The 106,857-nt window shown below is 41.3% G+C and overlaps 2 protein-coding genes, 2 long non-coding RNA genes and 1 pseudogene across 4 annotated transcripts; 2 read left to right on the forward strand and 3 right to left on the reverse strand.

The window, feature by feature from the left end:
• The first annotated feature begins 3,499 nt into the window (after positions 1-3,499).
• On the forward strand, positions 3,500-9,104 carry LOC138436690 (uncharacterized). The gene is made up of 2 exons (XR_011255529.1): positions 3,500-3,900; positions 5,103-9,104. It is a non-coding gene; the product is annotated as an uncharacterized lncRNA (long non-coding RNA).
• A 24,608-nt stretch (positions 9,105-33,712) lies between these two features.
• TTC32 (tetratricopeptide repeat domain 32) lies at positions 33,713-41,706 on the reverse strand. The gene is made up of 3 exons (XM_069582638.1): positions 41,170-41,706; positions 35,318-35,484; positions 33,713-34,212 (listed from the first exon to the last, which is right to left on the reverse strand). The coding sequence occupies exons 1-3, from the start codon at positions 41,319-41,321 to the stop codon at positions 34,085-34,087; spliced, it is 447 nt and encodes a 148-aa protein (XP_069438739.1). The 5' UTR covers positions 41,322-41,706; the 3' UTR covers positions 33,713-34,084.
• On the forward strand, positions 41,193-48,970 carry LOC138436686 (uncharacterized). Its single transcript, XR_011255525.1, has 2 exons — positions 41,193-41,627; positions 48,640-48,970. It is a non-coding gene; the product is annotated as an uncharacterized lncRNA (long non-coding RNA).
• A 44-nt stretch (positions 48,971-49,014) lies between these two features.
• WDR35 (WD repeat domain 35) lies at positions 49,015-101,824 on the reverse strand. The gene is made up of 27 exons (XM_069582617.1): positions 101,365-101,824; positions 100,562-100,679; positions 93,353-93,424; positions 91,838-91,930; positions 89,936-90,064; positions 89,010-89,143; positions 87,969-88,134; positions 87,698-87,843; positions 84,405-84,530; positions 83,230-83,415; positions 80,222-80,282; positions 73,339-73,483; positions 70,248-70,317; positions 69,199-69,252; positions 67,210-67,319; positions 66,523-66,733; positions 62,491-62,571; positions 58,954-59,090; positions 58,323-58,526; positions 57,319-57,465; positions 56,581-56,713; positions 54,944-55,054; positions 53,876-54,040; positions 52,862-53,002; positions 51,844-52,000; positions 50,864-51,104; positions 49,015-50,356 (listed from the first exon to the last, which is right to left on the reverse strand). The coding sequence occupies exons 1-27, from the start codon at positions 101,557-101,559 to the stop codon at positions 50,206-50,208; spliced, it is 3,684 nt and encodes a 1,227-aa protein (XP_069438718.1). The 5' UTR covers positions 101,560-101,824; the 3' UTR covers positions 49,015-50,205.
• LOC138435146 (E3 ubiquitin-protein ligase RNFT1 pseudogene) lies at positions 95,530-100,541 on the reverse strand (annotated as a pseudogene).
• Positions 101,825-106,857: the final 5,033 nt, after the last annotated feature.

The raw sequence follows: 106,857 nt of genomic DNA on the forward strand, positions 1-106,857 counted from the left end.
AACCCGGAGGCATAGATCATCCTAAAGAAAGTGAGAGGGGCACTTCCCTGGTGGTCCAAGGGCCAAGTCTCCAAGCTCCCAATGCAGGGACAAGGTGCAATCCCTGGTCAGGGAACTAGATCCCACATGCCCCAACTAAGAGTTCACATGCTGCAACTAAAAAGATCCCATATGTACCAACTAAGCCCCAGTGTAGCCAAAGAAATAAATAAATAAAAACTTTTTTAGTTTTAATTTATTTTTTATTTGTATTGGAGTACAGTTGCTTTACAATGTTATATTAGTTTCTGCTATACGGCAAAGTGAATCATTTATAAGCATACATGGGCTTCCCAGGTGGGGCAGTGGTAAAGAATCGGCCTGCCAGTGCAGGAGACCCAAGACACTCGAGTTCAATCCCTTGGTCAGGAAGATCTCCTGTAGAAGGGCATGGCAACTCACTCCAGTATTCTTGCCTGGAGAATCCTGTGGACAGACGGCAGGCTATAGTCCATGAGGTTGCAAAGAGCTGGACGTGGCTGAAGTGACTAAGCACAGCACGACACATACACGCACATATATATATATATATATATATATATATATATTCCCTCTTTTTTGAATTTCCTTCCCATTGAGGTCTCCACAGAGCACTGAGTAGACCTCCCTGTGTTGTACAATAGGTTCTCATTAATTAGCAAACCCACTTCCCAGGTGGCACAGTGGCAAAGAGCCCACCTGCCAATGCAGGAGACACAAGAGATGCTGGTTTGATCTGCGGGTCAGGAAGACCCCCTTTAGGAGGAAATGGCAACCCACTCCAGTATTCTTGCCTGGAGACCCCCCTAGACAGAGGAGCCTGGTGGGCTACAGTCCATGGGGTCACAAAGAGTCAGACACAGCTGAGCATGTACCCCACGCACACAAGACTCAGAATAGCCAAATAGATAAATGAATTAATTTTTTTAAAAAAGAAAGATGGGAAGGGAAATGGGAAACAGCGTCCCTCCTGGGCCCATGTGGGTTCTGTTATTCAATAGCTTACCCTCCGACAGGCCCCTCTGCTCTCAGCTCAGCAGCCCAGGTACTCTTGCTGCCATGCAGGGCTCACAAGAGAGGGTCTGAGCTAGGGCTGGAGGGACATGGGGACAGGAGGGAGGAAGGTGTCCAGTCTGACACTTGGGGGCTGGGGGTGCGACAGTCAGAACAGACCCCAGGGGAGGGTAAGACACAAATTGGCGGCTTGAATGAAAAATAAAGGAACAAGCCTCTCATTTAGGGGCAAATGAACTTGTGGCACCTTTGGGGCCTAGGAAAACGGCCCTGCAGGCTATTTGGAAGGCAGCCAAAGACTACCAGGGCCAGACCATCCGCTGGACTTGCAGGGAGGGGGACCCCAGCTATGGCAGGATGACAGTGGCCAGGGGGCTCGCATTCTGAGCAAGAAACCTGTGCCACGTGGACCTGGCCCAGCCAGAGTCCCGTGATCTGGGACAAGTCCCAGAGTCATTTGAGCCCCTCAAAGCACCCAGAAGGCTAGGATAAAGAATGTTAGGAGAGCTCAGGATAGTACATTTTATGTCCTTAAGTAGAATCGCAGAGAAAAGGAGAAAAGCATCCGTGTGATGGTGAACTTCTCCCTGCCCCACCAGAGTCCTCTCCGCAGCCTGCCTGATCAGTAACCATCCTCACTCACCTTCAATACTCCTCCAAGGGTATGCATGGCCCTAGAAGTCTACTCATTTCTTGGTTGAAATTCATATTTTTTGAAAGTGATTTTTTATTATTTTCATAATTTCTTTTCACAGTTTCTGCTAACTGGCTCACACCTAATTTCTCAAAGCAGATTTTTGCCACATTTTTTCCCTCCTTTGCTTGTAACTGATGATCTCCAAATGTAACTCCATGGGCATCCACTTAGGCAGTCATGCAACCAATTTTATTGAGCATCTACTAGGTGCTAGGCACTGGAGCAGAAGAGAATATGAAAGAGACAAGACTTCCTGCCCCATAGACCCTAGATTTATTATTGCTTGTAATAGCAATACATAAAATACACAGTATGGCCAATAGAGATAAGCCAAAAGATAAAGCAGGAAGGGAGGTTAGTACTCAGGGTAAGGTTTTAGCTAGAGTGGTCAAGAAGGCCAAGGTCACATTGAGTAAGGCCCTAAAAGCAGGGAGGGAGCAGGCAAGTCACTTGGCAAAAGGCTGAGGCTGCAAAGACTGGGGCACAGATGGGGCATTCTGTGCAGCCTGGGGAAAAAGCCCCTGTTGGCTATCCACTCAGCAAGGAGCTGGGAGGGACTTCCCTGGTGGTCCAGACTCCAAGTTCCCAATGCAGGGGGCCAGGGTTTGATCCCTGGTCAGGGAACCAGATCCCACATGCTGCAAGTAAAGCTCTTCCATGCCCCAAAAAAGATGAGAGGTCCTGCAACTAACGTCTGTGCAGCCAAATAAATAAAAATATTTTTTAATGTATTTTTTAAAAAAGAGAGACACCTAGTTACTACCTTAAGAAAAGTAAGACAAGGAATGAGGAGAGACTTCCCTGGAAGTCCAGTGGCTAAGACTCTGCTCTCTCAATGCAAGGGGCCTGTGTTCACTCCCTGGTCAGAGAACTAGATCCCACATTCAATAACTAAGACCCAGTGCAGCCAAATAAATAAAAGTTAAACACACACACACACACACACACACACACACACACACACACACACACACACTCTCTCTCTCTCTTTTAAGAAAGAGAGAGACCCACTTGCTACCTTAAAAAAAAAAAAAAGGAACTGGAATGCAGGGATTTAAGTTGGTCTCAAAGATGAACCTCAAATAAAGTCCATTAGCAATTTTTTATTAGCAACAGATTATGCTGGAACACACCTCACAGTGAAGACGATTCCCAGGGCACCACCACACCGCACCGAGAACACTCTGCTAGCGAACAGCACAACCAAACCAGCCCCCTCCTTGGAGAAGAGATGAGCCCGCATCCCTCACTGTCCTGTCCCCCTGCAGGACCCCCTCCAGTCTGTCTAGGTCAATCAGTCAGTCTCCATCCTTCTTTAAATCATGGCGCGCAGCTCACCCCACGAACGATGGAGACAGGCACGCTGCACTCGGTTCACACACCACTCAGGTTGCCTTAACCCAGACGCGTGACCTTCATGTTGGGGAGTCCGCGCTCGGGCCCACCCACCCCCCCTCGCATCCACGTCACCTCCAATACCAGAAACATGGATCACTCGGATCCTTTCCTTTTTTTAAGATGTTCCCAGGAAAATCTGTATTTAATTTATGGGCAATTTATAATGGAAATAGACCATATAAAATGTATACAAATGTGTAGGGCTGTATATAGGACTTGGAAGGAGACAGCTGAGCTTAGCAATAATTAACGTGAAGGGTCTCTCCCCTGCTGCCAGGTAGACGTTTGGATTGCCCACACTTTCATTAAACTTAAACCAGAAAGGGCTTGGGGGCCGAGGTCCAAACATTCCTCAACCCTACGGAGGACGTCAGGACACGGAGCCGACGACAATACATTTCACCAGGATTGCCAGAGCCCTGTTTAAGTTTAGAAGATGCCTGTATTGCGTTACGTGGACAGGGGGAGCCAGCCCGAGCACCGCAATCAATTTTCCTGAGACACAGAACCATTTCCAACCAAACCAACCCCAAACCAACGTGAGGCTGCGAGGGTCTGCAGGGCGGTCAACAGACACACGGGACACCTGTCCGTCCCCACCATGGGGCTCCTCAGCCTCCAAAGGCAAGATGGCTGCTGCTCCCGACCCGGGGCCGCCCTGCTCGAGTCAAAGAAGAGTTGCAGAGAACCTCGGAGTTGCCAAAAGCTATTTCCAAGGGACTTTGATCAACTGATGCTGTAATCTCTGAAGGAAAACATACTTCATTTAGAAGGTATTCTTTGGTGTCATTCCCAAGGAGAAGGCATACTTGTTTTTGGAAGAACAGAGCACTTTCTCTCTCTCTTCTTGTTCTCTCTCTCTTCTTGTTCTCTCTCTCCCCACCACCCCTCTCTCCCCCCCCACCTCTCTCTCTCCCAGCCACGAGCACTCTAATTACAATGGTGCACAGACAACCTTGCTGAACACAGGGAGAGATCACAGAGTGTGCTGTCGGCCAGAAAAGTCTTTTCAACAATACCCCATTAGCAGCCAAAAGCCTAGATGGCAGCCACGCCATAGCCTAAGGGCCAAATCCCAGGCTCCAGCCTTTCCCACCTCCCCTCACTGGCTTCCCCCAGCCCCCACCCACTGAGGAGCCCTCCTGTCTGACCCCATCCAGGGTGAGACCCCAGTGTCATAGAGGTGGGCCCCCCTAACACACAGATGGGTCCCTCAAATCCTCCGGGTGTCATGGTGTGGGGAGGGGGGACATTTAAATAAGTTTTTCCTGGCATATTCTGACATGGCTTAGATCAACTACCTCATTTTTCAACAATGAAAAGATTAAACAGTTGTTAAGAGTTATAAAATGATTTAATATGCTATTAAGCGGAGATGTAAACTATCAACGTTTAAGTTTCCAGAGAGAGACTTAAATATCAATTATATTCGAATCCAATTTGCAGCTCCCCCCATGCCCCCTCCCAGAAGCCCACATCAGGGGCAGCTCCCCGACACCACCATGGAGAAACACAGCCCCTCCAAAAACAGCTTTAAGAAATCCAGGTCCCGTGCGCTGGTTTCAGGAGAATTTGTCGCGGCCGGGGAAACCAGGTTGAGGCTGTTCACAATGCTTTGTCCCCTTGAAATGGAGAACGAAATCAAATTCTGGAGACATCTGGGGGCTATGTCATCGTGCTGAATGATGAGAAAGGACCGTTAAGTACCTGATTTGAAACCAGAGTAGGACTCTATAACTTCTGAACTCTCACTATTTCAGTGCTGGCAGCTTTTCAAAGGCTTTTTTCCCCAAAATTAACTTGTAAGGCAAAATGGAAAAAAAAAAAAACACACACCAAAATTCTTTGCTTCATCTGTTTCCTCTCCTTGCATTCACATTTTAAAATATGGGTTCTTCCTTCTCCCTTCACTCCCCCAAACAACTCAGCCTGAAAACCCACAGCCCCTGCTAATTGACACCCTCTCCATCTGCAGAACCCAGGTCACAGCATCCATTGCTCAGAGCCAACCATGCATCCTGCCTCAGTTCACCTCTGGGCCCCTGGACAGGTTCCAATACCCTGAGCCCCATCACGAGGATGACTCAATAACCCATTTCATCAATTCCAACCTCAAGAAGGAAGGGAAAGCAGACCAGCTTCGTAAGGAGTCCTAGGTCAGTTTTCACAGAACACAGATGTGGCCTCACCTCCTGACTGTCTCTCTCCTTGTTCCCTCCAACTACTGGAAGTCAGAGCAGAGCCACCACCAGTAAGGCAGGCTCTGAGACTTGCCCTGTGGTCCATGCAAGCTCCCTGTCCCAGCCGCTGTCTCCCTCCACCAGACCCCAGGAAGCCTTTAAAGATGATGAAGAAATCTGGGAGTGGGAGGCAGCACCACTCTGCTCTTGACAAGAGCCTGGGGGAATGGGCTGGAAAGAACATTCAAGAACATGTCTTACAGGGTGACTATCTCCTGACCCAGGTGGTGCTAGTGGTAAAAAAATCCTCCTGCCAATGGAAGAGCGGAGAAGGCGATGGCACCCTACTCCAGTACTCTTGCCTGGAAAACCCCATGGACGGGGGAGCCTGGTGGGCTGCAGTCCATGGGGTCGCGAAGAGTCGGACATGACTGAGCAACTTCACTTTCACTTTCATGCATTGGAGAAGGAAATGGCAACCCACTCCAGTGTCCTTGCCTGGAGAATCCCAGGGACGGGGGAGCCTGGTGGACTGCCGTCTATGGGGTCACACAGAGTCGGACACGACTGAAGCAACTTAGCAGCAGCAGCCAATGGAAGAGACGCAAGAGACACCCTTTCGATCCCTAGGTTGGGAAGATCCCCTGGAGGAAGAAATGGCAACCCACTCCAGTATTCTTGCCTGGGAAATCCCATGGACAGAAGAGACTGGAGGGCTGCAGTCCATGGGGTTGCAAAGAGTCAAGACACGACTGAAATGTCTAACGCACACATCTCCTGACACTGAATGGCTGCTGTCCAAAGTCCAGGAAATCAGAAAGTCCTTATCAGAGCAAGATTTTGATTGCAGTTATTTAAAAATGCACATTCCATGTTTTCCAAGGAGAAGCCAGACTCCCCAGATTAACAGTAAATCAAAACAGCCCGAGCACGGACTGATGTCTTCAGAAACAACACTGTTTCTCCCGCTGCTGAACTGTCCCATGTATTTTACCCCTTCTAGGAAGAGTCTGCCTCGCCGGCCTCTGCAGCGCTCAGCACAGCAGGCCTTGCCGTGGAATGAAGTGGTTTTCAGAGTCCTGCACACAGTTACTCAGGAGAAAAATGAAGGCAGCTTCACGGTCAGTTTGGCCCTTTTTTCTTCCTTGGAGAAAGCCATGCCTGTGCACCGGGCGAGCACTGAGCCACTGGTGCATCTTAGAGAGACTTTCTACGCCCGCCGTGTGTACCTGTCTGCTGTCAGTGCAACAACTCACCCCCATGGCCAAGTGTGAAGCCCTCCAGGCTGGCGACATGCAGCCGGTGACTTCGAGGTTTCTCTCCTTCTCTTGCCAGTCTACTGTGGAGGAAGAGACTCGGGGTCCAACTCCTTTATGAGTTGTTTGGTTTTCCAGTTGTGCTCCTAGACAGCTTGTGATGAGCAGGGAGGGGGGTCTCTGACTCCCTCCTCATCTACCCCCGCTGGCTGCACCTGCCAGGCTTCTGGCTGCAAAAGAGGGCCTGCATCAGGGTGAGAAGGAACCACGGGGTATCAATCATGGGTGTCCCCAGCACGGTCGCCAGAGGCCAAGGAGGATTCTTGCCCTGAGAAGCTCTCCTCTCCCGTTTCTGAAGTATCGGGTCCCCAGGGCTGCATCTGGAGCAAAAAGAGCCTCTACCCAAGGCAGGGGCACAGCGTGGGGACAGCCGCAGTGTAGACAGAAGCTGTCATCTGGAACAACAGGATCTGGCCTCCCCGAAAGGGGCCCTGCATGCATCTCCACTGAGGAAGGTAGACTTGCGTTCTGTTAAGTGAGAGCAAAATTTGTTATACGTTAAATGATCCGAATCATGATCTTCAGTGCTTCAGTCAGTTTCTGCCACTTGAAAACCTTGTTTGGGGTCTGATAAGAGGACCCCAGCAGCGACAGGTGATCTGCAGACTCTGCACCTGGGGAGGGGCCCCGGCCAGGCACCCCCAGCCTCACCACCACCTGCCGAGAGCTGTCCTACAGCAGAGCACACAGCCCTGCCCAGGGCCTGGTGGGTACCACAGGCTGCAGACGCCCGGGCTCCTGGAGCTGCTTCTGCAAGTGGTTTCTTGTTCCCTCCTTTCAGAGGCCGTCTAGCAAGGCTGAGCGAGGAGCTGAGCAAATGCAGATTGTGCATCATGGAGCAGTGTGTGAAAACACGGGATAAAACTGATGCTCTGCTCAAAACTGAGGGCATAAACATTGACCTGGGGGGTCTTTTCCCCAATAGTCCATCTCACGCCAGGAGCACAGATGACAGGAGGGTCCTGTTCCCAGCCTGACCACTGTGCACACAGAACAGCTTCCCCAAAATCCAGGGGAGGGAACAGAGGTGGGCGCAGTAACCCTGGAATCCACAGGCCTTTGGCAAGACCCAAGGACCCAGCTTGGCCCCAACACACCGCACCTCCCAGGAAGCTTCTAGTAACCCCAGCAGGTAGGGGAGCCCTTCTCTTCCACTCTTCATACGCAGATTTCATGAAACGCTCGGTGGCCTTTGAGGTCGGCGCTGCCACCTCCAGGTTAGAGGTGCGGACACTGAGGTGAGAGGTCGCGCTGGCAGGAACTGGTGGAGCACGCTGGAGCCAACTCTCCTGCCTCAGCCACGCTCTTCTCACACTAACCTCATACACATTCAGGGGCACACCCACGCTTTCACACATCCATTCACACACACACACCCACACAGCCCTCAGCACTCACACCACACTCTCACACACACTCATTCACACACATACACACACAGCCCTCAGCACTCACACCATACTCACACACACTCATTCACATACATGCACACACTCACAGCCCTCAGCACTCACACCCACACTCTCACACACACTCATTCACACACATACACACACAGCCCTTAGCACTCACACCATACTCACACACACTCATTCACATACATGCACACACTCACAGCCCTCAGCACTCACACCCACACTCTCACACACACTCATTCACACACATACACACACAGCCCTTAGCACTCACATCACACTCTCACACACTCATTCAAACATATACACACACACACACAGCCCTCAGCACTCACACCACACTCACACACTCATTCACATACATGCACACACACACAGCCCTCAGCACTCACACCCATGCTCTCACACACACTCATTCACACACATACACACACAGCCATTAGCACTCACACTACACTCTCACACACACTCATTCACACACATACACACACACAGCCATCACCACTCACACTCACACCTTCACACGCACTCATTCACACACATACACAGCCCACAGCACTCACACTACACTCTCACACACACTCATTCACACACATACACACAGCCCACAGCACTCACATCCACACATACACTCACTCACGCCCTCTCTCACACCTGCTCACACTCACACACACACAAGCACACACATCATGCGCAAGCTCTCTGAGTGGTAGACCCTGGCCTGTCTGGAGGCAGCAGGTTACCCGCAGCCTCATCTTCCAGAAGCACCACAACTCCCTGGGTGTGTTCCTGGGGAGAGGCTGTGAGGGCAGGACGGGGATCTGGAGAATGTAAATACGGACCGCCACGTTCAGATCATCTTGTTTCCGTGCAACCACAATCCCGTGACCCTCCATTACTCTCCAAACCCTTCTTGTCATATAATATATGAACTATGCATAAACAATTCTGGGTTATGATGGGTTTCCTAAAACTATGAGAATTTCAGCCATAACACTGACATTTTGTTTCTGGAAATTAAAGCCTGGGAACAGTGGAAATAAAGCCCATCGATTTATGAATTGTATTTCCGCACATAGTTCAATTCCCAGCGCTGGTGGGGAGACAGAAACAGGATCTGGTTTCTGACGCCGCTGCCACGAGGCCAGCAGGTCTGAGTCTGCTCAGCTTTCCACTTCGTCCCAGGAAGACGGGCTCTCCAAATAAGGGCCCTGCTAAACCCTGAGCGAACTAACACCAGGAAAAGACAAGCAAGCAAGGCAAGCAATGTCTCACCCTCTCCAAGCAAGAGGACCTGTTCACTGCGCCAGGGACCCAGGTGCCCCAGCCACTGCCTGGGTGCGATAGGAAGGGGACCACACTTCAGAAATGCCTGGAGAGGCAGCTGGGACTTCAGCTAGGACATTCCTCAGACACCAGGTCTGCATCCTGTCAAGAACCAGGCCTGGCCGCATGGCACAGAGATGGTTTGGTGTGTCAGCCTGCCCGCTGCTGTGACTTTCGGCAGGCTGGGGACACGACTTTCCGATGACGCCCAACAAGATGGAGGCCCGACCAGTGTTCACGGAATGATAACACAGGGACATTTGGAAATTATTTCAGGGAGGCAACAGTCAGTGGCGCCTGGTGTGGAGGGAGGGCTGAGAGAAGCCGGGGAAGCTCAGCACACAAGGTGGGATTGGGTCCATACATGATCGTAGGATACCATCAACGAGGGCCGGAAAATAGACAAGACGGAAGGAATTCAGGGCAAAGCGGAGAGGCGGGGCCGGGGGTGCAGAGGGAAGGTCACCATCGCGAGCACTTTGAGAAGAGAAGGGAATCGAGAATACAGCAGTTAGTATAAAGAGACCCCTGGTAACAGCCAATAGATGTCTGTTATAAGATTAGGGAAGTTTTGTTATATTTCTTATATGCTAAGGGATTTTTTAGTAATAATCATAAATGATACTTAATTTTATTACATTATTATTAATTTATCAACATTGTACTGAAGTTACTCGCTAATGCATTTGAGTTCAATCAGTTCAGTTGTGCAGTCGTGTCTTACTCTTTGCAACCCCATGGACTGCAGCACGCCAGGCCTCCCTGTCCGTCTCCAACTCCCAGAGTTTACTCAAACTCATGTTCATCGAGTCGGTGATGCCATCCAACCATCTCATCCTCTGTCGTCTCCTTTTCCTCCCGCCTTCAATCTTTCCCAACATCAGGGTGTTTTCCAGTGAGTCATTTGAATCAAAAAATGAGTTAAGAAAAATAAATAAAATATGTAATAATAAAATATGCTGGAAAAAAAAAGGGAGAGGGGGAGGGCTCCATGGTGGTGCTCCCCTGCTAAGAGGCCCTGGAACAGCCTGGAGCAGCCTGATGCCTACATGTCCCACGCCCACTCCTTCCTAGATGCTCCATCTGCAGGGTCTCCTCAGCCAGGCTGACCTCCCCGCCCCCTCCTCTAGGATAAACCCATCCATCCCTCAAGGTCCTGCTCAAACCCCACCTCCTCCAGGAAGCTTTCCCTGAATCCTTTGATAGGCAACAATGCCCTTCTTCCTCTCCTCTCTTATTTCTGCTGCGCACAGTCTATTCTGCCTGACCCAGCCATGAGCTCAGGGTCATGATCAGGCAGAGTAAGCATTTCAGGGTTCACAGTATTGCCACAGTGAACAGCGCTCTTCCGGAAAAAGGAAGAGCACTTCCTACACCAGGAGCTGCCCCCACGGCATGGCTTGACCCAAGCCCGGCCCACTGGACTGCAGAGAGGGACCTGCCAGTCCTGAGGGAGACTGGCTTGTGAGGGGGTGATCCAGCCAGTGCAGCCCCTCCCCACTTCCCCATCCACCAGGAACTCTTCTCGCCTTCCCAGTCCTCAACCCAGACACCAGGACTTCAAGGCTCCTGCAGAAAGAGACCACTGCACCCAGCTCAGGGGACCACCCTGCCTTCCGCGCCTCCCCTAGTATCCCTGACGCCCCCACCCCACCAGCCCACCACAGTCGAAGACCATAGGTCACCACTCATTAAAGCCAAGCTGTGCAGCCTGTCTGGTACCAGCACTTCCTGGGCCCCATTGCATCCTGCCAGCCCGACTCCCAGGAGGCCAAGTAGGCCTGCCAGCCAGCACCACCCACCCCAGGGGCAACGCGTCTGCTCAGAGCAGCAGAAAACACCCTCACCCCTGTGAGCAATCCGCTTTTATGAGCTAGTGGATGGGGGAGAAGAAGCAGAAGGGCTGGAGGAGGTCTGATCTTGGTCCTCCCTACTGAGGGAGATGGGAGGTGGCCTGGGCCTCTCCTGTCTGGGTGAGGGATGGGCTTGCTCCTGGGCCTCAGCTGCGAAGAAGCCAGAACCCATTCTGGGTCCACAGCACTAACACAGACTCCAGGACTCCACCCTCATCCTAAGGAAGACAACACATTTCATGGATTACTGACAGGTCAAGAATTCACATGATGAAATTATTCTGCATTCAGTAAAGGGCCCTCTTAGAGAATTAAACTTTCTCCAACACAGATGTTCCTCTGGAAGAGCTAAGGGAGGTCTTGCCCCAAATCATACCACTGAGGTGTTAGTCACTCACACCTTAGTATGAATTTGCTGCCTCCGATAGAATTCAACTTCCTGAAAGAATGGATTCAGGCGAGGGCTGACACAAGCTGGTCATTTTGGTGCCAAGTCCACAATATGAGGCTGGGGAGAAGTGGAGGAGAGAAAGAGGACTTGTTCAGTCAGAGAGTCCAGTAAGGAGATAAGAGCTGGTGACCAGCCAGAGGCCCAGAGGGAAGAATCAAGGGTCTGAAACAGCTTCTCAGACCTGGGCACTGCATTAGTGCACTGGGGCAGCTGTGACCCACACGCTGTGAGGCTTAAGCCACAGAGGTTTATCACCTCCCAGCTCTGGAGACCAGGGGCTGTAAGGGCTGTAGGGGAGACTCTGGAGCCTCTGGTGGTTGCTGGGCGTCTTCGGCATCATTGGCCGAGGCATCAGCCTGACCTCCGCCGTCACCTTCGCATGGCCTGCTCCCTGGGTGCTATCCATGTCCAAGTGTGTTAGTCTCTCAGTCTGATCATTGTTGACCCCACGCTGTAGCCCGCCAGGCTCCTCTGACCATGGGGTTCTCCAGGTAAGAGAATATTGGAGTGAGTTGCCATTCCCTTCTCCAGGGGCTCTTCCCAACTCAGGGATCAAACCCAGGTCTCCTGCATTGCAGACAGATTCTTTATCATCTGAGGCGCCAGGGAAGAGAGGTGTCCAAATTTCCCTCTTTTATGAAAGACAACACCGTACTGGATTGGGGCTCACTCCAATCCAGTATGGCCTCATCTGCAACTGCGTATTTTTAAATAAGGTCACATTCTGAGATTCTGGGTGTCAGGACTTCAGCACATGAGTTTGAGGGCACATGGTTCAACACATGAGGGGCACCTTTTTCTGGATGGAATTGTGGCAGGAGGGAACTCAGCCCTGACCAGCTGAGTGACCTTGAACAAGGCACTCCCCCATCTGACCCTCAGTCTTGCCATGGATGTGGTGGGTCCCTCCCACCTGCCCCCAGCATGTTGAGAGAGTCCATGAGGACAGGCCTATATTCTATGGGGAACAGGGCAGTGTCAAGGTCTCAGCAGCACCTCATCTGCCTGGATCTTCCAGGCCCTTCCATCCCTCAAGTAAGGTCAGGGGCCTAGTGTCCAGTGTTTCCAAGCCCCTGGGATAAGGAAGCTGGGATATCGCAGGTACAAAAACACAGCCTTGACACCAAGAGCCTGGAGATTTCTTAACTGGCTAAGCCTCAGGGCCCACACAGTGGAGACTTCCACAGAAAAGTATTCTGTGAGCAATCCCAGTAAATTCCTGATGTTGCCTACAAACAGTTTGCGCTCCCTGGTGCTATCTCTGGCCAAGGTAGGCCCACTGCCTTCAGAGGAAAGCCGGATAATGGAACACACCTCCTGGACCCTAAGGCCAGCACCAGCCTTAGACTGAAGAAGACCCACTTGTGGAGCGAGGGCGACACTCAGTGGTCATTTAGAATATTACATGCTCAGGCCCAGCGGCTGGACAGAGCAGGAAGTCTCCTCTTAACCATGTTTACCTGAATGGCTGTATCAGATTTTCATCCCACATCCTCTGGACTCCAAGATGCCAGGCCCTAGGAAGGACATCAAGGCTTCCTTCACCTTCACAGGGCCATCCGACCGCTTATATAAATAGTTAAAGGAATAACACCAGGCACGAGAGTGGGGCAACTGAGCCTCATTCAGACCATGCTGGCTGTGGACAGTCAGGTTGACCCTCTAACAGGGTTCTGTTCCCGAGGGACACACGCAGCAGGGCTCCCAGGTGCCTCCCAGCAGGCCTAGCATTGGGGAGCAGAGGCCATCCAGCAGTGATCAAGCTCCAGGTCTGGCTCTCCACCAGGACCCAGACAAGCCGGCAACCCCACCAGGACTCATGGGCCCCATCCCTGAAGTGGGGGGCAGTGGAATTATAACAAAGCACTTCTGAGGGCATTTTGCAGCCCAGATGCCCTCTTGGTCATTGTGAGCAACTTACTTCCAAGACCCTGAGCCTTGGCCTTAGGCAGGGCGGGGTTGAAATCTCACCTCTGCCCTTAACCAGCTCTGTGGTCTTGAGCAATTCACTTAATTCCTATAAACCCATTTCCCCGTGTCTAAAATAGGCTGATGTGCTGCAGTCTATGGTGCCTCAAAGAGTTGGACACAACTGAGCAATTGAACAGCAAAACTAGGCTTGAAAAGAACTTATCTCACAGGGTTACCAAGAAGATGCAATGATACAGTGTATGGGAGAGTGCCTTTCCCATAACAGGTTCTTCAGTTATTACTTAAAATAAGGGTTTTCTACAGACCTGTGGACACAGCAGGGAAAGGAGAGGGTGGGGCAAACAGAGAGTAGCATTGAAACATAAACACTCCCATGCCTAAAACAGATAGCTATGGGAAGTTGCTGCATAACCCAGGGAGCTCAGCTCAGTGCTCTGCGAGGACCCTCAGGGGTGGAGGGAGGTTCGGGAGGGAGGAGACATGTCTATACTTATGGCTGATTCACGTTGTTCTGCGGCAGAAACCAACACAACACTGTAAAGCAATTATCCTCCAATTAAAAATAAATTTAAAAAAAAGAAAAAAGAGTTCTTTTAAAAAATAAAACAAGGGTCCCTGTTTTAGCTTCAGCTCTGCTGCACGTGTGGAAGACAGCTCAGTGTGGAATAAAGTAATCATACTTCCTCTGCCCTACCATAGAGACTCTCAACCTGGGACCCCACCCAGCCCTGATCACTGTCCACACAAGCTGCCCAAGGGTCAAGTCCACGTTGTATGGCCCAGCATTCCATCCAGGAACCTCCTTCTGCAGGGGATGAGGAAAAGAGGAATTCCTATTGAGCTGGGGGCTTCAACCCTGCCCAAAGCCCAGCCTCCCCGTGTGACTAGAGACCACCCTCCCACGAATGTCAGCATCAACCCTCCAGCTTCAAAGTTGGCTGCAGCCTGGGATGAGTCTAGAGGGTATCCACTCAGTAATCTTAGATAAAGGAAAACAGAAGAGAACAGTCACCTAGAGCCAGAGAACCAGTCAGTGGCAGTGTGCCTGCTCAGCTGTGTCCAACTCTTTGAAGCTCTATGGTCCGTAACCCACCAGGTCCTCTGTCATGGAATTTTCCAGGCAGGAATACTGGAGTGGGTAGCCATTTCTTTCTCCAGGAAATCTTCCCGACCCAAGGATTGAACCTGCATCTCTTGCGTCTCCTGTGTTGGCAGATGGGTTCTTTACCAGCTGAGCCACCAGGGACACCCAATAAGTGGCAGAAGCGGGTACCATTAAGTTTAATTGTATTTTACTTGAACTAAAATATCTAAGAACCTTCCCTGGTGGCTCGGATGATAAAGAATCTGCCTGCAATGCAGGAAACCCCAGTTCAATCCCTGGCTCAAGAAGATCCCCTTGAGGAGGAAATGGCTACTCACTCCACTATTCTTGCCTGGAAAATTCCATGGATGGAGGAGCCTTGCGAGCTACAATCCACGGGGTTGCAAATCGTCGGACATGACTGAGTGACTAACACTATCAGCATATCTTAAATATGTTATCTTTTCGATACACAGTCAACATGAAAAATAATTTGTGAGATATTTTACATTATTTATTGGCACTAAGCTTTTCAAATCTGGTATAAATTTAACACATAACATCTCAATTTGGACACTAAATTTTCATCGATAGTACTTGAGCTATATTTAGATTTCAGAAACTTGGCAGTTGGAAAAGTAGATTCACATACTACGAATCTGAATCTGTTGTTGCAAACATCCTTTAAATTTTTTCAAGAACTGAATTGAGCATTTTAAAAATTTTAATTCAAAGAAAATGAAAAATACAGTCCCTGGTCATCCAGTGGTTAAGAAAAGCCATGCCAATGCAGAGGACACGGGTTCGATCCCTGGTCTAGGAAGATTCCACATGCCATGGGGCAACTAAGCCAGTGTGCCGCAACCGCTGACGCCCACATACCCAGAGCCCGTGATCTGCAACAAGAGAAGCCACCACGATGAGACGCTCATACAATGCAACCAGAGTAATCCCCGCTTGCCACAACCAGAGAAAGCCTGCAAGCAGCAATGAAGACCCAGCAAAGTCAAACATGACTTTTTTTAAACTGTTTTAAAAATGCAATTCTTCAGCGGCAGCCATAACATTTCAGGTGTTCAGTAGCCACTCGTGTTATTCTACCAAGCTGGGCACCACAGCTCCAGATCTACGTAACCTCCAGTCTCCTCTGTCCCTGGGATTCTTCAGGCAAGGGTACTGCAGTGGGGTGCCATTCCCTTCTCCAGGGGTTCTTCCCAACCCAGTGATTGAACCTGTGTATCCTACATTGAGGCAGATTTTTTAACAGCTGAGCCACAAGGGAAGCCCCTAGGTTCTTTGAGTAATTCTTAAATGAGATCACACTCAGAGACATAACCCCTAGAAATACGTATCTTTTCTTCTAGCTCTGCCCAGGAACTCAGTGAAACTGACCTTCATACATTAGTGGGCTGGCTATGTATCCCAAGCCCCTCCTGATGATCCATGGATATGAGTAACAGTCAGAGCATCAACAGTAGTATCCATAGAATAGAAAGAAAAATACAGAGCAACTTCAGAGCAAGAAGCTAGTGCCCCCAAAGAATCCACACTTGTAGAGAATCAGACGGGTTGGATCAATCTGCATGTCTTACAGACTTGAGGGACCAGAAAGGGGATATCACCCAGCTGCCACTCTCTGCTGTTCATAATCTAGGATGCTCTCTTCATCTCAAGTTCCTTAACTTAATTGCACCTGCCAAAATTCTTTTTTCAAATATGGTCACATTCACAGGTGCTGAGACTTAGGTCATGGGTATAATGGAGGTGGGGAAGGGAGGGGGTATCCGGACCAAACAAACTACAGGTTTCACTCAGTTCTAAAAGTCTGACACAAAAATGTAAAAAAGCAATTACTCTAGTACATAAATAATGTGTCCAGATCGGCAAGAAAAACATCACCATCCGAAGAGGTAAGTGGACAATTTTTACATACAATTTGGAAGATATTCCAATTAGTAAGCAAACATACATGGATAGTCAGCTTTCCTAATGTCAGAGAGATGCAAATTAACACTAGTCTTAGATGCGTTTGGTCTAAGAAAACTCAAACCCAGTGTTGGCAAAGATGTGATGAAACTGGGGCTTACCTGTGGAACTGCCATTTCTTTCCAGGGAGAGAAAGGGAGGAATGAATTAGACTAAATTGAATTGAACTGGACTGGACTGGACTGGATTGGATTGCAGGTGTGTGCGTAAATCAGCAAAACTCCTTGTGGGGAAAAAACATGGCAACATATTACAAGAACCTTGAAAATAAAGGTGTCAGTTGTCTGAAAACTGCACAGCTGAGAATTCGTCCTAAGGAAATCATGCTTATGTTTCTCACATTATTTACAAGATCTGAATGCTGCAAACAACATACATATTCAACAGAATGGGAACAGTTTTGCAAGGACACTATAGCCACAAAAGCAACTTTAAAACCAGGAAAGCAGGTAAGGCTGAGTGAATAAATCAGGATCACTGGAGAGGATGGAGTAGGCTTCCAGGATGCAAGCCCTGTTTAGCTGTGGGTGATCAAAAGCATGAGGTGTCTGCTATAACTATGCCTTAAACTGTGCATCTATTTCAAGCACTTTTTATATTTAAATCAGAAGGCAACGGCAACCCACTCTAGTACTCTTGCCTGGAAAATCCCATGGACGGAGGAGCCTGGTAGGCTGCAGTCCATGGGGTCTCAAAGAGTCGGACACGACTGACTGACTTCACTTTCACTTTTCACTTTCATGTATTAGAGAAGTAAATGGCAACCCACTCCAGTGTTCTTGCCTGGAGAATCCCAGGGATGGTGGAGCCTGGTGGGCCGCTGTCTGTGGGGTCGCACAGAGTCGGACACGACTGAAGAGACTTAGCAGCAGCAACATACTTAAATCACATTTTAGGATGGATGGATAGTTAGATATATAGGTTTGTTTTTTGTTTTCTTGGTTTTTTCCTTTTAAGACGTAGATCCAAGAACCATTAGGAGACAAACTGCCCCAGAAGCTTAACTCCATCTGGGACAGAGCCTTGAATGCCTCCTGGAATCTGACGGTGAAACTGCAGCCATTTCTTCGGACTTCCATGAAGCCCATCGCCATTGACACACACGGTCTTGATTGATGATGAATAGAAGGAAGTCCCTAGATTCTGGGTCTCAAGAGATAAAAGTGTCATGACCAGCAAGTCTCTGTCCCCAACTACCAGGTCACATCTTCACCTCGCCGGAAGTGTCCCCCATCCTCCCATAGGAGGCCAGACACTGGCAGCCGGGAGTCACTCCAGGTCCTGCCTCCCCCACCACATCACCTCCAAGTGGAGCAGGGGTGCGGGATGGGTGGCACACGGTGCTCACCTGCCCCTCAGGGCCACCCCCATCGATTGCCTACCACCACCCCTCTATGCCCCACACCCCACACCCCGCCACTGCCCCCATCCCCTGGTCAGTCCACCCAGTTCACCCTGCCTGCCCGGCCCTCCTGCCCCACCTCCCTCACCTACCGTGCTCCCGGCTAGGCGGTCCTCCCCCGCCTGGGTCACCGTGCTCCCGGGTAGGTGGTCCTCCCCCACCTGGGTCACCATTCTCATGGGTAAGTGGTCCTCCCCGCCCAGGTCACCATGCTCCCAGGTAGGTGGTCCCAGCACCCCTGCCCCTTTCTCCTTGCAGCCCTCCCCAACATGACCCAGACCAGGGGCACCCAAACCACCAGATCTGATGGAAGTTCCCTTGGAGAGCTCCCATAGGGGTTGCAGAGGCAGGACACCTTTTCTCAGGGACTGCCCCCACCAGGTCTTCCCAAGCTTCAGGAGAGCCACTCTGTCCCCAGGATCTTCTGGAGGATGCTGGCCTGGACTTTCTGAAAATCAAAGCCGCTCCCCAAATTTGTTGGTGACAGAGGAAGTGCTCTAATGGGTTCTTATGGCCCCATGTCCCGAGAGCAACCTCCTAGCCCCCACCCCCAGCCTGCCTGAGGGTGGAGAGGTAGTGAATGGAGGGTCCTCCCAGTCCTCCCAGCGGAGCTGCCTTCCCCCTGAGCATCACCCATCCTTCCATCTGTGGGCCTTCCCACCCTCGACATGGAGGTGAGCACAGGCGAATGGGGACAGGGAATTGGGAGGAACACCAGTCAGAATGCACATCTCCAGGCCAGAAACTACTTCATTCATTTCTTCACTCTGTGAATGTGAGCGAAGCTCAGTACTTACATGGAACACAGTCCCTTAGTACCTAAGTCTTATCTGCCATGGACTAGATCCCTCCCTGGAAGCAAGCTCTGATGAGGTTAGAGGCAGAAAATCGGGTATTTACAATGTAGAAACACAGGGTTGCAGGTTGGTTGGCTGTACGCAGTCACTACGGTCAGGTGGTGCCCTGCTATCGCCTGGAGCACAGAGGTGGGGTCAAAGCTGGTGCCCCAACTAAGCCCTCAGCCCTGAGGATGTCTCAGGAGAATCCAGGTCCCTAGGAGGGAACTATGGGCTTCCCTGGTGGCTCAGACGGTAAAGAATCTGCCTGCAAAGCAGGAGACCTGGGTTCAATCCTTGGGTTGAGAAGATCCCCTGGAGAAAGGAATGGCTACCCACTCCAGCATTCTTGTTTGGAGAATTCCATGGACAGAGGAGCCTGGTGGTCTACAGTCCATGGGGTTGCAAAGAGTAGGACACAGCTGGGCAACTAACACGTACACCAGAGGGACCTATAACTTTGGGCAGATTCCCTGCTCTGCAGACGTAACTGGGTATGGGTGTTGGCTGGACCAGGTCCTGGGAATGTGTGTGGCCCATGGATCCCTCACAGAGGAGGTGGCACATGACTGTGGGCCAGGAGGGCCCATGAAAAGCTGGGGAGCTTCTCTGAACCTTGTACCCCTTGTGTGTACCTGCCACATAAGAAGCCTACTTGTTGACAGGTGTCCATGAAGACGATATATTCTGTAAGGCCAACTCACATGCCAGACGGAGGCCCCTAACATGGGGCACCCGATCTCCCAGTGGATCTTCATGTCACCTGAGCCCACCTGCAGAATTTTTCAGCCCCTCTGTGAAGTTTCTCAGTCAGGATCTCCCCCTAACTTCCAAGAAGTTTACTCCAGCCCCACACTGGCTTCCTCATGTATAAGAACAGTCCAGAATGGGCTGCAGGCAGATGCTGATGGATGCAGGCTTTCTCCAGAGTGCCACACGTCTTGTTTGTCTCCAGATTCTTCCTGGCAGCTGCAGAAAAGAGAGCAACCTATTGGAGGGAGACTTTTATCCCATCTCCCAGAGTGAGGGAGTCACATATGCCCTCCCTCATTGGTCAAGAGGCTGACAGGGAAGTGGCATCCTTACCAGAAGAGGTGACCTCTCCAAGAACCAGAAAGGGCCAAACACGACTCCCAGTTACAGGGACAGCTTGGGGACACTGAGCAAAGTCCCTGGGAGCCCCAGGCCCGAGAACTTCCTAGGTTCCTGAGAAAAGATCCAGGCTGACACATACTGCTTGGTGACTTGGCATCAACGTCCAGGCCAAATCTGACAAATGGTAGCTAGTAATTCAGATGAATCCTGGCAGGAGCAGCCTGGCTTAAGTTGCATCCTCTGATTAGCCGGTTGATAGTGTGTGACCTTGGACCAGTCATTTGTCCTTTTTATACCTCACTAACGTTCTCCTGCAAAATAAGGGCTTGAACTACGAAGTCATTGCAGACTTTCAAAGTGATGGTAAAGCCTCTAATTCGTAGACGTCCTGCTAGGGAGTCTCCACTGTTCCTCACTTCTGTTCTCACACATGCCTACACTACCTGATCTGAGTCTGTCTACACTTGAACTGTAATCGGCGTTGCCCAGACCAGTGTCCTGTGGAGGAGAGCAGAGAAGGTGAGCACCAACCCCTACTGAGTTGTAGAGCGGTGACCCTAACAAGTTCTGCCCATGAAAAGCTTCATCTTTCCCTTCTGTTACCCAAGATGAGCTCAACCTTCTGAGAGATGCCTCAAGTCCTGACCAACCTACAAAGTCGCCTTTCTGTTGAGTTCTCTGAACAGCTCTCTGTGAATCACAGCACCGTCTCAGCTGGGCCCGTTTTGCTCACTCAGCCCGAGGAAGAGGCCTTGCCTGCAGATCTGCGTGAGTTCTAAAGACTTTGGCCCAAACCACCTGGCCCTCACCCATCAAGCTTGTCTAGTGTCTGGCTATGCTAATTTTCAGGCATTTTATGAGACGTTTAACAAGTGTGGTTATCCTTCTTGAGGAAGGAAGCCCTGGAAGAGAGTCCACGTGAGCCAAGAAATCTTAGTCTTCCTGCCTCAGCGACTCCCCACCTCTACATGCACCTTGAACTTGGGCCAGGAAAGTATACTTAACCATATGGCCTGAGTTCAGTGACGATGGGGCTTGTTAGCCAGAAAGTCAAGATCTGAGAGGGAACTTCAGAACACATTTGTCACCTGAGAGCCCTGCCCACCCTGAGACCCTGCCTTCTTCCTCCTCAGAGGACAGCACCTAAAGGTCCTGGCCACTGTCCTGACCTGCTTTCTGCTTCCTCGTCCCTGTGGTGGCCACCGTGTTAGCTATCTCCAGGACCACCTGTAGGGCATGCCATAAACATCAACAGATTTCAAATTTCAAACGCTTTTAACCGCAGGACATGTCAGCCCTGCTGCCTTGTCAGTGGTGTTCCAATCCAGGGATTCTGACCCCTTCTTTAAACAGGGAGCATTCTCACGGTTCCACGGCACAGGTCCTCCAAGCCTGTCGCCGAAGAGCTTATGACACGAGGCGAATGACCTCAGCTCTGTTGTCCAGTCTCCAGTCGGCAAAGAAGAAACATAGGCGACAAGGACACTCGTCGCATCTGGAGTCCTTCCATGGGGGAAGACGCTGCTCAGGAACTAAGCTCTCCACAAGGGCCTCCAACAGCTCCAGTTGAACTCTCCCCACTTTCTCACATATCCTAACCTGTCAGGAACAGTCATGGTCTCCATAGCAACATGTACAAAGCCCACTTCTCCAGGTGACAGTGTTTTCCAGTGATGACCAGGTAACCCTCTTCACTCCCACAGGCATCAATATTAACTCCTCTGTGGGAGCTGACAGAACGCAGTCTGGCTTTGGAGGCCATCTTGGCCTGGCCCTTTCTTCCTCCACATGTGATCTAATGGCCTCAGATGTAGGCCTACGGTTGTGAGGCCCTTCCTGGCCAGTCCTGCAGCAGTCTCTGAGGAAGGCAGTAAGAATGTTCCCCCCAGGCCCAATTATGGAGCTTGTCTCCTTTCCAGAACATGCTGTAATGGACTAAACCCTCCACTCGGCCCAGTCTTCCCTTCCTAGCCCATGTAACAGTCTCAGGGGGGCAATGTATCTCACTATAAAAATGGGTGGTCCATCCTGTTAACCTAGCTGAACATCATGGTTTGGTTAGCTGTAAGGGCCAGGGTGGGCTGAGTGAGGTGTAGTTCTTGGCCTTGGTGATGAAGAGTTCTGGCCACAGAGTCCCTGTTGGGGCTGGACCCCTGTTGGGCCTCAGAGGCTGGTTCAAGATGCTGGCTTCTCCCCACTGAGGACCTCTAGCCCCTAGTTCATGATCAGAATTTTAGAAACACCAAGAACATCAAAGAAAAGAAAACACAAAATTTAAGCACAAGTATTGGCCCACATAGGAGATGCAATTTCGATCCCTGGGTCGGGAAGATCCCCTGGAGGAGCAAATGGCGACCAACTCCACTAATCTTGCCTGGAAAATCCCATGGACAGAGGAGCCTGGCAGGCTACACTCCATGGGGTCACAAAGAGTCGGACACAACTGAGCAACCGAGCACGCATAAATACACATGCATTGGCCCACATAAAGGAGACCCTTAAAGGGCTCCTAAGCAGACAGGATTTGCTATAACCACTGATCAAATCGTGACTTATTTTGAAAAGCATAAGGCCCTATGTAGTGAGTATAAGCTGATGAGCACACACATTCAGAGAAGGGGCAATAGCTCTGAGGAGAGTGAGAAAGACTTCAGGAGGGGTGTAGCAACTCAGAGCCTTCTTGAAAGGGGAAGGGGCTCTGAACGTAAAGAGCAGAGGCTGTAACATGCTGGTAGGATGGTTGGTGGCCTGAGTCAAGACAGTGGCAACTAGACTATTGAGAGGAGAAGACTATGTCCCCCCGGTCCATCCATGCCTACTTCCATGTGGGTGGAGCTCTAATAGCAAAGACATCTCTCCACCCCTGTACCCATCCCTCCCCAACCTAGGTTAGAGGGACTCCCCTGATAAGTGGAATGAAGAACTGAAACTGTGTAGCTGGACCACTTCCTCTCTTTCCCAGGCTTCAGAGTCTGTGCTCCTCTGGGTTCCTCCAGGGGAGCAGTGGCACCATGCCCCCAGCAGAGCAGCAGTGGGCAGACAAACTGTCCTTATTCTCAGTCACTCTCTGTAAGCTTCATCCTCCAACCCAGTGCTCCCAAAGAGGTCCGGCCTCCCCCTAAACATACCTGGCTGCACTACCAGTCGGTTCAAACCCCAGTGCTCTGTCCTGGGCTCCTCAGGACACCAGTGAGGTTGGGCTGGGGGCAGCTGGCAGGGAGCAATGGCTCTTCCCTCCCTACCACCACCACCCCACGCTCAGTCTTGGATCCCATGAAACTTGTATCCTTAAAATAAAGTCCATTTAGACTCGACTTGAATCTGAATAAGTTTTTGACACTTGCACCTAAATTTGTCCCAAGAACAAATTTCCCTGCAGAATCGGCAGGGATTGGCTTCCCAGTGGCTGAGGCGCTTGTCTTTCTGTTTGTCATCCTCTCGATCTGGACTGAGGTAGGACCAGACTGCCAGTCTCCTCTGTCCTTGGAATTCTCCAGGCAAGAATACTGGGTAGGCATGCCCTCCTCCAGAGGATCTTCCCAACCCAGGATTGAACCCAGGTCTCCGGCAATGCAGATAGGTTTTTTTGTTTTTTGTTTTTTACTGTCTGAGCCAGCAGGGAAGCCCCCATTAGGGTATCAGCTGCTTATCTGAGGCTGTTGATATTTCTCCCTACAATATTGACTCCAGCTTGTGATTCATCCAGCCTGGCATTTCCACATGATGTATTCTACATACAAGTTAAATAAGCAGAGTGACAATATACAGCCTTGATGTACTCCTTTCCCAATTTTGAACCAGTCCATGGTTCCATGTCCGGTTCTAACTATTGCTTCCTGTCCTGTATACAGGTTTCTCAGGAGGCAGGTAAGGTGGTCTGGTAGTCTCATCTCTATTTTCACTGCCCTAAAAATTCCTCTGTGCTCCCCTGCATGGCAGGCGGATTCTTTACCACCTGAGCCACCAGGAAAACCCATATGCTATTTGTCTAAACTCATAGGATGTTCTACCAAGAATGAGCCCTAGGATCAACTATGGGCTTTGGCTGATTGAGATGCATCAATGTAGGTTTATCCTTGGTAAAAATGTACCATTCTAGTGAGTGACAGTACTAGCTTGGGAGGCTATGCATATGTGAGGGTAGAAGATATATAGGCAATCTCTGTTAATTTCTCTCTGTTTTGTTGTAAACCTAAAACTTCTCTTAAAAAAAAAAAAATAACATCTTTTAGGGAACTCCCTGGTGATCCAGTGGTTAGGACTCGGACTTTCACTGCTATGGGCCCAGGTTCCATCCTTGGTTAGGGAACTAAGATCCCGAAAGTCAAATGGCATGACCAAAAAAAAAAAAAACTTTTAAATAAATAATAAACAAAGGAGATGATTTTTTCCAGCTCAAGTGTCATATGACTCCAATGAAAATTATATGCCCATTAAGCAATTCAAAAGGAATTATGTCTAGAAATCTGAAAGCTAGCAGCCGGGCTGAGGAGGAAGAGCACTTGAGGCCACGTTCTGGAACATTCTCCTCCCAACAGGACTGCTGGCTGTGGGGGTGATTGGTGGTGACAGGACACAGCGGTGTCTGAAAATCCTTCTCGCTGACACCACGCGCCAGAAGAGCTAGCCACTTCCACTTGCCCAGATGAGGGCCTTATTGATCCAGGGAAAGGTACGCTCAGCCAGCATTGTTTTCCTTGCTCAATGGCAGTGACTTTTTCCAGGGCGGAAAACCTACATAAAATTGTTGGAAACAGAATTTTGAATCAAATCAGGCCCTAATGAGCTATTGAGTCATTATGCCAAATTCCATGACACCCACTTGATCTTCAATTTGAGAGGAGAAGCATAAAGCCTCCCCAACCCCAACTCAAGTCCTCAGGAAACTCAGGAGAACAATGAGAAATCTCCCTGCAGAGTCCAAAAGACTGTTCTATACATCTGTGTCTCTTTTGCTGTCTCGCATATAGGGTTATCACTACCATCTTTCTAAATTCCATATATATGTTTTAGTATACTGTATTGGTTTTTTTCTTTCTGGCCTACTTCACTCTGTATAATAGGCTCCAGTTTCATCCACCTCATTAGAACTGATTCAAATGTATATTTTTTAATGGCGAGAGGGTGAGGGTAGGATGATTTGGGAGAATGGCATTGAAACATGTATATTATCATACGTGAAACAAATCGCCAGTCCAGGTTCGATGCAAGAGACAGGGTGCTCGGGGCTGGTGCACTGGGATGACCCAGAGGGATGGGATGGGGAGAGAGGTGGGAGCGGGGTTCAGGATGGGGTACACATGTACACCCATGGCGGATTCATGTCAATGTATGGCAAAACCACTAAAATAATGTAATTAGCCTCCAATTAAAATAAATAAATTTATATTCAAAAAAAAGAAATCTCCCTACATCTTCCCTTCATCCTCTCCTCTTCTCTTCAGCCGCCACGTGCTTGAATAGAGGCACTGTTACTCTGGACACCAGGTATCCCATGCCTAGACCTGGCCTTAGAGCCAGAGAGATGTACACAAACACTGATCCTGTTCTCAGGGTCCCCAGGTTGAAAGGGAAGGACAAACACACAGGAGATGAGATAGCATCCTTAGATGCTGGACTGAATGATACAGACAAGTGGTTTGCAAATGTGAGTGTGCATAGAGTACCCTGGAGAAGGGTAGGCCCCACCCCAACTCCACTCCCAGGGAGTCAGATTCAGAGGGTCTAGGGTGGGTCCAAATGTTAGCTTCTGACAAGTTCCTGGGTGATTCTGGTACTGCAGGTCTAGAAACCACACTCTTGAGAACCAGTGATACGGGTCAGTGCTTCCCACACCTTGGTGTGCAGATGAAGCATCTCAAGAGCTCATGAAGATATAAATTCTGGGTCAGTAAGTCTAGCTTAGGGCCTGGAGTCTGCACTTCTAACAACCTCCCAGGTGATGCCCACCCTGCTGGCCTGCGGACTACAGCCAATGGTGAAGGTACTCTTTCGAGGCCATGATGGAAACATGGAGAATAATGAGATGAGTTTGGGCTGATTTGGCAGGGAAGAGTTTGACAGTAGTTATTGGGACTGGAAGAATAAACAGGATTTAAACGAATGCAGGAAAGAGGGCTTTCCAGGAAAGAACACCGGAGCAGAGGCAGGGAGGTGGGGTAGAGATGCAGCCTCTGGCCATTGCCACGTGCAGGCATCAGTGACAGATGGCGGCTTGCGGCTCCATGAGCAGATGCCTTGCTCCATTCACCCAGCCCACCCTCCGCATCCAAGAGGCTGTGGCTGTTCCAATAAGTCTCCCGGCAGCTGGTCTTCATAATGGAAAGGATTATTGTTCTGTGGGCCCCACAGACGGCTCCCAATCCTGCCGGCTCCGCCAACTTGGATGGCGTCTCACCTGGCTTGTTGTAATGGCTTGTTGTTTGGCAGCCTGAAGGAACTCCCACTTTTCTTTTCCATTCTCCAGCCAGTGGAGCCTCTGTTCTCCAAGAGCTGAGTGTCTCGAAGGCACATGGGTGGTTGTGAACTTCTCTCCAGGCAGCCAGGGCAAACCAGCCTGTTTTGTAGGGAGCTTAGTCCTGGGCCCTTTAGGGTCATGACCATACAGGAGAACAAGAGCCCTCTCTTCCCTCCCCTCCCCTGTTCTAATGAAATGCTCACCCCTCTTCCCACAGAGCTAGGTTTTGCGGGTGCAAGAACATGAAGGCATAGTGTCAAAGGTTTAGAAATGGAACTGGATATATACCGTGTGGATATATCTGGATATATACTGGATATATACCTTCTAGTTTCCCAGGGCTGCCAAGCATAACAAAGTGCCACAAACTGGGTGGCTTATAAGAAACCTTTTACAGTTCTGGACACTAAAAACCTGAAATCTAGATGTCAGTGGGGCTTCACTCCCTCCAGAGCCTCCTGGGGAAGTCCTTCATTGACTCTTTCAGTTCTAGTGGTCCCAGAAGACCCTTGGCCTGTGGCAACATCACTCCAGTCTCTGCCTTGTCTTCACGTGCCTTTCTCCTCCATGTCTGTCTGATCTCCTTCTTATAAGGACACCAAACATACTGGATCTTAAAGGAAATCAACCCAGAATATTCATTGGAAGGACTGATGCTGAATCTCCAATACTTTGGCCACCTGATGCAAAGAGCTGATTCATTGGAAAAGACCCCGATGCTGGGAAAGACTGAGGGCAGAAAAGGAAGGGGGTGACAGAGGATGAGATGGTTGCATGGCATTACCAACTCAATGGACATGAGTCTGAGCAAATGCTGGGAAACAGTGAAGGACAAGAAGTCTGGTGTGCCCCAGTCCATGGGGTCGCAAAGAGTTGGATAAGACTTAGCGATTGAACAACAACATACTGGATTAAGGGCCTGCCCCTCTCCAATATGACCTCATATTATTAACTAATTACATCACAACAACTCCAAATAGGGTCATATTCTCAAGCGCCATGCGTAAGACTTCAGCATGTCTTCTGGGGAGACACCAGTAGGCCCATAACAGGTCCCTGTTATAAAGCCCTATTAAAACAGAAAGTCCTTACAGAATTTAACCTTGTCTTTTAGAGATTGTTCTTTCTCTAAATTAAACTAGAACCATGAGCTGTTTCAAATAAAACGAAAACAACTGTAAATCAGGCCCTTTCTCTAGATTAGTGTTGAAATGAGACGTCAAACACTTGCTCACTCCACACCTAACAGCCAGGAATGAACCCGCAAGATCTAAACAGCAAGTCAATTGACAGTTTATGATCACTAATTCACTTATCCATTCAACATCTTTGAGGTCCTTCTGTGTGCCAGGCACTGTTTAGTGCTGATGATACAGCAGTAAACAAAACAGATGAAAATCTCCACCCTGATATAGCTTACCTTCCTGGGGGGGAAGAACACAGGGAAACTAAAAAAAAAAAACATGATGGGGTAGAAAGAGAAAAATAAAGTGAGGTAAGAATCGGGGTTTGCTTTTTCTTCAAGATTTTTTTTTTTGATGTGGACCATTTTTCAAGTCTTTATTGACTTTGTTACAATATTGTTTCCATTTTATGATTTGGCTTTTTAGCCCCAGTGCATGTGGAATCTTTGCTCCCTGACCAGGGGTGGGACCCGCATAACTACTGGACCGCCAGGGAAGTCCTGGGGTTTGCATTTTAAATGTGGTGGTCAGAGGAGGTGATAAGGAAGCAAAGATCTGAAGGTCGTGAGGGCCTGGCCTTGGGGTGACGGTGCAGAAGAAACAGCAAGTACAAGGTTCCTCAAAGGAACTTTTGTGAGAACTCCGCTTCTTCTGTGAGTGATGTGCCAGTGCGTGCTTTCAAATCCTCACAGGACAAGTGTTTATTTAATTCAATAACCAGAGAACCACCAGGATGAAAGCCTTCCATGAGGAAGGTCCCACCTTTACTTGGGAATAAAGTTACTGGGTTAAAATCAAACCTAGGTAATGTCCTCCAGGCCAGAAAGCCATAACTTTGAGGGTTATCATGTCCACCAGACTGAAATCATTTACATCTTCCCTGGGGAAAAAAAAATCTTCAAGTTACGTGTAACCTGACAGGGTCTGGGTCCTAATCAAGAGTAAACAGGAGGACTTCCCTGGTGGTTCAGTGGCTGAGGATCTGTCTGCCAATGCAGGGGACATGGATTCAATCCCTGGTCCAGGAAGATTCCACACGCCATGGAGCAAGTGAGCCCACGCGCTGCGACTCCTGAGCCTGTGTTCGCTAGGGACCGAGCTCTACAACAAGGAGACACACTGCAATGAGAAGCCCACTTATGGCAACAAAGCGTAGCCCCCACTAGAGAAAGTTTGTGCACAGCGACGAAGACCCAGTGCAGCCAAAAGTAAAAGTAAATAAACGCAAATTTTTTAAAAAAGAGTAAATAGGAAATAAAAGACAGACGCAACCCTGGAGAATCTAGATACTCTGTGGGTGGGTTTGTTAGACCGTACTCAGTATGATATTGAAAAGCTATACAATCCTTCGTTTGCTTTCTTTGCAAATGTTGGATACTTTTTCTTAACATAAGATACAAATTTACATATTGGCAGCTATAGCTTTCAATTTTCCAAATGGAGTTTGCTTTTAATATTAATCTACTTTTCACCATCTTGTGTGTCTGTTTTCAATCAGGCAGGAAAATTACCAACAAGCAATTCTAGAATCATAATAATGCTATATAAAACCTAAGTATATTTTAATACTGTCTTGATACCCACCTTGATGGATACTAAAACATTTTATGAGTAATTTCAATTTTGTATTGGGATCAAAAAAAAAAAAAAGACCAAATCCACATATCTGTTTCGCGTTGAAACCAGCAACAAAAAACTAATTAACAGCAGTTTTGAATTTCATATGTGTTTGGGACATAACTTTGGGCAAGTTACTGGATTTCTTAGCCTCAATTTCCTCCTGCGAAAAATGAGACGTTCATCACTTCGCCAGTGTGTGTGTGTTTGTGCTGACAGACACAAAGCTGGCATTATACTCTAGCGCTCTTTTCACCCTGTTAAATGCATATTCACAGGTCATAATTTCTGCTTTTGCGGCTTCCTTGTAGGCTTCTTCTTTTTCATCATGTCTTTTGCAACATGGATATGTCCTTTCATCTTCTTGTTACTTTAATAACAATTAGGTATTTTTTTTCATCCTACCAATTGCTTTGTTTTTCAAAAAGAAGGTTGTATTTCTCATCCTTCTTTCTTTTCATAAAGGATGAAATGATGTAGTGGTTTTTTTTTTTTTTAAGTCCCCTTAACATTAAATGTGAAATTCAACAAGTCTCAATCTATCTAGGTCTCCTCTGTCTCTCCTCAAACGCCATATTAAACTGGAATCCCTTTCCCATAATTTAATGTCATATTTTGAGAAATATAGAAAACATAACAATGTGCATTTATCTGGAAGCTTTTAAAATTACACACTTAGCTCACGTGCCAACTGTTTCATTACCTCTTCACTTGGCTCTTGGAAAGTTACACCATATGTTTGTCAGTAATTTGGTTTTTAAAATAACAACTTGTTCACCAAAACACGTTAAATAAATATGCCATACAAAGTGAAAGTTCGACATCACAGCTTCAGGCAGAGACATACCTCCTGGTTACTCCACACAAGTTTCTAGTCGGAGGACATCACATGAGCCAAATTGGAATCATGCTACTTATTTGGATGGAATCAGAAGAGACAGCAGTTTTTAAGACTCTTCCATCTGTTTTGTGTATGTCCTGTTAGGTGTTTTGAAACACTCTCAATGCTTCACCTTTAATTTGCCCAGAAGTGTTTTCTGTGTTATAACTTCATGAAATGCAGTTTGCCTGCCAGAATACCATAAGACCCAAAAAGCTTGAAAAATGTAAGAACAATGCAGAAACTCCAAATATACTTAAAAACCACTGAAGTGTACACTTTGTATCTCAATAAAGTGATTTTTTTTTAATGGGGGGGGAATGAGTAAAGGAAACATAGTTTATGTAACTGCTGTAAATGTAATCATGTAGTTCTGATGCTGGGAGGGATTGGGGGCAGGAGGAGAAGGGGACGACTGAGGATGAGATGGCAGGATGGCATCACGGACCCGATGGACCTGAGTCTGAGTGAACTCCGGGAGATGGTGATGGACAGGGAGGCCTGGCATGCTGCGATTCATGGGGTCACAAAGAGTCGGACACAACTGAGCAACTGAACTGAACTGAATTTCAAATTAAAACTTATATAAACTTGTCTTTACCACTCAATGGATATATTTTTCTATCTGCAAAAAGCATTTAGGTATCTGGGCTAAAATGTAATTCATAATTTTTCCACCTAAAATTAACATAAATTTTTTTTTTCATTTCATGGCTTTTCATTTAAAAGAAGTATTTTTAAGGACAAATTAAGTTGTTAAACAAGATGTGGGTTTAATTACTTGACACATAAATGTTTAAGATGGATTAGATTTGGCAGAGCTGGAAATGAGTGTCAGTGTAAATGTTGGATTGATTTTCACTGCATGACAGGGTTGAAATACAGTATGTCCACTGAAACAGGCTAATATCTGCAAAATGGCAGGAGGCTAAGACTATGTATAGGGTGGTGGGTGGGGCAGAGAGAGTCCAGAGAAAGGAAAAAACAGGAAAAATCTGGAAATGGGCAAACAGAAAATGACTAAAAGCTGACTTGGAAATTTTGTTTGCTCATCCAGCAGGTAGGCTATGGTTTGCTATCATAAAGGAAATTCACATGCTTCATTCAGTTCCAGATTTCAGGAAAGAAACAAATAGCTCCATGTTATTTTAATATTTATCTATTTATTTGGGTCTTAGTTGCGACATGTAGGACCTTCTTAGTTGCAGCATATGGGGTCTAGGTCCCTGACCAGTGATCATACCTGGGGCCCCTGCATTGGGAGAACGGAGTCCAAACCTTTGGACCACCAGAGAAGTCCCACAGCTCCATGCTTTGAAGTTAAAAGTAATTTTCTAAGCTCAAGAGCAATATATATCCACTTATTCTCTCTTACCTTACTTTGTAAAGAACAAACTATAACAATCTATAATTTTCTGCCTTGTTTTCAAAGAGAAAAACTGGAAAACAGCATAGTTTGGGTACTTTTCTGGTTAAAAGAAAAAAAAAGAGCTCAACAGATGCTGAAATGTAGGAAATATAAATAATAGCAAACATAAAACAGAATTTTTTTTTAAAGACACATAACAAAGGTATTATTCACTCAATCAGAAATTTAGAATCTGAATGTGTGAAGTCTAAAGTTTTAAAGAAAATAAACAAGAAAATAAATAAATGAGGAAACTTTAAAGAAAATAACTGGAAATCAGTTATTTCCAGTAACCTGAGGAAAATGAGGGCTTGGGTTCCAAATGAGCAAGTGCTGATTCTGAACTTCAGTGACTCTTTTTCTGATAAATGATGAAGAAATGTCAAATAATAAAACCCTACAAACCAAATCAAATTTTTAACAAGTTTTTTTTTCTTCATATTATATTTAATCCCAGTCAAGAGAAAAGAAAAGAGAATATAAGCCAAGAGAAAATAAAGTTACTGAAGCATTTTTCTAGTATTTGATTTTCTGGGTAGACTGGCTTTAAACTCTCCCAAGGTCTATAGTGAAAGAAAGTGAAGTCACCCAGTCGTGTCCGACTCTTTGCGACCCCATGGACTAGTAGCCTACCAGGCTCCTCCCTCCATGGGATTCTCCAGGCAAGAGTACTGGAATGGGTTGCCATTTCCTTCTCCAGGGGATCTTCCCAACCCAGGGATTGAACCCGGGTCTCCCGCATTCCAGGCAGACGCTTTAACCTCTGAGCCACCAACTTTGCTTTTTCAAAAATAAGTTTTAAAATACGTTTATAGAACAAGTTTTCTTAAGAGGAATTTTTCTATATTTTAATGCAATTTTATAAATTCTTTAAAAGACATTTCCAACAAATAGAAAGATAAGTCATATTGGAAAATGTGAATCATCCCAAAAAGGGACTTTTTGTTTCCATTCTAATTTCATTTCCATTTAATAGTCATTCACCTGCAGCCCAGATTCTTTATATATTTGGCCAGATAGTATTTATGAACTACAAACGAGGCAATTACGTCCTCTGCTTTATGAGATCACTTAAACTAAAACACACACACACACACAAAATAAAACCCTTTAAAGGCTGATGATGGTGATGGCATCTGAGAAAGTCACAGTAGTTATGACTTAGTAGTTCTGACCCTCCTCTGGGGACACTGGGCAAACTTACTCTTTTCTCTTAATTAGGGCCATTTCCACCCCAGAACCATTTTTCCATAGCAATAATACACTAGTTTGGGAGATCCCCAGATGCAGGATCTGAATTTTTGAAAGCCAAAATTCAACAATAAGACACACACACACACAAATGTAGGTGAGACATGGCTGACTCTGGCTTGTTTTCCCTTCCAATTCTTCCCAGGTCAGGAAAACTTCATCACAGCCTAATCGTTCCCTGGCAGCACCCAAATAGAACAGATTTTTTAAAAGCCCTCTATTTACTAAGTGCTTTTCGTCAGTTTTTCACCTCTCTAACCACCCCCATTCCACTCAGAACTTATTATTCAGAGCTGGAACAGTGCTTGGCTTATATTGAGTATTCAGTAAATGTTGATGATGGTGAACATTACTGTCATTATACAGAGACAGAAAACTATGCTTGATATTTAAACCTTAACTACCTTATCGATGATTACTAGAGGGAAAAAATGTCGAGTTGAATTCTTTCAAATGGCTCTCATGAAAGATGTTTATCGTTAAGCCCAAATATTATGTCTCCCTAGCCTAGCTTTATAAAAGAGCTTTACTCTCAAAATTTCATGGGGAGAAAATGAGGAGGCAACTAGTGCAGATTAAAACACACAGAGACTTAACAACAGAACACAGTGTTAACCTGCCTGACTCCAGATCCCAGAAACAAAAGTCTACACAAGACATTTTGGAAACAATTGGGGAGTTCAAATATGGGCTGGCCATGGGTGGTATTATAGAATTATTAGTTTTATTAGATATTATAATGGTGTTGTGGCTATAAAGAAGGCTGTCTCTATTCTTAGACAATGCACGCTGAAATATTTAAGGGTAAAGTATGGTGATATCTGCAACTTATTTTCAAACAGTTCAGCACAAAAGTTATGTATTTAAATACAGAGAATAAGCAAATGTGACATAATGCTAACAACTGGTGAATCTCAGTGAAAAGCTTAAAAAGTGTTTATTGAACCATACTTTCAATTTTCTGTGGAGGTAAAAAATTTTAAATAAAAAGTTGGGAATAAAAAACAGCAAAACAGTTTTCCTGAAGAAAATACCACACATTTCTTTAGATATTGTATTGTAATAAGATACAATTATACATTCTTATTAATTATTTACACTTTATAAAAGCATACCTAGTCAACATAGTTACTCAACCCAAAATCAATTACCTCAAGTACAGCATTTAACTTTCAGTGCTAATGCAGGGATCTCTTTATCTTAAATATAAATCAAAACATTTTAACACCAGCTTTCAATTAGAGACAAGGAGATACCAGCCATTAGGATCATGAGTTAAAATGTTCAATAATTTCTTCTTTGCTTTTCTTCTTTGTCTAGAATAGTCTGTTTTAAGCTCAAAACAGCATCTTGAAATCCAGGATTTAAGTCTAATACTTTCTTGAAATCTTCCAAAGCATCATCAAAGTATCCTGTACAAGAACCCACCGGGCAGGGGGCGGGGGAGGGGATGAAAAAGAGAAAAAAAAGCTGAGTGTTTCTATATATTATTCATAGTAAAGTTTGGATACACATACTCCTGCTTTTATATTTACAAGCTTTCAACCACTCCTACTAAAGGAATTTTTCCTCTTGATAATAATATACGGATGTGTGTACCACAGTAACTTTGCACACCCTTTTAGAACAATATACTTAAAATTAGTTATGGGCTACCTGCGGGGATTTAACAGGTAAATACCTTAAATCGACACAAACCTTCAATAAAATATTCCCTATTCAATGTAATTACAGTAAAATTAAGAAACAGGAAATTAATATTCTTTTTAACCCTTTAAATGAGAAACAGTCCTCACATTCCCCGTAGTCCCAAAATCTAAAATCCCTTTACTATATATTGTCTCAAGTGGGGTTCCCTGGTAGCTCAGCTGATAAAGAATCCACCTGCAATGCAGGAGACCCCGGTTCGATTCCTGGGTCGGGAAGATCCCCTGGAGATGGGATAGGCTACCCACTCCAGTATTCTTGGGCTTCCCTGGTGGCTCAACTGGTAAAGAATCTGCCTGCAATGATGGAGACCTGGGTTTGATCCCTGGGTTGGGAAGATGCCCTGAAGCAGGGCATGGCAACCCATTCCGGTATTCTTGCCTGGAGAATCCCATGGACAGAGGAGCCTGGCAGGCTGCAGTCCATGGGGTCCCAAACAGTCGGGACACGACTGAGCAACTAAGCACAAGCACAGCACGAGTGCCTTCAAAGGCTGTAACTCAGAAAAGCTGCACAGTGGATCAGGAGCATTACCCTCATTTCACAGCTGGGGACGCACAGGCACTAAGTAATGGGATGGCTCTCACTCCAGTGCCCGGATGCAATTCCCACCTCAGTGCCCCACTGCGGTCTCTAATACCCATCGAAAGCCTAAAATAAATTCAGGTACACTTCCTTTGTTCCTGGCTCTAAAACTAAATTTCACCTAAGTTTCACCCTGGATGATTACTATACCCGTTTTACAACATTGAGAGATCTGAATTCACAAAATACTGTCAAGGACAAAAGGAGGAAGAAAGAAATTCTTACCCAGCCTATACAATATCAAGCCTCTGTTGTAATATGGAACTTCAAAACTGGGTTGGACTTGTATAGCAGATGTGTAGTCGTCCATGGCTTCGTAAAAATCAACCCTGAAGTATTTGATTTGCCCCCTGTTGTTAAATGCAGTAGCCAAATCCTCAGGGCTGCATTTGCTTTAAACAAAAAGTTCACATTAAAAACAGTGTTACCCCTCATTTCCACTTTCACTCTCTTTCGGGTATTGTCAAACTTCACAGCCTATAACATGCAGCGACGACATTGCAAAACCAAGTGGAAGAAACAGAGTGCAAGGAAATAAAGCCATGGCGTCGGTTTCTGTTTAATCCTGCTGTCTACTTTTGCAGGGTTGTTTAGCACTACAATGTCAGTCTAAAAAGCGCGTTCATTTTACTGTGTGGTCAAACCTCCTGTTCATTGTCACCTTGTTTTGCTGAATGTAATATTAAAATGATTGTTTAAAGCACATGCCAGTGGGGCAAAGAAGACAACTCAGAATTGAAACGAGCAAGGGGAGAAAGCCAGCCCAAAGTCCAAGTTCACTATGGACATGTCATAAAGTGAATCAATCATGGTTTTGTTTTTTTTTTTTTTCAACCATGTTTTATCCTCAATTTTTTTAATGATCTTCAAACAGTAAGATCTGAAATTATTTTCCACCAGTAATGAAAGTCAGCCCTGAGTGAAAATCCAGGATACTGATCCCCAGGTGTGCTGTCTGAGGATGACCTGCCCTCCCTCCAGCCTCAGCAAACATCCTCCAGAGGCCAGACCGGCTTCCTGCTAGAAAGACATCACCACTCAGGTCCACAGTGGGACTCCTGTGCACAGAACTGGCTCTGCATCTGAGGGTTCCAGAGGCTGCCCAAGGAGCTGTGAGCAAGCAGCCTTTCCTGTGAGGGGTTAGACATCCAGGCAGCTCCGACCAACCACCAGCTCAACAGGACACACCCCCACACAGCCCCACACACTACTTGTAGAAGGGCAAACCATCTGCACAGAGAACTTCAATGGGCTCTGCAGAAAAATTCTGTTTTCTTTTCTTTTTTGCAAAGGGGACTCTCAAGTTTGAACCAAACAGGGAAGATGCAGGCTAAACTCATCTGTCAGTCTTCATTAAGTTCCACTGCGCAAAATCTAGTTCTCAGAAAATATTTGTGACTGCAGTTAGAGTTACAAAAAGTTACTTCTCTAAACATCTTAATCCTTGAGATCTCAGGCACTGTAACTACTGCTGCCAGGAGGGGTACTCAAAGCCTAGGGGGTCTCCTTCAAGTTGAAGTTTCCTACCAGTAGAGAGGAACCTCTGCAATTTAAAAACGCCTGTTTCTGTGAACTAGGACTGAGAGACTGGGCACACAGACACTTCAGGATGCCACAAGCACCACTGTGAAATCCTAGAGAACAAGGGGGACACTCCAGCCACCGATCTCTGTGATGACACTAGCTGAACTGCTGCCCAGTAAAGAGTTTTGAGTAAAATGCAGCCTCGGGACTCAGTAAGGTTTTAGTCATTAAATTTCTGAGCTTCAAAACTTTGTTATAGATGTCTTATTATCAGAGGATCATCAGGTATTTGATTTAGAATAAGACCTCATTATAACAAATTCTAAAAGCCTATTCTCCATATGGAAATTGTTTCATATTTGAAAGACATGGGCTAACAGTTAAAGCTAAACTTTTTAACATTGAGATTTTTGTAATGATACTGTTTATTTTAATGGAATATAACCAAGTTACCTAATCCAAACGTAGATTTTTTTTTTTTTTTGCACTTGTTAACTTTAGCAAAGAAAAAATATTTGGAAATAAAGTTGATGGCTAAGGTTGCACTTTTGGATATTAAAAGAAAATGTTATAAACCATTCAGAGCGGCAGGCATGCAAAGATTGCGAACACTGTTTCAAAATGATTCAGTGACCCGTTATTTAAAAATAAACAAACTCTAAAAGATATATTTAAAGAAGAAAGTTGAAAATGATAGAATTCTGTTTAACCAGGAGCTCCTAGAAGAATTTCAAAACTATAAGAAAATTTGAAGGTTCATGCAGGCATGCTGAGCAGTCTTCTACTAAACCATTGCAGATTTTCTTTCTTATGCTGGAAAGGGGCATAAATTACATTTGCCACACAACAAATCTGTGCTCTCAGGCTGAGATGCACCAGGGAGAAGCTGTAACAATACTAGATGGCATCAGTATGCTTATTGCTGATAAATCGTTTTTGAAACTTACTAGATAAGTTTAAAAAATAGAGCAAACTTTTAAATACAACAAAAAAGAAGCAGACTCATAGAGAACAAACTAGTGGTTACCAGTGGACAGACAGAAGGGGGAAGGGCAAAACAAGGAGAGGGGACTAAGAGGTACAAAACATTGGGTATAAAATATGCTACAAATGTATACTGTACAACACAGGCATATAGACCGTATTTTATAATAGCTATAAATGAAGTATAACCTTTAAAAACTGTAAATCACTATACTGTACACCTGTAACATATCATACTGGAGAAGTAACTGGCAACCCACTCCAGTATTCTTGCCTGGAGAATCCAATGGACAGAGGACCTGGCGGCCTATGGTCCACGGGGTTGCAAAGAGTCAGACGTGACTAAAGCAACTTAACACAGTCCAGCTAACATACTGTATAGCAGCAACTACAATGAAAATTTAAAAATAAAAAAGTGTTTTAACCTACTAGATAAGTCTATTCTTCCAGCTTGAAACAACAGAAAACTACATTTTCTATTTACTAATTTTGGGGGGAAGGTGTGGTATCATCTTACTGCTTGTTCTAAACTATTAACTATTATTCTGGTGTATTATTGAAATGAGAAAGCCACTTAATTTTTCTGATTTAATTCCATGTGAGTTTAACAAACAAGAGAAGAATCTTGAGCCTCATACACAAAAGACAAGCTGGCATCCAGTCAAAAAATTTCAAATCCCTAAAAGGAGGAGGGTGACAGGGCAGACAACTCAAACCATCAAGAAAAACACTACTCTTTATCCCCTTTCTGTTCAATTGCACTCATCTCACATGCTAGTAAAGTAATGCTCAAAATTCTCCAAGCCAGGCTTCAGCAATACGTGAACCATGAACTTCCTGATGTTCAAGCTGGTTTTCGAAAAGGCAGGGGAACCAGAGATCAAATTGCCAACATCTGCTGGATCGTGGAAAAAGCAAGAGAGTTGCAGAAAAACATCTAGTTCTGCTTTATTCACTATGCCAAAGCCTTTGACTGTGTGGACCACAATAACTGTGGAAAATTCTGAAAGAGATGGGAATACCAGACCACCTGACCTGCCTCTTGAGAAATCTGTATGCAGGTCAGGAAGCAGCAGTTAGAACTGGACATGGAACAACAGACTGGTTCCAAATAGGAAAAGGAGTACGTCAAGGCTGTATATTGTCACCCTGCTTATTTAACTTATATGCAGAGTACATCATGAGAAACGCTGGACTGGAAGAAACACAAGCTGGAATCAAGATTGCCAGGAGAAATATCAATCACCTCAGATATGCAGATGATACCACTCTTATGGCAGAAAGTGAAGAGGAGCTAAAAAGCCTCTTGATGAAAGTGAAAGTGGAGAGTGAAAAAGTTGGCCTAAAGCTCAACATTCAGAAAACGAAGATCATGGCATCCAGTCCCATCACTTCATGGGAAATAGATGGGGAAACAGTGGAAACAGTGTCAGACATTATTTTTGGGGGCTGCAAAATCACTGCAGATGGTGACTGCAGCCATGAAATTAAAAGACGCTTACTCCTTGGAAGAAAAGTTATGACCAATCTAGATAGTATATTCAAAAGCAGAAACATTACTTTGCCGACTAAGGTCCATCTAGTCAAGGCTATGGTTTTTCCTGTGGTCGTGTATGGATGTAAGAGTTGGACTGTGAAGAAGGCTGAGCACCGAAGAATTGATGCTTTTGAACTGTGGTATTGGAGAAGACTCTTGAGAGTCCCTTGGACTGCAAGGAGATCCAACCAGTCCATTCTGAAGATCAACCCTGGGATTTCTTTGGAAGGAATGATGCTGAAGCTGAAACTCCAGTACTTTGGCCACCTCATGCAAAGAGTTGACTCATTGGAAAAGACTCTGATGCATGGAGGGATTGGGGGCAGGAGGAGAAGGGGACAACAGAGGATGAGATGGCTGGATGGCATTACTGACTCAATGGATGTGAGTCTGAGTGAACTCTGGGAGTTGGTGATGGACAGGGAGGCCTGGTGTGCTGCAATTCATGGGGTTGCAAAGAGTCGAACACGACTGAGTGACTGAACTGAACTGTTCTTTCTTTTCTCATCCTGGACCACTAACAAGAACCGTTAACAAGAACAACAAAGGCAAATCTTAGTACAACAAATGCTTCGCATTCAGGCGTAAATACAAGATGCTTTGGGAGAGCAGGTGAGGTTGAGAAAGGCTGAGAGCTGGGACCTAGGACCATTTGCTGCAGTGTTTGCACCTAAACAAATGTCTTCTCCAGCAACAAAATACAAAAACTATAAGGAACTAAAAATAACTGAGTGCATCCGCAGTTGGAGCCAGTTATGGATAAGAAGATACAAACCAAATAAAATCCCAACTGCCACTTCTGAAGTGCTGGAAGCAAAAACAGGGTGCCAGGAGCACAAACAGGGTACTTCACATGTCCCCTACATTCAAAACCTTGGTCCAAAGAGGTGGGCAAACCACCTAAGCCACCCCACCAGCCTTCGAGACCCCTGGACACAACCCCAACTTCACCCCTTGCTCCAAGCAAGCAAGGGAAACTTACTTGTTTTTGCTCTGCCCTGCTGCAGCAGAGACCTCAATAAAGCTTGCCTGAATTCCTTGTCTGGCCTTCTCATCAATTTCTCTTGTTTAGGGAAGGCCAGGAATCCTGGTCAGTATCAAGGTTGCTAATATCACAAAAAGACAGACATTACATGCTCTCTGACAGAAGTACACAACACCTATAACAATATTCTCACCATAATTTTGGATCTGAATTCGATCAAACCTCAAAATTTAACTACCAACTCACAAGCGATGCATAAGACAGAGGACTACATGGGGTGGGGGTGGGGTAAATCCAGAAGATCCAAAATATGGGAAAGTCTCAGGACAGAGGACTGGATATCCTTTGCTGAGGCTATCCTATCTGCAAGGGGAGAAAATGAAGGGGAGCCTTAAAGGCTGAGAGACTTGATGTGCAGCCTGACTTGAACCAACCGCGAAAACACCAACCTGCCAAACAAAATAACTTTTATTGATCAAACAGGAAAATTCCAAATAATGACACTGGAATAATGACGTTAGGAATAATGATACTGTGGTTACGTCTTTTTAAATCCCTTAACGCCTAGAAATGTATTCTGAGACATCCCTGGGCGAATAACCTGATCCCCTGGGTGAAGCGACAATGCTTAAGCCCAAGGATGGTCACCTGCAGGTTCATTATACTATTTCCACATATTTGAATTTCTTTTCACACGTGGAAATCCAGAGCACCTGCTGTGATGTTGCGCAGTTTGAGTCGCGACGCTGTGCGCTCACGTAGCACCCGCGCGGCACCTCGCCCTCACCAGGTCTTGTTAAAGTGACAGGTGGGAAAAGCCCTATCCGCTCTAAGACTCCGGGTCAGTTAACACGGAGTCGGGACACCGTTCTCGGAGTCCCGGAGCAACGTGCAGATGCCTGCGCTCCAAGCACGCTCCCTCACCGCCTTTCTGTGAAGAACAAACGTTCGGCCGCTGGGCGGCTGAGCGCCAGAGGCGGAGTAGAGCAGAGCCCTTGCCGCCCACCTTCCAGAGACCCCGCTTTCCCCACTTCTCGCGATAGTTACCTCAGGTGTGCCGCTCCCTCCGAGGCTGCACCGGCGCACTGGCGAATGTAAGCGGAGTACAGCGCCTCGGCCTCTGCGTATTCACCTTTTTTGAAATGAGCCTGGGCTAGTGCTAGGACTGCGGGACTTTCCTGCCCTTGCTGCCCGTCCATGGTGGTCGGGAGCCTAGCTGTCCGTGTGGAACTGGGGTTGATTTCTGAGCGATTAGAGGCGACAACCCACAGCCACTTCTGCACCTTGGAATTTAACTCGGCAAAACCCTTGGCCCTAGCAGCCGGGGACTAGCAGCCGGGGAATTTTGTGTCCTCCGAGGACCCGTCGTCTCGCGAGATCGGTGATGTTCCTGGCGGAAGGCTCAGGTGCTTCACGAAAGCTTGAGCAGACGAGGCCTTTGCCAGTGTAATTCTGCTGTACCTGCTGGCCCCCACTTGCCTGATCTCCAAAAAAGCAGTAGCTCGGTAATCCCAAACTGGTTTCTAAGGACTATGTGGTCAGATGATGCGAGGAGCTTGCCCTTTGTTACAGCGAATTGGAGGGGTGAGGGGGGGCAGGGGGCGGGTATATACACACACACTGTACATGTATATTTCCAGAATATACAGGGAATTTCTAAACTTCAATTTTTCCAAACTGGGTGTACTACTTTGCATTTCCACCAGCAATGCACTGGCCTTTCAGTTACTCCGTATCTTCACCAACATTTGTCAGTTTCTATCCTAGCTATTATAGTGGGTGTGTAGATACCTCCGTTTTCCTCTAAATTTTACTGACCAAAATTGTGAGTAGAATAACCAAATAAATGAGTAGATAAAGTAGTAACTAAGTGTTTTAATGTCTTTTTCTTTTAATTTTAGAAAAAATCTTAACGAGATTATGAAGAAAATTTACAGAACAGTTTCACCCCCGTTTTTTCTTCTTCTAAATTCAATTAAAATATAAACTAATGCCTTTTTTAAAAAAAAAAGGTTATAAAGACTATTTTTACTTTCTCATCTATACTCTTTATGTACTTTTGAAGTTCTCTACCATGAACATGTTAGTTTTATACTCAAAAACTATTACGTGTTCTTTTTTTTTTTAATGAACTGAGAAAAGGGTGAGAATAAACAGTAGGGGGCAACATAATATTGCTATTTTCCTTTTAGAAGCACAGTAGTAATACTTTGGAGCTATAACATCAAATTAGGAACTCTTGATTTTTCATTAAAAGTCTGGTAACAATTTTTCCCCCATTTCTAAATGTGGACTCTAGATGAACTCTTAAGGAGTTATTTGCTGCAACCTCCAGTCATCAGACATTTGCCTAAGTTGTTTTCCTATTGGTTCAGTTCAGTTCAGTCGCTCAGTCGTGTCCGACTATTTGCGACCCCATGAATCGCAGCATGCCAGGCCTCCCTGTCCATCACCAACTCCCAGAGTTCACTCAGACTCGCATCCATCGAGTCAGTAATGCCATCCAGCTATCTCATCCTCTGTCGTCACCCTCTCCTCCTGCCCCCAATCCCTCCCAGCATCAGAGGCTTTTCCGATGAGTCAACTCTTTGCATGAGGTGGCCAAAGTACTGGAGTTTCAGCTTCAGCATCATTCCTTCCAAAGAAATCCCAGGGTTGATCTTCACAATGAACTGGTTGGATCTCCTTGCAGTCCAAGGGACTCTCAAGAGTCTTCTCCAACACCACAGTTCAAAAGCATCAATTCTTCGGTGCTCAGCCTTCTTCACAGTCCAACTCTCACATCCATACATGACTACTGGAAAAACCATAGCCTTGACTAGACAGACCTTAGTCGGCAAAGTAATGTCTCTGCTTTTGAATATACTATCTAGATTGGTCATAACTTTTCTTCCAAGGAGTAAGCGTCTTTTAATTTCATGGCTGCAGTCACCATCTGCAGTGATTTTGCAGCCCCAAAAAATAAAGTCTGACACTGTTTCCACTGTTTCCCCATCTATTTCCCATGATGTGATGGGACTGGATGCCATGATCTTCGTTTTCTGAATGTTGAGCTTTAGGCCAGCTTTTTCACTCTCCTCTTTCACTTTCATCAAGAGGCTTTTTAGTTCCTCTTCACTTTCTGCCATAAGAGTGGTGTCATCATCTGCATATCTGAGGTGATTGATATTTCTCCCAGCAATCTTGATTCCAGCTTGTGTTTCTTCCAGTCCAGCGTTTCTCATGATGTACTCTGCATATAAGTTAAATAAGCAGGGTGACAATATACAGCCTTGACGTACTCCTTTTCCTATTTGGAACCAGTCTGTTGTTCCATGTCCAGTTCTATCTGCTGCTTCCTGACCTGCATACAGATTTCTCAAGAGGCAGGTCAGGTGGTCTGGTATTCCCATCTCTTTCAGAATTTTCCACAGTTTATTGTGATCCACACAGTCAAAGGCTTTGGCATAGTGAATAAAGCAGAAGTAGATGTTTTTCTGGAACTCTCTTGCTTTTTCCATGATCCAGCAGATGTTGGCAATTTGATCTCTGGTTCCTCTGCCTTTTCTAAAACCAGCTTGAACATCAGGAACATCATGGTTCATGTATTGCTGAAGCCTGGCTTGGAGAATTTTGAGCATTACTTTACTAGCATGTGAGATGAGTGCAATTGTGCGGTAGTTTGAGCATTCTTTGGCATTGCCTTTCTTTGGGATTGGAATGAAAACTGACCTTTTCCAGTCCTGTGGCCACTGCTGAGTTTTCCAAATTTGCTGGCATATTGAGTGCAGCACTTTCACAGCAGCATCTTTCAGGATTTGAAATAGCTCTACTGGAATTCCATCACCTCCACTAGCTTTGTTCATAGTGATGCTTTCTAAGGCCCTCTTGACTTCACATTCCAAGATGTCTAGCTCTAGGTGAGTGATCACACCATTGTGATTATCTGGGTCGTGAAGATCCTTTCTGTACAGTTCTTCTGTGTATTCCTGCCACCTCTTAATATCTTCTGCTTCTGTTAGGTCCATACCATTTCTGTCCTTTATTGGGCCCATCTTTGCATGGAATGTTCCCTTGGTATCTCTAATTTTCTAGAAGAGATCTCTAGTCTTTCCCATTCTGTTGTTTTCCTCTATTTCTTTGCATTGATCGCTGAGGAAGGCTTTCTTATCTCTCTTTGCTATTCTTTGGAACTCTGCATTCAGATGCTTATATCTTTCCTTTTCTCCTTTGCTTTTCACTCCTCTTCTTTTCACAGCTATTTGTAAGGCCTCCTCAGACAGCCATTTTGCTTTTTTGCATTTCTTTTCCATGGGGATGGTCTTGATCCCTGTCTCCTCTACAATGTCACGAACCTCCATCCATAGTTCATCAAGCACTCTATCTATCAGATCTAGTCCCTTAAATCTATTTCTGACTTCCACTGTATAAATCATAAGGGATTTGATTTAGGTCATACCTGAATGGTCTAGTGGTTTTCCCTACTTTCTTCAATTTAAGTCTGAATTTGGCAATAAGGAGTTCATGATCTGAGCCACAGTCAGCTCCCGGTCTTATGTCTGCTGACTGTATAGAGCTTCTCCATCTTTGGCTACAAAGAATATAATCAATCATTTCAGTGTTGACCATCTGGTGATGTCCATGTGTAGAGTCTTCTCTTGTGTTGTTGGAAGAGGGTGTTTGCTATGACCAGTGCATTTTCTTGGCAAAATGCTATTAGTCTTTGAAAGGTAATATTGTATACCTTTCACTGTACCTCCTGTCTCTTTCTCCCTTTATCCACTCTGGAGCCCAAGGCCCATCATCCCAACCCCCACCAAAATACTTAAAAGAAGACAAATTATCATGTTCTCATAAATTACAGATAAAACAGGATAAATACAATTTTACCTCAGCATTTATATTTTTCACGCCACATAAAATCTAAGATCTCGGCTCTTAGAATACAAAAAGATAATTGCAAATTATATGTTAGCAGAAACGTGTGTGTATATACATATATAATTCGCATTTGGGCATGATAGCAGGACAATAATGCTGTGTTACTTATTTGTATAGCTTTGTCAGGTCCATTATCTCAATACTTTGGCCTACCTTGCTACTTTGAAACTTAATGTAATGTTCAGGCCAAATTTTGTGATAAAAAGAAGAATTACTTAAAGGGAGTCAGTTCGTGTTTATTACAAAAAGAGAACATTCATTATAATGCCTCATCCTGTCTATACAAATTCCCTCCACATATTTGTTATATATGACAATTTTACTTCTTTTTACCCCTTTCATTAGAGGAGAGTTATCTGGAAATTTCCTTCATGTTAAATATTTAAAACCAATTGAGTCAGTTTGTACTGGGAGTCTTTTTCTAGCACCATTTTCAAGCAGGACAAAGATCTATCTGTCCCCAAGACATTATGGCAGATCACTAAAACATTCACAGATATAAATCCCCTACAGTCATAAGCTCTTAAAACAGGTATGTCTGTCAGTATATATATGAATATGAAGCATGTGGGTATATGTATGTGTATGAAGTGAAGTGAAGTCGCTCAGTCGTGTCCAACTCTTTGTGACCCTGTGGACTGTAGCCTACCAGGCTCCTCCGTCCATGGGATTCTCCAGGCAAGAATACTGGAGCGGGTTGCCACTTCCTTCTCCAAAGGATCTTCGTATGTGTATAAGTATATATAAACACATACACACATATACATACGTGATAATTATGTGTACAAGGTAGGAGAGGTTGTTTTTAATGGTTTTGGTTTCTGTGTTAAAGAGACCAAGAAGTAGTGACAATAACTCAGAATCTGTCTGAAATAACTAGTTGGAAGGAAAATTTTAGGGCTCAGGTAGCAAGGAATTAGTGGTAAATGAGAAGGCTCCAAAAGAAACTTCCCAAAAGAAATGTTAGGAAAAGTCTGAGGAATCAACAGCTGATTTGGAATTGAAGCAAATGGGAATGTAATCAACAAGTCACAGGAAGGACTGGAGAGCAACAATCTAACTTAAGAGTTCTCAGCACATTTCTGAGATGAGAAAGGGAAAAAAGAGATATTCAGGCATTAGGGCCAAGGACCAAAAATCACAACTCTGAACATGCAGTCCTGAAGGAATCCTTAAACCTACATCTCTGAAAATTTCTCTCTCATTGATGAAGTATAGTTTCATTCCTGAAAATAGAAAATCTTGTGGGAAGATGTAGTTACCTTCAACGGGAGATATATCCTCGAGGGCCGATGTCTTTATTAGGATGCTGTTTTCTTTTTTTTAACCTAGGGAAGATTTGCTTTTTAAAAAAAATTTTATTCTATATTATAGTTGAGCAACAATGTTGTGTTAGTTTCAGGTGTACAGCAAAGTGATCCGGTTATACATATTACATTCATTCTTTTTTTTCATTCTTTTCTCCATTTAGGGCTTCCCTTGTGGCTCAGCTGGTAAAGAATCCGCCTGCAATGCAGGAGACCTGGGTTTGATCCCTGGGTTGGGAGGATCCCCTGGAGAAGGGAAAGGCTACCCACTCCAGTATTCTGGAATGTATAGACCATGGGGTCACAAAGAGTTGGACCCAACTGAGTGACTTTCACTTTCACTTTTCCCCATTTAGATATTACAGAATATTAAGCAGAGTTTCCTGTGCTATACATAGGTCCTTGTTGGTTATCTGTTCTAAATATAGCAGTGTGTAGGTATCAATCTCAAACTTCCAATCCATCTCTCACCTCCCCCACCCTTCCCCTGGATAACCGTAAGTTTGTTCTCTAAGTCTGTGAGTCTGTTTTATAAGTAAGTTCATTTGTATCATTTTTCTAGATTCTACATATAAGCAATATCATATGATATTTGTCTTTCTAAAATGTTATTTTCTGATTTGGGGGAATACTGTATTCTGTCATAGAAGAAAATAAATGAGATTGATGAAACACACTATGTTAAAATTAGATAAGTTAGAAACTTATGAGACATGTTATACAAAGTAAATACAGCATATTTGTGTGACTATACCTAATACTGGGCTTCCCAGGTGGCTCAGATGACAAAGAATCTGCCTGCAATGTGGGAGACATGGGTTCGATCCCTGGATCAGGAAGATCCCCTGGAGGAGGACATGGCAACCCACTCCAGTATTCTTGCCTGGAGAATCCCCACGGACAGAAGAGCTTGGCGGGTTACAGTCCATGGGGTTTCAAAGAGTCGGACATGACTGAGTGACTAAGCAGAGCACAGCATACCTAATATTGATGAGGTGCTAAAGATACAAAAGGTAACCAAGGCACTAAGTATTCATGGCTCACTGGATATGCATGAGGCTTAGAACATGCTCAATATGTGTGAGGTCTTGATTCAGTTACCCACTGATGACACCTGTCCTCTACCCAGGAAATACAACTGAATCCATTACTGCTCAGCAGTCCCAGTGGCACCTACAGCTGGGACCAGGGAAACCTGCCTCCTCCTTAGAGCAAGTATGCCTCACTGGCCTCAGACACGTTCTACTTGATAGAGTCCCCCAATCTCAACTGTGGTCCTCTTCCTGGCCACACCATTAGGGGGAAGCTGGTGAGAAAGAGATAGAGTGAGGACATAGAACAGTACATAACTCAAGAATCGGGAACTGGAATCTGTGTACCTGACTGGCATCCTTCACTAACAGTGTTAATCTCTCCCATCACTTTCTCCTTGTTCCTCACCGTGTACGTTAGGTTGATTCAGTAAACCATGTGACTTAAGCATCATTTTTTGGTGTGTAATCCTTTGTGTTCCATGACCTCCGGAATGGCTTGCCTGCTAGTGTATTTGGAGGCTACCATTATATCTAGGTAACTTCCCACAAGGCACATGAACACAGAGACTTAGAAGACTTCTGGTCTTCTCGTTTTAACTAGGCATAGCAACCCACTATCTACATGAACTCATTTAAGCTCCAAACCTCTTCTCATAGCTCACTATTCTCTATCTGCTACAGGCCTAACTTGTCTCTAAAGGACCAAAAACATAACATATTTGGATTAACTAAGTACTGAAGCTGCAATAACAATGTTGTATATTTCTCTTTATTGCCTCTACTAAATGTCAGTCAAACTTCAGCAAATAATCTTGATGAAATAGTGCTAAAGTCTGGTTTGCAGCCACAGAATAAAAAGATGTAAGTTCATGGGAAATAGAGAGCATTTTTAGCTATCTTTAACAGGTAAGAAATTACACATGACTGATTACATTTTTTGTTTTTAAAATTAGTGACAGTAAATGAAAACAGGTTCTTATTGAGAATCACTTCCCAAACCCAAGACTTGTTTAGCTAAAAGGTCCAGCTTGGTGATAATGTTTCAGCTAAAACTGTAAGTACAAACTAGATGTCTTCTATAAATTTACATCATTATAAATAGAGACAAGTGTTCTGCACAATATTATGAAGAGTACATGCCAATTGCCATCTCTTAGATGAAACTAAGAAAGTGGGTAAAAAGGAAAAGATATCAAAAATAAGCTATTAGGGTTTCCCTGATGGTCCAGTGGTTAAGACTCTGTCCTGCAATGCAGGGGACACCAGTTCGATCCCTGGTCCAGGAAGATCCCACATGCTGCGGAGCAACTAAGCCTGTGTACTGAGCCTGCATTCTGGAGGCCATGAGCCACAGCTACCGAGCCCACATGAAGCAACTACTGAAGCCTGCAAGCCCTAGCGCCTGCGCTCTGCAACCAAAGAAGCTGCGGCAATGAGAAGCCTGCATACCACAACTAGAGAGCAGCCCCAACTTTCCGCAACTAGAGAAAGCTCGGATGCAGCAACGATGACCCAGTGCAGCTATGAAAATAAAAAATAAATTTTTAAAAAGCTATTAAAAACAATTCAAATTGTAAAAAAAAAAAAGTCTTTAAATGCCTCTTTATCACTTCTGAAAGTAAAACAGAGAACACTTTCAATGCTTATTTAATTAAACACAACTAGAAATAGAGCTCATTTCAGAATTACAATTGTTTAATCTCCTTCTGGGCTTGCCAGGTGGTGCTGGTGATAAGGAATCCGCCTGCCAGTGCAGGAGACATGGGTTCGATCCCTGAGTCGGGAAGATCCCTTGGAAAAGGGCATGGCAACCCAGAGGAGCCTGGTGGGCTACAGTCCATGGGGTCACAAAGAGTCAGGCACAGCTAAGTGAATGAGCACACACTCACACCACCTCCTGATACAGGTTATGTCCATTCCCTAAATTCAGCTCTGCTCCATTCTCACACCTCCCCATCCCTCTCCATCAAAAATGTGTAACCTTGACACTGTGAGGAAATTTTTTTCTTATTTGGAATATTTCCATAGTGTAATAACCAGCCACAAAAATAGAGATAGAAAGATAGGCAGATAATATAGTCAATTTCTATATATTTTATATGAAAATCAGCATCATTATTTCATAGTTGTATTTTTACACAAAATTATATACATACATAACATTGTCTATGTGTATATACTATTGGGTTTTGTTTCTTTTCTTCCCTTCCTGATCTCTGTCTTGTACCGAGGTCAACTTCAGTCCTTCCCACTTCCAGAGCATAGCCTTATAAGACTACTGCTCTTCCAGACCCATGTCTCACTGTGTCTATACTATTAGTGTAGAGTGGACATCTGTGGCGCACCCTGGCCCTCCTCTTGGACCCTGGGACTGTTCTAGGGATGGGCACTGACCCCAGCCTGGCCATTTAGCAATTTTTTCCCCTTTCATTTCAAACTTGAATTAAGAGTGGTAGTCTCTTCCTAAGGGTGGAGATAGTAAGATGCTGTATTTCCTGATACATGAAGAAAGCCAGTCTGGTTTTTTCACATCTCACAGCTTAATATTTATTTTACCGTTTATGAAAATCCAAAAGAACGGCCTAACAGAGTTGGCCACCACATGCAGATGACCTTCTCTTTACTCATTCTGTCTCAATCATGGATTTCTCAACAGCTGACCCAAAGTTCAGAAGACAGTGAGGCGTAACCAGTTTCTGTCATATATATATATACATATGTGTATAAAAATACAACTCTGAAATGATGCTGCTTTTTACATAAAATGTATGGAATCAACCTTATTATATAAACTCTCCCGGTATATGCAGTTTGTCAGTTCTTCATCCCACTGCACTATGGCATAAGGGACAGAAGTTGTAGTTGTTTATTTCCTGAGCCAGGACACAATGCTTACACACACTGCACATCCAGAACTGATACTCAGCAATTGGGCTTCCTGTGGCGACACACGTCGGCAGCTTCCCTTCACCTCTGTAAAAACAAAAGGAAGAATTACACTTTAAAACATCGCATCACTTAAAACCTTATTTATTGCACTAAAAAACCCTGAAGAATGTAAAACATTTCAAGATAAATTTCAAATAAAAACTTTTCTTGCAATGAGAAAATAAATCATTAATATACTAGTAAGACTAAAGAAAACAGACGTTGAGTACAATGTAAGGTGGCTTGTTATTTAGTCGCTCAGTAGTGTCAGAATCTTTGTGACCCCATGATCTGTAGTCCACCCGGTTCCTCTGTTCGTGGGATTTTCCAAGCAAGAATACTGGAACGGGTTGCCATTTCGTTTCTCCAGGGCATCTTCCCAACCCAGGAACTAAACCCCCATTTCCTGCACTGCAGGTGGAGTCTTTACTGCTGAGCCACCAGGAGTTAAGGTATGAGACTTTAAAATTTAGTGATTTCATCATTATACTACACTATTTAGATATAAAAATCTATATAAAAATGACATCTACTAATTACAATTGACCCTACCCTTCAAGAAGGCCATCCAATTCGGATTTTCTGTTATCTTTCGGAGTATGTTTGGTGAAGATTTCTAGAGCAAGATCTTCATATTGCTGCTTCTGTTCCGAACTGAGGGTCTCTAAAGATTCGAGTTTAATAAAAGCTTTTGAACAAGTACCAAAAGCTCTACTGGCACATGCACAGAGTGCTAACAGAGAGTAGATCTCAACTGCAGGGATGATGTCTTCATAGTCTCTCAGGTGAAGAGCTAGGAAAGAGAAGGCAATCTGGATTGTGTAAAGCAATCACGCCATCATGAACATGCATGGGGAAGCATGTTAGGCTGGCTCAGTTTAACCTACATGAATGTTAGCAAAGTTAATGGAAACAATGGTAGATGATCAGAGGACTAGTAGGGGAAGTAGATTACATGACCACCACATTCTGTAACACCAGCCAACAGCTCAGGGCCTATAAAACTTACCACCACCAAATGATGCACATGGCTGCATCACTTAGAAATATACCAAAAATTATCGGTGTCAAAATACACTGCAGATATAAATATATAAATATAATTATAATTGTATAATTTGTATATGTTTTATATTTATAAAACATAAAAATGTATATGTTCTATATAAATATGTTAGAAATTTCTATGGATTCTCAAAACAATACCATGTTTCTTTTTGTTTTAAAAAAAATGTGTAGTATGAAATCATATGTTTTCTCTCTGTGTTTCTTTGAACAGATTATTGCTTTTCAGTCTGTCTTATTGAAAAAATAGAACTTTAAGAAAAAAGGAAGTGAAACTGAGTCTCTAAGTTATCAGCTCAGATAATTTATTTTGATTACCATATCTTATCTTCACAGGCTGCAGGGCATGGCCAAAATAGAAAAAAAGTGTTACTGAAGTTAATATAAGAGTAACTTGAAGGAGTTTGCCCTTTGTATTCAATTTATGACTTTTTAGACATGTTGCCTATATGAGTTAACACACCCACCTGTCTTCAGTGCAGTGTCAACATAGCCCTCGTAGAGCTGTCTTTGTGCCAGTATGAAGAAGTGGTAAGCCTCAGCCCCTCTCCAAGCATTATCAGTGAAACGACTGCTTGTCGACAGAACTTCTTCTTCCAGCAAACCAGCCAAAGCGGAAGTGGCCTACAAATAAAGCAGACCCGCATCTGCTGTCAGCACAAATCTAACAACAGGCCTTCCAACAGAGATGATTTCTGAAACTTATACATTAAAATATCTAGGGAAGGGGACTTCGCTGGTGGTCCAGGGGAAAAGAGTCTGTGCTCCCAATGCAGGGGGCCCAGGTTTGATCCCTGGTAGAGGAACTAAGACCTTGCATACCACAACTAAGTCCACGAATCGTAACTGCTAAGCCTGTGCACTGCACCACAATGAAGACCCAGCACAGCCAAAATAAATAATAATAAATAAATAAACTAGCATATTTCATCATTACAGAACTGTCACCACAGACTTTTCTATTATAATTCATACTTTGTTAAATTGACACGATCAAATTTTTTCTTTAGTTTTACTGAGGTATAATCAACAAATCAAATTATAAGATATTTAAAGTGTAGATTGTGGTGATTTTATATATGGATATATTGTGAAAGGATTCTCTTCCCCAAGGAATGATCAAATTTTTAAACAGAATCGATTAAACTTTATGTTAATACAATGCTCATTTACAATTTAAAAAATACACATATTTCTAGGGAAGCTTTTAAAACTCACTGATTAGAAAGGATTTACCAAGAAAGGAATTGAGCAAAGATTACAGATTAGTAAAAATAATCATTTTCAATATTTCCAAGTTGAGATGTCTAAATGTGAGCACTAATTCCATATCATTTATTCTTTTTCCTCATATCATTTAAGAAAATAAATGCAAACAAACAACTACATTAAATGGTCTATCCATAAAGAGAAGTTTGATCATTTTGGGTTTTTTTTCCCTTAAATGCCTCACATGACTTAACATTACTTAATGTTCCACCTTACCTCTGAGCTCTTTCCTTTAACTTTGCCTCGTTGGGCATTTTTCATTTGTTCGTGGTACTGCTCTATAAGTAAAGCTGCCAGTACATAGAGCTTCTTCACACGTAAAGGTTTAGTTCTTTTCTTTGCCTCTTCATCTGCAATCTTTAAATATGTAAAGAGTTGGGGGAAGATATTTCTTAATCTATGTTTGTACAAATGTTCTCATTTCTGAAATATGATTCTCTAAAAAGAGGAGTCAGTAGGGTAGAATATAAGTACCATCCGTTTATGACAAATATTTTTAAACACATATTCTTTTCCTTAGTACTGATAAGTAATTAGTTATTTCCTTAGTATTTAGCCATTGGAATTAGAATGCAAAACAATTTTAGAAAATAACAGATGCTGATAAATAATTAAGTCAGAGTGAAGAAAGCTTTCATTGAAAGGGTAGTATTTCATATAACAGATTTTTAAAATAATTTTCAAGTACCTAGAGATAAAATGGCTTTACCATGGTACATCTCCAGAAATTTAAATCTGTTTAAATGATTCAGAAGGAAATTTTTCCTTTGTCATTAAATCAAATGGTAAAAGAATAGAACAGAATGTAAAATTTGCTTACGTTAATTCCATACTAGTCATGTTCCCTCCAAATGCCTACTATGAAAAGTGTAACATCTTTAAAACTTGCACATTTAAAAGGACTTGAAAATTTATTATCAACAGGATTTAATTTCCAGTTACAGAAATTTGTACTTTATAGTAGCTGAAAATTCTCTAATTGTTAACTTCAATATTAAGTAAATATACAGTTGTTTAGGAATCAGTAAGGTGCTAAAATTAATAAACAGCCTTTTCAGTAAAAGGTAATACTACTAAGATAACACATAGTTATACTATGATAGTAACAAAATGAGAGGGATTTTGCTATAACAATATTTGTTTCAAAAAAATGGAAAATGTATTCTTTAGTATATAAGAAAACATTGGTAACTAAAACAAATCAAATACTCAGCAAGATTATTACATTACCTTAAACATCAGCTTGGCAGCATCGTAAAAGTAATTGGCTTTCCGATAGAGTTCTATGGCATCAAGAGTTTTATTCTTTTCCAATAAATGAGATGCATACCTTGCTAACAGGGAACCAATTTCTTTCATATTATGACTTTTAGCCAATTCAACAGCTTTGTTCCACTTGGGGAAAATATATACAACATACAATTACCCAAGCATTTACAGTCAGATACGTCTAAAAATACATAGAATAAAGCTTTAAGTTTATAATAATAAATAACACTATATCAAAATTTAAAACTGGTATATAAATTTTTTTTAATCAGAGGAATTATAAATTTTAGAAGTCAAATGTGTCAAAATAATCAAATGATCTTAAGATTGATGTGCTTAAGGAGCACATCTGAAAAAGAAAGCATCAAAGTTTATAGTCGTATTAATCTTATAATTCTAATTTTACACGAACTATGAGCAAGAAAAAGATACATTTGTTTATAGTAAAAAAAAAATATGGAATTTCAGTTAAGGAAATATCCTATCAGATATAACATTTAAGATATTTTTATAAAACAAATGGAGCTTTATAAAATACTTTAAGAAAATGTTTAAAAGAATACATTGATAGTGAACAATTTCAACAATTCTGCATTTTCATTTTAGTTAAATTCCAGCTCTTAAAAATATCAAATATATGTTTTCTATAAGGAAAAGAAAATAGATTTGCCAAAATAAATATTGATAAAGTAACTCAATTCCTTCCTCTTGCAATGACCATTAACTGGTCCCTCTTTGGAAACAAAACACAACCCTAATAAAATGCAGAAAATCATGAAATGACTTCCAGACAAAAACTTGCCAGACTAAAAGCACAGGGTTTTTTCAGGTTCCCATACTGAGTTAGTTATGAGGGGGTCACCCTTAATGGTAGTACTTCAAGAGGTAAGTGCAAATTCTGACATTTTCTCAGTCCTCAACCAAGTAAACAAATATTTGGCTCCTTTCACAAAATCTGTTTCAAGCTTTCCAACCCTTGTCTTGAAAACAGTCTTTACAGCATCACTCTGGTGACTTTCAGCTCCTTACTTGGTTGAGATGTACACAGGTATCCACTGCTGCCTTCGGCTGATTACATTTCAAAAAGGCAGTCACTGCTTGTTCACACATTCCAACTCTCACAAACATCTGTGCTATTTCCTGTGGACAAAACATTACCATCAGATTTCACAGAACAAGGAAAAGGCATCTGCTCAGAAAGATCCCCTGGAGAAGGAAATGACAACCTATTCCAATATTCTTGCCTGGGAAATCCCACGGACAGAGGAGCCTGGAGGGCTACAGTCCATGGGGTTGCAAAGAGTACAACACAATTTAGTGACTGTACAGCAAACAGCATAGTAATATTTCTTTTAACCGGACATAGAGGCAGAGGCTACTAACCAGAAAGGATGCTAAGGCATCACCTTTTATAAAATCTGTGCTTCACTGGCACACAGCACAGATCTGATTTTCAACCAGGTTCTGAAGATACTGAACTCCTGTCTTCTTTCACTTCAGTAGCTACTTTACAGAAATGCCAAGCCCCAAAACAAACCCCAAGCTAGTGGGTAAAAAATACCTTTAAAGGATTGATGTGATACTCAGTGTTAATCATTAATTAGAGGCTTAAGGGAAATCTCACACTTACAGGGCTCTCAAATACCTCTGTTAAGCAATGTCCCAGACAAGTTGGCTATTCATCAGTTCAGGAAACTAGGCCAAAAATGGAAGAGGGGAACCACAACAAAAAATGATTATGCCCATTGGGCTATACTTGCCAATTTTCAGACTCTCTGGATTTTTTTTTTTTCTTTCTTAATATCTAAATGGTCAAAGTTTTTCTCTCCCCATTAATTATGCTGGAGAAGGCAATGGCAACCCACTCCAATACTCTTGCTGGAAAATCCCATGGACGGAGGAGCCTGGTGGGCTGCAGTCCATGGGGTCGCTAAGAGTTGGACACGACTGAGCAATTTCACTTTCACTTTCCACTTTCATGCATTGGAGAAGGAAATGGCAACCCACTCCAGTGTTCTTGCCTAGAGAATCCCAGGGATGGCAGAGCCTGGTAGGCTGCAGTCTATGGGGTCACACAGAGTCTGACATGACCGACGTGTCCTAGCAGCAGCAGCAGCAGCAGCAGCAGCATTAATTATGCAACAATTAATTTAAAGAGCCCAAAGAAGAAAATTTAGAACAAAGCTCAGAGAATTCTGCCTTTAGGTTCACTCTTTTTTTAAACGTTAAATTCTTTGTTGTTAATATAACCTACTAAAGTCTAGCTATCTTTTAAAACTTATAGTAAATTTCAAACATATATAGACACGTACTACTCCCCACACCCACCTCAAATCACTCTGAAGAGAATCTCTAACAACATATTACTTCATCAGTAAATATTTCATGTGTTCAGCTAATTTTTAAAGCAATGTTATGAAACTGACAAGCCCCACACAAGCCTGTAATCATGTTAAAATAGAAATATGACTGATTTTTTCTTCTCCATTTGAAGCATTCCGTAATATTGAAAATTGTTTTAATAACTAAAGCATCATTTCACGTCTTAGAAACTGTGAAGTTACAATTTTTAATTCTCCATATTACAAAGTACATTTCCTCACTATAACAGAAAAGTTTATAAAGTAACCTAACAACTCCCAAAACTGAAATGTATAATATCCTACTGGAAGCAACTTGTGGTTTTCTGGAAGTGAACTGGCAAGATTCTCCAATCCCACATAATCTTCTAACATATAATAACATTCAGCTAAGCGTTCCTGGTTCCGGCCTTGTACATAATATTGTATAGCATTCAACCTACAGAAAGAAAAGAAAAACTTTTAAACTAATGCAAATCTCCTGATAAATAAGCACTTTCACCAAAAAAGTTCTTTCATTAGAATGGCAGCACTAGTGTAGTATTACTCTAATCATCATCTTTAGTTATAAAATATCTTTGAAGCACATAAGTTGAAAAACCAAAAAAAGACTGCATAACATATTTTAGTTACAATATTCTTTGAATATTCTTAAGAAATACTACTTTACTCTGACACACAGTTGTATTTTCAAACACTGACATAAATAAGTAAGCATACTGATCAAAATGATAGCTTCAGAATAAAAGCCAATGATTTCTGAAAATAAGCTACTATAATAAAACAAGCAAACAAACAGTACAAAGCTACCTGGTGCTAAAGCATACGTCTTCTGGGTTTTGAAACTCCAAAGTCTTACAGTGCTCACCTGACAACTGGAAGGATCCCTTGCTCCTCCATGGCAACTAGGGCTATGTGAACTCTGGGACATGGAAGGATGGTCTTCATTTCCCTGGCATTATTTCATAGGGAAGTACTCTACACAGGCAGCTACAATTTCAAGCGCAGAATGAATGGATGGGGAGGTCCAGATAGGTGACCTACCTCTTTTGTCGATCAGCAAAGTAGTCTCCGATGGCATTGTGGGCTTGCTCAAGGAGACTGTCATCCGCATCACCTGATCCAGTCTTCAGGAGCTGGAGTACTCTAAACCAATCTCCCAACTTCAGCCGGAGGCCAATAGCCAGATCTCTACAAAAAAAAAAAAAAAAGATATTCATTCAACAAGCATTTAGCAAGTGCCTGCTATGTGCTAGGTTCAATTCTCCAATACTGAGAATACACAGCAATGAAAAGACAGATAAGTTAACTCTCTAAACATTTTAGAAATTTACCTGACCAGGGAAGAGGCAATGGGGAGAACCTGCAACAGGAAAAAAAAAATAGTTTTCTGCCTCTTATTCTCCTAGGCTTTCAATTTACTTGGCAAAATAATCCCTTCAATAATAATCATTTCTTTTCATCAGTTTCTTAGACATGATCAAGCTTATTTCATGTTTACATGTTTGGTTTAATATTTCTTTTCAAAGCTTAAGTTGTATTATTATCAATCTCCTGAAAGCACAAATAATAAAAACTAGATATAACGTTCACAGCTGAAATGAAGTTCATATAGTAGTTTATATAAAGAAAAATGAAATATAAAGAATAAAACTCAGTCCCTAAATACCTTGGAATTTCATTTCATGCTCCTTGACAACAGAAATTTAAATAATGACCTAAACCAAAACAGAGAACCTAAATAATGAGTGGTACAATAAATGATAAAGCCCCTAGTCTCTGTAGTTACATGGGTTTTTCCCCTACCAAATGAAAAAATCTCCCATGGCCAGTCATTAACATCACGTAAAGACAGAGAAGAAAGCTGCCCCTGAATTACAAAGCATAAATTAAGGTCATGTTGAATGTCTGACTTGGAATCCAAGCTGAAGTCATTTTTTTAAAAGAAATGGTGTGATATATTTAGTCTATTTTACAATCCTCATTTGTTTAAAAAAAAAAATGCAGATTCTGGGAGCAGTCCAGATGCCTGCACCTTCAGCACTTACCTTCTGTCCATATCCAGATACATCCTTTCCGCCTCCTCAAACTGACCGAAGTAGGCAGCCACCTCTGCCTGCTTCATGGGCTCGCTCTGCAGGTTGCCCAGGCGCTTCACAAACTTAATGCCCTGGTAATCTTTGCAACGCACAAACGCTTGCTCTGCAGTGTGCAAATCCAGTTTCTGAAGAGCTGCTTCAGCTAGCAGGCGCCTATATTAAAAAGAGAAACAGTAAAAGCCTATGGTGAACTATAGATAAACCAGTCTTGAATCAGAATTCAATTACTACACCTACTGCTTCTAGTGAAACACAGTGGGAAGTGATTATTTTAACAAATTTATAAACTTCTTCTTTTTTTTTTTTTTTTTTGCTGCACTGGGTTGCACGCAGAACTTCCCTGACCAAGAATCAAACCCATGGCCCTTGCAGTGGAAGTGCGGAGTCTTAGCCACTGGACCACCAGGGAAGTCCTAATATTATGCTTATGTTGAATATTTCCACCTCTAAATTTCTGTATTTTAAAAAGAAGAGCAAGAATGAAAGTTATTCCCACCAGGAATCTAGCATGAGTAGTGCACAACAGCTGAGATTTTACACTTGATATTTTATGAGGTTTCATTTATTTATTTTTAAATACCAAAGTCGGGGGTGTGGGTTATCCTCGATGAACTGAGATGCATCCTCTATTCCAACCTTCTCGATCAGTGCTCGACTGTCTCGCAGGGACCTGATCTCAAAGTTAATGATATAATCCTTGTTTGGATATTCTGGATTCTAAAAGTAAAGATGAAAAGAGAGAAATCCAAATAGTTGCCTTTAGAGTATGTATTTCTTTCTTACAGTCTAAAAAAAAAAAAGCAAACGAACAACTGCATCATATTATGAGCAAAACTGGGAAGAAAAGAAATTCCCATGTGTGGGTCTTTTGAATTTTCTGGAAAATACCCATAATCCAGCACTACAGTTACACACACCAATCTGAAGGTAGAGAGCCTGGAGTCAAATCATGCTTGTGCCTACTGCCAACTGGGTATCACTGGCAAGCCAGCTGGTTTCTCCAGGCCTCAAATTCTTCATCTAAAAAAATGGGATGGTAATCAAATTTACCTTCTAGCATTGTGAGGATTAAATGACATAATACCATATCGAACACTGAGCACAATGCCCAGCTGTGTTATTCACCTTATTCAGTCTCAGAACGAACCTGACACACACTTGTTTCAGACCTCTGAAGAAATACACCTGCTGACTGAACCACAGCACCCTTAATCCTCTTCTGCTGCTGCTGCTGCTGCTGCTAAGCCGCTTCAGTCGTGTCCAACTCTGTGCAACCCCACAGACGGCAGCCCACCCGGCTCCGCCATCCCTGGGATTCTCCAGGCAAGAACACTGGAGTGGGTTGCCATTTCCTTCTCCAATGCATGAAAGTGAAAAGTGAAAGCGAAATCACTCAGTCATGTCAGACTCTTCACAACCCCATGGACCGCAGCCTACCAGGCTCCTCCATACATGGGATTTTCCAGGCAAGAGTACTGGAGTGGGGTGCCATTGCCTTCTCTGTAATCCTCTTCTAGTTGCTGAATTTCTTGTCCATCTCCCCAAATTCTCTACTGGAGGCCAGGAACTGTCTTTACTTGTTTCCAAACAATGTTTGCTGAATCCATGACCAGATGAATTTGAGGTAAATAATTTTATCTAGCAAGAACCTTCCTGATCTAAATATCTATCAGGTACAGTTGTAACAACAAATAAACACCTCACAAAAAGGTGTTAATTCCTTTCCTTTTTCTTCTGCACTCCTTCCTCCAAGAAATTTCTCATGTTATTTCTTTTTCCTATCTTATTGACATATAACTGGCAAATAACATTCTATTATTTTTAGGTGTACCACACTCATATTATTTCTTAAAACTGTATGCTTGAAGGAATCCACAGTTCAGATAAATATTTCCTGGGTCAATGAGGACTCAGAGGGAAATATGATATGACAATATTCTTTTCTTTATGGCTTTGCATGTGGTAAGTCAGGCAGAGAACCAAATTGTCACAGAGAACCTGGTTTCCCTCAGTTTAACAACCCCTAACAGTAAACCAGGCAATAGTACTGCAGAGATTCTTTAGCCTAGTACAAGATACACACAAACTGTGCCCGTGAATGAAGAGTTTTAAAGTACATAGACTGAACTGAACTGGACCAGTTTAAATATGTGCTTTAAAAATTCTTCACAAGTGTCAATATAATCATTTTTAAGCACTCCAGAATTCAAGGCAATCAGCAACTATGAGCCTTTCTTGAAAAAACCTGTAATGATGAAATCCAGCCAAATAAAAGATTAATCAAAATTAAAAACTCGTGCACAGAGAAAATATAGAAAAAGGCACTGATTAGTAGCTTTCATTTAAATAAATATAAGACTAAACAACTGGAAAAATAGGGTTAGAAAACAAAATGAAAACATCCTAAATCTTGACAAAGTAAAAATAACAATAGAACTAATGAAGAAAGGGGAGAAAATATAAGAACATTATCTTTTAGAGTGCACAATCAATATCAAACATTAAGATATTGTTTAAAAGCAGTAGTTTTTAAATTTCACTAGTTTCTTTAGTTTTTCATTGTTTTCTTTCTTAACCCAGAAAAACGGCACTTGTGGTGGAAAAAAAAAATTATCTGAAGTTCTACAATTTCTTCAGATTCACTGTCACATTGTTAAACTGAACGATAAAAAAGTAGATTGTACAATGATGCCACTTTTATAAAATTATTCCTGTTTATCTAATCTATCATATTAAATCTATCTTTCCACACATTGTTTACAGTTTGCCAGTGCAGGAGACATAAGAGACACAGGTTCAATCCCTGAATCAGGAAGATCCCCCAGAGGAGGGCATGGCAACCCACTCCAGTATTCTTGCCTGGAGAAGCCCATGAACAGAGAGCCTGGTAGGTTACAGTCCAAAGGGTCACAAAGAGGCGGACACAACTGAAGCAATTTAACATGCAATCGTTAAAATATCTAGATTGCAACAGAATTTCAGACCTTCCTTTTTGATGTTTGATTGCTGAGAGCTTTTAAGCCTCATCCCGACTCCTTCCCTGTCTGCCTCACATCTGGATAAGGTGATAAGAAAGCATTAAGTGTTCCATCCTTTGGTGCCACAGGAGTTCCAAACCACACATATCTCTACCTGCTTATGGGAACCCTCACTCTAGCCCCACCTTCTAGTTACCCGAAAAACCCTAGCCTGTCTCCTTTCCTTGCTCGCAAATCAATTTTGAACCAGCTTAGGAAAGCTGTCCTTTCTCCCCAAAAAACCTCACTATGTTGGTAAGATCTTTTTACACCCTTTTGGTATGTCTGCGATGTTAATACTGTTGACATGCAAACAAAATTTGGGGTGGGGGCCATTCCTGCTGCTTTTGTGTGGTCATCATATACAGAAAAGACTGGATCACAATAAAAGGTGCAATTTACATTATCAAACTAAAATATGAAAACATGTTATAAAATGGAACATTTCTGGAAATTTGAAATCTACTATCCCAATTCCAAAAAACATACATAGTACATAGGAAAATAAACACTTTGGATAAAATGAAAGTAAACTTGCAATATATTCTCAGAGTAAAAAATTCTCAAAGATGGTGATCACACCTTTGACCTCAATGAAGGTCAAAGCAGTTCAAAAACCATCTGGAATTTAGAAAGATTACTTTATAAAACCTGAAAATAAAAATGGAAGGAAGGTGGACCTCCAAACAATAAGTTACTCAAATATTCTAGAGCAAGAAAAAGACTAAAGAAAATTATCAAATACTTCTTCAGCCTTCTCTGTTATTAACATAAAATAATGACAACTAACTACCCTTTCTGAGCTCTTGGTCCTAGCACTCCACTAACTGCTTTCTACTCATTATCTTACAAAATAACAATCCTATAAGAAAGGTATTATTACTACTCACATTTTATAGAGATAAAAACAGGCTCACAAGCAGGAAAGGAAAATGAAACTTTAAACGATGAAGGAAGCTGTCTAAAGTTTGTGTGAGTGACAGAGCAGGGCTGGAATTCTGCAACCCACACTCCTAACCATACCCCATACTGCCCAGGACAAAAACGAATTCCAGTCAAGCCAACAACAGAAATGTAACTGTTTTTTTAACAAGAATTACCTTTAATATCTCATCCAAAAGAACAGATTTAATTTCTAAATCCTCAAAGTTACAGATATATCCAGAAGTCTGAATGGGTTCCTTTAAAGACAAAAACAAATGTTATGTTTAAAAGTACAAAATTTCCCTTCTTTGACTTATCATGATTTTAAATTTTATTATCAAAATTCTCAAAACAAAAAAGTAGAGAGAATGTCATTAACACCCACATACCTACCATCTAAATATTAACAGTTTGGAGATATACTTCAGTCAATTTTTTGGCTAGAGTATTTTAAAGTAAAGTAAATCTAGAGACATCATGACTTTCACTCCTATTTCAGTATGTATCTAAAACATAAGGAAGTTCTCTTACATAGCCATATGAAGATGATCACACCTCACATAAGCAGTATTAATTCACTAATGGGATCCAGCATCAGCTTCTGAATTAATCCAAAGATGGTTTATACGGTTTGATAATTCTCATTCATTCCATGTAACATTAAATTTAGTTCTTAATGAAATTTGTATCTAAGTGTGTATATATATATATAGATAGATAGATAGATAGATAGATATCAAAGAAGTTTCCTACCATGAAAAGTACGTCCTCTGTAACATTAGCCAGAGGGTATTGTTGATAGATTCATTTCCTATATGAGATTTAATTTGACAACATGGAAATACATGAATGTGCTATATGTCTCTTTCTTGCCCTAGTGTTATACAGGCTTGTAGAAATAAAGAAGAGCAAATGCATATTATAATGTAAAGTAGCTGTCCTAAACCCCTAGTGGAAAAAATAGGTTAAAATATTATATAAAAAAGAAATAAACTCCCAATATACTTAATACCTCCAAGAACACTGCAAAAAGAATAGGATAATGTCTGATAATGAAAATAACTCACGAATGCAATTTTTCAAAATATATGTGTAAAGTCATAAAGAAATAGAAAGTAACCTAAAATCCAAATGCAATAATGTATCAGATTTATAACTCTGAAAGTTAGTGCTTCATATATAATAGAAACTTAAAAATTATAATAATAGGAAGACACTAAAAGGTAAAAATAAGTAAATATTGAATCATATTTAGTTTGCACTTAATATGTCTAAGTTTAATACTGAGGCTCTTACAGGCATATTATACATGTTCATTAGGTTTTAAAATATATATTTTCTTTAAAAAGTAGAAATTGATTAAAATTATATGAGAAAACTTTATAAAATCCCTACACTTCCTCAAAAAATCATATTACATAAAGGCAAATAGTATGCTTTTATGAACAGAAAGAATCAGAACAAAATTTAACTCACAAACAAGTACACGTGATGAAATATTTCTTATAAACTGTAGGAACCTTTTAGAGGCTTTCTTTTGGTACTACATGTAAACCAAGTATACCTGTATAAGAAGGTTCATCACTAGAAAATTTTTTATTTCTAGTTAGATAATTCAACAAAGCAAGACAGACAAAAGCTAAAGTCATAAAAGATGATCTGTGGATAAAAAATAACACCAAAAACAAAGAGGAAAGGAGAATCAGAAAGGTAAGCAGAGTGATCAGCCAGGATCAAGATGGCACAGGAAGACCCTTTGTCGCTTTAGGACAGAAGACGATGTCCTAAAGGAGTTCTAGTAAGTCCAGTTTTGAAGAGTATGTCCTCACGTGCTAGAGGCACAGCAAGAAGGGTCACTGACCAAACAGGGACCACAGCCAGCCAGTGTTCTCGGGAATGAAAACAGCAGCTTAGCATGGTTTATAAAGAAATTCAGTCAGTGGTTAAGTCGTTAAGAAATTCACCTACCTCTGAATCTAACAGAAAACTGAAATACTTGCCAAGCCAGACAACAAACTCCAAAAATAAACAAATAAAAGGTTGTTCTTTCGAAACTACTTAAGAAACACTTTCCACTAAGCAAAGATTTGCCCTGGTCCTGGACTCACCATGTGTGCTGCACACACTATAAACAGCCAGGCATAATCCTCTCACTTCTCCAGGCACACGATTTCAAAATCAGTCTAAATAGGGCCAGCAATGGATAAAGGACCCTCACATTCAAAAAGTATTTCACTTCCATCCTCCAGTTTATCCCATGGTTACCTGCCAAATTTCCACACTTGTTTCTTTGGAAAGGTCAAGATTTCTTTAAACCTTTGAAAGACAGCGGTGCTTATACAGGTTAAAGGCAACACCCTGAATGCCCTTCCTTTGAGCCACTGGTGGTAGTAGCCGCTCAGTCGTGTCCGACTCTTTATAAGCCTGCCTGGCTCCTCTGTCCTTGGAATTCTCCAGGCAAGATTACTGGAGTGGGTTGCCATTCCTTTCTCCAGGGGATCTTCTGCACCTAGGGACTGAACCTGGGTCTCCTGCACTGCAGGCGATTCTTTACTATCTGAGCCACCAGGGAAGCCCTTTGAGCCATTACTCAGGGTCTAAAATTACAAAGATCCATAAGACACCTGGCTTCCCTGGTGGCTCAGATGGTAAAGCGTCTGCCTGCAATGCGGGAGACTCAGGTTCTATCCCTGGGTCATGAAGATCCCCTGGAGAAGGAAATGGCACCCCACTCCAGTCCTCTTGCCTGGAAAATCCCATGGACGAAGGAGGCTGGTAGGCTACAGCCCGTGGGGCCGCAAAAAGTCGGTCATGACTGAGTGACTTCATAAGACACCTAAGAGCTTTAACTAAGCCTTTGAGAGCAATTTACATCAGGTCATTGGCCAACCCAAAGATCCTGAAGGGAAGGGAAAGTCGCTCAGCCATGCCCCAAAGATCCTGAATAGGGCTCAAATAAGTATATAATTTAGGATATTAAAACTGAAAATAATTTAAGATATTAAAAGGGCAAATAGTTTACCACTATATAAATTATTACAGAAAATCTTCAGTAACTCAGAGGCCCCAGCATGTACTTTTTTCCCAAGAAGGAAACTACAGGTCCAAACAAACATCAGTTACAGCCATAAAGCACGTATCAAGTCATCTCTTATTATTTCCACTGCTGCTGCTGCTGCTAAATCACTTCAGTCATGGCCGACTCTGTGCGACCCCAGAGACAGCAGCCCACCAGGCTCCCCAGTCCCTGGGATTCTCCAGGCAAGAACCCTGGAGTGGGTTGCCACTTCCTTCTCCAATGCGTGAAAGTGAAAAGTGAAAGCGAAGTCGCTCAGTCGTGTCTGACTCCGAGCAACCCCACGGACTGCAGCCCACCAGGCTCCTCCATCCAAGGGATTTGCCAGGCAAGAGTACTGAAGTGGGTTGCCATTGCCTTCTTCAACTAGTGGAGTACAATAAGAGCACTGAAAATTTCAAACAGAAAATCCACAGGTAATTCAAAAATTGTTTAAAAGATTTATCTTCTTAATTATGTTTTGGTTAGGCTACCACTCAAATTTTGAATTCCCAAACACAATAGCTAAGAATTACAGAGCAGACTGACAGGAAAGTTCAGTGCCTAAAAATCAGTTGATGTGAGTCACAAGTAGAAAATTAAAAATATAACTTTAAAAATCAGTGAGAAAGGAGCATTCTGACACACCAGAGAGAGATTAGTCATCGTCCACAAGATTATCAGGATGAGAAAGAACATGGATTACCGGCTGATAAAGTTCATGTAAATAAAAATGAGACAAAGGTGAGCACAGAACAGGCAAAATAGAATGAAAGGACAAGGGAACTTCAAAACCACTTTTTGGTTAGGTTGCCTTAAGCAACTTTGGTAAATAAGACTACAGATTCTTTTAAAAAACTTTGACAGGGGAAGAAATAAAGACTATACAGTTAGTGACCAAGGTTCCATCTTTTAAATAGAACAGATAATGCTTAGAAAGTACCTTTCAGTGAAAGTAGAGAATATTTAAAAGATAAATGTTAACCCCACTTAAGACCAAATATTTTTGAGTTCCACAGAAATGTTCCTATTTAGTTTCAGAATTCATGCAGCCAACACTAACAAATTTCTTGAAGAAACAAAGGAGAAATGTCCAGGTTTTGGTTTTTGGCTCATTATTTATGCACCATTAATGCTCATTTCTTGGTTTTACCTCAGGATCCAAGTTTCTGAAAACATACATTCTTGTTTTCTCCATCACTGCAAACAAATCAGGATTATCTTTGGCCCACTTCATATCCCAGACATCTTTTCGCTCCAGTTTTAACAACTCGCCAACGACTTGCTGTCCTGTGCTGTCTGTCACTCGAGCATCCAAGTCAAAGAAGGTTAGAACTCCTAAGATGTCGATGATAGCAAGGCGGCTGAAAGCGATGAAATTGGAGGAGGGGGAGAAACAGTAATCTCACATTCATGAGTATAATCACCTATCACCATTCTTCAAAATAACTTCATCAGAACCCAGGAAGAAGATAGAAATGGCTTTAACTAATTAACTTTAAACAAACATTTATAAATTTGATAGAAGACATGGGGTACTTTCCATTTTGCTTCCTTGAGAGAAAAAAGTATCCAAGGGACTAAAGCAACTGGTATGCAAATAACCTAAAATATTACAGTAGAATTTCTATATTTTGCCCAATTAGAGAAAAACATATATATATGTGTGTATGTGTGTGTGTGTGTGTGTGTTCCTAATAAATATAATATTTAAATACAAATATAGTAAAACCACACTGGACTATACAAGTTGAAAACAAACACACGTCTTTGCATTTGTTACATAAATAAAACAATCCCAGCGGATGACAGTCTACCTATGGAAAGTTTTCAGACTTACCTAGAGTTGCAATTCAAGGATAATTGGTAGGCTTGACAATCAAGGAAATATTTTTGAATCAAACCAACGTTAGGAAGACTGTATCTCTGAAAGGTGCCAGATTCACGACTCTACAGAAAATATTTTTGATTACTAAAGCCTATTTACCATAATAACATTAAATTACAACTACAGGTCTCTCTATATGTTCATACATTTGCTTCACATCCAAAGTGGTAGTGTCACAGTGAATTCTCAATTCTGATACTGATCATGTTCTGAGTACATATTTACCTCCTAATTTAATTAAAACCTTTTTAAAGTGGCTGAAGATGATCTAATATTTTTCATGTAATATCCAAGAAAAAAAGTCAGAAACCTAGTTCTTTTTAATATACAAAGTCTTATATCAGATGGAAGACATATCTAGGGTTATTTACAAGTGTCTAGGTTAATATTCAGGGTACACTGAAAGATAACATATACAGCACCTACTGAACTAAATTTCATATACATGAAAAATAAATATAAGACTACCATATGAATACAGTTGTCACTGACAGTCTGTGTTGTCATCCTTTAGCCATCTATATGATACCAGTTCATGGCAAAAGGTGATGATCAGAAAGCAGTGATATAGCGAGTACTATTTCAATGTGTTTAAACATAGAACAGAAGGTAAGTTTCCATGCAACTCTGTGCAAGCTTAAGGCTGACAAATCAACAGAGCAACAGACAGCGAAACCCTACTGTGCTTGGGGCCATGGCAATGGGAAAAAACAGGAGGCTGCCCTCAGCCCACTGTTCCCTCTCCCTTTCTACCAGGAGCAGCTCTCTCCTCTGCGCATGCTTCTGCAGAGGGCCTGTCAGGAAGACTGGAGAGGGCAAGGGACTGGTAATGAGGGCAGATATTTTTTTAACCTACAAAAGACAGGTACAGGCTTTAAAAGATTTCATATATTGAAGTATGCAATCAGATTTTGTTTTTTAAAAAGTAGGTCCTATAACTTTGAGTTTGAAAACGTCATAGTTTTAAAAGCTTTTTATATTTCAACAGTGGATAGCTTTCAATGCAGAAGGTATCTTTACCACTAAAATTTTTGCTAGTATTAAAACTGTCTGAGTGTTTCTTATAGGGAGACTCTCTCATTTAGGAATTAAGTCCATTTTTATGGTTGATCTGACTTGCATTTTCTTTTTATTTTTTCCTGCAAATGTCAGAAACACAACTAACACAACCAAAAAACGTGCTGTGTAACAAAGAATATAAAAAGAAAAGACTCTCTACAGAGCTGACTGTAAGACAAACTGCTTAAAACATACACCAAATTCATTTGGTGAGAAAAATGAATACTATGTTCTTAAGATTTTTCCCCCATAAACTTAGCTAATGTCTAAAGAATGTAACTAGAACTGGAAATACACACACTCAAGGATCTATTTACATAATTCAAACTTAATGACTCTACCAGCTTTACTATATTCAGCATTTATTTCTAAAATCACTATTTTCAAATTTCGGAGCTCAAGAAGAGACACTATAACATTGATACACTGATTTTATTTGAAAAATTCAGCAAAAATTTGCCACAGACTTCTTTATTTTATTGGCTAGTAAACACACTACCTCTTCATTCTAAGTCTTACGAAAACAGCTGAGCCAAAGCACTTTTTCTCCAGTACAAAACAAAGCAGGCTACATAGAGAGGAAACTTTCCAAGACCTACTGCCACCGTCCAATCTATTCCATGTTGGCCAATCTTTACAGGGCTCATTCAACCCAGTGACAGACTCTCCCCAGCTGGCCACGAGTCTACTACCTTCACAGTTATTTTTTGCAAATGATTAACAATTTGTGAGGCAATCTTTGAAACTTTATTTCTTTTGTTGGACCTAGTAAAACTTGAGGTGCCCACAAGATGAGGTTCAAATCCAAAACATATTGCTTTGCCCTGTTTTCACCACTTAAAAGATTACTGTTCATAGAATAAGGTTTTTTTAACCACTTACCACAATCAATGTCTTATCAGATGCAGTTATGGCACAAATTGGATCCCTTGTGCCCTAAAATAAATCAATGTTACTCTTTATCAAACATTTATTGAATAACTGATCTGGTATAAGGTGGTATGCAATTCACCAAGAATACTTCAGCTATTTATTTATTAACCACTATTTACTTACTGAGCACCTACTATGTGACAGACACTGAAGTGCTGGAGATACTCAGATGTGATCTTTGCCCTCAGGGATTACTCAGAAGTCTAGTGGGGAAAGTGGACCCAGCGCCTAACAGTACAGTGTGATCAGAGCGGAGGTAAACACAGGAGTTTCGAGAACACAGACGGAGGAGCCTAAACTTCACCAAAATGGGAGGAGAGGCAAACACTTGAGCTTAGTCATAAAAGATGAACATTCAGCATGCCAAAATAAAGAACAGGTGAATGGAATGGCACTGTTACAACCTGGATGGATCTTTATAAAAATAGCCATTCTCAAAAGGTGACACGCTATATGATTCTCTTCACAGGACATTCTCAGAGTGACAAAACTATAGAGATGGAAACAGGTTAGTGACTGCCAGGGGACAAGGATGGGGGTGGAGAGTGAGTACGAAAATGAAGAAGCAGCATGAGGCAAGCTCCTTTACGGTGATAAAGTTACATAAAACTACACGTGAAAACTAGTGAAAACCGAATAAGGAATTGAGTTGTAGTCTAGTTCACAGCATCATTACCAATGTCAGTTGCCTGATTTTGATATTATACTACCATTACATAAGATGTCACCATGTGGGAAGCTGGGTAAAGTGGTTTTATGTGCTATTTTTGCAACTTCCTATGAGCCTAAGATTGTGTCAAAATAAAAAATTTTTTTAAATCAAAAGAAGAAAACATAGCAGATCTAGAACAAGTTGAATAAGAACAGAAATTTTTAAAAGAATTACTAGAATAATATGCTATTCACCAGAAACAAATTTTTTCATGTCTCAAAACAAAATTACAGTATCTCCAAATCTATGGATATTAACATTTGCTGGCACTAATAAAATCACCTACTTGAATGGCTTTACTATAATCAAGCACCCCATCCAATGATCCAGAAGGAGTATCATCAACATGATAAATTCTGGAAAAAAAAATTCAAATTTCAATGACAGTATAAGTAAGGTTTATACTATTTCATGATCTCTAGAACAATTAAAGGATTGGATGACACCAATGAATACTGTTATTTAATATTAATGTCCTGATTATTTTAAAGAGTTCTTGACACAGCTCAACCTTATAAAGGCAGAAACGACTGATCACGTGTTTACTAGTTATGCAAGCGCCATGTGCCTGGAAGCTGGGACAAAACTATATCTGGACATTGAATCACAGATTTCCAATAAATTTCAATAAGCTGCAAAAGGTATTTCCCTTACTCTCCCAAGGAACATCGGTCAGGAACAACTTCTAAAGCACCAAGTGTCTCTGTTGTTTCTCCGTAACAGAAAAGGAATTTCTGTTTTTCCATATGCTTTTTCCTTTTTATCGAGATGCTTAATAAAAGTAAAACTTAAGTGTATTTGGGAAGCTCTAGTTAATGGGATTTTCGTTCTGAAGAAAAGAACCTTCCCCTAAGCTTCCTGCGTTATGAAAAGGCACCACCTCAGGTGTACCACCTCTAGGATGTCTTTACTGTAACACTTGCTCACACCGCAGTATCACTGCTAGTTTACTTGCTTTTAGGCGGTGATTTTCCTAGAGGCAAAGACTGCATCTCTAGTGCCTGCCACACACTGCCAGGCGCTCTATAATGTCTGCTGAAAAAAACAGTAAAACAAATGGAGGAACAGAGTAGCCCTGAGGCCCTGTGCAAGTTATTTAACTTCTCTGAGCCTCAATTTCTTTGTCTGTAAAAGAAGGCTAAAAATTTGCCCTTTGCAGGATTTTTGAGAGGCATAAATTAAATGATGTTTGTAAAGCACACATGTACAGAGCCTGATCCATAAAAAGGAGTTTGAGACCTTGTAGCTGCAATATAATCACGGGAAATTAAGCCATTTTCTACTTTTAAAATATCATTAAATCTTATCATTGTTAAATTGAAGTCACATTTGTATTTTCATCAATATAATAAGGAGATCGAATGTTAAATAAATATAGGTGACAGAACTGTATGAAACACAGGAAGGTATACCAATTTAGAGATAACCATATTTCTACTTTTTAATACATTTCCATTAAGTACATACAGTTAATAACTCTACTTAGCTGTCACAAAGTAAAAGTCAAAGATTAGAATAGGAGGTCTCTCAAGAGATCACCTGACCCAAATCCCTTTATTAAAACAAGTAGGGTGCTACAAGAAACGCCAGTCTTGAGTCAAGGGGCTCAGAGCCAGATAAACCTGACAGTATGTCCCATCTCTGCTTATCCAATCCTCTGATAAGCAGAGATGGGACCTCTGTGTCTCAGTTTCCTGAGAAACAAGAATAATATGAGTACTGACAAAACGTACCAGTATCTGGCACGCAAGAAGTAACAAGAAGTACTCAATCAATGCTGGCTCTTCTCACCATCGCCAGCTGTATTTTACAGATGACGAAACCAAAGTTCAGAGACAACTGGCCCAAAGTCATTAAAACTAGCAATTATATTCCAGACAGAAATATAAGGAAATGATGCCCTCATTATTTAAACAAAAGCCGGATCACTTTAGCTCACTCGTGGGGGACGCTCACTCCGGGGAGAGGCTAGCCTTTCCTTCCCCAGCCTTATCCTAAGGTCCACCTTCCCCACAGACTGCAGGTCTCCTGTTATCACTGCCACGTCTGCCACGTGCTCTCCCCAAAGAGGCCAGAAGCGATCTGCATTGAGTCTCTCAGGACTACCGAGAAGTCACCAAGGACTCTCTTTCAACTGTTGTGTTTGTTTTTTTTTTTTTTTTCCTGCTTCCACATGAATTCACATATCCAAAATACTTTTACTGGGGTTATATCGCCTACCTTAGCACACAAGTGAGTCATAAAAGGAAGGGAAGACTGCATTAAGATCTCAAGTAGTTTGAAGGAAAATGATTTGAAAAAAGCAACCTGAGATTTCTGAAAAGTCTGCTCGCTGCCCACCACCACCAACACAGGCCTGCGCCTTCATTAAGAATCATCAGGTTAAAATTACTCAACCAAATGCTTTGCTTAAAGGCTCAGAATAACAACAAAAGAGCAACAAACATGGAATGTCACTAACAGAGACAACATAACTTACAAAACACAGTAAATGCACTGCAATACTTACTACAAAGAATCCCTCCATCAGGGCTCCTAATTTCTCCATGTGGTAGAGTCATCTTTACCCCCACTTCTAAGAAACAGTTCCAACCCCCAGGCCCCTGGAATCCAGGGCAAGAGAAAGAAGGTGAGGCACCAGTTCTGCCCACCTACAGACTTTCTCAATATCTGTGTCTAAGGACCTGCCTCTCCTGTGATGATTATAACAATAGAATCATCCCACTTTCCTGGAAAAACCTCTACCACTAACCCATAGGAATGAAGTTTTGGTTAGACATTTAGATTTCAATTGAATAATCACGTTTCAGTGTACCATTACAACTGTAATATGACGAGAGCAGATGAGTGAGAATATCCTTCCTTATAAAAACACAGGCTTCCGGTCTTTAAAGGCTTTTTTTATTACACCATATGCTACTTCTCTTTAAACACATAGGGCTTCCCTGGTGGTCCGGTGGTTAAGAATCTACCTGCCAATGCAGAGGACACCGGTTTGATCTCTGTTGCAGGAAGATCCCACACACCACGGGGCAACTAAGCCCGTGAGCCACAACTACACACATCCGAGAGCCTGTGCTCCACAACAAGAGAAGCCTCTGCAATAAGAAACCCATGCCCTGCCATTAGAGAGCAGCCCGTTTGCTGCAAATAGAGAAAGCCTGAGTATAGCAACAAAGACCCAGTACAGCCAAAAGTAAAACTAATTTTAAAAATTTAAACACACAAATCTGAAAGATATTCAAATTAATGGAAAAATATTATTTCTAGTAATCAAAACAGTTTACGGTTCTCAAGCATGACAATTTATAAATAGCTGTGTCTGATTCAAATGTGATATGGTTGAGCCACTAAAAAATGCGCATTAAAAGATATACCTTTCTCTCCCTTCTTTCCGAGAACGGGTGATCTGATTAATTTCCAATGCTGTAAGCTTCTTTGCCACACGATATTGCCAGATATAAAATGCTTCTTTCGAAGCTGCTATCACATGGGTTTTGGTCATTGTAACAAATAATGGCACTATTAAAAAGAACAGAAAGACAATTTGGTTACAATTAGAATCACAAAAAGTTTGTGCCGCAAATAACTTCAGCGATCATGAGTCCAACCCCTTATTTTACAGAAGGAATATTCCAAACACAGTCTGAGAAATCAGAAGAGTCAAAAGCCTACAGGACCATACAAAAATATCAACTCAAAAGGGATCAAAGACCTAAATACAGAACTCTTAGAAGAAAACTTATGTGTAAATCTTTATGACATTGGGTTAGGCGATGATTTCTTAAATATGACACCAAAAATGCAAGCAATAAAAGAAAAAAAAGGAGATAAACTGGACTTCATCAAAATTAAAATATCTGTGCTCCAAAGGACACCATCTAAAAAGTGAAAGACAATCCACAAAAGGAAGAAAATATTTGAAAATCAAATATATGATAGGGAATTAGATCTAGAATGTCCAAATAACACTTATAACAATAATATATCACAATAAATTAAATTATTTATTTATTAGTATCCAATTAAAAATTGAGCAAAGCATCTGAATAGACATTTCTCCAATGAAGATATACAAATGGCCACTAAGCAAATGAAAAGAGGCTCAACATCATTAGGCATGAGGCAAATGCAAATCAAAACCACAATAATACTTCACATCTACTAGCATGGGTAGAATCGAGATGTCAGACAATAATGAGTATTTGCAAAAATGTGGAGAAACGGTAGGAATGTAAAACGGTGCATCCCCTTTGAGAAACTGCTTGGTAGTTCTTCAGAATGGTAAATACGGAATTACCATGTGCCCTAGCAATTCCACTCCTAGGTATACACCCATCATTAATTTAGAAAAAGATAATCTTCAAAGTTCCTTCTCACTAAGAATATATTCTCTTAAACATCTTTTCATCTGTTCCATTTCCTAGTGAATATTTAATTAAATTTCCACTGTGTACCCTTTGATGAAATAGAAAATCCATCATAAACAGACAAAGAAACAGAGAATTAAAGATATAAAATAACTTGCCCAAGGTTAGTCAGGCAAAAATAAACAAAATACACGATATAAAACGAAATACACACATTCACATAAAACACAGAAAAACAAAAAACTCATAAAAGATCATTTTAGTACCTAATTTCAAAATTCACAGTTAAAATGGCACAAAACATATTTTTCAATTCACAAACACTGTACAAAGCAATCACTAATAAAGTCAGGATAATGGGAAAGTGTTAATAACAGGCACCATTTATGGAGTTCTTATGCTGTGTACTATGTTTGGTCGCTCAGCTGTGTCCAACTCTTTGTGACCCCGTGGACTGCAGCCCGCCAGGCTCCTCTGTACATCAGGGATTCTCCAGGCAAGAATACTGGAGTGGGTTGCCATGCCCTTCTCCAAGGGATCAAACCCATGTCTCCCGCGTTGCAGGCAGATTCTTTACTGTCTGAGCCACCAGGGAGTTCTTGCCACAGTACAAATAAAGGACATTTAAGGCAGTAAGAGACATAGGAACTGAACAAAAAAATTAGAAACTAGACTGATGGTATGGTGTTAATTGAATAAACAAGTTGAGATTCAAATACAAAAATGTTTATATGCTAAGTACCTCAGTAAGTTGAATTATATTTAAAAAAAATTTTTTTTCATTACAATTGTCACGATTTCTCTATTCAAAATGTGTACCAACTGCTACCAAACTCTAGAGGGAGCAAGGAGCCTTCCTTTAAAGAACAGCTGGTTGGAAGGCAGTCCTGAGAACAGTGGCAGAGCCCCAATTCAGGGGGAGCCCTGAGTGAGACGAAGGAGCAGGCCACATCCAGGTTTTGCTCAACTTTCGCTGATCCCATCTGCACTAAATCATAAGATATCTGCTAAATATTCAGCAAATTCTACCATGGATACTCTGACACAAATAACTATTATGCCTTTAGTGTGATATGAAGTAAGTTCACAAACCTTAACTGTTTTCTAATACAGTGTTTCCTAACCATATAAAAGCATTTTTAACCAGTGCTTAGCTACAATTAAAAATTATATTCATGTTTCCACTGACGTATATTGTCACCCTGCTTATTTAACTTCTATGCAGAGTACATCATGAGAAACGCTGGGCTGGAAGAAACACAAGCTGGAATCAAGATTGCTAGGAGAAGTATCAATAACCTCAGATATGCAGATGACACCACCCTTATGGCAGAAAGTGAAGAGGAACTAAAAAGCCTCTTGATGAAAGTAAAAGAGGAGAGTCAAAAAGTTGGCTTAAAGCTCAACATTGAGAAAACGAAGATCATGGCATCCGGTCCCCTCACTTCATGGGAAATAGATGGAAACAGTGGAAACAGTGTCAGACTTTATTTTGGGGCTCCAAAATCACTGCAGATGGTGACTGCAGCCATGAAATTAAAAGACGCTTACTCCTTGGAAGAAAAGTTATGACCAACCTAGATAGCATATTGAAAAGCAGAGACATTACTTTGCCAACAAAGGTCCGTCTACTCAAGGCTATGGTTTTTCCAGTAGTCATGTATGTATGCAAGAATTGGACTGTGAAGAAAGCTGAGCGCCGAAGAACTGATGCTTTTGAACTGTGGTGTTGGAGAAGACTGTTGAGAGTCCCTTGGACTGCAAGGAGATCCAACCAGTCCATTCTAAAGATCAGCCCTGGGTATTCTTTGGAAGGAATGATGCTAAGACTGAAATTCCAGTACTCTGGCCACCTCATGTGAAGAGCTGACTCATTGCAAAAGACTCTGATGCTGGGAGGGATTGGGGGCAGAAGGAGAAGGGCACGACAGAGGATGAGATGGCTGGATGGCATCACCGACTCGATGGACGTGAGTCTTGAGTGAACTCTGGGAGTTGGTGATGGACACGAAGGCCTGGCGTGCTGCGATTCATGGGGTTGCAAAGAGTCAGACACAACTGAGCGACTGAACTGAACTGAACTGAAATAATCACAAGTTTATGATTAGCTGAATTTAAAAGTTAGTGGTTCACAGCAAGTCAAACTTGGGATTCAAATCACAGGCACTTGCTTTAAGTTTGTGTACACGGTCCATCGTTCAGTCATGTCTGACTCTACACCCCATGGAGGCCTTAGATAAATTACTTATTCCAGCTGAACCTTGGTCTGCTTACTGTAAATTGAAGATAATAATATTACCAACCTTAGAGAGCTACTTGAAGGATTAAGAAAGAAATAAATATAAGCATAGTATAGCATCTGGCATAGAATACATAATTAATAATAGTAATTTTAAATGCCAGTATTTACTGAATTTCTAAAAATTATGCCAGGTATGTTATGTAATTATATTAGCATATAATTAATGTATCACATATATAATTCATCCCTACCCTGTAAGGTGGGCACTATCATTATCCCCACTTAGCAGATGAAGAAACTGAAGGATAGAATGGTTAAATAACTCACTGAAGTCACACGACTAGAAAAACAATAGAAGCTGGGGAACAAACACAGCCAATCTGGTTCCAGAGTCTGTGTTCTCACCACTATGGCAGACTGCTTCTCCTTAAGGGTGAATAACTGTTAGATGTGGTGGCTATTAGTTCTGCTTTTTATAATAAAACTATATAAGCTCACTAGTCAATACAACAAAAAGCAAAAAGATATATGAAATGTGTTCTTTGGAATCATTATGGCAGCAATTTTGGCAAATTCATATGCATAGATAATGCTATCTACATAAATTATGCTAGATCTTTATTTATTATCAATCCCATCCAGGTGGTTTAGTTCTTAAGTTTCCTGGAACTAAGCCTCTAGGAAAAAGTTAGAAGACCATATATTGTAATAGATACAATATTTTAGGGAAAAAAACAGCCAGGATAAAAGCAGTCCATGTCCTTCTCAACTACTCAATACCTGGAAAGAAAAAATTTGAAATCTCTATAAAGATTACTGGAAAAAAATGTTAAAGAAAGTAATTACGCTTCCATTAATTGAACCTTGTAACACTAATAGGTAGTAGTTAGTAGCCAAGCAATGATGTAAAATAATTTAAAACCATCTAGGAATTCACATGTAAGTAAAACTTGCTTGTAACATTATATTTTAATGCCGAGACCTGAAATAAATGTCTGCATCGTAATGTTCCCCCACTTTCCTACCTATTCATTTCTCAGCCTTTTAAAGACCTGGTAAAGCGAAACTGCACTAAATGACTTTCATCGTTACCTGTCGCTGAAGAGGTATACAGGAGATTTAGTGCATGAGCTACAGGCTAAGATTAGAAAGCCCTTATGTGCTCTCCCCACCATGTCTGCGGCACAGGCACCTGGTACTTTTCAGGCACTTTTCATGCCTTCATTCCTCTGCAAATGCTATTTCCTCTTCTTTAAATATCACTCAAAGAAATACCCATCCTTCAGAACTCAGCTCAAATGAAAGCTTCTATAAGTAGAGGACGTGTCCCTAATATCCACTCAGCCAGCACCTTGCACAGTACCAAGCACACAGCAGGGGAGAAAGAGTCACTGTTCAATAGATGAACTATATTTTTAATTCTCTGTTTAGACATCCCACAGGAAATGTGAGAATTAACTTCTTATCACTCCTTGTACCCAGTACAGTACCTGAGACAGTATATGTTTATTGGTGGTTTGCTAAATAAATAGATTCTCTTTTAAATATTTTTATACATTCAATAAACATTTGTTACTGGGCAAGCACAGTGGTAGGCAGTGGGGATACAGAAATGAAACAATGTAGACAGATCTTTAAGAAGCTCAAAATCTTGTAGGGAAAATAGACAAGAAAATCAACAATCACAGTGCAGAGGAAGTACTTTGGACAGAGCACACAGAAGGAATTGAGGGCTTAAAATAAGAGGCCCCCCAAATGGTATCTGGCTCTTATATGTTCAGTACAACAGAACCCTACAAACTAAACTTTATATAATATATAATAATATACAACATTCTTTTTCAAAGTTTCTACAGAGGCTTTCAGGAAGAGTAGATGACAAAAATTATACTTCCTAGGACAATATCAGTTAAATACTTTTTTTCGCTTCAGCCTCCAGTCCTCATGAAAATTTGGCATAAAAACTTTAAAAAGGAATTTTACAGGATATGTATGAAACAAAAATGTTGAGTCTTTGGCTGGGTTTACTGCAGACCAGTGAAAGAACTGCTTGTTAAAATTTCAGCCAGCAAGACCGCAAAATAAAAAAGTTTCAAGACTCAAAAATACAAATAATCATGCCCTCAAGCATTTGCCATTTTTTGAAGGTAGAGGATTTACATCTGGCTTTATTAAAACACAGACTGCCTGTGATTAAAATTACTTTGAGGCTAACCCTATCATCCGTATGATTCTATATTAAAACTTTTGATACTAAAAAGAAAAAACATAATCTGAAGATTGACATAATTTATCCTTTATATTTAAGACATATTTTTAATAAATAGAAGATATTCATGTGGTAAGAGTCTGCAACAATTTTAAGCTAAAGAATACTAACATTCACAAAGAATACTACCATTAACGTACATATATAAATATAGAGAAACATATAAACAAACCTAACAGTGAACATAAGACAAGAAGTTGAAGTTTCAGTGCTTAAAAATGAGCTACCGAGACCCTAAACATAGAGTATAAAATCTCTGAGACCAGCTAAGTATTTTTCACTGGTGGCTCAGTAAGTAAAGAATCCCCGCAAGGCAGGAGTCCCCAGTTCAATCCCTGGATCAGAAAGATCTTCTGGAGAAGAAAATGACAACCCACTCCAGTATTCTTGTCTGGAAAATTCCATGGACAGAGAAGCCGGTGGGCTACAGTCCATGGGGTCACAAGAGTCAGACACTACTTAACAACAAAACCACCAAGTCTGTTTTACATTTGCTTGTATCAAAGTCCTCAGCAAAATACTTAGAAGGCAGAGTTTAATATTTGATTGTTAAGGCTCAATGCATAATCTAAAAAAAAAAAAAAAGACTAATTCTCAGATTGAGAAAATAATTCAATAATTCAATGGGTTTTCAATTTTTGAAACCTACTATTTTTTTCTAACACCATATCCAATAAACTAGTATACGCTTAAAAAACATTATTTTGGAAGTTATAGTGAAATGGCAACAAAATATTTGGTAACAACTTTTGACAAAATACTAAGAATAAGATTTTGAAACTTTTATGGTTACCTGAAGAGCTATTAGAGGGAATGATAGATCTAAAGCAACAAATGTCTTCTGAAAACAAAACGTCAGGAATGTTTTTTATGTTGTTCCTATTAATAGACTGATTTCATCAGAAAAATCTGAACAGGGAAAACTCTCTTCCACAAGCAGCTAAAGTGTTCTTTATGGAAGAGAGGTATTTACAAGCAGTTTATTAGTAATAAGAGTGGTTTCATGGCAAAATTCTTTCTATAATCCTCAGTTTATTACATACTAATCATCACACTGGATACCAATCCTCATACAATTATATTTCCCATTAAAAGCAAATAATGGCAGTATAGCAGTCATGAGATTATTGTGAATTCTGGAGTAAACATAATTATTGTACTAATCAGGGTCCTTCTGAGAGTGAAATGGGACGTTACTAATGATTTTACTATGACAACAGGCATAGGCTGGTACCGAACCTGAACCAAGCACACTAGGAAGTATGCTCATCCTTGTTTTAGAGAATAACACCCTAGTTAATAATACCACTGTTACATTTTAAAATTAGTTTACAAATATGACTTGAATAAAGATGGAGTAAACATTAACATTTCCTTACCAAGATCAATGTATTTGGGATCCAGAGGTGTGCCAATAGAATTACACAGAACTAGAACAAACTGTGAACAAAGAAAACAGAAGGTATCAAAACCCCTGCTTATGCACAATAAAAGAAATAATGCTTAACAAACCATGTTTCTCTCTTTTTCAAGTATCACTAACATAGAAAGAATTGATAAAAATTAAATACAAAGAATAGCAAAGATAATCTACAGCACAAAGTAAAGAAATATAAGCTAAAATTAAACTAAGGCTGATTTCTACATATAGTGGAACACTAGTTTTTAAGAGACCATTCAAGAAACACAAGTATACTGACTGCATTTCATTATTTATATTTCTAAAATTGCTGATCAGCTATAACTTCAAAACTCATTTTTATCCTATAACCAGCTAATATAAAGGCTAACTTAATTTGTTACCATTGCACCAAATGTTTCCATCTCGTTCTCCTCCTTTGAAGCAATATATAAATGACATGAGAAATTCAGAAAAATTCAGTTAATTCAGGAAAAAAAAACATTATCCAACCCACCGAAAATAACTTAAAATGCTAATGATTAACATATACACAAATAATTATCAATGATTCCTATTAGGAAAAATAATCAAGCATCATGTATACTTTACATAAGATAATGATAATTTCATTTTTTGCTGTTAGTCATCTTCTCCATATCTAGTACTAAGAATACTATTTTACACAGATGTTTTTCTGATTAGAATAATATTTTCAAACAAGCCCATTCTCAATGTTCTATTTATGCACAGATGTTTTCTTTTCTCAGTGTCTCAAAACTTAATTTCATAAACTAAATGGTAAAATACCATGATTTACTCTTCCACTGCTTACTTACTGCCACAAGATACAAGTGCTTTACATGCTTATCATTCACATGCTCAGCTCATAGTTTAAAGAACCGAATGAGACTTCTTACAAAATCCTCCCAACTTCCCATTTCTTGCTGCCAAGAGTAATTACTTTCAGCTCCTGTAATTCACTCTTTCGATATTTACCTCCACAAGTGTAAGTGACGTGTTTACAGTGCTGCTTCTTGCTTCATTTTGTTTCAACTTGCAACATCATGCACCACTACCCACCGGAAAAACTAAGCATGCGACCCTCTTCACCCTTCTTGCCCAGCCTCCCACCTCACATTCTCACCCCTCCATCTTTCCACTATCACTTTGTTATATCAGAACTTAGGGCTTACACTGGTATTACAGTTCAATTTTTAAACAACTTTAATTTTTTTTATCAGTGACTACATTATTTTGACTCCATAAATGCTATTCACGCTGAGTCGGTACATGATTTATTTTCCTCTCAAGCAAATTTTGCTTTCCCTGTTGTGGATAATTGCCTTTATTTTTTTCTCTTTGCTTAGTGTTCTCTGTATTTAATACTAACTCAAGTCCCCCGTTATCTCCCAGTTGCGTACGTCTCCCCTCAGGAGCTCAACCACATTAAAGACTGTATTAATATCATCTTGAATTTCTTCTGGAGCCGCGTGGCCTGCTCTCCTTTGGTGATCCACTCTCTCAGCACGTGCAAAACTGTCAGCAGGTACCACTCCTCACCACGGTCGCCAGGTGACCTTGTTTCTTCCTCTTTCCTGGTTTTTCATTTTGATGAACCATATCCTGAAGTCCCTTCTGAAGTTAAGGAAGCTCAGAAGGTAAATTGTTGGTGATATCGTGCATCTAAAAATGTCTTTATTCCACCCTTGTATTTAATGAATTGTTTACGTAAGGTATGGAATTCAAGGTGGGAAAACATTTTCCCTTCAGAATTTTGAAAGCAATTCTCCAAGGTATTTTAAGTTGACAAGTCAAATGCTAGTATGATTCCTGATCCCATGAAATCTGTTCTGCAACCAAGCGGGAACAGAAGATTGGGGCAGGATTCATTTAACTGCCTTCTTTTCAGCAAGAGTCCCTCTACTCCTCCCTATGCTTAGTGCCTCTCGGTGCAGAGACTTTTTGTGTCCTCTCTGGAGAGCAAACCAGTCTCCCTGGGAGTGAAAAGGGCAGCTGTTCAGAGGCTCAGAGAGGGAGGGACTCTAGAAATCTGCTTCTTTATACACCCTTTTCATTTCCCCCCAAAGTACTCTCCTGCATACTCTCTTTCTCCTACCAGGTACCACCATCAAGTCCCATGTCTCTGGGATTCTGTGATACAAACTGGTTGCTTTTTTCCTTTCTCCACTGGTGGAGAGAGGATTCCACTTTCCTGGGTCTGCTAAGGTAATTACCACTAATCCCCCTACTCTCTAAACTCCAAAATTATATTGCTGTTTCCTCACCCTTTCTGGTCCCTGAAGGCTTGTGGCTTTTTAAAAAATACCTTTCCCTTTGTTTCAGTCAGTTTCAGGAGAGAACAGAGCCAAGTGTGACTGTTCAAATGGCTGCTTTCAACTAAAAATTCTATGCTTTTTAGTGGGATAAAATAATTTATCAAAGACACTGGTAGTCCTTTTCTGAAAAATGTGCATACTTCTGCAAATATTTAAATGGCTAGCAGACTTTTTAAAAGGGCATTATTTATATTATATATTTTATGTTATGAGACATTGACTTTTAAAGCAATATAACTCCACATAAAAGTACATTTCTGAATGTCAAAACTACTCAAATTGTTATAAATGGCCACTGTTACATAATTTCTTGAGCCTTTGTACTAGACATCTGGTTTTTCATTTTTACTTATGGAATTTTAAATTGGAAAAGGACTGTGGCATTTTTAACATATTTCATAGACAAAAAGCTTCAGTACCAGTCAGTATAAACTGCCAATGGATTAACTGATCAGAGAAAAAAATCAGGGGACAGAGAACCAATGGAGCCACAGAACTCTCCAAACAGAGGTCTAGACAGACCTGGCCAATAGACCCAACACTTTCTGTAGCCAGCAGAAAGGCTATGCTTGAGAAGATAGATAACTAGAGCCCAATTCAGCCAAGTAGATAAACCCATCTAAGTTTTAAGATATCAAGGAACACCTACCTGAGGGTGATTTTCGTCAGCTTTTGTTGCCAAAATGCAGAAGTCTCCACAGGTAGTAATAGAAATGAGACTCTTCACATACTTAACATATTTGTCATTGTTTTTTGTATCCCAAAAGGTAACACAGTACTCTGGACGATCACGTCTGGTATAAGCATAAACTACGGTGTTTGAGCAATAACCCCACTAGGAAGAAAGGAAGGAAGAAGGAGGGAACAGAATGAGGGAAGTGGGAGGGAAGAGAAAGGATGAGAGAAATAGCAATTAATGTTGGGAAAGCCACACTATTATATTTTCTTCCTCTAGAAATATTGCAGGTATGTGTTTTATCAGTGCTGACAAAAGGAATCCTTTAGAAATAGAAAAGACAGGGACGGAATATGCAGCTTCATATCTCTTCTCCCTAAAATAACAAATCTAAAAAGTAATAAACACAGTTTTTTTTTTAAAAAAAAAAAGCACTGCAAAAATAAATTGGGCTTAACTTTCCTCATTTTAATTTGTAAGATTTAAGCTTCATTGGTGAAAGTTTCAGATTTTTCAATAGTCAATAATAGCCGTGTGGGGGACAACAGCAAGAGTGATCCCTTCTGAAGTTCAATTCCAAGTCCTGAAGCCAAAACTCAAAGACAATTGCTTTGCCGTTTTTCTCTCATCCACATTTTTTATATTTGTTTTTTATCAGAGTAGCATATGCACACAGTTTATAGTCAAATAATTCTGCATGGTTTATTTAACACAAAACAAAATGCAGGACCCCCTCTGCCTAATTTCCTCCTCGGGGTAGTCAGTTACAACTCTTTTAGCTGAAAACTGTTTGGGTTTTGATTTCCATATCATATGTGTATTGATTACAGAAATTAGAGCTTTCCCTCTCCTGACAAATTTATACATAAGTTTGGATAAACTGATATTCAGTGTCAACATTATTAACATTGTCTTTACTGCTGTTTCGGGGGGCACACTGACACTCTTAGTACTCTTTATATACAGTATTTCAGAAAAGCTTACTAGTTTACAAATTCTACGCTGTTCACACTGAAAAGCCTCCTTTCAGCTGCTTTCTAAAACAAAGTGGCTATGAATATATACAAAATATAGAGACTATACTTTCAACCATAATAAAATTATATAATAAAAAACATCTTTTTTTTACAACTGCTCTTAATACTCACCTTATAATCAGGTCGAATATTTGCAAAATATATGAAAGAATCAACAGTCAGTGCAATTTTCAGTCCACCTCCTTCCCAAGATAGTGCAGACATATGCTTTCCAGGAACCTTCAAAGTACCCAGATGCTGAAAAAAAAATTATATTTAACTTAAGTATCACAATTAAATAAAATACCACCTATCACTTCACAAAGACCAAAAGCAGTATAAAAATTATTTTATGAAAGGTTGTTACATACTTCAAATCATTTTCCTTCCATTTTTATAATGAAAAACAAATGTATGATAGAAGAAATTAACAAACTATAGCCAAAGAATTCAGTATCAAATTTCATCAAATCTAAGATGCCAGAGATTTAAATATGCATCTTTATTTTTATGTCCAACTTAGGAAAAAAAAAACACAGTGCTGCAAGTTAAAATAGGACAACTTTGATTTTAAGATGCATCCCAATTTAGGGTTGGAAAGAATTGTGCTTCTTAGATGCAATGAAATACTGGAGTAGTAAACTCAGACCTTAAGTCCTGCCTCTTTTTCAGCCTCCACCCACCCTCAACAGCCAACCAGATGCCCAGCCTTTTGCTTTCACTCCTTTTCTTCATCACAACTGCCTTCTTTCTTGAGTGAACTATCTAGTAGCTTCCTAACTACAATTTACCTTTTGTCTCTTCTTTCATTCCCACCCTTCCAATTCAATCCCTGCTACCATGACTATCATTCTGGAACACCAATACAATCATATCCTAGTCTGCTTTTAAAAATGTTTAATAATTTTTCAAAATCAGTAGCTACCCCCATCACACTCTCTGGAATAGTATTCAATGCCTTTCCCCCATCTGCCCAAAACTCTGTGGCGCAATACCCTACAAGTTAACCATAGTTACTATGTTCTCCTCATGAGGGAACTACTGTGCCTCCATTCCCTTGGCCCATATAATCTCTCTTCTGCCTGAAATCCTTTCCCTTAAGACTCCCCCATCCAACTATTCCTTGTCCTCCTGGAGTGCTCCTATTCACCCTTTAAGATACATCTTAAATATTACTTCCTGCCTTCTTGCCTCCCTCTGTGGTTCCAGAGAATTTAGACAGTGAGGTACTTGGCAGCACTAACTTGCTCATATTCACTTTTATTTCCCTATCCCTTAATAGATTCTTTGGTAAACAAGTGCAAAAAAATAAAAAAAATCTATCAAGCAAATAAATGTATAATATAATCAAATGAATTTCTTTGTATACTGACAGTATATTTAAAGGTTAAATTAGCAAATGAATACAAAGATCTTTTTAATGTAGCCATAGAAAGAAAACATTTTTAATCTATGTGTATTTCACAAAACAGTATACTCCCCAGAATTTTCATAAATTATACTGGTATCCCTCGTTCTTCAGCAGATATGCTCTAAAATCAAATTTAATATATTAAACTCCATTTTGCCATGGCATCCAATGGGTTGGGGGGGGGGGGTTGTTTTAACCTAGGAGGGTGCACTCTGTCTGTCCTGCTGCCTGTATGAAGCCGGAGGAAATAAACAGGCTCTCACAACATGACTCTCGGTACTGACACCCACACTGTGAGAAGAAGACTGCCATCTCATTCTGCCGACATGGCAGGGGATGGCAGCAGCAAGGACGAACAACTGACTTTTAGGAGCACTCACGCAGCACTGCGGTAGGCATTTTCCCACTGCTACCTCCTTTAATGTTTACAGTAGAGTCTTGAGGAAATAAGTTAGCTGAGTCTTAGAGGTTAAGTAACTTCTCTGAGTGTAACAGCACCGTAGAAACAGAGTTCAAAGCCAAAGCCAGGCCAGACGACAAACCCCACGCTCTGTCATCCCCTCCCATAGCTAAGATCACACTGAAAAGACCAAAAGATCCTAGCTCTCAGAATCAAAAGTGAACTCTTCCCTGAGGTTTTCCTTAAGTTGACATCTCTAGCTAAGTTCCTTCCAAGTTCTTCCCAATAACACAGATCCAAAAATAAATACCTCATATATTCACTTATTCAAAAAATATTAAGTGACCAAATACCCCGAGGACTAGGCTAGATATTTTTAATTACAACTATACCAAAAGCCACTTACAGTTTTTAATTTAACACATAACACGGTGATTTGCAAGATAAAGCATATGCGCCTTTGAATGCATGTTACCTAGAGAAGACTGAACTAACAACAATAAGCTGAATAATACAGTGATAAATAAGCCAATGGCAACAGATGGAAATAACCAGCAAAGAATGTGAATTTAAAAGAAGGCTATAAATAATGAGATAACTAGAATTCAGATTTTTAATTATTTAGGAATCTTGAGAATTGCGCTTTTGTTTTTCCTTAGCTTTTAGCATCTACCAGAAATATTATTAGCTGATAATGAACAGAGACCACCTACACTCTAGAGAACATTCTACTAGGTAACTTTCAGCATCATCTGACACCACTGTTCACCCTGACAGAAATTATTAAAATACAGAAAAAAAATACTAACATAGTAAAAACAACTGGTACAGACTTTGGTATAGCCAAAAAAAGAAATTATTGAAGTCTGTGGTGAATTTATAAAAACCAACAGGATATCCAAAAGAAACCGAATATAGGCTATGGTTAGAAAATAAAGTAGGTAAAAACTTATTAATATTAGTTACTAAGTTTTCACTTTCTCAATAATTTAAAATGTACAACATATTAATTCTCCTATTTGATATTTACTAATGCTTTAAGAAAACTCTCTTTGAGAATTATATTAATAGTAATACTGAGAAGGATAGCATTTATTTTTTTAATGTATTTATTTTTAATGTAATAGCACCTAAGAGTCATTCTTAAGACAGATTTTCTTAAAATAAGCAATTATTTCACAGCAAATTGAAACAGAAGTTTGGGAGGACAGACTGCTATGTATATTTAATACCTATCCACATTTAATATATCATGTTAAAACCCCCTAAAATTAATCTGAAACAACTAAATTACACTAAAAACAACTCAAAAACCACCTGTGAAAAAGATGCATATGCGTATTACAGAGAAAATATTCTCAATAACTATTCCCCAGTGATTTCTTACATGAAACATCTGGTTTTCTAAATGTAAAGATTATAACATAAATTCCATGATAAAATGAAGACTTATGAGGATATTAATCAAAGAAATATACCTGATAGTTGATCATTTTTATTTAACATGTCCCTTTCAAAAAAAGTGACCCTTCCTCCACTCTTTCTTCCCCCACCTTATTCACTGGATATTTAAGTGGAAAGAAAGAAAGAGAAAATCTTTAATGAGACATTTACCTCACCAAATGGAGTATAAAACTGCACAGTGTTTACATCTTTATCCTGAGTGATGGCCTTCTGGGAGCCTGCCACTGCTAAGACGCTGCCAGCATGGTTCCACTGGATACTTACTACATACATGCCAGTATCAATTAAAACAGGATCTAGTCCAAAACAAAAGGAATTATGGTAGAATATTTAGCCAAGAGAACTTTTTATAATCTTAAGAACAATTTTTTAAAATATTTTTTTAATTCTCCACATTTAAAAAAAAAGAAAAATTACATACTTTGGTCATTCTCATGTCTCATTATTTGGCATCTCCCATTGTCAAAACAGATGGCGAGACAGGGGCAATCTGGCTCCACGTAACCCTCTGTGCCGTGGTACCAGTGAATTCCAGCAATGCTGACTGCTCCAGTGACATTCACTAAACAATTCAGCTTCATTTTCACCTAAATAAAATCAGTGAGCTAGTATTTTATATTTGAAAACAGTAGTTTGATTAGTGTGAATAGAGTATTATTATAGAAGGCACACTGAAATGTGAAAATCTGGTTTTGAATGCAAGCTCCTTACTGATTCACCAACCATGGGCAAATCACTTCACCTGAGTTTCAGTTTTCCCAATTTGTAAAATGAGGATTAAAAAAAAAAGTTTAAAAAAGTTCATAGAGTTTTATGAGACTCAAATGATCAAAGGTATACAAAAGTGCTTTGAAAATAGCAAAGTGTCAAACAGCAAATAGAAATATGTAGATATTGGTTATTATCACTTCCACTGAGTGGATTCATGTGATGTCTTGACCCTGACTAAAAACAAATCACCCCATAAGTAAGGTCAGAGATCTGCCATAGCTAGATCTCACAAAGCCTGAGCTTTCCTTGAGATTCTATCCTAGCCTATTCTATTTTGCTTTCTTTCCAGGACCTGATTTTTGTCCCTTACTGTATAAGCCTGCCACCTTTCGACAAGCTTTAATACCTTGCTACAAAAATATCTTTGGTATCTCATGTAAACTTCAGCTTTGGATACCAGAAGACACAAAGGTTAACTTCACATCATCCTACCCATCATTCCTCAGTTTCAACACACTGCAGTTTTGTCCTTTCCGGCTGCCAGAAAATCAGAACTAAAAGCACTAATTTACCTTGAAGCAACACAGAATGTTTTCTCAATAAAACAAATTCAGGAAAAAAAAAAAACCCTGAATTAAAGACTATCTTGATTACACAAATTATCATAATAAATAAATGTGTGTATACATATTAAAATGATATACAAAATAAGCATACAAAGTTGTAAACATAAAAGTATATATACGCGTACCATAAAATTCCCTTGATTATCATAAATGTGTATCTCTCCATTGGCCATTCCAAAAAGTAAGGCTTTACTATCTGCAGACCATGCTACATGGCATAACTGCACACCCTTCAGGTCTTTTCCCCAAATGCGATTCCCTAAAGCAAACATAAAACATAATTATTTCATTAAAATTTCAAGGTCACGATTCTCTAACAACTGCTCTAGAAATCTTCGTTTCCCTAAAGGGCTCTCACATTCTTCACAGCATTTATTCAGTCACTAGATCCTTACTGAGCACCTACTATGTGCCAAACACCCTACTAAGCATTTGAAATAGCAGCTGTTTCCAACTCTCTCCCTTCTCTTCTAAATTCTGACTCAGGACCTTACTCCCAATTAGCAGAAGAATTCACCTTTTACTTTGGAAAGAAAATAAAAGCTTTCAAAAAAAAAAAAACCCATTTCTACTTTCAAACATTCAGAACACAAGTGAATCCACACTTACTCTTTCTGCTTTGCCTCCTAATACAAAGGCAGAGGTATGTCCCCAACAAGACACCAATCTAAAGTGAATCCCTCTACCTTTCTCTGATCTAGTCCCTCTGACTGCCAATGCAGGAGACACAGGTTCAGTCCCTGAGTCAGGAAGATCCCCTGGAGAAGGAAATGGCAACCTACTCCAGTATTCTTGCCTGGGAAATCCCATGGACAGAGGAGCCTGGTGAGCTACAGTCCATGAGGTCACAAAAGAGTCAGACACGACTTACTGACTAAACAGTAAGACTTAAAATAAGTGATTCTTAAATGTCATCAAATTGTACAGCAACTATTTTCTCTTTTCATATTTACTTTTCTGTAAGAATGCTAACATATGATAACATTTAAACCTCTAAATATCAAAACTTCAGCTAAATCTTGACCTTAGCTCTGGGTGCAAAATGCATTACCATCCACTGAACCAACTATCACAGCCCCATCCTCGTATACGATGCAGATCTTCTGTCCATCAGCATTCCAGCTCATGCTTCGAACCACTGACTTATTTCTGTTGTTGATCATCTCCTCATACCAAGAGCCTGTACTCACAAAGGAAAACAAATGGCAAGTCAAAACTTTCACATCTGATAAATGGTACTTCAGAGTTGGAAACTTTCCATAAAATAGACGATGGGACAAATAACTGCAAAGTTTTCCACAACCTAAGACATTAAACTACAAAATCTTCAAATCCAACAGAACGAGATGAAAAAAATAACTCATGCCTTTACTAATAATTGCTTCAAAGATGATCAAAGAAAACACAATAAGTGCCTATCCTTTTTCTCTTTTTTCTATCAATTAAAAAATAAAACTTCAAAAATAAATAAATAAATAAAACTTCATTTGCTTACAAAGGGCCAAAATGAGTGATTTTTCTCAGAGACTGGTTTTTCCCACTTGAGTGCACCTCAGACAATAAGCAAGGAAAAAACAGAATAACCACAATTACCGCATAAGTATACCCAAACTCTCCAATGATTAATTGTAGGCATGTTAAATGTAAGCATATTATGTAAAAACTAGAAGACTGAAAAAAATTTTAAGTTCACATCACATCAGTGATATCACATCACTTAACCTGAGTGACAAAAACGTTCTTGTATTTATTTACATGGGGTTGAAGTGAGATGTGACTTGTCTCAAGGTATAATCAAATGTGAAGCATATCATAAGGCTATTTTGTTTTCTTTTTTTTTCTTTAAAAGGCTTTATTACATTCCCATACATACAGTTCTGGCCTAAAGCCAAGCAAGTAATTAAGTAACATGGAAAAACCAGTCAGAACAGGGTATTACCCATCGAGACTGAGGCTCAGAGAGGACCCACTCTAATCTCATGTACTTTCACATTCTACTCCCCACACATACATACACAGACATAAACTTCAAAATACTATCATGTAAGAAACGAATCGCCAGTCTATGTCCGATGCAGTATACAGCATGCTTGGGGCTGGTGCACGGGGATGACCCAGAGAGATGTTATGGAGAGGGAGGTGGGAGGGGGGTTCATGTTTGGGAACGCATGTACACCCGTGGTGGATTCATGTCAATGTATGGCAAAACCAATACAGTATTGTACAGTAAAATAAAGTAAAAATAAAAATTTTTAATTAAAAAAAAATAAAAAAAATAGATGAGTTTGTGTACTACAGCATATTTTAATTAAGAATTTTTTAAAGGTATATACCCCAAGCACTTTAAAACCATACACATGAGCTAAGGTACCCTTTTCATTCAAAGATGATGCCTACAGGCCTCAAGAGAACATGTATTATGAGTTATTTTTCTGGTAACAGTGATACACCTAAATTAATCTTTCTCTGACTCTTTTAACTCTGAGCAAAAGGCACCAATGTGGAGCCAGCAGTCAGAGCTGAGATAAAAATCTATATCCATGAAGGAAAAGGAAGCTAACTGACTCATTAAAGGAAATGAATTATTGCTTTTGACTTCTTCATAAATGTGTTTTTATCTTCTAAACTAACTTCAGTCACTGACCACAGAGAAATGAATTCTTATTGGAAACTTGAAAAAAAGAGCTATCTCAAGCAGAAACTATTCTGCCAAGAATCTAAGCTCAGTTTGAAGATAACCAACAGTCACATAATTCACTTTCTTAATGCACGGTCACAGTTCAAAAGAAATAAGGTTAAGGGAAAAGTAGGAATCCATAAATTTGGAAATATCACCCCCGTGAACTCCTACTGCTGGTTAAAAAGGGTCTATTTCAAAGATGTTATTTCTCCGTTCAACTACTGTGATCCAAACTCCAATCTGTGGAAGATTAAATAAGGTGTCTTAATATACCTTTATATAACATCCAAACAATGATAAGCCCATTTTGGTCACTGGTAGTCAACTTCTGATATTGTTCATTCCATGTTACAATTTGAACAGAACCTAAAAATTTATAAAAACAGTTTAGAAACTAAAAAAAAAAACAAAAACAAAAAGAAGCTATGATTAATTTCAAATTTATATTTTTATAATAAATGTCGAGAGCATGTTAAAATCAGTACCATTTCTGGGCAATTAACCAGTCTAAAATTACTCAAAAATATTCATAGAACAGTTACTATTATCACTTGTTTCTACAACAATGCCTAATACTAATTTTCATGTTTATTCCTATTTTATGCCAGCTAAGGGACCAATTAGGATCAGCTATAAGAGTTGCCATAGATCTGATGACAGATACAAATGTAAATAAGATTTACCCAATTTGCCTGACTCCCAAGGACTATGATGCCCAAAGGACATCATGCTAAGTACTTGTTTTTTTTCTTTTGAGGGGTAGGTATTTGTCAAAGCAATGTCTCTGAATCTCTCCCCCTGCAACCACACCTTGTTTTCTATTCTATTAGTAACACTCTTGAGCATATCTTAAACCTCTGGGTTATGTGAACAAATGTGTTTTTTCAGTTTTTCAATCCCTGAATACTTTATTGTATATTTCCTAAGAACAAGGGCATTCTCTTTCAAAACCGTTTTACAAATTAGAAATTTTAACACATACACTATTATCTCCAACCCACAGTCCACATTTAAGTTTTATCAAATGTCCAAATAATGTCCATGGTAGATAGCTGTTTTTCTCATTTCAAGATCCAGTCTAGCATCATCCAGTACATTCAGGTGTCATGTCTCTTCAGTCTACATTAATCTGGGACCATAAAACAGACTCTTAAAAAGGAGGGCATCCTATCCATAGACAGATAGTATTTTTAATATATAAAATAATAGCTACTTTTTTCATACCTATTGAAGATGCTATTTAATCATGTGGAAGTTGTTAAATGACTCTAGGCCATGGCTAAACAGAAGTGATTACTTTCAATAAGACCATCATTTAAACAATGACATTTTTGCATTAAGGAAGTAATTTCTTGGAGAAGGGCATGGCAACCCACTACAGCACTCTTGCTTAGAGAATCCCATAGACAGAGGAGCCTGGTGGGCTACAGTCCTGGGGTTGCAAAGAGTCACACACAACTGAAGCAACTTAGCACACACACACAAGTCATTTCCAAGGCTTCCCCGATGGCTCAGCGGGTAAAGAAACAACCTGCAATGTGGACTGGACCCCTTGGCTCCAGGAGACTCTGGTTGGATCCCGAGGTCGGGAAGATTCCCCGGTGAAGAAAATGGCACCACTCTAGTATTCCTGCCTAAAAAATTGCATGGACAGAGGAACCTGACAGGCTCCAATCCATGGGGCCACAACGAGTCAGACATGGCTGAGTGACTAAGCATACACACACAAGTGGTTCTAAATACCTAAAAATACTATTCAAATATGATTTAAAATTTTACATGACTCACCACTATGACCTTCGAGAGCCTGATTCATAGAAAGGTTACTAGGGGCTGCAAGACCCCTCAATTTGGTATCATCTGAAAAAACAAAAACAAAACATACTATGGCAAATATATAAAAGTGACAGATTATAAGATTTTTATATTTCCTGCTTTTTTTCCTATTCCTAAATAATATTAGAATAATTTTTTAAAGAATGCCTTATTCTGACCTATTTTTCCCATGGTAGAAATATGGATAAACACGTACCCCCTTGCAAGATATTATTCTGGTGAAATAAAGCAAAATGTATAAAAGAAAAGTTTATTTAGCATATTAAATATAATTAGTAATTATTATTGCTACTTATTCCTTCCCAAAGACAACAAAAAAGAAGTATTTATGATTTTAGATTGAAAACTCTAAAGCAAAAGTGAGATCAAAAAGCAAAGATTTGGGAAACTAATTTTTATTAGATTTTGCAGAATCTTATATTCATTCATTCATTCAACAAACATTTATTGAATGTCTACACTCTGCTACGTACTGAGGAAGGTTCTGAATACAAAATGATGGAAAAAAGGTCTTTCCCCCTAGAAAGCTTATAGTCTACTGAGGGGAACAGATATTAAATAGACACTCACACACCCACATAAATATATATGCATATATATAAAATTGGGCTTCTTTTGTAGCTCAGTTGGTGAAGAATCCACCTACAATGCAGGAGACTGGGGTTCAATTCCTGGGTCAGGAAGATTCTCTGGAGAAGGAAATGGCAACCCACTTCTGTATTCTAGCCTTCTGTATTCTAGCCATGGACACAGGAGCTGGCAAGCTACAGTCCATGGGTTTGCAAGAGTCAGACACAACTTAGCAACTAAACCACTACCATATATAAAATTATAAAGTGGGAAAAGTAAAAGCATAATAAGAGACAGGAAACAGACAGGGAGTTCATTTAGATTGGAGGGAGGGAGAACCAGGGAAGGAGCTCTGATGAAATGGTATCTAAGCTGAGACCAAGGGATAAACTGGAAAAAGCCAAGCCAGTTACGGAAAGGGGGAAAGTATTTCAGGCTAGGATGCAGCAAATGCAATAACCCCTGGGTAGAATTTTAGAGCCTTTAGCAAACTGAAAGAAGGCCTATATGGTTAATAAGTGGAGAATGGCATAAGATGAGGCAGAAGTGATAGGCATAGGAAAAAATTTGTAGTCTTTGCAAGAAGCAATGAAAAGTTTTTATGTTATCCAAAGTGCAATGTAAGCCTTTAAAGGCTGTTTATTATTTGAAGTGACTTTTTCTGTTGGATTACTAATCATACTACAGAGAAGAATATAGTAATATAAAATGTCTTCTCAGTAAATGAATCTTCACTTAGAAAATCTGACGCACACGCGCGCGCGCACGTGTGTGTCTTTAGTTGCTTAGCCATGTCCGACTCTTTGCAACCGCATAGACTGTAGCCCATCAGGCCCTTCCGTCTATAGGATTCTCCAGGCAAGAACACTGGAGTGAGTTGCCATTTCCTCCTCCAAAAGGAACTATACAAAGAAAGAAAGTGAAGTCGCTCAGTCGTGTCTGACTCTTGGCAACCCCATAGACTGCAGTCAACCAGGCTCCTCCATCCATGGAGTCTTCCAGACAAGAATACTGCAGTGGGTTGCCATTTCCTTCTCCCAGAAAATCTGATAGTCACATGTAAAATACACCATTTGAAACATTCATTTAAAAATACTAATTTATGAAAATCTTAACAATTTGTGAGAGTGGGAATTTTTATAAGTTGATGCTGAAGAAAATTCTCCTTTCAGATAACATGTATCTTAAAATTACTATGAAATATATTCTTTTTTCTGAAAACAATCTCAGAGGAAAAAAATATCTGAGTTCCTCTAAAACCATTGGTTCTAACTATCCAGTTACTGTCTTGGTAGCATGAACAAGAATACACATATATAACATCACAATCATTTCTCAAACAATTAGGATAGAATAAATGTTGTTGACATACACATTAGATTGAACCTTGTTTTTTTAACCGTGGGTTCTCTTACTCATTGAATCGCTTTAAAAATGTACCTACACACTTAAGCCTTATTCCAGTTCTAAAAAACATTTCATAAAAACATATTTCTTAACTTATAGCACTGAAAATCCATTCTAATGCCTATAGTCATGGTCACTATAATCAAGCAAAATTAGTGATACGTGATTCTAAGTGTTTGCAGGACCCAGCACATCTGAAAGTTTAAAGAAGCAGTTCCATCCTTCCATTGGCTTCCATGGTCTGAATTCAAAATTCTGCATCACATGCATGTTTTCTATTTGTTAAACCATGAAGTGTAGCCTCTTCACAAAACATATTTTAACACACATGAGAATATGTTTTTTAAATTCTCCTTTACACGGTAAACAAGTAGCTTCCACATCTGAACATTGTCTTTTGCTAGCAGTAACTCCAGAACTTTATTATGCAGAAAATATCTGCAAAATCTATCTGAAAGCTCAGATATCCAAAAGAAAAAAACTCAGAAGTCTTCAGTGAGGTCAAGTAAAGCCACCAAGATTTCAAGACTCCACTAAGTTACATTACTAAACTCCCCACAGCCAATAAGCAAACCAAACTGGCATGGGAACAAGCATCTGTTAATACTGACAGAATTCTTCTCAAAGCATCAATAACCCTTGGATTTGAAAGGCATGATGAAAGGAAGCACCAATAAAAGAAGGCATTTGAAACCCATGAAGGGAAATTTCGGAATGAAATCAGCAATTCCAACCATTCAAAGTATCTCCCACAAGCTCAAAAGATCCAAAGGATTTACAAAGGTTAACAGTAATAAAGTCACTGAGAATGAGAGATAACAGAGGAAACAGGAGACCCTGCTCAGAACACGAGGAACCAAGCACACTGAGTCTCTGAGCACTTTCATCTTAGGAAACCTGGCTGACTTTCATAAACATCAGTTTTCACATTTTGCATTCATAAAAGTGGTCAGCAGCCCAAATGCAAGAGAAATTCGCATTATGTGTTGCACGGTGAGTTTGACAAGCAGGATCGAAATGTGAAGAAGACATTTCTGCAACACTTGAAGAGATGGTGGGATTCCGAGAAGGAGCTGCTATAGGCTCTACAGACTCCCGGGCAGGATCACTCAGCAGCCTGGCTTCTCTGCACGACTGGCTACAAGTGACTATGCACACATCCATGCGTACAGCTATGGGCCCCTGACCTGCTGTTTCTGGAGCCTGGGTTCGCAGCACATTCTTTAAGTATGGAGTTGGTCTGGATTATGAACATCCCTAGAACAAAGGCAGGAAGCTTCGAGTGTCAATCTCACTGCATGGGCACATCAGAAAGCTGATACTCCCACTGCCTGCAGTTCCTGGAGGGCTGTGCAGATGGCTACACAGGTGGGTTGGATGGTCTTGGAACACTTCTTCTCTGACTCAAATGCCTGTTTTCCGGCAATATTTCCTCTCATGAAGATGAGTAGACTGTGCCATCTGCAGCAGTGGCAAGAAAAGCAAGAGATGCCATCTCCAGTCAGGGCCCTTCTCCTCAAATTCCACCACAAGCAGCTCTGGCCCAGGATGGCGTCCCTTTAAAGACTGTTAAAAAGGAAATGATATGACCTGGTTCTTTTTGGTTTTGTTTTTAAAATCACACAAGAAAGAGGCAAGAAACCATGAAGCTGATTCTCACCCAGCTGAGGTGAGAGATGATAGTGGATGGGACTAGAGAGGCGGAAGGGGACAAAGGGAAAGGATGGATTTGATAATCTGGAGACAGAAGCATAGGGTTGTTGATGAAGGTGATGTTAAGAGGGGAAGAAGTGGGCTTCTAGCTTGAGCAAATGGGTGAAATTTAAGATATTTACTGAAACGGAGACAAGTGAGAAAAGATATACGGGAGAAGGTCAAGAGTTCAGTGTGAGATGCCTGTGAAAGATTCTTGAGATGTCCAAGTCTGATAAATCAGGACTGGGCTGGAGAGATATATTTAGGAATCGTCATTCCACAGAGGGCATTTAAAGCCATGGGAATGAAAGAATAAGTCTAAAGAGAATGTGAAATGAAAAGAGCCCAGAAGCAAGTTCTCAGGAATTTCAAGTTAGAGGAGAATCTGGTAAAAGAGACTGAGAACTTATAAGCAAATAAAGGAGGGGATAGCAATATGTATAACTACAACAATAATTTAAAATGTTGCAATTCTCTCTTTGTCACGAAAAAATAACAGTTCAAGAACCAGTCAAATGTGCATAAGGACCAAAAAACAAAAAGCCGCCCATTAGATTTGTAACATGAAAGTGGCTGGCAAGGGAGAGAAAAAGAGGGAGAAAGCAGACTGATACTCAAAGGAGAGAGAGAGAGACTAAAAAAGGAAAAAAGGCCCTGAGAAGGTGAGAGGAGGTGGGCTCCAGCAAAACCTGTGCAAGGTGGCCTGTGAGAGAACACTACCCACCTCCCCATCTTAACCTGAGGTAAAAAGCTGGGGACAAACACTGGCTCTATCGGTTCTAACAGTTCCTTTCCTTCTAAAGCAAGAGAGTAAAAACTGGGAATACCACTACAGGGAATGCAAAGCAATGCAAGCCTTCTAGAAGGTAAACTAGCTAAACATATGAAGGGCCTTTATAAATCTACATGACCTTTGATCCAGTAAATTCCACTTCTAGAACTGTATACTAGAAAGTAATTTAAGGTTCATGTAAAGAAACATCTTTAGCAAATATATTTAGATACCAAGATATTGTTGGAAACAAGTTATGTGGATACATCTAAATATCCAACACTAGAAATGGATATATTAAATCATTATATCAACAAAATGGAATACTAAACAGCCATTAAAATAATGCTATAGTAGGTATTTTACTGATGTAGAGGACTGTTATACTATATGGAAGAATGATAATTATTTAGCTATTCTGTAGCCAACCACCAAAATGGCGCTTACAAAGCCACATCTTTAGCATATCACAGTGCTTCAAATGTACTCAGCAATCAATATCTGGTGATTATTACTGGAGTAATATTAACTTTATTACTATCATATTTAATAATAATAGTTGTGATACAATAGACTGACATTTTAAGACTCATCCAGCCATATTTCTCATATTTCTCTCTTTCAACATGATTTACACTCATTATTAAATTTTAAAACAAATAATTAACTCCATATTCCAAGCCATTCAAGAATCTATTTTTCATCCTGCTCACAAATTTCAAAGAATATTCTAACCACATTTCATCAGAAGTGTATAAAAGGAAAGGAAATAATTTTTTCTTGACACGCCTTCAATATTAAGCATAATAAATCCATTTATTAATGTGACTAAAACTTCCTACATATTTTAGGCAAAATAAAAATATGTATATGTACATGCACATATGTGCATATACTTATAAGTATTTGAGAAATGTAACAGAGACAAAAGTTATTTTCCTTTAAGACAGTTAAGAAAGCTAAAGCATTGAGAGATTACATTACTAAGCACAGAAGACAAACTCAAATTGGTACATAAGTCTCTACCTTCCAAATCTGCTTTTTATTTCATATAATTAATCTAGCACATCAAAACAACTATTCTCTCTTTGCTTAGGCCGTCCATGAGCCCTCCATGTAGTGGTTAAAAATGAGGCTTGAAATTGAGACAAACTAAGTTTTGACGGAAGAAATTTTCACATATTGCAGTATGGGAAAGTCAAAATGGTTTATATATTAACTTAAACTTCATGCTAACTAGAACAGTCTGTTTCTTAGGCTATCAAACATATCTTGTATATCTGCTTTAACCATCAAAGAAAAGTGTGCATTGTCCAGAAGTGAAGAATGTCCATTCTAAAGACAGAGATCCATGTTGCCCTTCCTGGGACATCAGTGCTAGTACTCCTTCAATGATGAGGCTCCATTCCCAGAAGCCAAAGCCACACTGACTTACTGCATAGGAAGCAAATAAATTCCTCAAAAGAATGCACCCTCCCTGCTTTCTTTGATATTCTTTGTTTGGACAGGAGATAAAACCATGCTAAAAACCATCTTCTTTGGAATAGTTTCTCAGAATCATCTGAGAGGCTGCCTCCCTGGCTACAGTTCTCCATTTGGATGAAGTAAAATTCTTTTATATTCCTTTTATTAAAATCTCAGCTGTGTCGCTTATTTCCCATGTGTCCTTGGGCAGGTTATTATTGATCAGCACCTCAGTTACCTCATCTGAAATATCTACCTCTCAAGATTACTGTGAGGTCAAATTAGACGGTGAAGGTTAAACACCCCAGACATAGAAAGTGCTCAATAATATTTACAACTATCACTTCAAAGCTGTAAAACAGTGTTACTCAAAGTGTGATCTGAGAACCAGCAACACCAGTATCACTACAAATGCAAATTCTCAGACCCCATTCCAGTTCTACTCGGGGGCTAAGTCCAGAAATCCATTTTAACAACCTCTTCAGATGATTCCTATACCTGATAAAGCTTGAGAAGCAATGCTGGTAAGAAATCCAAAATGTAACTTAGTTCAAACCCTCATTTTACAAAAGACTGGACTAAAATAAAAGATATTCAGAAACTTGCTGAAATATATTCAGAAGTCTTACGGCAGAGCCGAGGTTCCAATTCAATCTCCTTATCCAGATCTCCTATATAGATCAGGGATTGTTTAGCTCTCCAACCTAGAGCAATACTAGATAATAAAGAAATGTGAAACTGTGTGCTATGATTCCACAGAACTAGAAAAAGAGAAATCAAGCTGTAAAACACAAGAGACTTCTTAATTAAACAATTTTTTTAATCCCATATTCTGTTTTTGAGAACTAAGTGCATAATTATTAACATATCTGAAAAGCAGAAAGAACAACACAGGCCTGTAAATAAGCTGCCAAAATGTGAGATTTTTGTGACCTTATTGAAAAGGTGATTCACGTCATTTTTATTAGACTCCTAATAATACAGCACAATCAACAACATAGCACAAGACAATATAATGGATTATTCTTCATTCATTTTCATTTACCAGCTACAATTTCAGCAAAAGCTACCTGAGGTTTACATTTGATATTTTCTGAACTTCCTTACAAAAATATTCTAGAACACCCCAAAATGTTGCGGGTTTTTTTCCTTTTGGAAGAATTAGAATTGCATACCGACAAATACTATAAGCAAATCTCTCTGAACAAATGATTTTCCCTTACGTTCAAACATCTGGGCTTGCATTCATTTACCTGTCTGTGTCTCCAATTTCAAAACTTTCAGTAATCCATCATCACCACCACATGCTATGAATCCTTGGTCCTTGTTCCAAGATACACATTTCAGCTTCACGTTATTGGGCATGGCAACCTGAAAAGCAACCACAGCCACTCACAACTTTTCACGAAGGGGTTGGTAGCGAGTCTATGGGAGATGAAGGCTGCAGAAGAAACGGTCTTGCAGAAATGTGAACCGTTATGAAAATAAGCATAATCCCTTTAACTGCCCGGGGCCCATTTGGGAAAAAGACAAAGAACTGCCCACAGAAGAAGAGCAGTGACTGCAAAAAAAAAAAAAAAAAAAAACAATGAGGGTGACCTGATGAATTTTTAAAAGGCAGGGGAGGTAAAGGAGGTATAAACCTCTACCTCCAATCCTTATTCCCTTTCCACACACACTTTGGCTACCTTTTTATTACTTTTCTCCTGCCCAGCGGTCCGTGATGATCCAACGAGTTTAAATCAGATTCTGATGAGCAACAGGTGAAGTAGAGAAAGATAGGGACGCACACAGTGATCTGCCCTGCAGGGCCCCCCAAAAGGACCTAACCATGGGCAGGAATAGGAAAGATCTTGCGAGAGAGCGGCTGGCTCCGCCAAGGACTGTGCGGGCTCAGGAACCGGCAAAGGGAAGTCCGAGGCTGGACCGCGCAGGAAGGTGAAAGAAGGGATGGCGAAGCCTCGATCACTACGCATAGCCTCTCGGGCAGAATACCGGAATCGCCTACAGGTTGAGAAACCGGAGGAGGAGCGAGGGCGAACCCTGGGAAACTCACTTTCTTGCTCAAGTAAAAGAACATCCTGGAAACCCCGAGAGGACGACCCCAGCAGTCAAAGCCCGCCACGGGAAACCTTCTAAGCTGCGAATCGCGAGTACCAGCGGCTCTGGGAAGCTCTCGTCGCCCTGGCAACCGCCGCCTCCCGGTCGCATCCGGGGCGCCGAAGGGACACTTCCGGCGCCGCCCGTGCATCGCCGGGGGTAGGACGCCTGCGCGGAAGTCGGGGTTGCTGGTAGAGCTGTTGTCGCGGGCCCAAGGCGGGGTTGGAGCTGGTGGATTAGCTTCTGGGCTTTCCTGCCCAGGGACCCGGCTGGCGCGGCGACTGTTAGTTCCCTGTCTCGTAGCCTCAGGTGTCCTTGATCCGTATGGGCTCCGAGGACCGGCCTCAACCTCGGACGGTCGCGGTGGAACTCGACTGAGGTTTCAGTACCAGCTCAGTAAGGGCGCCCAGTCAAATAAGGTCGTAAGGACAGGGTGTTGTGTAAGCCCCAAAGTCCCAACACTGTGAAAAGGAAAGGTACTTTACAGGATTTGGTAGGCTGGCGCCCATTGGTCAAACGAAGGTGAGTCAGTTCACTTCAGTCGCTCAGTCGTGTCCGACTCTTTGTGACCCCATAAATTGCAGCATGCCAGGCCTCCCTGTCCATCACCAACTCGTGGAGTTCACTCAGTTCACATCCATTAAGTCGGTGATGCCATGCAGCCATCTCATCCTCTGTTGTCCCCTTCTCCTGCCCGCAATCGCTCCCAGCATCAGGGTTTTTCCAGTGAGTCAACTCTTCGCATCAGGTGGCCAAAGTACTGGAATTTCAGCTTTAGCATCATTCCTTCCAAAGAACACCCAGGGCTGATCTCCTCCGTAGTGGACTGGTTGGATCTCCTTGCAGTCCAAGGGACTCTCAACAGTCTTCTCCAACACCACAGTTCAAAAGCATCAATTCTTCAGCTTTCAGCTTTCTTCACAGTCCAACTCTCACATCCATACATGACCACAGGAAAAACCAAAGCCTTGACTAGACAGACCTTTGTTGGCAAAGTAATGTCTTTGCTTTTCAATATGCTATCTAGGTTGGTCATAAGTTTCCTTACAAGGAGTAAGCATCTTTTAATTTCATGACTGCAGTCACCATCTGCAGTGATTTTGGAGCCCCAAAAAATAAAGTCTGACACTGTTTCCACTGTTTCCCTATTTCCCATGAAGTGATGGGACCAGATGCCATGATCTTTGTTTTCTGAATGTTGAGCTTTAAGCCAACTTTTTCACTCTCCTCTTTCACTTTCATCAAGAGGCTTTTTAGTTCCTCTTCACTTTCTGCCATAAGGGTGGTGTCATCTGCTTATCTGAGGTTCTTGATATTTCTCCCTGCAATCTTGATTCCAGCTTGTGCTTTTTCCACCACAGTGTTTCTCATGATGTACTCTGCATATAGGGTGACAATATACAGCCTTGACGTCCTCCTTTTCCTATTTGGAACCAGTCTGTTGTTCCATGTCCGGTTCTAACTGTTGCTTCCTGACCTGCATATAGGTCTCTCAAAAGGCAGGTCAGGTACAGACACATTTTTCAGACCTTGCAAGCCTTCCTTTGTGCCTTTGGGGTTTGGAGACCCCTGGAGCAATTTCAGGGTAGGAGAGATTTTATTAATTCTGTTTGTTTTAGAGCTTGTAAACAACTTATTTAAGCGGTGTGCGACCCATGGACTGTAGCCTCCCAGGCTCCTCTGTCCATGGAATTCTCCAGGTAAGAATACTGGAGTGGGTAATTTTTCACTTCTCCAGGAGATCTTCCCAACCCAGGGAGCAAACCCAGGTCTCCCGCATTGCAGTGAATTCTTTACCATCTGAGCCATCAGGGAAGCCCATTTAAGCTGTTATTGCAACCTAAAGGTACTTATAAAAATAATATGTGTACACTTGAAACTAATATAACACTGTGAATTGCTGTACTTCAATGAAAAGAATTCGTGTGAGCTTTGGCTATTATAGCATAAAATAGCCATTGAGTCATAGCCTCCCATTTGGGTCAACTGTTCTGTATTCTTTTTCAGCCCTATTTCTTTCTTCATTTCTTGTCCTTTCTGAACATTTGAAGAGTTACAGAACCACCACAATTTGAGACACAGGGCAGAAACTGCCATGGAATTATTTAGTCTCACCTATTTTTCATCTCTGGCTTCACCTTTTACCATATATGCGGAAACCACTGTTGATTTGTATAATCTAGTGTGTACTTTATACTTTGGGGCTTGCAGGTAGCCCAGTGCTAAAGAATTCACCAGCCAGTGAAGGACACGCAAGAGACTAGGTTCAATCCCTTCATTGGGGAGATACCCTGGAGTAGCAAATGGCAACCTGCTCCAGTATTCTTGCCTGGAACAAAACTCCATGGACAGAGGAACCTGGTGGGCTACAGTCCATAGGGTTGCAAACAGTGGGACACAACTGAGCACACACACACTGTGTACCTTCAGTTCAGTTCAGTCACTCAGTCATGTCCGAGTCTCTGCGACCCCATGGACTGCAGCATGCCAGGCTTCCCTTTTCATCACCAACTCCCGGACCTTACTCAAACTCATGTCCATCAAGTCAAGATGCCATCCAACCATCTCGTCCTCTGTCATCCCCTTCTCCCACCTCCAATCTTTCCCAGCATCAGGGTCTTCTCCAGTGAGTCAGTTCTTTACATCAGGTGGTCAAAATATTGGAGCTTCAGCTTCAGCATCAGTTCAGTTTGGTTCAGTCGCTCAGTTCTGTCTGACTCTTTCAGACCCCATGAATTGCAGCATGCCAGACCTCCCTGTCCATCACCAACTCCTGGAGTTCACTCAAACTCACGTCCATCAAGTCAGTGATGCCATCCAGCCATCTCATCCTCTGTCGTCCCCTTCTCCTCCTGCCCCCAATCCCTCCCAGCATCAGAGTCTTTTCCAATGAGTCAACTCTTCGCATCAGGTGGCCAAAGTATTGGAGTTTCAGCTTTAGCATCATTCCTTCCAAAGAACACCCAGGGCTGATCTCCTTTAGAATGGACCGGTTGGATCTCCTTGCAGTCCAAGGGACTCTCAACAGTCTTCTCCAACACCACAGTTCAAAAGCATCAATTCTTCAGCACTCAGCTTTCTTCACAGTCCAATTCTCACATCCATACATGACTACTGGAAAAACCATAGCCTTGACTAGACAGACCTTTCTTGACAAAGTAATGTCTCTGCTTTTCAATGTGCTATCTAGATTGGTTATAAATTTCCTTCCAAGGAGTAATCATCTTTTAATTTCATGGCTGCAGTCACCATCTGCAGTGATTTTGGAGCCCCCCAAAATAAAGTCTGACACTGTTTCCACTGTTTCCCCATCTATTTCCCATGAAGTGATGGGACCAGATGCCATGATCTTCGTTTTCTGAATGTTGAGCTTTAAGCCAACTTTTTCATTCTTTCACTTTCATCAAGAGGCTTTTTAGTTCCTCTTCACTTTCTGCCATAAGGGTGGTGTCATCTGAATATCTGAGGTTATTGATATTTCTCCCGGCAATCTTGATTCCAGCTTCTACTTCTTCCAGCCCAGCAATTCTCATGATGTACTCTGCATGTAAGTTAAGTAAGCAGGGTGATAATATACAGCCTTTGTGTACACCTTTCCCTATTTGGAACCAGTCTGTTTTTCCACATCCAGTTCTAACTGTTGCTTCCTGACCTGCATATAGGTTTCCAAGAGGCAGGTCAGGTGGTCTGGTATTCCCATCTCTTTCAGAATTTTCCACAGTTTATTGTCATCCACACAGTCAAAGGCTTTGGCATAGTTAATAAAGCAGAAATAGATGTTTTCCTGGAACTCTCTTGCTTTTCCATGATCCAGCGGATGTTGGCCATTTGATCTCTGGTTCCTCTGCCTTTTCAAAAACCAGCTTGAACATCTGGAAGTTCATGGTTCACGTACTGCTGAAGCCTGGCTTGGAGAATTTTGAGCATTACTTTACTATGAGATACGTGCAATTGTGCGGTAGTTTGAGCATTCTTTGGCATTGCCTTTCTTTGAGATTGGAATGAAAACTGACCTTTTCTAGTCCTGAGGCCACTGCTGAGTTTTCCAAATTTGCTGGCATATGGAGTGCAGCACTTGCACAGCATCATCTTTCAGGATCTGAAACAGCTCCACTGGAATTCCATCACCTCCACTAGCTTTGTTCATAGTGATCCTTTCTAAGACCCATTTGACTTCACATTCCAGGATGTCTGGCTCTAGATGAGTGGTCACATCATCATGATTATCTTGGTCTTGAAGATCTTTTTTGTACAGTTCTTCTGTGTATTCCTGCCACCTCTTCTTAATATCTTCTGCTTCTGCTAGGTCCATACAATTTCTGTCCTTTATCGAGCCCATCTTTGCATGAAATGTTCCCTTGGTATCTCTAATTTTCTTGAAGAGATCTCTAGTCTTTCCCATTCTGTTGTTTTCCTCTATTTCTTTGCATTGATCGCTGAGGAAGGCTTTCTTATCTCTCTTTGCTATTCTTTGGAACTCTGCATTCAGATGCATATATCTTTCCTTTTCTCCTTTGCTTTTCACTCCTCTTCTTTTCACAGCTATTTGTAAGGCCTCCTCAGACAGCCATTTTGCTTTTTTGCATTTCTTTTCCATGGGGATGATCTTGATCCCTGTCTCCTCTACAATGTCACGAACCTCCATCCATAGTTCATCAGGCACTCTATCTATCAGATCTAGTCCCTTAAATCTATTTCTCACTTCCACTGTATAATCATAAGGGATTTGATTTAGGTCATACCTGAATGGTCTAGTGGTTTTCCCTACTTTCTTCAATTTAAGTCTGAATTTGGCAATAAGGAGTTCATGATCTGAGCCACAGTCAGCTCCTGGTCTTATTTCTGCTGACTGTAGAGAGCTTCTCCATCTTTGGCTGCAAAGAATATAATCAATAATTTCAGTGTTGACCATCTGGTGATGTCCATGTGTAGAGTCTTCTCTTGTATTGATGGAAGAGGGTGTTTGCTATGACCAGTGCATTTTCTTGGCAAAACTCTATTAGTCTTTGCCCTGCTTCATTCCATATTCCAAGGCCAAATTTGCCTGTTACTCCAGATGTTTCTTGACTTCCTACTTTTGCATTCCAGTCCCCTATCATGAAAAGGACATTAGTCCTTCCAATTTATCTAATTTCCCCCACCTGAATTATTTCCCCATCCCCAGCAAATAATATTCAAATCCTTTGACCTGAGTCTGTTGTCTCACTCAGCATACTGGGAAATTGACAATAAATCCTAGTGCCTTTCCTGTCAGATCTAAACAGGAGCTAAAATAAAATCTTCCTTCAGTCTTAAATTGTTTTACTTTGGTGCCCACACTTTAAACGAGCCAATATACTTTTTTCATCCCAACATTCCTGTCTGCTTCCAAGGCCATTTTTATATATCGTATGATGTTCCTTTTGGCCAGTTGTGCCTAGCCAAATGCACAAAACAGTCTCCCTGAGAA

The sequence above is a fragment of the Ovis canadensis genome, chromosome 3, assembly GCF_042477335.2.
Source record: "Ovis canadensis isolate MfBH-ARS-UI-01 breed Bighorn chromosome 3, ARS-UI_OviCan_v2, whole genome shotgun sequence".
NCBI lineage: Eukaryota > Metazoa > Chordata > Mammalia > Artiodactyla > Bovidae > Ovis > Ovis canadensis.

Excerpts from the sequence above, each read along its gene's own strand:
- WDR35 (XM_069582617.1), bottom strand. The coding sequence starts at position 101,559 with ATGCACGGGCGGCGCCGGAAGTGTCCCTTCGGCGCCCCGGATGCGACC. Across the intron at positions 84,531-87,697 it reads TTTATACTCCATTTGGTGAG|CATCTGGGTACTTTGAAGGT; the intron begins GTAAATGTCTCA and ends TTTTTTTTTCAG. Across the intron at positions 50,357-50,863 it reads TTGGATGGCCTTCTTGAAGG|AGGTGAAGGGAAGCTGCCGA; the intron begins GTAGGGTCAATT and ends TTGTTTTTACAG.
- TTC32 (XM_069582638.1), bottom strand. The coding sequence starts at position 41,321 with ATGGACGGGCAGCAAGGGCAGGAAAGTCCCGCAGTCCTAGCACTAGCC. Across the intron at positions 35,485-41,169 it reads GAGGGAGCGGCACACCTGAG|CAAATGCAGCCCTGAGGATT; the intron begins GTAACTATCGCG and ends TTTTGTTTAAAG. Across the intron at positions 34,213-35,317 it reads CTTGATATTGTATAGGCTGG|GATACTTTGATGATGCTTTG; the intron begins GTAAGAATTTCT and ends GTTCTTGTACAG.